We start from the raw sequence: 102,278 nt of genomic DNA on the forward strand, positions 1-102,278 counted from the left end.
TCCCCGCTTCGCGGGCCGGGGCTTGCGGCGGAGCAGCGTCCGGCAGCGCAGCCTGGAAGTTCCAGCTCGGTGGCCCTAAGGTGTGGGTTTGTGGTGGCCGGTCCGGCCGTCTTCCGTGAGGCGCAGGTCTCGGGGTGAGCCTGCAGGATTCCCCAAGCTAGGCATGTGTACTTTATGGTTGTGTGGCGTTCACAGTCTTCCACGCGATTGGGCTGGGTTTTTTCCTTTTTTATTTTTTTTCATTTTTTGAAGCAGAATTTGCTGCAAATGATAAACAATTTGCTCCATATAATGGCATTCCACCACGGTTTCCATGTAAGCATTAAATTAGATGGTCTTTGTTTTTATAAATACTGAATGCACTCCTTAGAAATTAAGTTTTGCACATACATCTTAAAATAGGGATTAATAATCAAGTAGCAGTGTTGTTTAGCAAACTGTGCATGTGTAGTCCGCAGGGGGTTATTCAAGCTGCAGTGCATGCTTTTCCCTAAGAACCTGTGCCTTGTGTGGTAGTTCATTTGCTTTCATCCTACAGGTGCTTTTTACATTATCCAACATCAAAAAAGAGGACAGTGTCTCTTTTTTATTGTGTCTTTTTTTTTTTTTTTTTTTTTTTTTTTTTTTTTGAGGTCTGAGAGGTTCGGATTCATAATCATGCAAGATAAAGTGTCTCACATGTTTCTCAGAGAGCTGGTTAAATGTTTACAGATCATACACTGTGAGAGCAAAAACCTAGCCTTTGGCAGGAGCTGCATGTTGAAAACAAAGTAACTTAGAGAATGACTGTATTGCTTGTTCTTTGTGCCCTTATCCTTCTTCAGCACTGTATGATTCTTCTTCTAACTGTCTTCTAATACAAACTGAATCATTTGGAAAATGGAATATTTTGTAAAAGATTCATTTCTTTATTTATAGAAAAGAGACTCAACTTCTGTGCCTTTTTGGTAGAGAGGGAATGAATTGGCTTTATTATCATGTAAGGCTTTTCTTTTCTTTTTTTTTTTTTCTCTTCAAAGGGTAACCACTGCATAGGGGTTCTTTATTGGTAAACTAAATTGCACATGTTGTGGCTGGAGAGTGGTTTGTAGAGGTCGTTTGCTCTGGTGGAAATGGATGGGAGCTCACTGAGTCAGGGCAAGGCAGCCAGAAAGCCAAAATTCAGCAGAGGCTCAATGAAAGGCTTATGAATGCAAAACTGAGTGGCAAATGTTGTCCTCCCAGGACTGCCTTTCTCAAGCTGATTTTCCTGTATTTATGGTTTTCTGGTACCTCAGCTGATGATCTTTAGCCTCTTCCAGCTGGTCCAATGCAATTGAGGGGGTCAACCCATCTACTTTTATTCTTACATGATCTGCAAGTGCCTGCTCTGTATTTTTCATCTCAGATGAGAAATCCAAAGCCTGCTGCCTCCCAAATCTGGCTTCCAGAACTCCAGAGACTAACTGGCACAGCTGGCTGTAGAACAAGAGCAGCAAGCAGCCTTGCCTTCACCGCTGCAAAGGGAACCTGATGCCGGCAGCATGCCGTGCTGGGATAGCCAGAGAGCCAGAGCTGCAGCAGTGGAGTCCCAGAGCACTGGGTGATCTGCTTTGTACCACGATTGCTTTGTGGTGGGGATGTGTCTAGACTTTCTTTGCTTTAGGCAGAAAGCAAGGAGAGGTTCTGCATCTCCATCTGTGTTTGTGGAATATCTAGCATAAGGGAAATCCTGCTTGGGCTCTCTCAGTACTACATACCGTTGCTTGAACAAGGAAGTGATAGGGTAGCTGAATAGTTTTCTCTGAAACTACAGAAACACAAAACTCAGTAGGAAGTTACAAGGATCTGTTTGGTGCAAAGGAGAAGGAATGGGTTGCAGTGTGTGAAAGGAAACTTCAAACACACCTTCCTAAGATTTTGGGTGGCAATGACACCTTCGTGGTGCGTGTCTGTGAAACCCTTGTGTCCAGGGTTTCCACCTCCCTATTGCTACCTCGTCTGGCCTTTGAGCTAGTGGCACAATTTCATGTTTCATTAGGCTGTTACCCTTAGCAGAGCTATCAACCTGTGCATCTTGTCTGCTGTGGCCACCAGATTTTTGCCTGTGATTTTTGCCTCCTATGCAAAGGTTGTATCTGGAAATTAAGCCCACGCAACATGCCACTGATGGTCATGCCATGTGGCCCTGAGCAGCATGCCATCGCCAAGGAGGCAGGGCCACAGCTCTGTGCAGGACTCTGTGGAGGGCACCTCTTTGCTACAGCCGAGTCGGGAAGGTTTCTGTCTTTCTCTTGAAAAATGTTGTGGGTTTTTTAGCAATGGTTTTAAAAATCTATATCTCATACATAGCAACTGATGCAAGCATGTTACCAGAAGCCATTTTTAAATCAGTTTTCTTACCCAGGGGAAATGTAGTATAGACAGGGCCTTCAGGAAACGAATAATTAGGTGACCTTTTTCCCCCCAGAATATCAGGTCTGTTTTATGTAGAGCTGTTTGAAGTCACACAAATTCTCATTACTCTCCAAATCTCTAACCTTGCCTTGTTGAAGATACCTTTTAGGAAATCAAATCAGTGTTTCAATCTAATTTCCAAAGGCATTCAAACACATGGTATGTGTGCTAACTTGTTTCCTCTAGCATTAACAAATCTAGCAAATTGCCAAGCTATTTGCCTTGAGGAAAACTATGATGTTGTACAAGAAGATAAAGTATTTTTTTCCTCCAATTTTAAACATTAGAAAAAGAAAGGAGAGGTAAAGTTAACAGACCAAATTAGTGTAGGATATAACTCCTTTGAAGGAAACAGTGTTCATGAGTAGATTGCAATGTTTTTTGATCTGTTCTGAGACTTTTCCATCACGCTGTGATCTTTTTCAGTCACTTGATGTGGCTGGATGGTGACTGAGTCCCCTTGGCTCAGATGGACTTTCCTTGAATAAGTTGCAACAGAGTATATGAAATATGAGAGTAGAAAATGGAAGTGGAGATAAAGAATTTGAGGAGTATATAACCCTCAAATTTTAAGGATTTGATAGTGCTTATATTTTAAGGAGAGGCTGTGTGCACGTAAACCAGGCACAGGGTGCATGCAGTGCAAACAGGGAAGCACTGGATGGCCTGAAACTCCTCTCCTCTGCCTTTCCCACCAGCGCACCAGTCTCCAGGGAAGCCAGTGCCATAGAACATTTAATTTTTCAAGTAGGTGTCAATAACAGAAGAGTTTCTGTAATGCTTAGATGTTTAATAAGCCAAAAGTACTTAAACAAACTGCTTTTTTTGTGCATCCTACAGCTCCGTGATAGTCTCTTCTGCTTGTCCCAAGAAAATGAACATGCAATTGTCCTTTTGTTTGGAAGGCACCAGAAGGTTCTTGTTTGAATTCGTGATAAATTTGGTTGCAAATGCATGTGAAAGGAAAATTGCCAAATGCTTTCAGAAGATTTTCATTTTGCTCAAGTGTTCACACTGTGGCCATCACTATGGTATTTGATAGCAATCCATTTTGTTGTGTGCATTGCAGCTTTAACCTTTCTTTGAAGGGTCACACTGGCATATCTTTTTTTACTGTAGTCATGGAGAAACAACAATTTTTTATGTAAGTTGCTTTCCTCTACTGTATTTTCTTCATTTTGATGTTTATCCAACTAAACAATATCAGAGTCTTTTTGACATGTATGGGTATCATTTTTGCGAAGGATCAGTGACCTAGCTTGATACATTTAAAAATTCAGCAATGAACCTAAGTGTGTGACATTTATTGAAATTCATTCTTTGCCATGGAGCTACTTTCTTTCAAAAATATTGAGAATAGTAAGGGATTGCAGCTGCAATTTGATTAAATCTACAGTTGTTACCATTTGCCTTCTGAAAATTGATTCCTTCCCCTCCCTGTCCCCCAGCTTGACATGATTATTGATTAAAAACTCTGCATTGGCCTAAGCCAGCATATATTTGTTAGTGTTTGTGTGCTTCCCATGCAAGTTCGGACAGGCTTTCAACTGTGGAAGCCAACTCTATTCCTAAGCTATTGGAAATGGTAAGGTTCCTTAGCAATTGTTTTAAACTATATGATGACACATCTTTGAACCCCATTGTACGAAGGAAAAATACCTTCTGACTGGAGAGAGATTTCCTGTTTATGTGTGTGTTTGCTGGAATTAAGCCTTCCCCTGTGTGTTGGCCGAGTATTTTTTTGTAATCCAAAATGGCAACATGGCAAGTCACCTCCAGAGTTTATTTCTTGGACAGGATACAGGTCTTTTATTTTCAAAATAGCATGATTCTGGAGTTGATGATGAAACACAGGGGCCTCTCAGTTACACTTCTACAGGCAGACTCAGTTAATTGAGGTGGCACAGTTATAAAGACAGCTAGATTTAGGCAATAAGTAATTAATTTTTATTGACAATTTTATACAATGTAAGTTGTTCACTTCCTACACAGGAGAATTTTGGCTTCAGGCAGATTTTCTTTCAGCATAAGGATATGAAATTTGCCAAATGTATAATTTATTTTGTATAATGGCTACATTCGTAGCTTTGATTGTGACTGAAGAGAGTCCCATAAAATTTTCTGCTTCTCTTCATAGAGCAAAGAGTGGCCAAACAGGTGGCCTCCAGGCAAGGGCCCAACTGCAGGAGGATGGCATGCAATACCTGAAGGGCTTTCAGCTGTGTAGGTATGGGCAGATGACCAAAAAATAAAGCATATATATTACTCCTACCTCTTGGTATCTGAGGTGTGTAGATTTGTGACCTTGCAGCTTGCCTCTGCACCCTACATACCATAGCTGAACCCCCTTCAGAGGGGAGAGTTGATGTTATGAGACTTAGAAAGGCATTTTGCCTGTAAGCATTAACAGGGGTGGACCACCATGAATTTAGGCAGTAAAGTTACAGTTATTTATGAAATACAGTGTAAAGGTTTCTGGCTTGCTTCAAATGATGCTCATTTTAAACAACTGTCTGGGACTGGGAGAAACCTGGACTAATGGACTGATTACACTGAGCATTTCTTAGGGCTGAGAGCCACATGGCCCCAGTGTGGGATCTCTACACCCAGGCCCAGCTTTGCCAGCTGTTGCCCCTGCCCACATCTGGCAGAACATGCCCTCAGCTGAATTCCAGTCCTTCTGTCGCCCACTGCAAAGGCTCAGACCTACAACACATGTGGGTCTTAGGCAACTGGGTTTTTTACCTCCTTTTGTGGTTGTGCTGCTTGTCTGGTAGGAACCCTGAGCAAGACTGTGGCCTCATGGTTACCTCTGGGAGTTTTTGCCACTGACTCTTCATGGACACTGCATTTAGCTCTGCCTTGGTGTGTGTTTGCAGAGTATTTGTATAATGGATTTACTCTTCTTCAACTTCAATAAAAGGTTGATGTATCTTTTTCCACCTAAAATTTAAGTCTTGCAGGAACTACTTATTTTGGTCTAAATTTTGTGGAAACAAATCCTTTCTGAGCATGTTTAATGAGGAGATGAAAACAATTGCCACCTACAGTTAGAATTCCAAACTTACTTATTTTAGGACATAATATTTCTTTAGTTTCTTTGTTTATTTTTTAGTTTGTTTGCACTGGATGCTGAACCTCATGTTTTTTTTACTTTGTTTTGAAACTGTTCCAGCTAGTGTGGTTTTAAGCTTGATAGAGGTCTATTGTGCCACATGAATGCCTAGAGATATACATGACTTTTTATTGTTTTATCTTTAGCTTTATCGTGAATGAGTGCTTTTTGGATTGGTTGACCCAGACTAAATTAACAGAATTTCAGGACCATCAGAGGTATTTTTATTAAGGCATTGGGGTTTGCTTCTTTCCCACTACACACCAACATCATGGATGATCCCGTGAGGATAAAAGTAGCAAGTTTCCAAGTAAACCCAGTTTTTGAGAAAAGTCCCAAATCTGTGAGTTGTCCCAAAGCATGACTAGAAAAGAACAAACTGAAATAACTTCACAAGCTTTGTCTGTCTTAGGCATATGCTGGGGTAACTCAGGCTCGAATTTCGCTCTATCTTTGAGACTGTTGCAGAGTCAAAATTGTGTTAGGATTTCTGTTATGGAAATTACAGATCCTTTTATTTGTTGTTATTATATATCCCTGTATCTGTTATAGCTATTATTATATCATTTTCATGTGTCTTCATGGCATGTGTCTTCTTATCCAAATATACCAGATTCTGTTAGTTAGGTCTGAGAAAGCAGGATAAAAGCAGAGAGAGGCAGCTTTGCTGAAGACAATGAAAGGTGTTGGTAGTTGAATTCATGTCAAAAGTTGATTAATTGCCCTTTCCGAATGTCATTGAAAATGTTAAATGAATTACTGGACTTACATTCAGTTTTCCTGTCTACTTCTAGAAAGTGGGTACTAATTTTAAATGTTATATATTACTGTCCTGTAAAACCTTTGCTTAAACTCTTTAGGTTTATTGCTTTTGCTCTTTGGATTAGAGGCCAATATATTTCCTGGGGGAAAATGTTTCTTGTTAATGCTCAGTATTTGATATCATTCTTACAAATACCCAAAACTGCAATAAAAAAAAATACAATTGCGATATTAATAATATTTTAAAGAGCAGGTAGAATGCAAACAGTATTGGGCTCCAGTGAAACAGTGAGCCAATGTGGAGCTCCCTGGGTGATAAAGCATTTCTGCATCAGAGAAAATAATCCAAATTTCACCCTGAAAAGTCTATTTACCATCCATTCAAATGAGTGGAAAATACTGTTCATGTTTGAAGATGCAATTTAGCTTGCAGCATATGACTGAAAACTCTTTTAACTGTTGTTTAACTCTTCTGATGAAGGAAAACTTTAGCATCCACTTTACTGTTGCCTTCTCATAAGTGTTAAAGGGCAGAGTGCTGCATGAAAATGAGTTTTATCGTTCTTTGTATTTGCAGCACCTCCAAATAGTAAATGGAAGTGTTCCCTCAGCCAAGATGTGGGTGCCTTTAGTTAAACTCAGGGTGTCCAGATACAAGTAAATTCTCTCACCTTCAGTGGAAACTATGCAAGTGTTGAGAACATGTAGGGGACTCAGATGTATACTGTCTTTATTTCTATGCTTTGCTTTGTTTTCTTCATTTCCTAGTATTTAGTGTTTATTAAGTATAATCTGAAATTCCCAAATGCTTATTTCTCCTGGTATTGCAAACACTGGCCTTACAAACGAATCAGCAGAGAACATGGCACGGTGGCAGCATTGTGCTGTGTCCTTTTGCCTTCTCAGAGGATTAAATAGCTCCTTGTCTGGGGATGTCCTCTCCTGTGATGTTTTCAAGATCTTGTCAGGTCTCCACCACGACTCATCAGTCAAATTTCCACAATGGGAAAATCCTATGGAATCTACCCATCATGGAAACCTTACTATGAGGTTTTGAATTATCCTATGAAATTTAATATTCATTCTGTTTGTGCTTCAGAACTGCAACATGTTAAAATGCCATTACATTTTATCTTCTATTAAATCTCATAGAATTCTGTTATTCTTTCTATCAGATTCTATTCAGTTTTTGTCCTTATTTTCCCAACCTTATGTATACAAAAGAGGTGGATTGCAAGGCATGTCCATTTGTGAGAAAAGGATGATTCTTTCTCCTGGTTATATTCAGAAAGACCTGACCAACAACAGGTATCTTTTTTTTCCCTGGATAACTATGGGAGGCTACATGAGAGGAGAAGCTCTGAATGCAGAATGTACTAATAGAAGTTGAGAGAAATGGGAGCCAGACAGGAGGTGAAGGTAGAGTCAGCACAAGAGTGCATGAAATCACAGAAGTCGTTAATGACCTTCTAATTGCAGAACTGAATCCTGTGTTTTTCCTGCAGGGCTTAAAAAGAGAAAATTCCCTACATGGTCATTACAAGGACTGTTTGCCAATTCTGTGGAGTTTTCTTTCCTTCTGAAAACATGTTTATGAAAATAAGTATGTGTTTGTTCTTCTTCAGATGTGAGCTGCCATGATAAAATCAGCTGAGGTAGAGCTTAGAGACAACTTTGCTGCTTCCTGAAAATTGCTGTGTGTTGTTTTTTGTTTGTTTGTTTTCAAATTGAGAAGTTTTCATATAACATGGCTTTGAAAGAACTCCTTTTATGCAAATGATACCACACTTCTTTTGTAAATGAAACACAAGCTGGGCCAACCTCTGCCTGCAGATAAGCAGGAATGGCTTTCAAAGTTCCCTTGACTGCAGTGGGAGAGCTCCCTGCTTATCTGAGGAGAGTAGCACCCAAAATCCCCGCAGGGCACAAAAATAAGGTAACAACCAGTGAATTGTTTTCACAACACAAAAAGCCTTTCAGGAAGCAGCAAGGAGCAATAAGAGGTGGCCAAAGAATCAGAAAATACCTCTTTCTGCTCTGGAAAAGAGAAATCTGAAGGTAGGTTATTTACCGAGACCTCCATCACATGCTATTAATAGGGGTAAAAGCCCATCAGTCAAATATTTGACTAGTCATGGTTTATAGGGATTTCAAAGATATGAAAAGATAATGCCTGCATCCATTAGCTAGTTACTTGGAAATGCAACGTGGGTTAATTTAGTCTTTTAAAGAGTAATGATTATCTTCATTAACAATATATAAGATTTTTAAAGATTTACTCTTCTGCACCTATCATCCCTGTTATGTCTTTTATATTTCAGTATTTACTCTGTATCATCTATTGCTCATTTTAAATGAGGTAATATTGAGATTCTGTCATTGCAACAGATCTTCTGCCTTTCAGGCTGTTTTAAGCACCCGGTTTTCTAGTCCTTAATCAGTTCAACTATCACAGGAATCGATGAGAATATTGTTTGCATAAAGACTGTGGAGTCAAGTCTTGAAAAAGGTGATGGCTTCATATAAGCTAAGATAGCTTATCCTGACAAAGCTTAAGTCTGAAACCAGGCTTTCCAGGGAAAGCTTAGATGTGTAAGAGTTCAAGTCTGTCCCATCATCACTCCAAACATCTGTATCTTGTTCAAATTTAAAATGCTCAAGTGAGTAATTATTAATCACAAGTAGTCCATTTTTTTGGCTGTACACAACATACATGGTGCTAATAAGCAATACAATATAACTTCAATAATTTTAGTAGGAGCAGGGATGTAAAAGAAAATGTTCTTGCAAAATGACAGTGATCTTATTCAGTGCCCAAAGTATTGAATTAAATCTCAACTACTTAGTAAAACCTCATGCTTGGGAGCGTGAGGTACTTTGTTGTACTATAGTACATTGTTGTACTATAAAGTCCTAAATTAAAAACATACATTAACTGACATTTCCAATTTTACTGCTGCCATTTTATTTTCGTTTTGGATAAACAGACGAAGCTTAAAGTTATGGGTAAGATCCAGAGATGCTCCTTTGGCATCTAAAATGGGGTTTAGAGTGAGTTTAGGGCACAAGTCCAACAAAGGGATCCAGAAAGCTAACACTCACTGGCCACAAAGCTCTCAGGTGCTTAGATTAACCGGTGTCTGTAGTTTGTGCTGAACATTCCCCAGATCACACTTGAGCTGGAGCTCCGAAGGAGAAGACATCACGTGGAGCAGTAAGAGGCTCTCAGTCCTAGCTGGATTACAGCTCCAGCTAAAGCTCCTTTGCAGTCCCCAGACAGGATGGAGCCAGGCACAAGTCCTGCTGCTCACAGGCAGCCTCCAGCACCATGCTTCATCCCCTCTCTTCCTCCCAGATTGCTTGGCTCCAAAGCATCAGGACAGCTTTGCCTAGGAGGACTCATGTCCACTGTCCGCATCTTTCCACAGGGACAGGAGGAGGAGGAAAGCAAGGAATGGCCATGGGGTGGGATGCTGGATCTCATGGCAAAAGGAAAGGAAAGTGCAGACAGGGACTGCAGGTACCTGGGAGAGAGCACAGGACAGAGAGCAGCACAGCCAAACCCTAGTCCCAGATTTAGACCTGTGGCCAACCTGTTCATTCAGGGATGAAGACCACAGTTTTGAATCAGCCCCTTTATGGCAGGCTCAGCCTTGCTGTACTATGCCTGTTAAACAACAGTGCTAAGCCTTTTGTGTTTTGAAGGTGTTTTGTAAGAATGAATTCATTTATCCTCATTTCACCCCTATGAGAAAGGTAAATACCCTCTGAAGTTTGGAAACAGCCTTTTTGCTTATCTCACAGACTCCTTGAATCCAGCTCCAGATTCCCAAAGGAGGCATTCCAGGGTCTGAACAAGTCCAAAACCTGGTTCTGGGCTCAGTATAACTGAGAGCCCCTGAAGAGCAATAGTTGCACATTTAAGCTCCCCAGGTATCCCCAAAATGAGGGGAGAGGACAGGCTGAAAGAAAGTAATAAAGCAGCTGAAAAATCCTTTCAGAATCAAACAAAAAAATCCCATTAGCATGAAGAAACTCAGACTAATCAGCCATCCCTGAACTCCTTCTTCAAACTGTTGAGCTTTTCAGCATCTTCTGAAGGTCAGCACAATATTTCAAAATAAAAGCTATGGCTGACAGACCCTTGCTGAGGGACATCTGCCAAAAAAAAGTGAGCTGAAGCTGCTGCAGATCAGCCACTCTCCTGATTGCAGCTGTGACACTATTGCCTCTGGTGAGAGCCAGGATGTCAGATAGGCTGGTCCCAGGCCATTTGGGGATTTATGAACACCAATACCGTAAAGTCCTTGGAAGGAGACCATGAATCACAGGTTTGCAGCAAGGCAGCAGTCATGCCAATGAGTCGTCATTAACTCAGTTTCTAAACTGAGTGAAAGTAGGGCATCAGTTAAAGTGCATTGCAGTAACATAAACTTGCGGTGACAAAAGCGAGGTCAGCATTAAAAAGAAAAGGTCATAACCTCCTAACCAAACACAGATGGGAAATGAACACTATCCTTGCCATTGTTCCTGTTTGATTATCAAAAAGCTGCTATGAAGCTAAGTAGACCATCAGGTTATTAGCTCTTGTATCAGATAAAGGATGTGTTCTGTTAAGCTAAGGCATAAATATAGACTTCATTGCTTTCACTAGCCCATTTACAAACCTAGCCAGTTCAGTTTTGTTTGTAGCTATTCTGAGTGCACCACATGTTTCACCTGGGGCAAAGACCACCAAGTTAGCTTTGCATAGAGGTGGTTTCTGTTTGGCAGGGCTGGTTTTCTCAAACACAGCATTACACAATCGTGGTTATATCTTGTGGAGCCAGCTTGGGCACAGAAGGATTGTGGTCTGCTTTCCAGCACTAAATATAATACATGTGGACAAATCACAGAATCAACCGAATGGACTGTGCCAGGCCAGAGCAGTTCAGCAGCCTCGCAAAAGCTCCTAGATACAAGGAGAGGCCTTGGAAGCAGCCGGAAGTCCTTTCTACAGTGCTGACAGAGGTCCACAAACAGAGATTTTTCCTAGTTTTTCCTTTTCCTGGATAAGCCACCCCCAGCAGACTGAAGTCTCATTCCAGCCCTTGGACCAACTCTCCAAATCTGGGGGCCTCAGCTCACTCATACAGATGTGCTGATCTCACTGGGACCCTGCATGGTTTGACCGTGACACCTCAGCTTGATGAGCTGTGTATCATGCACGGCTCAGCAACCTATTGGAAATCCTTGACCCCAGGTTTTGTCACTAATTTGCCTTGTGGCTCTTGGAGACGCATTGACTGAGAAGGGGCACACAGTGGCATGCTTTATGTTCACCCGCCAAGCAGAAAGCCGCTGCCTGACACTGTCCTGCCACCTCTTTCAGAGGAAAGAACAGAGCCAGCACGATTTATTTTGCTTGGTATCTAGGTATTCGTACCACACCTTGGAGGAATTCAGAGACTTGTTAGGTTTTAGTTACTGATGTTATGCTTATTAATTTTATATTTGCTATGGCATCAAAAGGAAACTTGATAGTTTGTGCTTGTAGATCCATTGGTATCATTCTAATATAATATACCTTATCATCTATTTTGGTACAGTTGTCATATAATATACTTTATCATCCATGTCTACTGACACATAGAACTTTTTTTTTTTTAAAAAGAGATTAATATTTGGCCATGAAGAGTTATTGTCTCAGGGACTCCTAAGAACCATTAGCACCAAATGACAATTAAACTGCAGAAAATGTCCTGCATCAAGATCATGCATAATTGCTGTTGGAACATTTAGAGCAAATCTGTATGCTGTCTTGGTTACTCATGAATATCTGCCTTTTAATCTTTTTCATTTTATGACCCATGCCATTCCTTTAATTATCACATATGGAAGACTGTTAGCTTTACAAGACCTGCTCCGCATTTCAATACAAGAATTCAGGTAGATACATAACCATAAAACATAAAGTAGAAAATTGAAGTGCTGAGAATAGTTAAGGGAATTAAACTAAAACTGTACTTGCAGCCAGGTTTGCCAGCTTGGCTCGTTACGAAAGGAGGAACTACATTCCAAGGAAATTACACTGTCCCTGTTCTGTACAGACAACCACAAAATACTCAGACTCATGCAAAAAGTTGATCAACAGGATCGACTCAGAAATACAAGAAAGTTGCTTTCTCCTACTCTAAGGTTTTTTATCACATACACAAAAAAAAAGACATCTTTACCTGAGCTTGTGTGACTTCCTCAGTCTACTTGAGCAATGTCTGCATTTATCTCAACTGACTAGAGTTGATAAAGGCCTTTACTTTGAATATGCAGTGAAAATACATGAGATGAATTAGTCTGTTCAAATATGTGAAAAATTGGGAGTAAAACCCAAGTATCTTCATATTCACTAACTTGAAACAGAAGACCAACATTGTACTGTGTTATTAGTCCTGACATGTACAGTAACAAGCATAGCCTGTTGTTCTCCACACACAGAGCTTTTTTCTACTTGTACTGAACACTTGGACTGGATAAGATGTTTGTATGTCAGTTGTTGGGCTGAATTATTTGCTGCAGATACCAAGCAGAAGTCTGTGCTAGAACAGGGTTTATTTAGTGGTGAAGAGCCACAATAGCATCACAGATATTTTCTTACTGAAGTCGCACAATTGCTAATTTGCATTTCAGACGAACAGAATGGAACAATAGCATTGTATTGTTCAAAGTTTGCTTTCTATTTTTCTGTTATCACTAAACAATACAATAGTTTTTAAAAAAATCTTTCCATCTTATTGTCCAGGTGTGGAAAGCTGTCCTCTTGTATTCAAAGATCCAAATCCATCTGAATATAAGCATGAAGAAACAGTGAAAGACCTACTTTATCGCAGGTGGTTCCTCTGTTTTTCAGTTATTCTTTGTATATTTTGAACTTCTAGTCTGTGTTCCTTGTGGAATTGATTCCTTAGCCCTTAGAATGAGTACCACTTCCTCACATGAGAAGTTTCCCTGAATTGCAAGAAATGCTGTATACCACCTTTTAATGTAAATCTTTTTGAGCAATATATATCTTGATCTGTTCCACTCATTTGTAATATATCAGTGAGTGTTTGCTGAGGGCCATTACAAAAGAACCAGTAGTGCCACTGGAGCCCATCACAACAAAAAATACTTAAATAAATTCAGTTGTGGTAGAGACCCATGACATGAGTTGGCTTTAGGATATAAAGTTCTGAGGCACATTTCAGTTAAAACACTCTACACTTTATTGCACTGCAGGACACCTCCAAAAATAGTGACAAATGAGTACAAGAATAGCATTTTCTTCACTGCAAAGGCTAGATTAGTGATCTTGGGGTTTAATGCCTGTTAAAAATAAATATGATAGACAACAAAAATGCTTCTATTGATAGCCACTGTGACTTACAATGGTATATCGGACCCAGTAATGAACCATGTATATTAAAAAGTGTATTTTATGCAGGGATAATTTAGATTCTTTTTTACTGTGTTTGAATATTGTAAGAAAAGGCTTACGTATCAGTTGAACTTGCTAATTAAAGCGATTTCTTCTGACGCATGACTGCACTGGATATGTAGAGGATTTAGTTAATGGTAGATCTTTCAGCAATTGCCTGAGCTGTGCCCTGCCCACCAGTTCTTCCCCATCAGCTGTCTGCATGCACACACACCTCTTGGAATACCATAGAAACCTCCCAGCTCTGCTATCAATGAATTTATGATGTAAATCACTGTGACTCCATGCGCTGGAAAATTGCATAGTGTTAGTGTACATACACAGCAATGTACACTGCAGGAAAATTATGTCGCCACCCTAGTCAGGATGAGTAACCTCAACAAGAGCTGAAATAGTGCTGAACATGGATTTTAACTCAGATTAGCCATTTGAATTCAACTCGGGGATCATTTGTATATTTGCAACTGACTTACTGAATTTCCTTGTCCTCTCTGTTATCTGAACTTAAGGTAACTAATTCCATTCAGACTTAAGAACATTTTTTACCTGTCAGCATAGAATATAGGTTAAACTCCCTAAGATGCAGTTAGTTAATTGAAAAGTATGATGAAGACACATCTACTGTGGGCTTACTCTGTTGAAGCTGATGCCAGTGCTGTGACCGATTTGCAACAATAGATTAAAGCTGAATGGATGGAGCTGTTATCATCACCCTCTCTCATTTGCTCTGTCCTCTTAAATGATGATGCTATCTCCATAGCAGGGCCTCTGATCCACGGGGAATCAGGTCCTGAACTGGCACGGATTTTGGTCCAGAATAGCAAAGCAAACTGAACTCTCAGGAGGAGTCATCACTAGGGTTATCTCATATAAATTTGCCACCATAACTCTGTCAGAGACCAAAGTAACAAGGTGTACTATCCCCCTGGAAAAAGTATAAAATCATACTATAAAACTTTTCCTTAAAGAGGAGAAAAGGCTACCATTTGCTGACAGTAGAGTTTTTGAAACATAAATTGACATGGCTCTGCTGTTACCTAACCTGAAATGACCTATCTGAGAACTAAATGTGTTCTTGTACAAACACAATCTCTGTGTGACATGGAGGACCCTGTAATTTCCTTTTCTGTAATAAAGCAAGGAAAAATGAGATGCATCAAACATCCTACAAAACGCTTTCAGGTCAGCGTGTTGTCTGAGCTTGTGCAGACCTATGGAGTGCTTGTGATCAGAGCTAAATGGGACCCAAATTTCTGAAATGAGGGCAAGTAAAAGAAGTATGGCTGTGTTTTCTGGCTTTCTTTAGTATGACAGCTTGAACATTATTCCACAGTAAGGCCAGACCTGACTTGTCAATACAGTGGCAAACAGTGTGAAGGAGAGCCATGATGTTCAATATTTAGAGATTATAACCCAGGACACAGTTAAAAGGAATGAAACTTGTAGGAAGAAAATTGCTATTGGGAAACTGTTAGTGGTACACAAACACTGAAGACAAAGCCTGAGGGGAAACACCAACCATAGCACTTGAGGTTGCCAGTCACACTAATATGACACATCGTTACCAGCCACTTGCAATGGTTAACCAAAATCCATTTTCTCATCCCAAAATCCATATTCTCATCAGTTATACTGGCTACTGTCTGCTGAGGGATGGAAAAATGAGCACATCATGACACTGGCTTTGAAAATATCTCTTACAAAAGGATATAATCCATCCTTCTTACAAAGGAATAATCCATCCACAGCTATTGCTCACTGATAGTTATCGCAGGCTAAAGCTTACAAGTCTTCTGTAGACACATGAAAGACACACTAACACACAAGTCATGGGAAGGTCACAAAAGATTGAACAGCATCCATCATTCAAACCAAGTAGAGAAACAAAGGGATTACTTGTTTTCCTTCTGTAAATGATAGACAGCAGCTAGTTCTTTGATCTGTACTCAAAAGGTGTATCTATAGCCTAAGTATTTTGCTTTTAATTCAGCAAAAATCTTTTAGTGTTTAAGTTCAGCTGAAATTACATTTGAGTGTGTGCTAAGGAGAATTGGGGTTGTTGGACCTTTGAAGAGAGGTGAGACTGAATTTTTAATTCTCCTAAGTTTCCCTGTTTCTTTAGGGTGTATTCAAGTGAACCATGTTTGTAGTGACCTGGTCTGGATGTTACAAAAGAGCAGCTCTGTGCTAGAGGTTGCAGTGTTGGAATAGAGAAAGACCCTGGGTCAAATGCAGATGAAAAGAGGCACCAAACATCATGGGAGGCTCGGTAAGGAGCAGCAGAGTTTATATGATATGAGGACTGTGAAATACATTGTACTGTTCACATAACTCCTGTGTTCTCCCTAAGCTTTAAATGTCTCACAGTGGATTTTAGGTACCTTGAGGAAAGAGTCACAGTATGCTGGTGACATGCACTGTGGGGAACATCTTCCTTAGAGCTGCCCATAAATCTGAACCTGAGCTTCCCATATGTGGGAATCAGCAAATTTCTGCCTGAGAGGTTGCTTGAAAAAGCATACAAAGGAAAGCACTGTGATGAGGCTCAAATATGAGAGCAAAGATGACTTGGTTTTCATTTTTTGCTCGTATTTTCCTTCTTGTAGTGGTGAAATACAGTACCTGTTATTTGTGGCATCCTTTACATTACACTGAATCCCACCCTTGCTGTTATTGTTAAGTTTTCGGTTCCAATTGCACTTGCTAAAGGAGTCTAAGGAAGAATTTTCGGTCTCCAAAGCACAGATTGAAACCAGTGCTGTTTCACCAAGTATAGCCAGAGTAGCCTATCTAAGGATCTGGCCTCACATCCCAAGATGTGGTTTGAGGGAAAGAATAAGTCAGATAGTATTTATGGCTCTAAATACCTCTGCAGTGCACACTGGTACTTACTGTTGGACAGCTATAGATCCTCTTTTTCAGATACTGGAAGAATGGGGATGATTGTAAACTGAAAACTGAGGGGCTTAGTGGGTGGGAAATCTATTTCACAACATTAAAACAAGAACATAGCAGGGAATATACTGCAACAAATTGATGCCTGTCGAGTATCCTTGCATCTTTTTTCATGTGTTGATGGTCAGTCAGCCTCGTCTAATTCTTGTCCCACCCATTGTTTTCTCTCTCCACTGCAGGGCCACCTCTGTTATGTCATTTTAAACTTGTTGCAATAAACAGTATACCTGCCTCTGTGTTGTGTCAGAAATAGAGCATTTTTGGAATTTTCTGCTTAATCTAGTATTTGTCAGAACATGTTGACTCGTCAGAAGTGAATCTGCAGGAATGTATCAGTTTTAGCAGTTTCTTGAGTGGAAGTGCTGGTTGAAAAGAGGCAGACAGACCACATGCCCACTCCTCCCAGTGCTGGGACCTTCACTTCACACTGGCCAGGCAGGAGAGGAACCCAGTTGTTCTTGGATTGAGTGTGACTTTTGGGTGTTTCACACAAAGTTTGAAAGCTCTTGGTTTCATCCCAGCACAGAGCAGGAAAAATTCCGTAATAGCAAGGTGTTACAGGGAATGAGAAAATTGTTTCCTGCCCCATACAATATAGAAGTCAGTACTCTGTGTACTGGGACTATTTTTGAGTTATAGCAATATACCTGCTCTTTTTTTTTTCTTTTAAGTGTTAATCCATGATAGATTTGTTTCCAGGATTCTGTTATCAGGAATTAGTACCAGAAAAATGTTACTGATTTGAAAGAAGATTTTTATTCTCAATACTAAAAGTGTGACTTGTTCTTACCAGCTAATTCTTGCAAATAGCCTGTGTTTCTGATTTTTATCCCCAACTATCAGTCATAATTCTTATCAAATAACAGTTAGGAAGACCTTTTTTTTTCCCAAAACCTATTATTTTGTGTAATTAAGGAGGTAAACCACAGAAAGAATTCAGTGGATGCTGAAATAAAATGTCACAAGAAATGCAGGAGAATTATTGATGGATTGTTTTACCCAAACTGGTGAAAACACTGAATTTATAAACAGCTGAAACAGCTCTGGTCTATAGTCATCTTTTCATTTTGCTTAAAGTCCTAATGAAATAAAAAGTCCATACAGATTCCTATTATTAGTTTGTAATTTTCAAGGTCATCTATTTTAAATTCTTTCAGTGGTCACAAGCATTTCTTGATTAGCAACACTTGCCTAACTATAGTCAAACTAGAAGGATTTTCCCAAAGTATGTGATCATATTGCTGTTAGAATGCATAATTGTTTTCTCCTTGAAGAAGCTAAATTTGGCTTAACAACTGTGTCATGACGTTAACAGAAAACGTCTGGTGTGACAGGGCATAATGTGGATACTGCGCTGAAACGCTCATAACCACAGTTCATTTAATTGATCTTTCGAGAGGGTGAAATATCACACTAGTCATCTGCCTTTGGTTCTTCAAGCCACATCAAACAATTGTATGGAGATGTAAAAAAAAAGAGAAGCAATAGGTTGTTTGATTTCATCAGTTAATGGCCGTAGGTCATTTGATAGCCCTTTGTTTAGAACACAGTGATCGGCTGTATCTTGTAAAGGTTCACCAGAGTGACTTACTGCTGTGGTACAGGGCCTAAAATAAAGCTTGCACATGCCAGGCACCACATGATGCATAAAGTATTCTAATAATATATTACAAAGCCTTGTCAACACTAGTGAGAATGAGTATTCCAAGAAGTAGAACTGGCTGAAAAAAAACATTCTTTTTTCCAAACTGGGCCTTTATGAAAGACAGTGATTTGGGGAGCTGGAGGGAGAGAGAGAGGAGTTTCTTCCTTTGGTCTAATGGAGAGAAGTCTCTTTCTTGGTTAATCAGAAATGTCAATAGACGTTTTAAATATCCATGTTATTTCATGTCTTTTCTATTTCTTACATTTGAGCTTAGCTGTGCCAGCTTTCTCAGCTCAGCCCCTTGAGAACTTGACAAATGTCTTATATCCACACACTGAAGGGCTCCAATTGCTTTGTGTACTTTGTGACCTGAGCGTCCTGGGCAGTTTTGCTTTTAGCTATGTGTACACCATCCTGTTTTAAACTGTATCAGTCAGCTGATTTAATGCCTATGTGGAAGTAGTCATCTCTCTTTTGCTGCTCTACAACATGCCAAATGGTCTCGAGAAATTCATCGTAAGAAAACCCTTCTGTGAATTGTTCTAAAAGCAGTGAAATGGGTACCCACGAAGAACAGTAATCATAGCAGTTTCTAGCACAACTCTTATGACACTAAGCAAAATTATGACCACTTCTTAAACTGAAATACATCAGCTACTATATGCAGCCTAGAAATGGATTTCTGTTGATTAATAAACTGATGTTTTAGTATATGAAATATAAACACTATTTCCTTTAAATATATTTTGACAGATTAAATCTCTGACAATGAAGCCCTTTACTGCATATCCTTCTGGGTTTATCGTATTCCTGTTTACCTTGCTGCAGAGGAGCCATGGACAATGCAAAGAAGCAGCTAAAAAATCAGAGATGAATTTCAGTGTAAAATATGATCTTCCTAACTTCATCGCAGAAACACCAATTCAGAATGTAGTTTTATACAAGCATCATGTTTATGTTGGAGCAGTCAACAAGATTTATGTACTAAATGAAACTCTCCAGAACATTTCTGTGTACAAGACTGGGCCTGTTTTGGAGAACCCTGACTGTGTGCCATGTGAAGACTGCAGAGATAAAGCCAATTTATCTAACAGCGTATGGAAGGATAATGTCAACATGGCACTGCTCTTAGAAACTTATTATGATGATCAGCTCATCAGCTGTGGTAGCGTGTCCGGAGGCATCTGCCACCGTCACATCATTCACCCTGACAACCCTGCTGACATTGAAAGCGAGGTGCACTGCATGTACTCACCTCGGGTGGATGGAGAAGCAGATAATTGTCCTGACTGTGTTGTAAGCCCTTTAGGAACCAAAGTTTTGGTGACCGAAAAGGACAGGTTTGTCAACTTCTTTGTTGGAAATACTGTGACATCTACATTTCAACCTCCCTATGTGCTGCATTCTATATCAGTTAGAAGGTTAAAAGAAACACAGGATGGTTTTGAATTTCTCACAGATCAGTCTTATATAGATATCCTTCCTCAGTTTCGTGACTCGTATCCCATTAGGTACGTCCATGCCTTTGAAAATGATCACTTTGTGTATTTTCTGACTGTACAGAGAGAAACTCTTGACTCACAAGCTTTTCACACTAGAATTATCCGCTTCTGCACTTTAGACTCAGAGATGCGTTCTTACATGGAAATGCCTCTTGAGTGCATTTTTACTGAAAAGCGAAGAAAGAGGTCCATCCGAAAGGAGGTATTCAACATTTTGCAAGCTGCCTATGTAAGCAAGCCTGGTGCAGCTTTAGCCCACGAAATGGGCCTTGGGTTGAACGATGATATTCTCTATGGTGTTTTTGCACAAAGCAAACCAGACTCTTCTGAACCAACCAAGAGATCTGCTGTCTGCGCTGTCTCTGTGCGAACCATCAATGAGTTCTTCAACAAGATTGTTGACAAGCAGAACATGAAATGTCTCCATCACTTTTACGGGAAGGAGAGCAAATACTGCTTGAACAGGGTAAGTGATAATTGATTTGCTATATTTTGGAACTTTTGTTCTCTCTTGGCCTACTCTGTTGCCAGGTATCCCTCCTTTCAGTTTCAGTTACAAAATCTAAGTTCCTGATTATTTCAGGTTACTTAGCATTGCTGATGATTCATCTCTATAAGGATTAGTTCCTGCAAATTGAGTATGAAAATCACTGAGGTCTTTATGGTGCAAAAAATGTAGTAGTGGGACTGGGGGAAAAATCTTTTTTTTTCTTATTTTTTTAGTTTGTAAGTTTTTTTCCTTGGGAAACTGTGATGCAGATAAATGGAACATTTAGGTGGTTATTTTCATATTTCAAAAAGGTGTTCATAAACATTCATATCCATGTGCACTGAGGAGTCCCTGAGAATATCACTCATATTTAAAACTATGTTAATGCTGAATCACTGCCCTCCTCAGAAAAAAATGAGAGATCATTTGAAACATGCTACGAAGAGCTAGACTGTAATATGGTTACTCATACTTGGTACAGAAATGGTCCAATTGACATCAGTTTTCTTCATGAAAGAGGTGTCTATGAGAAGTGTATCTGAACGAAGGTACAGGTGGTCTCAGGTGGGAGGGTTGCCTTTCTGTACACTGAGTTCAAGTGATTGCTCCTCTCCATACATCTGAAATACTGTGAGCAGAGGAAACACAGAAATTATCCCTTTCCCTTCTGGCCAGTGTTTGTGCTGGTTTCAGCTCTTGAAAAAGGAATACCTAATCTGGGAATCAGGTACTTTTAACAATTACTTTGGGGCATGAAACATTAGAACTTTAAATCACCTGCTTATGCAACAGGCCCTTAAATATCCTCTGTGGGGAACTTTCTTTTCTCAAATACAAGAAATTTGGAGCTCAGAGGTGGCATGCTGTCCTCTAACAGAGGGCAGGGCCAGAGTCTCTGTGGTGGGGCTCTGCTCAGCCAAGATGAGGCCTGTGTTAGGACAGAACAGTGGCTCCACCTGCATTTGGAGATGGATGGGATCTGTCATGTCCCATTGTTGGGATAGCTCAGAGTGAGGGTGGAAGCCACAGGCCTTCTTAATCCCAAGTACCACCAGAGTCCTCCTCAGGACAGCTGCCCAGCACAGGGCAACCAAACACATGCCCTGGTTGGAGATGGGAGTCTCTTTCATCAAAGAGAAGGGCTGCTTCTCACTGCCAGGAGTGAGGCAGGGCCGTCTGGGGAGAAGCACCTATTACAGAGATGCTGTGGCTTCTCACCAGTAGCAGGAATGTGCTCAGAGGAGGGGTCTGACCCAGACTGAGCATAACCACAACAACCTTGGCATTTGGGAGACATCTGCTTATGGCAAACTCCAGGTATTCAACACAGATGTAGGCATTGCCAGCGGATGCTGATACAGCAACTCCAACAGACATAGCATTTAATTACCTTTATTTGGGGGAGAACAGGCAATTTCCAGGAACTAGAAACAAGTTAGCAAGCATTCAGCACGGTAACTTCTTATCTTTTTTCACTGTGTTATTGCTGTCCTAATTTTTCATTTCAGGTATTAATATCCCTTTTTCTTTCATATTTCAGTTCGTTTATAACAAGGAGCGTTGTTCTTCTCTGAAAGCACTTTTTTCTATATTCACGGGGTATATGATTTGTGAGTGACTGTCTTTAAAGCTCATGGCCTTTAGCTTATCTCATTCTGTACTTGCCTATACATCCATTTCATAAGGTGATCTTTTCATGGAGAAGTATACCATTAAAATATTGACAGAATAATTCGCCACTTTTCACATGCTGGGAAGTACTTTTGTGTTTCAAAAGCTTTTCCAGAGTCTGCTGCTGCTTTGCATATCAAAACTGAATGTATTATACTGCTGACATGTTTATTATAGTTGCCCGTTTTCAAGAAATGTCATCAGAGCTCTGATTTCTGGTACGTTAAATTGATAAAGGGAGAAAATGTTTCTGTGATTTCTTGTGGTTCTTTTAAATGGCATAAAGGCAGTCAGAAATTTTTATCCTGATTATTTACTTAACACAGAAATATCAAGACTGTCAAGCTTTGCCATTCCATTTCCTTTCATTTATTCCAGAGGACTCATTAAGGATCCAATAAAAAGTATCCTGTGAGGTTTTTCGGGTTTCAACTGGCCAAAAAGATTGGCAAGAATTTGCCAAGCATCCTTTATACTCCTGTTTTTCTCTAGTGTGTAAAGTAGACATGCAGGGTTGGAATGTGAAGGAAGGGAAGGAGCAGGCAGAAGGAAAGCACATAATTTCTTATGCTTTGTCTCAGGAATGTCAAATCTGATCTTCCATGATCTTGCTGAAGATAAAATAATAATTAAAAAAAGTCTCCAACCCCTCAACTCTTCTTAGGCCCTTCTTTGTACATTGAGGAAACGTAGATGAGGGCATAAACCATTTTTCTCCTTTTTGTAAGTCACCTTCAACTTAAAGAAAGCTTTTATTATCTGTGAGTTTGTCACAGTTTATTTTGGCAAAATTCAAAACTTGCTTTTTGTAATGTAGCCAAGATGACCTTTCTCTTTGATGTTGAAAGAATAACCACAGACCATTGATGCAAGTGAAAGGCACTGACCACTGTGAGATTAAGTCATAGGACAGTGAAAATAGTCCAGCAGTGAATATGGTATACCACTAACTTCAACATTAAAAAGAAAAATGAACCTTTAGCACCATTTGCAAGAAAGTGCTCTCTGATAATTTACAGTTAGAGTCTGATTGATGAAGGCCATTTCATGTTATCAAAAAAAGTCCCACAAGACAACTGTACATAATTTTGTTGTACTTTGGGTAGTCCATCTTTTTAAGTGGCTGTCCCTCAGGACTGTTTAATCTGAGGCTTCTAAAGGTAGAATTAGACCAATATAAACCTAAATAATATATCCAAAACACTTCCTCGACTCATTTTTCTTATATTTAATGCAAACGCCCCCCCTCCCGAAAAACCCAACTCATCTTGATGTGGTTGATAAATTGGATAGGTTTTAGCTTTGTTTTCTAAAGGAATTAAGTTTCTGTTGTGCTACTGTAGGCCTGTCTTTCTTTTAGTTATCCTAACAGCCTCAGCAATAAGAAATCCTAAAGATGTGAGTTCAAGTGTGAATCCCGAGACAGATCCAATATATGCTCAGGCTGTGGAAACTGGTGAAGTTTAAGGAGCCCCTTTATAAACATCAGAAGGACTCACAGGGATTAAGGAAGGTATTGCTCACCCATGGGAAAAGTCTCCATCAGAGCTTAGTTGGACAGCAAAGTCAACCAACCACAAGATAAAAATCTAGGCACAACTGTACTTCACTTACTCTAGTGCTCAGGAAAACTTCATAAAATGAAAATAAAACGTTTCCAGTTGTATTTTAAGTGTAATACATATGAAGCAAAAACCTGGGCTCACTGAAGTCTGTTAGGGAAAGTGAATCTTATGAAGCATCTGACTGATGTCAGATGTACTTCAGCAGAGCTGTGACCAGTTAGTACTGCCTAATAATTTCCTTCAGTGAAGAGCTGTCTGACACTTAAATGACAGCAAGGTGGAAACAGAATTGGCTTTGAATTAAAAGAAAAACTGGGAGTTATAGTAAAGTAGTTTTAGTGCTTGAGTCAGGACAAAGAGATCTGAGAGGTAGCTGCTGTGGAGGGTTTTGAGTCACTGTTCAGGAATCTCCTCACCCACAACAAGGAGAAAACGGGGTGTAGTCTTTAGGCAGAATTACTTTGGTCACAGTTAGTCACTATCAGCCCCAGTGTGGTACTCCTCAGAGCAGAAGTGTGTTTAGATGAGGAGACAAGTGCTGCTTACTTCATTTGCAGACACAGTCCAGTAGTGTGCACCTTTGTCATGGATTAAATGTGATTTTTCAAGTGAGGAAGATGGGTTGATTTTAGCCTTGACAATCTCAACTATGTGAAAGGAAAACAGAAGATCACCAAAACAAAAGATAAAGTGACAGTAAAATAAACACATGGTGATGCTTCTTTATTACCATTACACACATGATAGATGAGTAAAACTAGGTTATGCTTATATTGTAATGGAAGAAAATAATTGCTGCCTTCAATCAGGAAACCGCAAAGGCACTTATTGATCTGTCATTCTAAGGTTGTGTCTAGGAATATTTAATAAAATAAACAGAGACAAATAACTCTTTTGAGGCCCTGTAACTGTAATATCCTACACCATTTGGCTTAAAATTTTTGGCAGGTTTAAAAATAGCATCACATCTCTGATTAGAAAGGCTTGATGTGGTTTATTTAGATAATCTCACAGCCCGGAGATGTTTTTTTGAGTAGAATGTCACTGAATATTTTCCCTAAAAGTCAGGCACCAGAATCCTTCTGATTGGTTCAGTCATTTATTCGTCTGGAAATGCTGTATCAGATGGCATACAGTACTCTGCCTGGGCACAAAATCTGTTGCCATCCATACGCAAGCTCTTCTAAGGGGTTGTGACATCTCAGAAGAATAAATTAAGAGGGACTGAACGATGGGCAGTGTGAACTGACACCCTATAAAACGTGCTTAAACCCTGATAATAAGGTGATAAGCTGCATCTGCATTCCTGTTGTGCCCTTGCTGTCTGTCTGCCAAAAGTCCTGGCAGTACCCTGAGGGTCTCCACTGTGCCTGTACCAGGGGAGTGCAAGGCAGGGTGTGCTCACCAGCCAGCTCCCCTCCACTCTTGGGTACATGGCCACCTGCCCACCTGGCCATGGAAGACCTGGCTGGGGCAAGTAGCATCTCATAAGTGATTGCAGGAAGAGTCTCGACTCCAGTTGCGCTACATGTGAGACAGGCATGGGTAGAGGTACAGATATGAGTGTGTAGGGGGTATGGTGAGAGCATGGGCTTGGGTAAAGTTATCTCAGGCTGGACCAGATTCAGTAAACACTGAACTACAGAGGTAAGGGCTGTTCTGTCCCTAGGACTGGCCACAAGGTTATCATCACATGAGAGTTCTTGAGAAAAAGACAAGGCAAGGGAAAAGGCAGGGAGTTTCTTTGGAAAGTACCCCACCACCCCTGGTGGTAATACCTTTACTCTTCCAAGTCCCAGGAGCTACTGAGTTTGGAGGCCAACCTGTTAATTCCCAAGTGCTGCAAAAACTACAGTTTTCCTTCTACTTATGTCCTGTTAGGGATGTGTCTGTTTGCCTCCCAGTGCTGCTGTTTGGTGTTTTATCATCTTCTTGATGAAAGCTGGATTTCTCTGTGAAAAAGTGGTATCCATTAAACTACCATTTTCTGCAAAGGGCACAGCTTAATCAGCCAGAGTTACTAATAATGTTCCATTTCCAGACTTTTTAATCAAATTCTTCCACTGAAGGCAGGGTTCCCTATTGGTTATTAGTGTGGGAAAGTGACTCTGCTGCTTTTCTCTGGAATTTCACAGAAATCACTTCATGCAGAAAGTAATTTTATTTTGTTAAAATGGATGTCTGGTCATGTGTTTTTTAGGTCTTAGTTTCTGAAGGCCCTTAAATAACTCTAAAGACTAGAACTGGACAAAGAATAATTTTCTTATCCTATGTCACCTTGCAAATTTGAAAACTTTTGCTGTCGCGCAAGAGAGATGTCCAAAATGTATACTGGTAGGTATGTAACATTAAGGACACTCCCTAGAGATGTATAATATTCAGATTAAGCTGCTTTTCCTGAGTTCAGACCAAATTCTAAGACTCCTTTGCCCCAGATTGAGTTCCCATCTAGTCTGCCGATAGCTATTTTGCAATGAGACAGTGTCAACCCTTTCTGAAAGATCTGCTTGGATTTCTTTATGCACAATTTCACGTTCCAAAGAAAGGGAAGCTGACTGTGCAGTGCACTGCATGCAGATTTAAGTCCTGGATTCATCCCACCTGGCTTTGGTAGGTGGTTGACACATGAAAGTGAGCAAAGAATTTTCCTTGGGTTCTGCTGCCAGACAATGGAGAGACACATAAGTCCTGACAAAGCAGACATTTTTCCTTTCAGCTTGCTCAGCACCCACCTTACCTCAGCACTTTCCCTACTTACTCTACTTATTCTGAGTCAGGACCACATCTGGCCATCATTATTGCTCACTAAAGCAACAGTAGGTAATTATTATCCAGGAGAGAGTTGTGTTACTTAAACTTTCTAGATGACATGTGGGTTTCTGATCTCAGACAGCTTTTGCATCAGGGTGGAATTACTCCTTATTTCCAAACACACAAGTAAAGCCAAATTAAATCCCACAGTAAATTAAAAAAAAATACTGAGGAAGAAGATCCATGGCATGAATGGTTCAGAAAGCAAGTGTAAGTCATATTAAAATGTTACTTGCACTGTCTACAGGGTATGTGAAAACAAAAAAATACCAGAGGACTGATCTTGTAGGAAGTGATAGTAAGAGCTTCATTTTCTTAAGGCAGATATTACCCTGCTTTTATACAGAGCCTGTGGAAATCAGAGCAAATTGCATGATTTTCACCTAGTTTCTGGACTTCTTTCTGTCCCACACATCTCTTGCACCACTGTTTTGGCTAGACATGCAGTTGTTGTGCAATGCTATGTTGGAATAAGAGCCTCCACACTCAGCGTTATCTTTGGATAACGCTATTTCTATTTCTCCACAGCTTACATGTAACCAAGGACCTCTATGAAAAATGCACCTGATATACACTACAAGTGTACAACAAAACTGCTTTCATTAGCACAACATCTCCAATGCATTACTTTATTTCTTAAAAATATGTAATTAGTCAACACCTCTCCTTTGATAATCTGTATGCTGAGTTAAATGCTAAATTAATATAAGGGAAATCAGCAAAATACAAAGATTACTTAGGTCCATTTTATCTGCTGAATCAATAGGATTTACTTAGTGCTAATGCACTAACCAGATTATGAGAACTAATGCAGTACTGTTCAATGACAAAAGCAAATAACTCTTTGAATGATCTTGACAAAAGAACATGAAATCATCTTAATTTGTATTAACTAATTGCATTTAACATGGATGTTTTTTACCTATTACCTTAAGTGAAGCATCAGTACAGTAACTTCTTCCCCCATCTCATTTTAGCAGTGAAGTAGATCAGAGCAACCACTATTAAGAGTTAGTGGAATGATACTATGTAAAATTTTACATCAGTGGAGTTCTTTAAAAAAATATAGTCTCAGAAAGGGATTTACTTTCTCTGTATTTTATTAAAAAAAAAATCTTCAAATTGCTTTCAAATTAATGAGGAATATTGGGAAGAGGAGGAAGGAAGAAGAAGAAAACAATTCTTTGTTTAAAACAAAAAGAGGAAACAACTCTTCTAACTTTCAGAGTAAAGCTTCAGTGCCTCAGCACAAGTTCTTAGAAACAGAAAACCCAGTCTCCCGTCCCAGATGTGTTCACAGCACCTACACACCCTCAAGGTGTCGTTCACTGGTCAAGAAGAAATGAGAAGCATGGTGGATCTTCTTCTGTGGGAGTTGTTTACCATATGAATTGGTGTCCACTGGCAAAATTGAACCATTCAATATTATTTGTTTTTTCCTTCCCTAGGATCACAAGAATCATAATTACCATGATGATGATCAAGTCACTATCATCCTGGCTTAACTGAATTATTGGGGCCAGAATGCCATTCTTGTATTTCTCATGGAGAGAAGCAGTGAGCACATGTACTTCTCACCTGAAGAGAAATACTGCAAACTACTCAGAAAATTCAAGTGTATTACAGAACAGCAAAACTGTATTGGCTAAAAATACACAAGAATATTTAGAGAGGAAAATCTGATAAGGTTCTTCTGTGTTCCTCCTTCTTACTCTTCCTGTTCAGAGTCTGCTGGACCTGTAAATTCTTCACCATTATGTGTTTGATTCCAACAGGACCCAATCCTGAAACCTGTAGTTTTATTATTCATCTTAATTCACCAACTTCCACAACAGAAGGGATAAGTAACTTATACACTCTCTCAGGTTTTAATTGCCTTGGGAACCAATTTATGTAGCATCATCTATTCATTCACTCTACAGCAGTTTCTTTGAAAAAGGGGTTTTGCCACTTGCAGGTATCTGGATCCAGCTCATTTAGCAGTAGCTCATTTCCCCTTACTGTTATGTTGTAGAGATGATCTTAAGGGTCTTTTCCAACCTAAAGTATTTCTTGATTCTATGAAAGGAGAAACACTGTTACCACTTGTCAGTGCCCACTTCTCTTGAGGGAGACTCCCAGAATTCATAGCAGAAAACAAAAGTTAGTACTTATGATTTTGAATCCTGACAGCCAACAAGTTAAAAGCTTTCATATAAAGAAACCATCGGAGAATAAGACTTATGCATATTCCTACTTTCACTTGAATTGTTCTTCATAACTGTAGTATTTTATGATTGACACTAGGAAATATCACCTAGTTACTTTCAGACCATTTCTCCAATTTTTGAAATTAAATTTTATTTTTCATGATGTCCTACAAATGGCTCGCAAGACAGTATGAAATGTTCTGCAGTGATGAAGTCATTGATTTCCAGTTTATTCAAGACATGAATCATAACATCAAGGCTTTACATACAATAACACTTTCTAATTGAGCACTGCACTTAACTAAGAGGAGCAGGGTTTGGTCAGCTCTTAGAAGGATGAGCCTGGAGGAGTGTTTCTCCAATTTACAGTCACTGCAAATAACAGAAAAGCTCACAAAAACATCTTTGGATAAAATTTTGATCCCACACCCCCCCTTAGTGTGGTATTCAGACTAAAAACTAGACTTTGGAATCATTTTTCTGACACTGACCTAACTGGGTATTTTTCTGAGATTTTCATTAATGTCTGTAAGAATTCCTCTCCATTTTGCACCTTTGGCTCCAAGTGTGCAACTCTGTCTGAAATACTTTATGGTCACTGAATATGAAATATAAACCACTAGTTAATTGCAAAACTGTGACAGCTCCTGATAGCTCTGCTCAGCGATGTCTAGAGACTTTTTTGGCATATCCGTCTTCTGTGGACCAAATCAAGGGTAAATTCTGAAACACCTCAACTTCCCCATGAACAAATATGATAGTGTTAGTTATCTCCTACCCTTCTGGACACGGCTGTAAGGCAGGGCTTGCTCACACCTCATTGCATTCCAGCGGCACACCTGCACCAGCTTCACAAAGCCCTCACCATGAATCACACGCACAGTTGGCACCTCTTGTCCTACAAGAGGAGCAATATAGCTGAACCCAAGCACTTACCCATGCTCTAATCGTCCATTTCAATAGCTGTGTGATTTCTCACTAGAACTTGGCATAGTATCCAGGGTGCATCATCTGACATCAGTTATTTTTCCACATTGACAGCCAAATGGATAGTTATGTGTACTGAGAGGGAGGGTGAGAGGGTGGGAGGAAGGGAGAGAATCAGGCTTAAAAGTGTTAATTTAAAGCAGCTTCTTTGCCGATGTTTTCTCTGTTATCAATCTTCCTTTCATTTTCTAAGTAGCCTTTTAATCTCTTCAGTGCTGCTCGAAGATCAAAGCCTTCCTATTTCTTGAACAACTAATTGTACATTATGGTTAATCCATGAAGCACTGAGTTTTGTAAGAACCATATGTGTAACAATCTGCAGGTTCTTGAGCCGATACCAAAATTATGGCATCTCTGAGGAAGGCTGAGCTGACTTTATGGCTGAGCTGACTTTGAAGAAGCTAGGAATGGTGTCAGGGCAAGCAGGAAAATCTAACCACTTTTTTCAAAGCGCTTGAACGGGGTTTCAGGAGGCGGCATGATAGGATGTTTGAATTGTGCTGAAATGACTATGGAGGAGGAGGTAGATTAGCACAGGAACCTCTCTCCCGAAATTCATTTGCTTATAGAAAAAAAGGAGTTACAGGAAAAAGCAGAGATCCCAAGTTGGGGAGTGTAAAATCAGAAATCTGCCTTATTCCAAAAAAGCATGAAAACTGTACATCTTTCTGCACTTGAACTATTCATACTCATTGTATGAGTAATCTTTGTACAGATGTTTCAGAAATACTTTTAGCCTGGGTAGGACATAAGTGCAAAAGAATACAGCTTTTAGCTTGTTTGGTGGCCAAAGCAAAGAAAAGCTAGATTTGCCCACTGATGATTTAACCCAGTCGAATACTGGGTTAAAAACCACTTAAAGTGTTTTCAGTGTTCCTAGTTCAAAGTATTAGTTCAGTTTCTGCTGAATAAAGCACACTGTATATTAACAGTTAATAACAAGACTAATATAGCAAACCCTTTAGTATGTGGATAGTGCAACTGTTAAGTCACTGCTGTACCAGGTCTAATTTAGAAGCCCTCTTTCTGTATCATTAAGACACTGCACAGAGATTTCAATTGCTCATGTGTTCTTATGCAGGTTTTCGCCTAAACGATACAGTAAATTGGCAGGGCACCTTCAGAAAAGCTGGCACTAGCCCTGACTGCAATACCCAAGGATTATAGAAAACTTCACCCACCAGGGCTGTTGCTGCTCTCAGTTCAGAAACATCACAATTCAACAGCAAAGGACTGAGCTATTAGGTTGAACATTTTTTGATAGCATTTTCAATGCCTTGAAACTTGCCTTGGGTTTTATTCCAACAAGAAATTCTTTGTTCATTGCTTGCTTTCTTATAGTACTTTGAGGGAAAGACATCTAAATCTAGAAAACAAGACAAAAAATTTTACTCCGACATGCTCTTTAAGGGGATGATGCAAATCTGTTGAATTTAGTGGACTCTTGACTGTCTTGAAAAGGTTTCATTCAAGCTTTTTAATAGATTTTTTAAAACATGTTTGTGACAAAAACCAAATCAATTAAAAAAATAGGAAAAATGAAGTTCACTATTGATCTTAACAAAGGGAACCACCATAAGATCCTTTATAATCTTCCTACATGTTTATTCATAAAGTACGTCACAGTGGAAACATGCTAGATGACTTCCAAATTTAAACTGGTTAGAGATCCTTTGGGGGTTCCTGATTATTATCTGTATGATCTCACCAAAACAGATGATGTAGTATCAATAGTAATGAAATTATGAGTTAATAGATTACTACTGGATTGTCAGGAGGTTATATTCTTCTTGAGAGATAACTTAGAGTGTATTGTTCAAGAATTTTTCCAATGCAGATTAAAACCATGTAATCTCTATTCCCAAAATGAAAGAGAAAATCCTGCAAATGCAGCAGCTATTATAGTACACTCAAGACATATAGAGATCAGATGAAAAAGTGCATGAACTATAGATGATCAATACAACAGTCTGAGTAATTAAAAAAATCTGGCTTTCCCATAGTTTCATTTAAACATACAATCAGAAACATCTTTTTCCTGACTTATCTCCCTTTCCTTTCTCTGTCTTTTTCTCCACTTTAATGTCTTATCTCTGAAAAGGGTGGTGAAAATAGAATAGAAGAATATAGGAAATTGTTATTTTAATGCAAAAAGTTGCATTGTTTTTAGAGAATCTTTTTCTAGGAAACTTTTTCAGAAGCAAATGTGTCACTGGGCAGACTCTGCAGTACAAAAATTCTGAGACTCTTGGACAAGCAGTATTAAGGAAATCACTAAGAGAAAGGATACCTTGATATATGTGCTCAAAACGTTTAGTTAAATAAAGACCCAGTGTCTTATTCCAACAGAGATGATAAAAAATGTTAAAAGAAACATTCCCTTAAACATTAAGAAGTTGTTGCCTTCTTCATGGAACATCATAACTGATGAAGCAATTAAGTTTTAAACATTTAAAATCCTTTTGGTCAAATGCGTTTATGCTAAATGACTTCATTCTGAAAAAGATCTGTTATTACTCGTAAAGACAGTACTCATCTGTACTTCATTTTCAAACAGGCTTTTTCAAGAAATGCTTCATACTGCAGAGCACAAGATGATGAATATCGCTTAGAAGTTACGACTCCTCTGCAGAGGGTTGACTTGTTCATGGGCCAGTTCAACAGTGTCCTGCTGACTTCAATATCTGTCTTCACCAAACAGAACCTTACCATTGCTAATCTGGGAACTTCAGAGGGCCGCTTCATACAGGTAAATACTACTACAATAACTTCACAATAAAGAAAACATAGTGGAGTTTAGCAGGATGGTGAAAAGTGAGAAGCATTATTACCCCCAGTTTAACAGGGCATTAGCAAATTGAAATTACCAAATAAAATACAACTTCTGGAATATAAACAAGTACCTTAATGGAACATTCAACATTTTAAGTGTTTACCTGGATTTTGTGGTTTGAAGCAATGGTTGTGGAGCAAATTTTACCATGATCTCCACTTAGTCCAGTTGGCTCAGTTCACAGAGCAGTTTTGGTTCATATGAGCAAGAGTTCTTTCAAAGAAAACTAAACTGAAAGCTCTGTCTTGGATACATATCAAATATGCTCCCACCCCAGCTGGGGTAGAAAGGTTCAAACAGCTTCAGAAATACACTTCATGTGGGTCCTTTGCTCTAGAGGATCAGATTAAACCTATTCAATGTAAAATGCCAAGACAGCTTATACTGTAGAAGCAGGAGCCTCAGCATTAGTTGTTTCTATATACTGATCCACTCCTCTGGCACCAAATTCCTTGCTTTTATACCCATAGCCTATGACTCACAGCTGTAGAATTGAGATTAGCTCCTTTTCCACCTACTTTCAAGTTTCTCTGAATGCGTCTTAGATTTTCAGGCTCTTGCTCACTCCCATCTCACTCTGTTCTTTTGGACAACAGTTCTTCCTGTCCTAAAAGACGTTTTCCATAAAAAGTGGTAAATCACCCTGCTGAGTAGTCTGTCTCTGTCCACTGAGTACTTAAATAATCTAGACAGGTAAATTATACTACACAACTTCTTTGTAGGTGACTAATGAAATAAATGGAACCCATAGAGCCAAGCCATTTAAAAACTTGGCAGCCGAAATTAAACACCAGAAGGCAAAGACAAAATACTTTGAAATCACCAGGGGCTCCCTCTATACACCCATCTTATTTCAAGCACTATCATCCTGCAGTAACCTCCTTGGAGTGTTTGACTTCTCCAGCTGCCACAAAGTCCAGCCTGGATGTGAATCTCAACCTGGATCCTTCCTGCACCCAAGGACCCATGTTCTTTTAATTTGCCATTATTATTTGTCTTCTTGTGAGCTTCCTGAAGTATTGGCAGTCTTTGACCCTTCTTGCTCTGTAGGCTACAGAGAGTCATCAAAGTTGGTAGTGTTGTCCCCTAACCATCATTATCTGAAACCTGATGTGAAGGCCATTAGTTGCTATGTCATTCCAGTTTTCCCATTTCCCATAACCTTCCATTAGAAAACACTTGGGCACATGTAACCTTTCAGGAAAACAAGCCTCTCCTTTCTTGTCTTCCTTCCCCTCATTTTCTGCCCTTACCACATGCAGTAAATAGGGTTGCATATTGTCCCCAGTATATGCACCCTGTCTGGATAAAGGGAATCCTGTACCTTTGGTCTTCTGCACAGGCTGGACACAGAACCTGCAGTATAATGCAAATTCTGTAATGCTTCTACAGGGAAGAAGGTCGAAGTGATTTGCCACAAAGAACAGATGAAAAAGTGGGGAAAATCATACTTCTCTTTTCCCTGAAAAGAGAGGGATTTAACAAAACTTTCAGTGACAAATCTGCCAGTTTTTCCTGCACTTCCCATGATGAGCTTGGTAACTTTAAGCTGCAGTTTGTCTTTTGTGCAGGAAAGGCAAATGCTAAGAGCTACACACTGAGCACAGGACCAAACTATGCTCTGTTCTTAAAAGCAGATACTGATTCACAGAGCAAACATCAGCAATTTGTTTAACCTTTCTGAAGTAATTTCCTTACTACAAAATACAGTTAATAACAACTACTCTCTTACTCGCAGCATTTCTTCCGGGCTGTCACAAAGCTTTTAGGAAGGCTTGGTAGAAAGCGCAAGGGAGCATTATTCTTATTTATAATGTTCTTTAAATTATTCATTCAAGTCCTGCACCACACACTTCATTCAGATGTTTGCGCAACTTAAAGAACAATTAAATATTTCCAGAATACATTTCCCATTCCACATTCAGTTACAGATCAAAAGAAAAGGCTATTGTGTAAACTGCATGGCTGTTAGCAGAAATATTCTCATCATTGAATCAGATTGGCTTGAGCTACAGGGGGAAGTCAGCATTGGGCTCATATTGTAGTAAGTAGGATCGCTTTCTTTGAGTGTTGGGTGCAACCAGCAGAGAATAAGCAGACTGACTACCTTTAATGATGCGACCTCCAAATAAAAATGTTAGTATTTGTTTTGCCTTTAAGTGATTTTGGAAGTGATACCAGATCTGTAGGATACAGCAGACACAGATTTTCCCAGAATTTAATGTTCTCTTACATTTTTTGTTCATTTTTTTTTCCTAATAGTTATCTAGGAAGTGATTTCAAACACGATCATTACTAAATGGCCAACTAAAGCAGATTTGTGGTGTTTCTATGGAAATATAGCTATTAGCTGCAATGAGATGGAGATCGTTAAAAATTGAGCTATTATATGACCATTACTTAAGTGAAATGGGTTTTAAAAAAATCAGGATTATCTAACAATGACTTAATTTATCAGAAAGATATCCCTAAATGCTTCCACAGATTTTTAGCAAAGAAATGTAATTATATTCTTTTTTCTTTCATTCACAAATCTACTGGAACTTATTGCAAAGAATCCTCAGCTGTTCACTTATTACGCATCTCACTTTTGCACAGTCATTTGCACTCATATTTTTAGCTCTTTGTACAAGCAAATACTGAATTTTCTTGCACACTCCCCTTGTAACTTGTAGGTGTTCAGACTTGACTATATCCTTTCCGACACAGGCATGCTTTCAGAGAAAATTAGTTACAGAATTCTACCTATCAGAGAACCTGTTTTAACGCTGATTGTATTGTGTTAGTATCTTGAGAACATATTTTAATGCCAACTAGTTAAAAGCAAAAGAAAAAAATATTCATATAGGTTTCTAAAATTAGAAAATCAGCTCAGCCCTTCCAGTGCACCCAGTTCATCTCGTATCTTCTTTGAAATTCCAAACCTTACTATATTTAGACAACTTAGTTTCTGACATAAGTTTCGGTACTAGCAGCCATTCATGAGATTAAAAGAAACAGTAGTACAGTACCTCTGTCTCTGACAACTGCACCCTGCAGTGCCCAGATGTGGAACAGTTTGGTGAAAGTAATGAATGTTTAAATCACATTTTTTCTGTATTAATTTAGGGTTTCCTTTAGTTAAGAAATGTTTAGTGGGGGGGAAAACATCCTTAAAATGTAGTAATTGTGTCATCTAAATTGAAGTGAAGCTCCAAGTCTGTGCTGTTGGAGCCAGGAAGTGCAGCAGCAAGCTACTGATCCTCAACCTGAGAGAAATTTTTTGGAAAATGTTTCTCATATTCCCCCATTATACTTGCTTATACTTGATCAGCAGCCAACCACTTGATTCTCTGTCTTTTCTTTCTTTCCTCTTTCTTGCCACTTTTCCGTCTCTTTTTGCATTTCTTCTGCTCATCACTTTCTGTCTTCCTACACTCCCCTCACCTCCAACTTTATTTCTGTCTCCATCCATTTTTATCTCTTTACAACATGACTACAGCACGGCATTGCTGAAAAATTCAGCAGATTTAACATGTATGTTTTTCCTCCTGTAGGTGATGGCTACCAGATTCTGGGGGTTTGATGTATTTTGAAATGTATCAGAATTAATAGTTCCTAACTTTGCAAGTGATTCCTCCAAAGCTTATAGCATTACCCATCAAAACTCTGTTAATGACCCGAGAACATAGTCCACATTTCACTTATTTAAAAAAAGTCTTCTAAAGAACCAGTAATATTCAGAATGCAAAAGCAGGTATGTTTTATCCAACCAAGGAATGTTTTATCCAACCTGTTGTTATTCTGCTTGTGTTTTTAGTTTGATAAAATAGAATTATTCACTTGAATTGCTCTGGAAAGCTCTAATACAGGAAAGTAAATACAGCTTCCTTCACTAAATGTTTACTTTTTTTCAGCCAAATGTAGAACTAGAATAAAATCAATATGGATGGTCCAAATACAGAAGATTCATGAGTTCTTTTAAGGAGGATAATTGGGGCCAGGAGGTGAATTCCAAATCTCTCCTGGAGAGTACTGCAGCCCATTCACATACTGAGCATGTTTTGGCTGCATCAGAAATGTTAAATCTGTATTTGGCCATGAATAGCCTAGAGTTTGTAGTTTACCAAATATTGTGGAGTTTCTGTTACAAAACAGAGCAGTAATAATTTTTCTAAGACAGCTGACATGCATGAGACAGAGAAGAAAAATGGCTTTACTTCCTTCCTAAGCTGGAGCCTGAAAACAAACTTTTTTTCTCCCTTCTTTTTTTTTTTTTCTGTTGAGAAGTTGCAGCTGTTTTGGCCTTTCTTATTGTGCTTGTTTTCAGACTGTGACTGGGAACACAGACTGAAACTACAGCTGTTGGGTGCGAAGTGAATCAGGTATTTCACAGTGGTTACTTCATTAGAAAACATCACCCAGTCACACCGCTGTAGCTGAGGAATAAGATTTTCAGCTGGTGTAAGCAGCCTTACTCTGCTAGAGCCAAAGAAGCTGCACTGAGAATACAACTCACAACTGATAAAGACGCTTTCCTTACCAGCCAGTATTTTGGGAAATCATAATTTGTAAAAAAAAAAAAAAAAAAAAAAGAACACCTCATGATATATTGAGATAAAATATCTTTTATTTTTGCTCAGTTGTTTTTGTTTTTTTTTCCTGCCTGGATCTTGGTATTATTTCAGACAGTGGCTTATGAGAGAAGAAGAAAAGAGCAAAGTTCTTCAGGAAGGGGAAATCTTTGTGATAGCTCTGGGAAGTGTGAGGTATGGGAATGTTTTACAAGATTTATTCTGAAAAGCTCACGGCTGAAAACCCGTAACCATGAACAAGAGATTGATGCTGTTGATGTATGCAGAGGCTGCATTTTGACCTAACACTATGTTTGGAAGCAGAATACTGAATGTGCTCCCTATGCTTCAAGCTGGCCTCACCAAGGTAACACCCAACTAAATACACTGTTTGTTGGTGACCTTCTTGAGGAAAAGGGGCTAGAGGAGTTTTTACTGTACGATTTACAGCTACAATGGGCAACCACTCTCTATAGATGCAGTTTTGGCAGCGGGGCCATCTCATCCTTCTGACTATATCAGTGGAACTCAGTGTACAGTGAGGCTGCACTGGGCTGCATGTGGAGTGGTGCAGTAGGACATTCATCCTGTTGCTTCTGGAGGTGAGGAAAGGGTCTTCCCATGGGCATACATACTCCCTGAGATGCTGTCAGCCACATGCTGGCTGCAGTCCTGTCCAATCTGGCTGGACATGAGCCAGTTCTAGCTGAGAAGCCAAGCATTAGCAAAACATGGTAATGCACTGTCATGTCTGAACAGATTCTGAAGAGAAAATGGCTTCGGGCACAAAAACCAAAGCATGATGGCACAGATAGGCATCCTTGGACTACAGCATGTCAGACAACAGGCCACTCATCATCCTCAGGAGCTCTCTGAACTTGTTAGACATGAAATAATACAGATTAATAGTAAACCTTATTCTGGAGACCTGTTATACGCCAGTATTTTTAACCAGATTTTTTGCTAAGAAAGGGTGTATGGTGTTATAATAAATGTTCAAGGAGCAGAGTTCTGGCAGAGGCTAGGATGAATAAGGGAGAGGTATGAGGCAAGTAACAGCACACAGTGATACCTTTTCCAGCACCCTCCAGCTTCTGGCACTCAGTGGCCCAGAAATTCCCAGAGCTGGAAAATGCACCCATGTTTGACACTTAATAGTCATTTATGGACTTCTTTCTCCTTAGTATTGCTTATTGGGTTTTGAATTTATTTTTGTTTTGTCCTCCATAGTATGCTGTGACATTGAATTCAGTAATTTCATTCCACTTTGAATGATGAAGAGCTTCTTTGGGGTTTCCTTAACCTTTTGGTGCCCCTGATTCTGTCCGATGAGGAATAGGGATGGGGCTCTTACAGATCAGTAGTTTGGGAAATTTTCACACACTGAGCACGAATCTGTTGGCTTTCACATCCAAGTGGATAGAACACTTGATAGCCACACTCATTTCCCAGGAATACTTATGATTAAAAATAAACACCACCACCAAGCTTTAACACACATCTCATTTCCCCAAAAAGAGAGAAATTGGTATATGTCGTATCTGCTTTCATAGATTACATGCCAGGGAACATAATGCACGCTACAGAAATTAATATAGACAAAAATAATCACATCTGCTTTTTATTTGTAACTGCATTCAGGGATTGGAAAAATTTGTCCCAGAATTCAACAAGAAGAGAGCCAAGCCTTCAGCATTGCTCTCCTCTTGCAAACAGCAAAACAGCAAGACATCACCACTCCAGGAATCAAGGCTGAAAGCCATGGTGCCTGTCAGCAAAATGAGTTGACACAGAGCAAAGAAAATACAGAACTTCGCATCTTTCAGTGTGTTCAGTCAAATCCAGTGTGTACTGTAGTGTGCTAGAAGACTGTGCACCTTTGAATTTATCAAACTCCTTTTGATCTGGTTCCTGTCCCTCTAGGTAAACGTAGCTGTAACAAAACAGTGCAAATGGCAAGCCATATTTGAAACAAGTGTGAGGAGGTCAAGGGATAGATAAGCATGGACTTTAAACCCTACAGAGCTAGGAGGAAGAAAGAGTGATGGGATACCTCTGGAGTCATTGCAAAAGTTGTCCTCAGTGTCCTGCCTCAGTGGCCCAGCAATTCATCTGGCTTTTCGATACTAGCAGTCTGACCTGTTTAAGGCTAAGCAGAAACTGTGTGCATGGGCATCTGTAGGAATGTGAATAGCTGCAATTCTTCCGTCTTTATCATTTTTAAGCTAACAGAAAACTGTGGCAAACTCTTGATAAGTAACATTTTCGTATCTATAGCTCAACTTTTAACATTAATGATAGCAGTTCTTTCTGTGGTAAAAAAATATATCTTGATTCTCCCAGGCAAAAAAGTATCAAATATTGAATAATGCAAAATCCATATAGTCAAATTAAAATTAACACCTGGTGCCGAATAATGTATTGAGAGCACATATGTTTTAATATTCAGTTCAAGTAGAAAAGCTTATAGTCTTCAGAGGAGATCCATTATATTCTCCATGGATTAGAATGATATACAGCATTTAGAGAGCTACATATGTGCCCTTTGCAAGGTTATGCTGCATATCCCAGGGCATTTGAGGCATTGCACAATAAAGTTAACCCTGAGCCTATCTCTGCTGGATAATGGCATACACCTGCCAGACATCTAGGGAAAAAATAACAATATGATACTTAGATGGTATTCCTTTAAGAAGGCCTCTCATTTTTGCAGAAGATATTTCAACATTTAGACAGTAACATTTGTAATTCAATACTGCTGACTAGCAGAACTGAGCATCAGAACAATTTGTAAAAGAAGCTGTTGTATCCTCTTTTTCTACTCAAATGATTACAGTCATATTATGCACATATTATGCCATATTATGCACAGACGAACCTAAGTGATCACTGACTTCCAATATAAAGAATATGTTAATTAATATATTAATTAATTAACTGTTGGCTGTTATCTTCATGGAAATAGTTTCAGCTATGATGAAAGATAACGTAATTGTTCAGGATTTTTTCTCTAAATAGAGGGACATAAATTTTGTTTTTGCTTTGAGAAGGATGTCTGACATTGTAGTTACTGATATTCGATGTGATTCTCGGAAGAGTTATTTTTAAGGACATCAGAAGAGCCACATGTATATAAACAAAGGGTCCATCTAGTTCAGTGCTCTGTCTCCAGTAGTATTGACAAGTGGATGCCTAGGGAGCCAGGCAACATAGCTAATGCCTTCTGCTTCAAATCTCCAACTGTTCTTTCTGGCAATTTCCTGAGCTATTGAGTTTTGTCTGTTTAGCATTTTCCGTGTACCTGTGAAGTTTCCCTTTAAATGTGTATTTCTCTTGCATTCACATCCTTTGGCAAGGAGTCCCATAGGTCATGACGTATTGGTAGGATGTCATACTCTTGTTTGCCTTGAACTGAAGTCTCGATTTTGTCTTTTGATGGTATTTAGTACTTTTATTAGAGTAAAATCATAGCATAAGATAATTGTTTAGGATTGAAAAGACCTCTAGTATCATTGAGTCCAACCATTAACCTTACACTGCCAAGTCCACAACTAAAAAATGTCTGTAAGTGCTGCTTCTAGATATCTTTTAAGTGCTCCCAGGGATGATGACTCCACCACTTCTGGGCAGCCTATTCCGATACTTGACAACCCTTTTGGTGAAAAGATTTTTCCTAATACATAATCTAAGCCTCCCCTGGTGTAACTTGAGGGCATTTCTTCTTGTCCTATGCCTTAGGAGAAGATCAACCCCAACCTGGCTGCAACCTCCTTTCAGGTAGTCGTAGAAAACGAGTATATGATCAGTCTCTACTCACTCATGATTCTGTATTCCTTTTTCATAGATTCCACATCTACCATACTCAGTCATTGTTCATTACAGCCTTTTGATCATCTTTGTTTCCTTTCTCTGAACCTTTTCCCTTTTTAACATGTTCTTTTTGGCAGGAGGCAACCAGAACTGCACAGAGATTTCAAGTTTCGGGCAAGCCATGAACTTCTATGACAGCAGGATGTTTTCTGATTTGTTCTCTAATCCTTTTCTAATAATTCCTAAGTTTTTATCAGTTTGGGATTTTTTTGGCTGCTGCAAAACAGTTAAGATAACTATCTATCATGTACTGCTTTAAGTTAATTTTCTTTGTTGTATTGTACCTACCATTTTATTGTCTTGTAAAGTCCTTCTGCCATCCTTAATAGTCTGTCCTCATCCTTATCAACTTGAATACCTTCAGATCATCAGAAAACTTTGTCACTTGGACTGTTCAACCACTTGTCTAACTCATAAATGAGTGTATTGAACAGTATGGATCCCAGCACAGACACCTTGTAGAACACTTCTGGTGACTTCTCACTATTGCAAGCACTGACTGTTTGTTGCTAATGTCTGTTTATTCTCCTTTAGTTAATTACTTATCTGTGTAAGACCTTCCCTTTCTCCTAACTGCTGGAGTGCAGGCATGTAGATATGCTTTTTTTCCTCTTATGCTCTGAAAAAATGCTTGGTTAATAAATTATAAAAATGTAAAAAAAACCCACAACACAATACCACCACTGCCCCCCTCCCAAAAAAAAGACACCCCGAAAAACCCCAGGACTTCACAGTTTTTGCAAAGAGAGAAGTCCTTCTGTAGTACTGAACCATTTGCCATTCCATGGCAGAAGTAGCCCTGTACGGTGGTGCGTCCATGGCACATTAAAGTTACACTGCACACATACCAGCCCAGTCCCAAGCCATAAAAATCAGAGGTTTATGAGAGTGACACTGGAGTCCTAAGTAGCCTCTTGTTTCTACTGTAGAAGCTGTCTTCAAATTGCCTTTTTTTTTCAGGATTATGTTGGATAAGAGTAAGATAGAATTTCAAGGATTGGGCTGATGTGTACAAAACCCCCACATTTATATACATAAAAAAGAGCATTTTTGCATCTACTCTCTGTTAAGGCAGTACTGTAGGCTGGAAGATTAGTTCTGAGCAAAATCCAAACTTTTATTCTGTGGTCCCAAATGCGATAGGAAATGTAATTTGAGCTCCCTGTATGTCATGAGGTCAAAGTCTACTGGCTTGGGATTTGAGCAGGTGATTTGAGTGTCAACCTCAGTAAAATAAGAGTCGGTCAGTACCAAGTAATTTTTCTAAGATTCTACAGATGGAATCCAAATTTTCATGTATTGCTGTGAGGCTGGAATGCAGATGTGTTTAAAGGGTTAACGCTGTGGCTCAATCAGAAAGAATGCTTGGCAATAAGAGGAAGCCTGGATTAATGATGGAAAAGAATTCTTAGCATTTTATAGCAGTGGGTATTTGAGATGAGACATGGCTAATGATCAACTAAAAAGGTATTTGCAGCTGTGGTGCTACCTCTCCCCATAATGCCAACATTAATCAAGCTTTTTCATGCAGCTTTTCAGTCAATTCTATTTTTCATTGTCCTGAATAGAAAACAGAGCTCATGCCCTGTTACACTGAGTCAGAGACCATACTTCTGTGTCACCAAAAATGATCATACCTTATTGATTTCTAAAAGCTGCACTTTCTGTGCTGTAAAACGAATCTATAGGAAAGTCTGTAACAAAGCCAGTTTAAAGGAAAAAAAGCCTCTTGTAACCCCAAACTATAAATACCTCTGGGATGTGGAGCACTTATCACCATGAATTAACTGCTCATATATTTTATTTGAGTCTTGAATTACCAAAAAAATCAGCTATAATTACAGCATCTCTAAGTCTAGTTTTGGAATCAGCCATCTTGGTGAAAGACCTTGGCAGTGCGAAAAGCCAGTGAAATCGTGTAAGTCAATGTCCTGGCTGTTCTGATCCTGCCTTTGGAGTCAGAAGAAAAGATTCATTATAGTGAAAAATTAAACATTTGACATACAAGTTACTTCCAAAATGGCTTCAATCTTTTTAAATAATGAACCCCATTGAATCCTAACTTCTCAGCAAATGTTCATTATCTAAATTCCTTAAGTAAACTACACGTGATGAGCTTTTGAAACATGAACATGATCTTCCCTCATGTAAACAATCCTCTGCCTTTGTTGCCTGATGCTATCACATTTGGGTGCACATCCTTCTGGATTGCAGGCCCAAGCTTATAAAATCTCACTATCAAATATCTACACTGATCTGCAGATGCTTTATGCCTCTGCTTAACAGCCATGACTCATCCCGTTAAAGTCAACAAAGTTACAGTAGTAAAGTTAGGCGTGTGTTTGCAGAAATAGATCCAGATTCTCAGAAGTATTTAGGTAATTCAAGATGCAGAGAGATGACCGGTGGGGAAATTTCATACTGGCGTGACTAATCTCCCTAAGATCTCCTAGAATCTAGAGAGAGGGAGAGAGAGGAAAGGCTTTTGCAAAGGGTCTTCAGAACAACTAAGTTAGGCTCCTGTTTTGGAGCATCTCCTAAATGACCCTTCAGCATTCCCTGTCATTTAAGAAGTGCTTTGAATGCTCTGTCCTGGACACCTGGCAGGAGCCAAGGTGCCCAGTCACATCTTGCAAGGAGCTTGTGTCTGAGCAATAGCCATGTGGCCAGCTCTGGGAATCAAGCTCTGTGTACTTGTGGCTCTGCCCACAGCGACAGTCTGCGCCTGCCATAACTTTGCATTCTAATGGCCCCACATGCAGCAAGATGGTTGACACAGGTTAAAGTTTGCTTTTCAAGCTGAAGAGCCAAAATGAGAATAAATGGAAATATATCGGACTTCTGAAGACCTGGAGTTTTAAGATTCTTTTAAATAGATGTTGTAGATAAAATTCTTCATTCTTAAATGTACAGGACTGATTAAATGACCCATTTTCATTTTTTATGGTGACTGAAATTAAAGGACTAGGAAACGTGCAATGACTCCTTCACATTTTAATAAATATGGTGTATTTGGAGGATCCTCCAACAGCCATGATTTTGCTGTATTAAATAAAGTAGATTTTATAGCGCTTTAATCAGATCATGATGGAACATTATGCAAAATATTATGCAATGTAATGCAAAGTAATTAATGCAAGCAGAGAACTTGAGACTGCTGAGCAGCATGCATTTGTGTCACACACTGCCTGCTGATTTTCAAAATTTCTCTCTTTCTTAGATAGTGGTTTCCCGTTCAGAACCCACAGCTCCACATGTCAGCTTTCAGCTAGACTCCCACCCTGTCTCTCCCCAAGTTGTTGTCAAGAATTCATTAGCGGATGATGGCTATACCCTGGTAGTGACTGGGGAAAAGGTGAGTGGTTCATACTCTAATCCTTCTGTGCACTGCATAAACCTGCCTTCACAGCAGCAACATTCAGTAAGAGCAGCTGTTCACACCACTGCCTTATGTGCTGCATCCTCACGGCCTTGCTATTCCCTTGGGAACACTGTGGGGAGGGAGGCAAGTTTCCTCCAAGATATTTTTTCCCCTCTACTGAACAAACCAACAGGCTAATATTGAGAAATGTTTAAATAACGTAAGAGCTGTGATATAAACCAACAAAAGCCAGGAAATGCAAATTTAAGGCTGAAACCCTGTCCCTAATTCAAGTGCTTGCAAAGACAAAACATACAATGGCTTAAGAAAAGAATGGCAGTCACAGTTTCCTGGCTTTTGTTGATTCGTGTCATAACTTTTTAAGGAGGGTTTTGTGTGCAGAAGTTACATAGGTGTGTTTAAAACTAGGAGTCAGTGTTCACAGTAATGTTTGAAAATTATTTTAGCATATGGTCTACAAGGAGTTAATAAAAGATGAAGAGCTATCATAAATATGCTATTGTCATAAGTAGATGTGCATTGAATAGGTTTAAGACATCAGCAGATAATATTACAGATAATCCTAAACCATAATCGTAAGCGATAATTTGACTCCTTGAGTTCTATAAAAATTTACAGAAATAGATCAGCCATTAGTAAAGATAGTTATTAATCATTTACTAGAAATATGTGAGATATTTATAAGAGCAATCTTCAGAAAATGTCCAAAATAAGTTTAAGGAACGTACGGAAATATAAAGTATGAGGTACTGATACAGTAATGTAATTATATACTAATTTCAATATTTTGTCCAAAAATAATTCTTACGTATTTGAAGTGACTATTATCATAATTATCCTGCTATTTTGGGTAATATACATTTTAACTTATATTTTAGGTACAGTGTAAGTTTTTTGCTGCTAGGTGTTAAAAAACAAGTACATGGGCAGTCACATGCCGTAAGTGTGCCACAGGCATTAAAACAGCCTCGCCAAAGTTGAAATAGCCATCCTGCCTATTTTTACGAATGTATGAACTAAGGCATACTGAGATACACTGCTTTTTCCAAGAACTAGTGCAGAATTGGGAGGAGCACACTGCTGTTTTCTTTCTCCATCAGCAAAAAATTCTATCTTGCTGTAAACACCAGATGCTGGTAGTAACTGTATATAACATTAAGATGCCTTTAGGGTTTCTCCCAAGCGAATTTAAAATCATGTCAGTTAAATTACTTATAAGATCCTATAATTACTGAGCTAAAGAGAAGTCGAACTGAGGCTTGCACATCTGAAATCTGAGTAGCACCACTGCGCTATGCATAAATAGAGACTCTCCTTGCCACTTAGTGTATGTATTAAAATGATCTGTGCATTATGTCTCTCCATCCACAGATAACAAAGATCCCACTGAAGGGGCCGGGCTGCCATCACTTCAGGTCCTGCAGCCAGTGCCTGCTGGCACCTGCCTTCATGCAGTGCGGCTGGTGCAGCCAGCAGTGCCTCAGGTCTTCTGAGTGCCCCAACAGCACCTGGACCCAGGACACCTGCTTGCCCAGGGTTTATGAGGTAAAATGGTGGATTTCTTCCATTTCTCTCTTGAGGGAAGAACACGGTCTGTGCTCTGTGGATGTTTTCTGTTTATGTAATTGTGATAAATTGAGTCTGCTCTCTTCAACTTCCCCTCAGCCTCGGTGTCCATAAATCCTCTGGCTGGATGCACATGCTCTCCATGAGTGCTGTGGGCTAAGGTGCTCATGGTGGATAGGTCTGTCTGAGTATCCTGACCAGCCATGGGAGAGCCTTGGCCCTACAAAGTGCTTCTGGTCGGGAAACAACATGGATCTGAGCTAGCCTGGCAGGGGTCTTATGGGAAAGGTCAGCCACAGAAAGGAGTAACCCTCCTCTCAGACTCCTCTCAAAGGGGAAAATGAAGAAAAGCATTTCCTGCCCACAGCTGCCACAGCCCGGCCCCATGCAGGAGGTCTGTGACTCTCACTCTTCATCTGTCCCTGTGCTGGCTCCAGCACGGAAGGAAAGTGTGGTGTTTCTCTATGAGAAAAATTAATTTTCTCCCCTACCCAAGCTCCTGGAGGAGATGCTTTTTTCATAATGTCCTTCCCTGGCTCCTTGTTCCCATGGGTCCGCTTGCCACCAATGAGGGACAAGTGTGTAGCTGCACACTCCGTGCCTCGGGACAGGGGACAGCCAGAGGCTACTGCCAGCTGGCCAGAGACCATCAAGGTCTGTGCAAGCTTGAGATGAGCAGAGAGCTGGATTGGTGTGGTCCAGTTTTAATTTAGTTGTGGTTAATGCAGGATTCATGCTGTACGTGTAACCAGATCTTCTCAGGTGAAGTGTGACATAACTGTGAAGGCAGAGGTTTGTAAGGCACTTGATGGACTAGAAATCTGAGGGAAGGACAACCATAAAACTTCCTGGTAGCATTTATACCCATTTACTTGTGTTAGTGCATTTAAACTACATCGTGTAGTTAAAAGTACAGTTTCCTTTATGGGAATACAGCTTATAAACAGGGATGAAAATTTGATGTGCTAAACTCCTAGAGAGAAAGGAAGACAAAAGTGGATTTTAAATTAATAATGTATTTCTTTCAACCAGGCGATGATTTTATGTACAACAACTTTTTAAAGAACGGACAGGCAAAACTGCTGTTAATCCAGAAAGAAATCTTGAAACACATGTTGGTTTTTTTATCATGTTCACCTTTCAGATACTAAATTTAGGATTAACACAGGCAAAATTCAGTGAACAAACAGTGGAGAGTTACAGGAAACCCAAAACGGATGGAAAGGATGGGGGGTGTTTGTGTTTGCTTTGCCTTCTATTGCCATTTACCTTTGGGCAAAGGAGATGTACAAAAATTGCTAACACATAATGTGAGTAGTTTACTTTCCTTTTATATAAGAAGCCATTTATTTCAAAAAGGTTATATTAGATGATGAAATAATGCTTTCTGGCCTTAGTTTGTATGACACTATGAATCACCAATTCAAAGGTATACCCTGAGAGTTACCCTGATACATTTTTCTGTGCTTCTGCAGGCCTAAGGTACTTACCTGTCTTGCACAGCTTGTTTCATCTTTCCTAGAGTTCAAACACAAGTAGCATCCGTTAATGTTTTTTTATTCACAAAACTTTCCAGCAGTGGCAGTATATTTCCATGACTCAAAAAGGATTTCTCAGGCTCTGAACTGCTTAGTTTCTGATTTTCAGAGGTACTGAGCTCATATAGCCCTCTTTAATTTTAATTTTGAATGTATGCACTCAGCAGTTTTAAGAATCAAGAGCCTGGAGCCCATGCACAAGGTTCCAAGAGGTGCATCCAAGAGGTGCTCCAAGACCAAGAGGTGCATCCCCAAGGCCACCTCTGCAGTCCCTATGAAGTCACTGGGAGGTCTCATCCAGGGGAGCATGCTTTGGACAGGGGGCAGAGGGAGCAGGTGTGAGGCTGGCTAGGTGCTTGCTCCCCTTCCCCATGTGGCTCAACCCTTCCTGCTCAGCACAAACCCAGTCTACCCCTGTGATGAATATGGATCTGTGGCACCAATGGATCTCAAAGTGAATCTCAAATTACAGCGTGCCCATGTTGGTAGAAGTTGCTTCTAAAAGGCTTGCAAGGAAAAAAATGCAGCTGGGTACTTAAGTCCCTTTGGATTGCTAGCTGTTAAGACAGATTTCATGCTCTACTGGACCATGACATTTAACATGATTACTGAAAAAAATATAAAACAGATTATTCATCATCTTCTGATCTGTCTTTAAACCCATATGCATAAAATGTAAGAAACAAGCTTGTTTTTGTTCCTAACAAACAGAGGATGACCTGCTCTGCATAGTATCTGAAATTCAGTCTGAACCTCTGCCTAATATTTTGCAGCTTCCAGAGGGACAGATTGTTTGAGATATGTCATATGATCATTTTAACCTGAAGGGAACAGATTGCTCTATGAGGGTCTGGTCCAGTGGATGTTAGCTAATGAAGTTGTCAACAAAGTTTTCCCAGGTTATTACACACAGTGGTGGGCAATGAAAAAGATATTTTCTTCTCAGGAGGGTTGGCAAAGTCTTCCCATGGAGTCCTGCAGATCCTTTGTTTCTTTGCCCTGCTTTAAGCACTTTCCCTTGGAGCTGTGGGTGGTGGGGAGCAGCCAACTCTGCCCGGGCATCCCCCCTGCTACCGACAGTGTAGTAGGGCAGGCACTGGAACATGTCCCCTCCACAGCCCAGCTCCCACTCTACTCCCATCCACTGCCTCTGCCAACCACGGGGCGTGTTTTGTCAGCCTGGATGAGCAGTGCTAGAGGGAAGCCAGAGGACTCGAGGGAGTCTCCTCAGAGACCACTTGGTGCTGGAACAAATTGCAAGCATCTGTGTGTGGTGTTCAGGTCACGCTGAAAGGTGAAGGGTGTAAAAGAAGAAATAAATTGGTATCCCTTCTGATTCTTTGTTGTGGTTAAAAATCTGACATGGTTTGTTGTTGTTTTTAAAGTGAGTCATTTTAGCTGGCTTTTGTATCAGATGTATCAAGGACATCAGGCTTTCTGCTGCCTGTTGAGGTTGGAGTTTTTGCTGAAAATTTCACATATGGTTTCTACATGTTCTTGTCTCTTAATTGAAATGAATGGGCTATTGAAACTAATAAATATATACTTTCTTCCAAAAATTTATAAAGTATATGAGTGGATATTGGCATAATGACTGTCAACATAAGCAAAAGGAAATCACAAAAGTTAACTTCCTCCCTTAACCCAAAGTCCAGAAAACAGCAGAATGGCAGGCCTTGCAGCAGGACTTGCTCCATGTTATCAGTGGGGTTTTCATACTATAGAGAACTTTTGAATCCTGAATTTCATAGCATTTGTATCTGATTTGGGTTTTGCTTACTTTGTGTTACTACCTGCGCAATGTAAGCACAGAGAAGATACCTACATATACCTGAGTTCAATGCCAGGAGGCTGACTACTCATTCCTGTCAGCTCTCACAAGAACAAGTCTGAAAAACCACATTTGACTTTCAGATGTTTCATCATACAGAACAAATGGAACAAAAATACAGACTTGAATAAAAACAGTCTAGGGGAATTTCTGCAGAACTTAAAACCAGAAGTTTAAGATTTGGTTTATTTTTTGCTCTCTGCTTAGAGGTCTTGCCTCCTAAATTTGTTGGCAGAATGTAGTAAATACTCTCCCTCAATTAAGGTACATGGGCTGCTATTACAAGTTTCTTTTGGCAGATAAGATCACTAAAAACCAGTTCGGTACCTTCAGTTTTTATTCTGTATGGCTTTGTGCAGTCTGATTTTTAACACCCTTATTTTGCTAACTTATGGATTACATTTCAAACTCTTCAAATGCCACATCAGTGCATTATTGTACAAAACATAGAGACATCCTGTATCCCACAGAGCAATGTCACTTTCTGCTGGGGTTTTATTACTCCAAAAATAGGTAAGTGTGCTGAAATATTAAGCAGAGTGGAAAACTAGGATCAGAAGTCAAATCTCAATTTTGAAGGAAAAAACTCAAAGAAATAAGAGAAAGTTAAACTTGGGAATAGCACAGACTCCATGGGGTACAGCACTGCTCCACACTCTTAGCTGCAGTTTTGTGTGTCAAGGGGCTGTGGGGGTATCACTCCTTTTTTACAGGATTTGTGCAAAAGTACTGTTCCTGCATAGGTTCCCTCTTCTTTGCTTGTTGAGAGCTGATTCAAAGCTCTTTAAAACAGAAAAGATTCCTTCTGGCTTCAGTGAAGTTTAGATCAGACTCTTTGTCTGGTTTCTAATGGGGGCAGTAAATTTCCCCATATATAGTATATGGTATAATTCTTTTGAAGTATTCTTCAGCTGCCTTTCTATATGCAATACTTCATTTGTGAGAGTCTTGAAGTATAGCTACAAGAGACTTGAACAGAAATGTGCTGTCTTACTGGATTTCCAGATGAAATAATAGCCAAGTATCAGTCAAACACTTTCAGCTTGAAAATTAAGTCAGGTCCTTTGAAGGGCACAGCTGTATTGCATTTTAGGAGCCAAATTATTATCACTAAAGCATTAAGACATTTAGGCACTATGATCACAAGTATAAATTCAGTCTTTCATTCTTTGTTGCGTTCAGCAGTACTGGTATGTTTGCAAAATTATGCAGTATTGTTAAAAGTCCTCATAATCCCTGAACCAATGTTGGGGGGGTTTGTTGGTTGGGTTTGTTTTTTTTTTTTTTACTGGCAGTACTGACCAGTACTTTTACTGAGTTTTGTATGACTTCTATAGTGTTCCTACGTTTTTCCCACCATTGTTATATTTTACAGGACAATTTAAAATATATATATAAAAAAAAGGCATTTCCTTTGTAGATTGTCTCTGTGTTTCTGAGGGGTAATTTATTTTTAACTCAGAATTAGAGGTGACCAAATGTAAAAGATTTAAGGAAAGAATAGCAGAAGTCATGTTAACTTTATCACAGTCAACGCGATGCCAGATTATGGTGTCTTTGAAGCTACTTCACTCTGAACCCAACTTTCATCAAGCTGACAAAAAATGGTCATTTTGGGGCTCTTTTGTGTTCAGCATTCAGCTTCTAACAAAATAAGTATATTGTATGTTTAACATGCCAGAAATAAGATGTGAAAGACAAGAACAGCAGGATTTAAAAGACTGTTACAATGCACAGCTTGTTCAGTGCCCCTAAACACTAACTTTCAAAGCTTTCTGGTATAGGTTTCGTTATTTATTGCTACTGCCAGAGAAAGCTCATAATGTGACAAATGAAAGGTGAAGAACAATTAAGATGAATGCTAGGACATAGTCTACCAAAAGAAATGCTTTTCTAAAATTAATTCTTTGCACATTCTTTAGCTCCATTTGAAGTTCAAGAAAACCTGATTCAACTAACACAATATTTTTTTGACAGATTCTCCCAAGCAGTGCCCCCATAGAAGGTGGGACAAAGCTGACACTGTGTGGATGGGACTTTGGATTCAGCAAAAATAATAGATTTGAATTAAAAAATACAGTAGTCCATATTGGAGGAAAAGTTTGTGCTCTGGAAGCAAAATCTAGCAACAAAAACAAGTAAGAAACCTAAAATATGAATGTCCTTTTATATGGATTTTTTTGACAAAGATGTATCATCTCAGATTCTGAAATTTCAAGTTGAAAAAAATCCCTTGGTTTGATAAGCTCCCCAAGAAAAAAGTGCTCCAAATGGAGAACAATAAATCAAGTTTATGCCAGTAGCCCCTGCAGCAGCTTTTTCTGGTTTGTCTGTGAAATGGTCTTCAACATCTGTGGGAGCTGGCAAGAATGAAGCTATTCAAAGTTCTGAAAAGTGGGCAGGTTCCTTTGGCCAGGATCCTGCTGGACTCAGTTATGTCACCTCTGTCGTCTTGGTCTGTGAAGCTGCTGGAGAGAAATGTGAGAAGATGCAGATATTTCGTCATCCAGAGGTTTATGACCCCCAGCTGCACCTCTCCTCCTCTTCCTCAGAAATAAGTATTTGAGATGGTGGGATAATGACTTAAGACAGAGGTTATTAAAATTGTTATCTGGAAGAAATAGGAAGTTCATTGAATATCCTCTCTCAGTTCAGAGCATATGACTATCTACCACCAAAGCAATGTGCAAATCATAGCACAGCTTCTCTGCTCACATATATAGCAGCAAGTATACTCCAGCAAGTACTCAAGAAGTATTGAGCACTCTCCTAACTGCTCAATAACAGTCCTAACAGACTTAATGGAAACAAAACGATTTAAGGAGATTATGTCACATATGAGACTGTGTGAATGTAATATAATACATTGACATATGCTGCCACAAAACTTCAAGTTTAATTTTTTGGTAATATTTAAATTTATACAACAAATGTGTGTATATAATGCATTTTTTCTAATCCTGTTATCTGCCAAAATTTGATACTAAAGGAAAAGTAAAAAAAAAAAAGACCCTCAGCTGTTGGATGGGAGGTCTTTTTTTTTCTCTAGCATGCTTCTTTTCTCTGAAATATATTTGATATACTACTATTATTATTATTTTCTGGCCAAGTATAAAGACCACAGTGTGTGTATTTATTATTAAAGACGAGGAGCAGAGTTCTTTTAGCTGTTACTTCTGAAATGTCCTTGATGCTTATACACTGATGATCTGTTTTGTATGTATTCTCCATTATAAGTTTGAAGTGGTTCTATTTTAATACAAAAAAAATCAAGCAGAAACTAAATGTAATCCCTTTTTTCCCCTTGTTTTCTAAAGGCTTGAATGCACAGTTCCTGCTGCAAAAAGTCCAGGTTTTAATATATCCAGTAGTGTTTCTGTTGGACATGGCAAAACACTGTTCAATACATTTTCATATGTGGTAAGCACTATGATATTAAACCTTTATAGTCAAAATTAGCTTCAGTATTAACTGGAAGGAACTTCTCATGAGTCCAATCCAGTATGGTAATTCTGTATTCCTGTTGGCTTTATTATTACTTCATGGAAATGCTAATAAATGTTTTAAGATTCTTCTTCATATTTTGAAGTAATTTTATAATCCACTGTTCTTATTTTTACCATCCCTTAGAATCCTGTAATAACAAGTATATCCCCCACTTATGGCCCGAAATCTGGAGGAACATTGCTAACTGTAGCTGGAAAATACCTAAGGAGTGGAAAATCCATAAGGATTTTTGTTGGTGAGCAACCATGCACTTTGAAAAGGTAATGTATTTATTAAAAAGTTATGCCTTTAATGTTGAAATGGCATGATTAAAATGTCTTGGAGCTAAAAAAAGTAAATGCAAAAATGCATTAGCTTTCCTCTCCTTGTGTCACTTATCGGGGAATTTATACTGCAATAAGCATTCAGTTCTGGATTATATCCTGAGTTCAGGATATCTGAAAGATTCCTAGAAGGGACTGCGGTTCCCTAGAAGACTTGTTTATTCTGTCATGTCTTCATTAACCTCATTAAAAGGTTGCATAGAGAAGTAGCAAATCAACTTCTAATGGACTAGAAGCTGCCTATTTCCCATAATTTTTTTCACCCCGACTCCCACACACTCAGCCTTCTCCCTTGTATTATCAAGAGCTATTGTTCATGCAGCAGCTGCCAGTGAGATCCAGTGGGTGCAGGTTACCATTTCCTACTGCTTTGTTTGGTAGAGACCTGACCAGTGTGGAAATGTGTATCCCATGCAGAGGAGCAGCTACTTCTGCACTGCTGTCACTGAACAGCCTGAGGCAGCATCACATTGGGACTGCCTTTGGTATATATAAAACTGTTTTGAGGATTAAGCCAGAATTTCTCATGTCTCTGTACTGGATCCAGTAGGAGCTCAGTCAAAAATCTTTGATGTGCCCTGTGTGGAAATGCCTTCAATCACAGCTGTATATAAATGTTAAATACTAAGCACAGATTCTCTGCAGTGGGTACATCCCACACTAGCACCTTTACTTGAGGTTTTTAACACAGGATAAGTCCTGTGGATTTGAAAGAGGCATTATCCCTTGGTTACAGCAGATCAGGTCATTCTCCTTAAACCTGGAGTGTGGTGGTGTTTTCCAGGCTGAAAGCTGCCTTTGCAGGGTGCAGGGGCTGATGTGGTTGCCAGCAGTGCTAGGGAAACACCTTCCAGTAGCAAGTCAACTAAATTAAGATGAATCTTGAGCCTAGGCAGTGGTGCTTGTTGCCATATGATTATCCAGTGGGAAAATCAATGACATTTTCTTACAAGCAGATCCCTAGGCGATGTTGGGGCTTACTAAAGGACAGTGTTTTAAACCAAGTACATGCTTTATAATACTGACAAGCAATCCCTTTGCAGTCCTCCCAGCATACTGGCGAGCACTGTGGAGTGCTACACTCCAGCGCAGCAAATTCCCCAGGAATATCGTGTGAGAATGGAAATCGATGGAGCTATTCGAGACGCGAGCAGCCATTTCACATACAGAGAAGACCCTGTTGTTTTCAAAATTCATCCGTCCAAATCTTTTCTTAGGTGAGTAAAAGTTTCTCATAGAAACAAGAAAAGTGACGAATGAACAAAGAATGGCTATGCTGCGCAGCAATCCATCAAAAGAAATTGCATTTTTATCTTCATCTGCCATGCCAATTGCTTCCATTATGGTGCAGTTGCAGAGGGCAGATCATTTCCTTTCAGAGGTGAAGGAGAAGGGGGAAGGGTGGCTCTTTTCCTTATGTGATTTCACTCCTAGCTGTTGCTGAGCCTACCTGTGGTGTCTTGCCGAGATACCTACTATACAGCTAAGTGTGTCTCCTGTACTGTGTCTGGACATTACACTGATTAGTGAGGAAAATAATTTAATGTGACAAGTCAGGGGTACTCAGGAGAGCAAATGGATTTTAAAATAGTCTAAATCCAGCGCTGTATAAATATTATGAATATATATGTATGGTAGTGCATGTGTGTTTTCAAGTGGCATATTTATGGTCTCAGTAGCAATAATCCAAGCCATCTGCCTTTGCCAAAATAATGTCAGCAGTAAAACAGACACCTTTTTCAGCACCACTGAAAGCAATAAGTTAAAAAGCAAATGTGAAGTACAAGTATGCACCCTCTTTTAAAATGTACATATTTGTTTTGTACCCTGGCATACCACAGTTTTAAAAATTATTTTGCTTTTCTTTATTTGATTAGTTGTTATAGTAAGTATAAAATTTATTTCCCAGAAAAATAATCTCACTGCACAAAGCTATTTGCGCTCACCCCATATATCCCTAATTCTGGTTTTATGTTACCATTCACTTTAAAATATAATTTGTTATTAACATTATCACAGCAGATGTATTGTTATCCTACTCATCTTCTTTTTTTTTTTCTTTTTCTCCTTCCTTTTTTTTTTTTTTTAATTTTTCCTAGTGGTGGAAGTACAATCACAGCTCAGGGAATCAACTTGAACTCAGTGTGCTTTCCTCAGATGGTGATTACTGTACCTAAACTAGGAATGAACTTCTCTGTGGTGAGTCAGTCTTAGAGAAGACAATCTGCTATCTTTTCATCTTGGTGTGATGAATGTTTAAGAATTCTCAGTCAAAATACTTTGACTTTTGCCTTGAAACTTTGAGGCTTCCACTGATATTTTGGTGTTTTCTGCACAGGCTGTTTTCACTGTATAGGCAGAATTCAACAACAAATTTGAAATTAGGCTGAAGGTATAACAGCAGTTTCCAAGGAACCTTTTCCAAAGAAATAAGGCTTTTACAGTATCTGATAATAAGATTTTTATATTGCAATTTAGCAATGCAAATTCAAGTGACTAAATACAGAGCAACGCAATACAGGTATGTCAGATTACATGGCAGGTTCAGGCTACTGTCATATTCAAGTGGTGACTGTGGATATGCGACAAAGAGGAAGAGTAACTATCTAAAATCAAAAGTAAGTATTATTTTGAAGAATTTCTGCTTGCAAAATTCCCTATTGGGGCAAATCTTTCCTAATTTACCAAAGTTCAACAACTAAGGTTTGGGGCTTTGCAATTGGGTACCTCTGCATGAACAGAGGGTCAGTCAGGGATCCAAGCCTTCTGATTTTTGTTCGGAGTTGACACTACACAATGTCTAAATCTAAATAAGGTGTACAGATATGACCATGTGATCCACTTTAATTTTTGCAAAGCAAAGATTGCATTTAATGGCTAGTTGTACTGCAGCTGTTTTCTGTAAGCGTTTGCCTACACATTTGTGTTGTACCTCCAATATTTTCTTATCCTGTAAGGTCTGTTTAGCCTAACTGAAGCTAAATTGACCTACACTCTTTATGACATGCTATGTTACTCTTCATATTCTCAGGTTATTTCTAATGATCATTATACACTATTTCCTGAATTGAATTCTAAGTATTAGACCTAGGTTTGCTCAATGCATTTTAAATGGTATGTCTGCAAATTTGCAGTCTTTTATGGCTTCAAGGTCATCATATTCTTCATGATCCTAATTTGTATAATATTATGAGTGTCGGGACCTGAATTTCCACAGCATGTAGTCGTGGCTTGTAATTTAATGGGTTCAGATTTTAATCTGAAAATCAGTGCCTTTGCAATGAAACACAGTGTTCAGTGTTTTCAAAAAGTCACTTTATCCATCAGTTGAAAAACAAAACATTTCAGTGAAATCAACTAAACTCAAAATTTATTAGGCTTTGAGTAATGTAGGCATGATTATTTTTAGACACAAAGGATTTCCAAAGAAAAGATCATTGCTGAAAGCATGTCTTGAGATTTTGCTTTGTGTGGGTTTGAGCAGTCTTTTTTTTTTAAAGTAAAGATCACTCATATGCTTTCTCTGTTCCCCTGTGAGAATATGCGATATTGCTTCTCTTCAGGCCCTGATACTGCATTCCTTGCTTGTCAAATATTTGGGACTTCACAGAATCACCGAATATGCCAAGTTGGAAGGGACCCACAAGGATCATCAAGTCCAACTCCCAGCCCTGCACAGGACCATCCCTCAGAGTCACACCGAGTGCCTCAAAGTATCACTGAAATGCTGCTTGAACTCTGTCAGGCTTGGTGCTGTGGCCACTTCCCTGGGGAGCCTGTTCCAGTGCCCAGCCATCCTCTGGGTGAAGAAACTTTCTAATATCCAACCTAAACCTCTCCTGACACAACTTCAGGCCATTCCCTTGGGTTCTGTCACTGGTCACCACAGAGAAAACATAAGTGTCTGCCCCTCCTATCAGGTTTCAGGAAATCAGGTTTGATAAGTGAGACCTTGCTCTCACAAAGCTGTACTGGTTGTAAGCAAAGACTGTGTTGTCTTTCAGGTTTTCCTCAATACTTGCCATAACAATCTTCTCCATAACTTCACCAGTTATGGACTGGTGAAGTCTCAGTTATGAGACTGACAGGCCTGTAGTTTCTGGGGTCCTCCTTCTTGCCCTTCTTAAAAATTGGGACAACATTCACCAGTTTCCAGTCAGCTGGGACCTCTACGGATTCCCAAGACTGCTCAAGAATCACTGAGAGAGGTTCTGAAATGACATTATCTAGCTCTTTGAGGATTCTGGGATGAATCCCATTAGCCCCATAGATTTTTAGGAATCCAGCTGGAGTAGCAGATTCCACACAATTTCAGAGTCGACTGGGAGTTGATCATTCTCTGTCATGGTCCTCCAGCTGAGGGCACTTAGACACCCTTGATCCCTCATCCATGTTGAAGACAGAGGCAAAGAAAGTGTTAAACACCTCTGCCTTGTCTATGTTCCTGTTTGTGAGGTGACCATCCACATCCTGTAATGGGTCAATGATATTTCTATACTGCCTACTGCAGTATATTAATGTATTTGAAAAAAGTCTTTTTATTGATCCTCACATTTCCGGCCAGCTTCAACTCCAGCTGAGCTTTGGCCACATGAATTTTTTCCCTAAAGCAGGAAGGAATATCTCGGTATTCTTCCCATATCACTTGACCTTGCTTCCACTGAGCATACGCCTTCCTTTTGTGCCTTATTTCCAAGAGAAGATCCCTGCTCAGCCAAGCCGGCCTTCTGCCTCCCCTGCTTGACTTCCAACACTTGAGAATTGCTGCTTCTGTTCCCTTGGGAGGTGATGTTTGAAAAGTGACCAGCAGTGATGGACTGCAGCACCTGCAAAAACCTTTCCCAAGGGACCTTACTTACTCGTTCCCTGAGCAGCCCAAAGTCTGCTCTCCTCATGTCCAAAGCTGAGGTGTTGCTGGCACTTTTGCTCCTGTCAGCATAGATTTTAAACTTGATCCCTTTGTGGTTGCTGTGGCCAAGATGGCCACCAATCTCCACTTTGCTCACAGGATCCACTCTGTTGACAAGCAGCAGATCAAGGAGAGCAGCTTTCTGAGTCAACTCCCTTAGGATGTGTTCCATAAAGTTGTCATCCGGGTTTTTAGGAATCTTCTGGCCCTGGTTCTACCAGCTGTGTGATGCTCTCAGTTAATTTCTGGAAAGTTGAAGTTACCCATAAGGACAAGGACAGTTGACTTTAGTTCCTTAAAGAGTAAGTCGTCAGTGTCATCGTCCTGGCTGGGACGTCTGTAGCAGTCTCCCGTGTTGATATCTGCATTATTTGTTTGCCCCCAGAGACTCTCTCCGCCATTGCCAACTGTGAGCTCCATACATTCAAACCCTTCTATTACATACAGTGCCACCCCTCCACGTCTTCTGCCCTGTCTGTCCCTCCCGAAGATCCTGTAACCATCCAGCAGGGCACTCCAGTCACAGGTCTCATCCCATCAGGTTTCACTTACGCAGTGATGTCAAATCTCTGGAACTGGGCCAAAGCTTCACACTCCTCTTGTTTGTTCCTCATGCTGCATGCATTAGTGTAGAAATATTTCAGGTGTGGTACATTGTAGCCAATACCTCTTGAGGTAGATTGAGGGATCCCATGAGTGCTCATTTCCTCGAGTTTTGGCAAATCATCCCATTGCTCATCACTGGTGAGCCTGGTTTTGCCCCTTTCCCCCTTCCAAGCTAGTCTAAAGCCTTGTCAACAAGCCCCACTGGCTCCTGCACTAAAATTCTTTTTCCCCTCTGAGAAAGTTGCATCCTGTCGGGTGTTAGTAGACCAGGTGTTGAGTAGATCATGGCATGGTCAAAAAACCCAAAATTTTTCTGATTACACCAACCTTGGAGCCACTTGTTGACCTGATGAATCTTTATATTCCTATTAATATTATTCCTTTTTACTGGAAAGATAAAGGAGATTACTACCTGTGCTCCTGATCCCTCTACCAATCGTCTCAGGGCCTTGAAGCCTCTTCTGATTGCCCTCTTTGTTATTTCATTGCTGCCTGTTTGAACAACCAATAGTGGACAGTAATCAGAGTGCCTTATTAGACTGGAGAGTTTTCCAGTAATGTCCCTTACCCATGCCTATGTGAGATAGCAGACTTCCCTGTGAGCTGGGTCTGATCTGCATATTGGGCCCTTCATTGCCCTTAGAAGGGAGTCTCCTATTACAACTACCCTTCTTTTCCTCTTGACAGAGGAGGTCTGGATGCGGGTACAGGTGGTGTTATTTTAAGGGGCCCCACTACCCTAGAAGGACTCTCACCCATCTCCTCAGTTGTCCAGCCCTCTAATTCCAGAGCCTCATACCTGTTGTAGAATGTGCAAGTCCTACCTGTCATATTTTGAGAAGGAGGAGGAATCTTCCTCCTGGTACGTGCAGTGACCAGCTTCCAGCCTTCATCTTTAACAGACTAACATTCCTTTGACTAATTTCCCTGCTGAGTTCTGAGTCCACCTCTTTCTTCACTATAACAGAGGCTCAAGACTCCCGAGAGTCTTGCTCTGTCTCTTGCTCTTTTGCTTGAATACTGTGAAGCCTGTTCACTTCTTCCCATAGCTCCTTCACTTGGTGACACAGCTCTTCAATCGCAGCACATCTTCTGCAAAATAACTGTTTGTCTGCCCCAACATCGTGAAGAGGCATCAGGCACTCCTGGCAACCTGTGACCTGGAGAGCTGCATCTGCCATCAGCAGCTCTGGCTGTGGAGGCCTCTGGCACGGCTGGTACAGTGAGTCCTGCAGCAACAAGGAATTGAGCTTTATGGCATGTCAACCATAACTGAGGAAGCTTAAGCTCTACCTTACCAGTTTCTGAGCCTGTTTGCTCTGTTGGCTGCTCTGTTGGCTGCTCTGTTGGCTGCTCCTAGCTGGTCCGAGCTTTCCTGCTCTCCCTGCCTGTGCAAATTGCTGTGCCACGTGCCACACCCTGTTCACCACACTCCAGGTCGATGGCGCTCCCTGGAAGCATTGAATTCCCCCTTGGTCGCTCCCAGCACCACTCCTCCTCCACTCCTTGGCTGCTGAGGGCCCCCGGGTCCACATGAGGCTGCACTTAGGTGTTCGTGGTCACGGGAACCCCTGCACAGCCCAGTCTCACCCCAGAACCATCTTTCAGCTGCCTCTGGTGCTGCCTCACTTCCTTAGAATCTGAACAGATTTGAAAGGATCTGAAATTTTAAAGAACTAAGTCCAAAAGTCACTGGCAACTCCAGGCAATGGATGCCATAGAATTTACTCTCTCCCCCAAATACTGGGGAGCAACCTTGCCTTTGAGCAGTGTTTTGCTTTCATCCTGCCTTTTAACCTGCTGTTGAAAAAAGACATAGACATAGGCAGTGAGAATTATCTCCTTTATCTTTTTCTTTTCCTACCTTGCAGTGTGTGTTATATTTGTCAACACACCAATCCCCTACCCCTGCTGATCTCTAAGAAATTTGCCCCAGTGTATGAGCACCTGTACACAAGTTCATTCTCCCTGCACAAAAGATGGAATATAACCTCAAATAGATTATAATCCAGAGTGTTTTATACTTTGACACTGCCCAAGCAATATATTTTTGCTCTATTGAAATTAAAGGCTTCTGGCACTCAGTGGCCTTCCCTGCCTCTGTGGCAGCCATTTGTTCTGCCACTATTCTCTACCTCAAGCATATTTCTCAAGGAAGGATATTAGAAAGGGAAGATTTATAGCTAGCAAAACAAGATTGCACTGTGTAACTGAGGAAATTGCTGGTGGCAGATGCCAGTGGCTGCAGTCTGACCCATCCTGCACTGGAGATTCTGGGCTCTATGCATGAGGGATATACAAAAAAACTAAAATTTCATCCAGTCATTACAAAAAATAAACAAAAATGAGGATCTATTTCCAGCAGGGATCCAGACTAGCTGTCTGATTTATAAAGAAGACAGGTTGTGATCCTGAACAGACCAAACCCAGACAAACAGTACAATACAACCCAAAATGCTCAAGAAGTGCTATAGCTGAGGTTGTATGTCTTTTTGCTTCCTTAGTTTGGGAGAGGATAACTATATGAGTCATTTTTTTAATTGTTATGTAAGACCTTTTTCTGTTCAGTTTTCTCTCTAGCCTCTTCCAAGAAGCCGCTTTTGTCAGCTTTCAGAAACTCTGGCTCTTGGGAAAACCAAAGCTAGCACTGAAACACATCCCAAAGCATCAAAGGAGAGTATGGCTGGGAGGGACCACAAAGACCTAGCTTGGCCCGCTTCCCTGCGCCAGGAGCAAATGTATGCAGACCACTGCCTGACGGATATTTGTCTAGGCTGTTATTAAAGCTCCTTGTGAAAGAAATTTCACAACCTTGCTTAAACAAGCTTTAGAGAGAGCTGCTCTACCTGCTTACCTAGTGGTTTGGAAAGATTTCTTTCTAATAATTAACTCAAATCCTGCAGCTAATTACCTATCTGCTTGTTTAACCCTCTGTGGACACAAGCAACAGATAATCAGTCTCTCCTGCTAATTTTACATATTTGCATTATATTATGATTCAGCCTTTCTCTTTTTCAGTTGAAATAAACCAAACCGCTCCAAATTCTCCTGATAAATGTTGTTTCCTAGAGCTCTTCTTCTTTCTGCCACCTCCCAGACCCTAAACCATTTGCCTCAAACTAATGGTGCCCAATTTAAAACAGGTCTCACCTTTTCCTGAGAGCTCTCTGTCTTTACTGTCTTCAGGTTTAATTGTGGCCTAGAGTCCTGATAGAGTCACAATGTAAGTGGAGAATCACTTCTGTAAACAGCAGGAGCTGTTGAGGATGCTGTGCATCCATAAGTCTCAGGGAGCAGAGCCAGCTGAAATGCCCTGGGGCATTTGCTCTTCTCTGCCTCTTTTTTCCATCCCTGTGAAAGAGGTGAGCGGTACAACTAATAAAAGAGTTTTTCTGGAACAGCTTCCTATAAGTGCAGTTTCACTGAGACTGAGAAGTTTTGGGGGCAATATGCCAGCCCCCTATAGAAGAAATATTATGTTGAGCTTTTTGGCTTTCATGTTTGTAGTTTAATATTTCTGAAAATTTTTCTTCTATATGGCAAAAATGCCTTTATAATGTTCATTTCATATTTATTTAAATTTCCTTAAAATTGTTCAGTACTGTGTTCACACTAGTTGTGTTTATATTACATTCTATGTTAACACTCAAAATAATACATTTTGCCTTCTTTGAATTTATTTCAATGAGTGAAAAAGATGTTCTAGAGTTATTGAACCATATGTTTCAATACTTGCAATGTGTTTCTTTTTAATTTCTATTTCATGAGTTCTTTTTATCATTTGTTCTGACTTGGAACAAAAATTAAGAATTTAGGAAGTGCTGCAAAAATTCCCATCAACTATAGAGAATGCATAAGGATACAGAAACTCTCTCACTTCTGCTCACACATCCAATTCCTCTGTGAGGTGCACCAACAGGGAAGCAGCTCGTTCCTTCCTTTCACTTTGCATTGTGCCTGTAAAAAAACCTATGCAGTTTGGAATGGTGTTTGATCAGGAGCCTGTTTACAAAATAAGTGTCTTCTAACCTCTGCTGTAAGTCATGCTAGATGATTTTTCTGTTTCTGAAGCACTTGGAGCCAATGTTTCCTCTTTGAAAGCCTGTACTTGGCATTGATTCCCCCATAGTGAACAAGTGGTCATTTAGGGATCCTTTTTTTTTGTACCATTTTTAATATTCCATCTATAAACTAATTTGGCTGTACATTCCCACTGCTTAATCTCTTCTAACCATGAATGTCCCATGATATGCAAGGTTACAAAACTAAGAAGTAACACCTTCTAATACATGACCTTCAACAACTGACCCTGTAGCTATGCAAGATCTTCTCTTTCTACAGACTTTTAATTATCTCTTCAGTAAGTAGTCTTTTGAATGATCTTTAGTATTTCTTAATTTCCCTCTGCTGGGTGCCATTTCCTGCTGTTTTACAGGAGAATTTTAAAATGCCCTGAAGTTCCTTCAATGTTCACATGTCTGTGAACAATCCATACTCATAATACTCATCAAAATGCCTAGAATTCAACAGTGAGTGTCTACTTTAGAGATATTAAACAATGATAAAATAAATTCCCTGGAAGGTGTGGATGTTGAGTGTGTGATTATTGAAGATATTCCTGACTACTTATCCAAAGACACTCAGAGTTTGATCCTCTATCTGCCTTGACTCTGTGGCATACAGCTACCACAGAAGCCCAGCAAAGAATTTCCCTCAAAAAGGGGAACCATTTGTATTTTTCTGTGCCAGATCTTCATCTTATGCACATCTCCTGCCAAGGAAAGAGTATAGCAGGGGATATCAGGGAAAAGCCACAGTGTGAAATCACCGAGTGCCAGTGATGTGCTACAAGGTACATTGACCATCCCAAGCCCAGACTTTAGACTCCCAGTCAGTATTGGTCACGTCGTGCGAAGGGCTGGCTCTCAGACCCAGCAGCAAGAGAGGTTTTACTCTACCTTCTGGTCCAATGATCTGATAGACTAGAAGTATCATCTCCCATGCCTTCATCCAAGAAGACAACTAGAATAAAAATGCTACTGATCCATTAGGGCCATTTATTATACTACCTGAAATGGCAGCAAAAGCCAATGAGTTCTCTGGAAAACACTCAAGATACACTGCTTGAGTGTCACTGCTTTACACAGAAAAGTCTTCTGAATGTGCTTTTCCTCAAGTTGGACCTGTATTCTCATCTCTTTCTATTGAGAAATCATCCTTTGGCAAAGACAGTTGGAGAGTCTCCCAGTCTGTCTTTAACTTCATTCATCTTTCATTCCTCACTGGAACTCCAAAAGTTTACTTTTTATGAAAGGAAAAATTGGATCTTTTCTCCCTTCTGACAACTGCAGATCCTGTAATACACATCCAATTGCCCCTCTCTTATCTGGGTCAGCTGCTGGGAGACCTCTGGAACTCAGAGATCCTCCCTCATAATTTTTCCTGTTGTTCTATCAGATGAAAAAAAATTGAATTGGGCACTGAAGTTCAGATTCTGTAGGTCAGGTTTGAATTAATTGCCTCAGGGGTCATATTTTACAGATGAAACAAGAATACATACCTTAAGTGATGAGTCATATGCATTGTGCAATGGATTATTATTCCCTTTGGAATTTATTTATGCTTGTGAAATGTACCATAATTTTTATCTTTTCTTCCTCACAGTCTTCAGATATAGATTATAGTCATGAGAAGAATGTAGGCTTAGCTTTTAAAGTGAATGTACTTTAAAGCTTAATTAAATAAAAGTTAAAGGTGCTGGGTGATAGGCAGTATTTTAATTGAGAAGGCAATAGATTGAATTAGGATTTTTTTCTTAGAGATCCTCAATCCAATATTTCATGAAAACCAAACTGTCATATTCTTCAATTGCTAAAACCAATTTCAAGGTAAAAATGTCATGTCAAACCATGTACCAATAAGGGCATTGCAAATAAGATTTTTCTTGACCTTACCAATCAGTCACATTGCATCCCTTCCAAAGAGTATTATTAGATTTTTATCATTTTCTGAAAGCTTCTGCTTCAGAGACCAGCCTGATAAAGTAAAGTACTGATTCTAATAGATAGCCACAAACAAAGTTATGAATACCACTGCTATTAATTTAAGAGACATCACTACTCTACAGTAGATAAAGAGTCTTATGAATTTACATTAATCAAATAAATATAATGATTATTTGGGACATACTTAGCTTCATAATTATATATATTTTAGTAATCCCGTTTTAGAATCGACACAATATGATAGGTAACCTTACAAACATTCATATATCATGGAAAAGTATGGCTTGATCATCCATTATACTAATGACATCTTATTATTACCATACTAATTCAAATTAATTTCTAGATCCATGTAATAGAACAAAGCCTGGTGTATAACAAGGTATTCAAAAGAAGAACAGTCTAATACTGTAAGCAAATGGAGCAAAAATCTGCCTTTGTCTTGTGTCCCACAGTTTACCATACTGTCATGGGACTTGCACAACTATTTCTGAATTTCTGCTAGGAATCTAAATGGGCAGTTAGATACACAGGTGCAAGTCCCATTAGCATCACTAAGAACTGCACCAAGTTATTTAACTGAGTGCCGAACTCGCAGCTCACAGACACGTAAGAGCTCTAAAACTGAAGTGCTCAGAACATTGAAAATTTTTCCCTTGGCAGATTCAAGATTTAACAATAATACTCATAGAAACTGTGGTGATAACAAAAGTGCTGATTTGTAGACAGCTGATTTAATATAACTGATATAGCCTGAACAGTTATGTCACTGATTTGAAACAGCAAAATAACATTGCATTAATTTAAACTAATTTCACAGCTCCTTCAGGCAGCATTATATAATAAGAACAAATTTAATTTGAAAAACAAAACAGAAAAATACACATTTTGACCTTCTCTGGATGCACAAAGGTATTTGACAGGATTGTTGATTTTCCAGGAGAGTCTCTTGTAGAATAAATGTAAGATTTATGATGACTAGGAGCTTAGCCCCATTCTTACTGTGGCACATGTCAATCCCAGTATTTATATTTTTTTAAAAAAGAAAAAGTTTAATCTGCTCTCAGGGCACAGTGTACAGGGAACTACTTACAGAAGGTTTATACAGTTGGAAGAGAAATACATCTGTGGAGTTGAAGTAACTCTGTTTGTGCCAGAAGTTCTTCAACCATATCCATGGTAGGCAGCATGAAAGGGAGGCACAGAGAAGGGAGTACACGATACAATCACAAACAAACCACTCTGCAGTTCGTGTGATGCTGCCCAGCACCCACCATGCCTCCTGCTGATGCTTGTAGATGTGCTGTTGATACTATAAGCAGAGTAGTCCTGTAGAAACCCTCACATTCAAGAGAGAGTTGACTCTTCTAGAGCACTGTTAATCTAATTAAAGCTGTTGTCTAAAATGGATCAGATGAAACCCCTTCTAGGTGAGCTTTTGTCCCTCTGTCAACTGTAAATGCGATTTAGACAAGTCCTGTGTCAAGGCAGTGTGGGATAGAGAGAAGCACCGTGGCCAGACATTTCACACTGGATCATATCCCTGTGGCACGAAGCATCCTCTGGCAGGTCTTCTGATCATGAGGTGCACCAGCAGCTTTACCTCAGAGAAGGCCCTCACAAGGAATAGTGGCAGAGTGAGGGGCAAGTGTGTCTTCATGCCTGTTGTCAGGCAGCTCCTGCGCTGCAGTGAGGGGCAAACATCTCATCCCTGCTGGTCCGAGATACAGTGCAAAGCGTGTCTCACAGTCAACACTCTCAGCAGGGACTTACTGAGAACCTAAGCAACAAGTGACACACACCTGGGCCTTACATATACATTTTTAGAAAGAAGATGCACTTTGCTGAGTTTTTGTGGCCCAGGATCCACAGTGGCTTTGGCTCTAAAGCACTTTCTCACAGAGTCCATAGTGCCTTTCTGGAAACATAGCAAATTAGCTATGCCATGGGTAAACACTGCTTTACTTCTGTTTTCCACTGTTTCAGTCAAATTTGTTAGCTTTTACCTTGTCCTCTGGTCTCTTACTGTTGCTCTGGTAGTGAAAAAGGAAGAGAAATACATGTGGCAGTCACTGTGACATAGGCTGGGGAAGCTGAACTATGCCTGCTCAGTACATCAGGCTAGCCTGATGGTCCTTGGCTTTGGAAATCATTTTCCATTAATTATCTGCAAAATATTTACTTTAAAGTGCTGTGAACAATCAGGCCAGGAAGCTTGTTTACTTGAACATTTCCTCAACAAGAGTGCAAACACCATTGACGTGAAGTTTTTATACTTTTCTCCCAGCCCTACATAAATGCTGTGTTGCGCTGATGAGGATTTTGCTTTGGTTAAAGAAGAACAAGACCCTTGGTGTTTATTTTTTCAATATTTGTGTATTGTTAAAGAAAGTTACATTAATCACTAACTTCCTATGCATGTACGTACTACAATTACCTCTTTTTTTTTTCTTATAGGCATGTAGCCACCGCTCTAGCTCAGAGATAATCTGCTGTACAACACCTTCACTGAAAGTTTTCAATCTCCAACCACCCTTTGTAACCAAAGTGTTCTTTATTTTTGATGGTGTCAGCTCCCTGTACTTTGATTTTGATTATGTAAATAATCCAGTATTTAAGCATTTTGAAAAGCCAGTGTTCATCTCAAGAGGCAACCAAAATGTTCTGGAAATTAAGGTAAGAAATGCTGAAATAAGTTTTTCAATTATTCACAAGTGCACATCAGCAGCACAGTGTGGAACAGACATTTTGATGACATAAGCCCCAAGGAAGCAAGGGCAGAGAGAGCACTGTGTTTGGTACTGCATTCACCCAAGCCCCCAGTTGTCACAATTTAAAAGATGCAGAGCTGAAAACAAAGATATATATACCAGGGTGGTTGGCATCAGGTGGAGTTGGAGAGGGGCTTTCCTCGTCCTCGTGGGAGGACCACGCTGCATCAGCTTCTGATTGCAATGGGCTGCGTCACCAGTTCAGGATTAAACATGGCCAGCAGCCCAGAGCCTGAAGTATGTGGCCTGCGCCCGAGTCCCAGCTCGTACTGTCACATGGGTTTGTGTCCTTCCTCACAGAAGATGTGGCCTAGCAGCTTTGGCTCTCTTGAGCTGAGGGAAACTCTGGCCTGTGCACAAAGTCACTCATGAGGATCAGTCACTGCTGTAGCCTAAATATTTATGGACCCGTGAAAAATGCAAAGTTGGTGATGAATGCCTCTTCAAAGAGCGTTGAGAGTAGCCTACATGGCACTGAGAGACATCTCTTAGGAATTTGGGGCCCTTACAGGCACAGGCTGCTCTCTATTACAGTACTGCGAAGAAAGTTAAATCAATTTTGTGTGAGTCCAATTTTTTGAAATCTAATGCTTTTCTGAGTTTAGATTAATCAAATAGAAAAGGTATAAAAATGGGTGTTTCTAGTTTACAATGAATGCTTATGAAAATCTGTTGTAAAGTACACATAATTTATATAAATTTCTATAATTTATATAGAATATAATTGATAAAAAATGCTTTATGGAAGAGAATCAGTCTTAATGCTTGGGTCATCTCTTTGTGTAGCTCCTGCATAGCTCTGTAAGCCAAAACTCTTTTCCCCTATCACAATGAAGAAATCTTGATAGCCTGAGGTCCTTGACTCCCAAGATGGGCCAGTGGGCCAGCTTCTGGGCTGCCAGACATCAGAAGGATCACTGCAGAGCTCCTGTCAGCCATGCTGACTTCCAGTTAAACTCTGAATATTAATCTGCCTCTGCAAAGTGTTTTGGGCAAATACCAAAGAATAATTGGTCTGATTTTTATTTTTTAATTTTGTTTTTCTACTTGGAGCTCTTGGCCATACAATCACTCCAGAGTTCTCATATTTAGTTTTGGAGGAATGCTGGATAGAGTTCTGGTGTGTGGGTCAACGGAGATCTGGGAATATAGAGCTGTTGCATGGCTCAGTGCCTCTGTGCAATGACAGCAGTGTTTTCCAGTATTTTCCAGGTCATGCATATCAACCAGTTGGAAAGAGTACTAATTTGAGAAGAATCATAGAATAACATAGATTGGAAGGAACCTCTGGAGATCTTCATAGTCTAACCCTGCTGCTCAAAAGAGGGCTAAGTTAAAAATCAGGTCAGGTTGCCTATGGCCTTATCTAGATGAGTTTTGAAACTCTCCAAGAATGGAGATTTTACAGCTTTAAAAAACCCAGCTCCACTAGCCTTGCATTGTGTATCCTGTGCTTCAGCTGCCCTTCTAGCTCAGTGGCTCTCTGCTGTGCTTCATCCAGTTTGTCAGTATCTCTCTTATTCGATGGGGTTAAAAACTTGACACAATTCTCCAGGTGTGGCCTTACAAGTGCTGACCAAAGCAGAACAATCACCTTCAATCTACTGGCTTTGCTGCTGCTAAAATGTGTGCTGAGCCTTCATCACTACAGTGGCATACTGCTGCCTTATTTCACATTATGACCCAGTATATCAGTGATTTTCCTAAACTTGTTGTCATCTGAAAGCTCAAAGAAGTGCATTCTATCCCTTTGTTCAGGTTGTCAATAAAGATTCAATTAGTGTCTCAGTATCAGCCTTTGACAAATGCCACGTGTTAGACTTTTAAGGTTTGACCTATGTCAAGTAGGTTTTTCATTCACCTTATAGACCATCTATCCAGTTCATACCATCCTAATTTGTTTTCATTCCTAGGAGAGATTGTGTTGCAAAACTTGCTAAAATGAGGATCCTTTTGTCCAGTGCTCATCTTTCATCTACAGAACCAGTCATCTCTGCATAGAAGGCTGGTCAGACAAAATCCACTCTTGGGAAACCTGTGCTTGCGGTTCCCAATTACTTTTTTGTCCTTACTCTGCCTGGAAGGGCTTCCCTGAGGACTTGCTCCATAATCTTCACAGAGACTGAGAGTTAAAAACTAGTTGGGTTTTTTAACTTTCTTCTCTTTTACTTGTGAACTTTGTATTCTCCCTGAGGAAAAAGTCTCTGGTACTGTTTTATTGCTGGGAAGAAGCCATTTAGATGGGAAAGGCTGACTGAGGACTGTCCTAGTGACCAAACTCACAATTTTGTGGCATCGACCTGTAGTCATGGCACCCAAGACAGATGTCTCCCTAAGCCTAATGTCCTGGTTATTTCCTAGCAACCATCTGGAGAATAGCATTAGTGAAAACTGGTCTCCTGGAATGAAGCATGGACAAGCACCAATTTAACATCTTCCTCTAAATAGAATTAGTTATAGTGGGGTGCTTCTATCAAAACAGTGAGGCAACTTTCATAAATTATAGTCAGGAGCCAAAAGATCATTACAAGCCATATTGGCAACACTTTTCCCTCACCCCATACCCACATTCAAAAATACACACAAGTTGACATGCCTCATGATTGTATTTTGTGCAGTAATTAAGCAAGCTCAGCATGAAATTAAATGGCAGCTTGCTTCAGCGAACAGTCTGTTCTACCAAACCAAAGTTCTTTTATCTCTTTCTTAATTAGTTTCAGGGGGGCGGAGGGAGCTTTTATCACAAGTTTTTCAATCTAACTAATCTAGTGTGACATATTTGGCTTTCATCAAATGACAGTGGGTACCGATTGAAAGGTTCTGTTTGGTTTCCCCTGATGACCACAAGATGTTTTTGTAAGAAAATGTTACACACAAGAAAACTTTAGGTCTTCTATTTAAAACACAGGTCACTGTGTGCCACAAATACCAAACCTCCTTGTCTTCAGTGCCAGCCACTCAAGGTCCTACATCATCACTCTCTTCCTCTGCCAAGTATGTGGGTCTTTGAAGTTGCTTGGTGCCCACCATCCCCCAGTCAGAGGGGTCGTGACAGAGTGGCTTGAGACACTTCTCTGATTCAACACCATGAAGACACCACTTCAGAAGTGCTCCCATCTCCTGCCAACATGGGAAGCTGTCAGGGAGGGAGAAATTCTGGTGTTTCACTGCTGGGGACAGTGAAACACCTGAGTCTGTTGAAGAGGACAGAGTATACTTGCTGCCTCTGGCAGAAGCCATTGACCCGGACCTGCAAGCTGGGCTGCTGCAAACCCAGCGCATCCTGGCTGTGAAAAAAACCCAATAAGAAAAGAAACTCTGTCTTTCCTCAGTCTGCCCAAAGCCTGTCCTGTTCTAGGGTGTGCTTATGCACTAAGCTGGTGCAGGGACTTTGTGCATTATTCCAGAGGATGCCTAGGCATAGACCACCGGTAAGTAAAGTGTATTTATAAATATAAATCTTCCACTAGAGAAATACGTAACAACTGGCATGTTGCACAGCACATCTGAGATCTTGGCTGTCCTCTGGCCCTTTTGTATTAAAACTCCAAGGAGGACAAGATTTACTAAATTGCCCACTCTATTCCTAAGCCAGTGCAACACATTCTTTGTAAGACAATCTTAAGAAACTCTTCTTGCCTATTTACAGGTCACTGTATTGTCAGTCTTCTTCCATCACATAGGAAATTATGTTAGTCTCAATATCTGGTCCAAAAGAGAGCAGTATGGAAACCATGGTATTTTTGAGCAAGCTGAAGAGGAACCTCTGCAGCTGCAGTCACTCCTCATTCTTCCCAAGTAAACACTTTCTTGAGGTTCCTCTGCTTAGGAACCTCAAAAATTCTTCTGACGTGAATCTGAAAATTTCCACACCTTAGTTTATGGTTCTTCTACTGCTTCTAGACTTCTACCCAAATTATTCCCAACTCTCTAAAGTTGTGAGGTCATTGAGCTATCAGATTGGTTTGCAACAGCTACTCAGTCCAGTAATGAACTTCTCCAGCTTGCATGCAAGGGCATTGCTCACCAAGAAGGGGGCAGTACACATTTTAAAAGAAGACGTATTTTTTCCCAGTTCTCACTGGAGCCAGTTTCCGCCTTCTCTTAAAATTTTAGGCAAATTCTGTTGTCCTGGAAGAGCAAAACCACTGCTTAGTTTTGAAACTCCTAATATATTGAGTTATCATAAATGAAACTATAATATACTAATGGTAACATAATGGTAATAATATTAAGTAAAAACTACCATCATCTTTATAACTGGCTAAGGATCACCTTAGGAAACATCAGTAGGATTTCTTGTCCATTTGGGTAAGTATCAGTTTTGATGGTGCAAAAAATTCTAAACTATGGTGTAGAAGAATCATAGAATCACTCTCCAAGACAATATATTTATCCTGAAGATGAAAAACTTAAATTCAAGTCTTTTGAGGAACATCATTCAAAGGAAAGATTTGAACATGAATGGCTCACAATCTGCAGCAAGTCTCCATACTACTAAGCAATAAGCAGTCAGTCACATGCTCTTTGGCCCATTGAATATTTACTTAACATCAAACAGAATGTTTCCAAGTAGACAGAGGATAGAGTGCAAAATGGACTTCTATGGACAGCAATTAAAAAGCATTTACCTGGGGTGTGGCTTTGTCAGTCAAAATAGGACATTAAGCTGGCTCTCCTCTATGTTTATTACAATTTCCCCAGGGTTGAGTCTCATTCTGCAGTAAATCTAAAATGCCAAAGTAAGATTTTTTTGCCCCTCAGAATGGAATTCTTGTTTCCTTTCCAATATACAAGGTCCCATAACCGTGTCAGCTGCAGTGCCTTCTCTCCCTTCTCATGGAAAACTCCCAGATCCAGCTCACGTAAATAGCCTGTATTAGTCCCACACTCCCTTCTCCCCTTCTAATCCTGCTTAATATACCTCTTTGTTCATCTTAAGTCAGGTTGTACATGGGGTAGGGCAGCTTCTTAAATTCTGATGCACTCCTGAGCACAAAAGATGCTGAACTTGGCCTTTGAATGCCACTATCACAATACTGGAATAATACAGTGAATAATTTTTCATCCAAGTGTGGGATATGAAAGCAGGTTTTCTGAGCAGGGACTGCACTTTTCATGCTCTCGTCTTTACCAAGGTTTATTCCTTTTTGGTCTGTGGAACATGATTTTAACAGATTTGTGTATTATTACAATTAATGACTTCTTCTTGAAAGCTTCACTACTGCTACCATAACCACTTGCAAAACAAAATGTTTGAGATGCCTTTAGCTTGTGGATAATATAATGCCAGTTTTGTGTAAACAACGGTGTTACATAATACGTCCTTTCTTGAGCAAATTATGCAAAAATCTAAACAGGACCAACAGGATTAATCCCTCAGACATTTACATTTTTAGAGGCCTGTATGGGCTGTATGAGTATTAGTGACAGCAGAATTTATCTGTAAATTTTATCATCCCTCTCTGACCTGTCTGTCAAAGTACCATTTACATGAAAAAAACGTTATACATGCCTGTTGACAGGACAGTGTAAATTTGGTCTTTTATTTCTCAATTGTTTTTCCATTAAAAACATTTTCCAAGCTTGTAACTCCTTAACTTTTATGAGATGGTTATGTAATATGAAATTGATTTTTTTTTTCCAAGGGAAATTATATTGATTCAGAAGCTGTTAAAGGAGAGGTGCTAAAAGTTGGAAATAAAAGCTGCGAAAACCTCCTCCTGCAGTCAGAATCAATTCTGTGTACGGTTCCCAGTGATCTCCTGAAATCCAACAGTGAGCTAAATATAGAGGTGAGGCAACTACACCACACATGAGATATTAATGCCATTTTTATTATCATTCACAGTGTCACTATTGAACCAAGAAACTTTAAGTTTAAGCCTAAGCCTGTGCTTACAGAGATATCTCTATCCATGTTTGTTTGGGATGGAAATTCAAATAATATCAGCTGTTTTAAAATAAATATTGTCTTCATTGTAGTTATTACCTGTTTGTAGAGAGAGTTTCTGGAGGCTTCGGCACAAAGTAGAACTTGAACTAAGCACGGAAATAAAATTATAGCTATTAATCCAAACACAAGAGGAAACATATGGGGAAGAATGGGAAGCTATAAAGGAGTAGGTTTAGTTTGGAACTCATAAGCCCTTTTTTCAACAAAAAATTTTGCTGCAGTCAAGAGGATCACATCCTTCCTGAAAGATTTTTTTTGGTCTGCATTTTATAATTTCATTTCAATTCTTTTCGTAAGAAGAAAACGCTTTGGACAAAAGTTTGAGTTGACCATTTTTCTAAAGGTGATCATACAGTGTGCTATTGCAAATTTAAATTGTAGACATACTGATTCGTAGAATAAGACAGATCTTTCAGTATCTTTGTATTTTTTAAATATATAAAAAAAGGAAAATCCCAGTGGAATAGGAATACCTTTAAACTATGAAACTGAACTGTGATTCACTGAAAACAGTGAATGTTAAGTCTGATTAGGATCAAAGTCTAGGTAAGCTCTTTGGAGCAGGGACCATCTATTTTTTCTATATCTTTATGGCATTCATCTCAACAGGATCCTGAGCTGTGAATTATATTCCTATTTGCTACTGCAGTCTAAGTAAATAGTAATAACTCATTTATTAATATAGTAACTATTAATTTATTTTAATATTAATTAATTTTTTTAAGTAATTATTAAATTTCTTGAATACATCACTCAAACTATAAAATTAGATGCAGCTCTTCTTTTGGTGTATGTTTCCCAGAACTGTAAGTGCCTAGTTTCATATGATACTTTTGCACAGGTTGCATTTGGTTCGTATTTTCACATATGCAACCAGAGCTGACACTACATTTCACCAGTTCTACTATGTGATATTTCATTAAACTCTAAGAAATAGATATGCATGACAGGTTTCATACATAGAAAAGAACAAAACATGAAGGGGTTAAGTAAGGTTTTTGCTTGTTTACTGGCAAGGAGACACAGAAATTGCAGTCTGCCCAGTGAAGAAGAAAATTTGCTCTTTTGACGGGCAAATCCATCATTACAGTACCCAGAGGAATGAATTCCACAGGAGGAAGAGAAAAGATGGCCAAATGCATTCCAACTGACTGAGCTAGTGCTGTGTGACCTAAAACAGTTTTTCCCTGTTAGCTACTTGATGTTTGTTTGGTGGTTGATTTTTGGGGTTGGTGTTTTTTTGTTTTGTTTTGTTTCTTTAAACTGTCAACAAGCTAGAAGCTGGCTAGGGACAGGCTCACACGACCTGGGGAACTAAAACATAGGCACGCTGTCAACAAACGAGTGAGTTTGATGTTACAGCATATTTATGCCAGAAGGACACATATTAAATACAGTTGGGCTGGTTTTTTTAATGTACATCTCAGCCCATATATCCATAGGCCCATACATTTCCATGTACCATTTGAGTAAGAGTATAAATTTAAAATTTTGAATTAACATCTGGTAACAGTGGGACCCTGTTACCCAGAGTGTGTGTGAGTGCATGCCATGTGTGGGGTGTATCAAATACACAGCTGTATCACTACCAGAGCTCTTGAAGTTGAGTAATGAAGTGAGAAACATGTAGATCTGCTTTCATGTACAGCAGTATAACAATTTCTTCACTCCCAGTGTCTTATCACAGTACAGCATCACAAAATCAAGGTTTAGTTAGATGGGACATATCAGCTCATACTTTAGTACTAATAATCTAGTTCTTACTTGTCTGTGGAAATCATCACACTATTTTCTTTCTTTGTTATTTCAGTGGAAGCAAGAAGTTTTATCAACAGTTATCGGAAAAGTGCTGATCCAGCAAGATCAGAATTTCACAGGACTAATTGCTGGAGTACTTTCAACATCAGTTTTACTTTTTATCTTTTTGGTGTTTTTTCTCTGGAGAAGGAAGAAGAAACAAATTAAAGGTCCATCATAGCCAATCTCATTAAATAAGTCCATTATTATATCTTAGATTTTTAAAAATGACATAATTTTGTGCTTTGCTTAACTACCATGCAATGCCCTGTTGTAATGCATCAGCAGACGTTTCACAATCAAGTCACAATGTTTAGTTGCATGTCAGTGCTTGGCTCTTGCCTGAGCTGGGTGAAGGGGTACATTATGCCTTAAGCAGAAGGATTTCGGAGGAACTCTAAGCTATTAGGAAAACTTAGTAACTTCTGTTCCCCGATCAGCTTTGGAAGAGAGGACGAGTAAATGATACGTATGGAATCACGAGTATTTCAGCTTCATCCAGTTGTCTTGTAGTCCTCCAGGCTGTGCCTGAGTTGTGCAAGACACAGAGCACTGCAGTGTCCTGGTCTCTTGTTCACCTAGATCAGGAACTTAGTCAGACCCTGGCTCCTCTCTGGCCGCTGTGTCTGGGTTTACTTCCAGTGGGAGCTGCCACACTGTGCAAGGCAGGAGGAGCAGGGGAGGTGGTATATAACCAAGTTTTGTTCTGATGCAGTATCACAGTCAGACGATGAAGGTGGCCCTAGAGGCTTCAAAACTTCCAGTGTGGCTAAGAGTGGGTCTTCAAAACAAGTTGCAGCAAATCTTGTGCTGTACAAATAGCTCAAGTTTAGGTCCTGATCATGTCTGCCACAGCAACACCCTGCCTTCTTCCCAGCAGAGCAGAACATCTAGGTTTAAATAAATAGCTAAATGAATATTGGCATATCAAAACCATGAGGGTTTTCTAGTGTTTCTTTCTTCTCCCCTTCAGATCTGGGAAGTGACCTAGTGCGTTATGATGGCAGAGTGCACACTCCTCACCTGGACAGGCTGGTGAGCGCAAGGAGTGTAAGTCCAACAACAGAAATGGTTTCAAGTGAATCTGTAGACTACAGATCAACTTTTCTAGAAGGTACACCTCTATTAGGAATCTGTACAGATGATATTTTATACATTTTGATTTTCATATGTCTTCAGATGATTGCTATTTCGATCAGCATCTTAATTTCAATTTGTCATCTGGTTTGCCTGAGTCTGCATTAGTGGAACTCCTGTGTTCACAGGCTTGCTATTTTAACTGAACTTCTCAGGTGCTTCCCAAAACTAAGGTGCAAAGGATTTTTACTTTTACTCAGGTTGGAGGAATATATAAAATGCTATTAGTGGAAATGCTCTGTGCTCCACAGTTTGTTAGGAACTAGTGGATATAATATTTTGTGTTATCATGAGTCCATCAATGAGACTCATTTGCACATGAGTCCATGTGCAAATCCACTCTGAAAAAAATTATTTTATGGATAACATAAAGTGGCTGTAGGTTTAGTGTGTCTCAGTGACTTCATACAGCCATGGTAAAGCAGTTCTGTTGGCCCAACATGGGACATGGAGCTTTGTAAATTCTTTTGTCTGTTAATGCCCCTTCTGTAAAATGGGACACTGTATAATGCAGAAATGTTGGCTTTAAAAATTAAGCTAAAAGGTTATGAAGACTTACAAATTGAGTGGAGGTCCATGTGTGCTGCGATGCTGGTCTCAGGGAACAATAATCCTATGCCGTACACATTTTTGTCCTGTATAACACCATTTTAAAGTGGGTATTCTTCAGAAGAGAGTCTGCTACACTTATCATACCACCTTAGGCTGAACACCTCCTTTAAGACGTAGAGACCATGTCCTGTGATTACCATTACTGAGCCTTTAACTGTTAGGAGCTACCACATTATGGTATGTAAGATATCACACGTTTGTTAGTCTTGGTATATACTTAGTCTTGTATTATTTAAGGTGCTGTCATATACAACTCAATAGAAATCACTCCAAATCCTTATTTCACCTCTGTAAGCCCCAATCGTGAAGCTGTTTGAGAGACAGGCCAGTTCCCAGCTTCCCTTATTATTCTTTAATTGCTGCCACCAGCTCATACAGAAGTTTCTTGAATGAAAAATTCCCAAAGGAACAGGAAAGCCTGTGCCACTGGTTAGAAGGGAAAGTGGTACACAAGAGAAAACTGTGCAAAGATCCTTGGTGGAAGGTAAATCAACAGTGGTCCTGGGGCCACTGTACACTGGCAAAGCACAGCGGGGAATTATGTTCACTTATGTCTCTAGCAGTGTTTATGTCAACTCCTATCAAAGAATAAAACAACAGGAACATTAGAAAACATGCAGATTTACATGTAGAAGCTGCAAAAATTATTTTGCAGCCATGTCTGGATTATTTTACTGGCATTATTAAATAGATATTTGCCATTAGTGACAAATAAATTCATTTGTAAATGTAAGAGTTGGTATTTTTGCTTCTAGATAGAAGAGCACAGAGTTTTTCTCAGCAACTAGAATGGCAACAGCACTATATGAAAATTTTCCAAGTTTTGTACAGAAATATATAAAGCATGTCTGTACAACATATTTTACTTGTTGTGATACAATACCTGATAATTTTTCTTCTTAAATTTATTCACTTTTTTGGTTTTGACCCTAGACTAAATTCTGCTCATTGACTCCACTGGAATCATTCCAGACTGAAATTGCTGTCAATTAAACCTAGTTCTTTCATTCAGTCATGAAAAAATACGAGAAAAATTTTTTTAAACAAAAACTATTTGAAATACCTGAACAACATACTGTTGATAAAAAAAAATTCTCAAATAAATACTCCTGGCTTTACTGAAATATTTTAATTTCTGCTATATCAGATGACTCATGTTATTTTCATGAGTAGCACCAACTGTATTATCTTCAGCAGTTACAGGATATGAATCACCTCTAGGCATTTCCCTGGTTGAATATTTACCATTGGATAAATATAGCTAGTCACCAGCAGTTTGGAAACCTTCATGAAATGTAAAGTTCCCTACCAAATTAGAACATGACAATAATAAAAGGTTTCATGTTCTTAATTGTTTACTACCTCCTCCTCCCATATTGCTGTCATTTTTCCATTTTACTCTCGTTACTCCCAATTAGAAATGCTATAACCTCTACTTGGCAGGAAGTGACAAGTCTTCATTGCATCCCCTCAGAAAAGTGGAAGTTTTGCCATTTACTTTCATAAAAGCAGAGCTGATTCTAGCTAGCTGTCACTATTGTAAGTTTCTAGTGACATAGTTTTCCTGGAGTTTGGCAGATTACCAATGCATATTTTCATTTTCCCTTTGTGACCAAAACTTCCACAAAGCCAAGCCACTTCCAAACTGTTAAAATCAAACCTTGCCTTCCAATGCAATAAAACTTCAGTTTTCAAGGAGAAATTTGAAAGGATTATAACAGTTTCTGTTCATCTTGCAGATCAGTTTCCAAGCATGTCTCAGAATGGATCGTGCAGACCTGCCCAGTATCCTCACTCTGACCTCTCCCCGATTCTGTCTAGCGGAGACTCAGATTTAGCCAGTCCACTTCTCCAAACTAACGTCCACATTGACATCAGCGCCTTAAATCCTGACCTGGTCAAAGAGGTGCAGCATGTGGTTATTGGTGCTGACAGCCTGATAGTGCACTTCAGCGAAGTAATAGGAAGAGGTGGGTACTGCGACTCTTACCTTGCGAACTGCTCTTCTTTTTGCACACCCATTCATTATAAACCATTTTGAATAAGGTGTCTGCATAGAGGTTTTTCAAGCTTTTTAACTCTTATAGCACTGCATCCCACACACTGAAACAAGGGGGAACCAAGGGGCTCTCCTTTAAAGTCAGATGAGGAGTGTGCATTTTATCAGTTGGAGAAGACATCATGAGGAGGAAGGAGTCTGCCAATTAATGAGGCTCCTTTGAACTCAGAAACTTGCTGGTTCCCCCTCAGCAGTCTCTCTCTCACCCTTTTCCAGGCTACAGAAAAGCTCAGCCAGAGCTCCTGATCTACGAGGCTGCAGTGCAGGAGTGAATCTGCCACAGGATATTGCGCAAAGCCTAAGGCACACACCTAAATGGCAGGGGATGGCAAGGCGGGGACACAAGTGACCTTAAACTCGGAGTCTGTGATCTGTTGCAATTTCTACATAACACAGGAAGCTCTTGTAGTCACTAATGCATTCAGTAAAAGTCCCCGTGGGCCAGGTGAAATGCCCACACCCCTTTCCCTCCACAAGTTTTCCCCAGCTCTGAGGAAGTTGCCGTTTGTTTCCTCCCAGCAAAGGCTCTCCCTTCCCCCTCATTCCTCTCTCATGCCAGCTGCAGGCATGAGATCCCCATTAGGATCCCCCCGAAGGATCCCCGTTAGTCGTTCTTCCATACATGAAACATGGAGATCTTCAAAACTTCATCAGGGATGAGACTCATGTCTCATTTACATGGTGAGGTCTACCAAACATTAGTGCAAGTCTCGCCACGCCCTGCTCCAACACCACAGGTTATAGGTTCTCATTCACTTGCCCTTAGTTTTTTTCCTGATACAGCAAGTCCCCTATTCTTCTAAATTTTTCTCATCACTCCTATTCCTCTACATCTCCGTAAGCAAGTTCCCTTCACCTTTCATAGCCCAAGCCAGAATTTCTGTTAGGGACATTTATTAATTCTGTACAATTGAGTACTTATTAGTAACCAAAGTACAAACTGCATTTTCCATACTTCTACAGATCATGCATCACAGATCTCATGTTGAGTATAAAAATACTGATAAAAAATTGGCTATAAAGTATATTTTTAATCCCTCTTCTGCAGGAAAAGAGCCACAAATCAGTCAGTCAGTGCATTTCCCTTCCATGTATTACACTTCATCATCCCCAAAGCAAGGGTGGGCCTTTTTCTTTTTTTTCTTGTTTTGGAAAACTCCAAGTAATTTCCCATTTTTTAATATTGAAAAATATCAGGAATGACGCCGATATAATTAACGATTTTAAATTTTCTCCTCCATAACTAGAAATGGGCCAAACCCAAAAATATTGTAGACACACCCAATCCAAGCTTTAGGATTTGTGCCCAGGCTCCAAACAATCTGTGGTTTAATGGGATTTTAAGTTGCTTCTATAAAGCAAACTTTGTATTAATTTTACCTCAAGCCAAAACCAAAGCCAACTGAGCTCTGACCAGCACTTACGACTGGAACGTAGTAGAATTAATCAGGTAGTCTTGTTCTCTGTAGAACTCACACTTAAGCGGAAGAACTATTTTGCCTTCTAACTGCAAATATTAGTATTTTTAAAGTTTCCAGTAAATAGTACACCTGTGAAAGAAAGCCACAATTATGTGTGCATAACTTGATTTGGATAAATTTATGCTCAAACCTAGAGCTTAAACTTCATTGTTTCCTGAACAGGTCAACCTGACTTCTCAGAGTGGGTTTCTGTAGACTACCCCATTTGCTTCACAGGAAAGCACAGGATCAGAAGGGATTTCTATGTCCCTGGCAGTTCATTTCACTGCTCAGACCATGAGAAAGAAGGCAAATTTTGCTTACTACCTTTTAGTGACATTTTATGCTTGAAACTAGGCCATAGAAGAGACCACAGACTGCTGCTGAGTGATGTCATCAGTCTGTGATCAGTAGAGCAACTCCCAAACCATCCACAGCCAACACATCACTTTTAATACTCAACATTTTCCATGGAATAGCAGACCTGAGAGACTGTAAGCCCACAATGACCATCCTTTTCACTGAAGAGGCATGAAGTTTGTACAGTCCAGTGGACCACTGGATCTGCATAGGCTTGCAGATCACTGGGAACCACCAATCCAGTGGTCATGTCAGCTCCCTCCTGTCTGCTCCCTCCTTTGACATCTGTCTCACAGGAGATTATGGTGGGAATTGGCTCACGTGGTGTTTGTGTGCATACTCATTAGAAGAACATGAAACATTTGTGGCACCAGCCTTGGCATTATTTATACTCTCTGTTTAGGTCAAGAAATACCAATTATATTGCAAATAGAGTTTTCATTTTACATAATGATGGTTTTATGCAATGATGGTTTTTTTGTAATGGTTTTATGCGTTAGTTAGGAAATACATATTACAAATGTTGGGAATTGGCCAGAAATGACGTGTGATCACTTTCTTAAAGCATAATTGCTACCCAGTGGAAAATACCAGAAAAATAATTTTACTTCTTAAATCTAATATTGCTTATTTTTTTACACAGGACATTTTGGGTGTGTGTACCATGGGACATTGCTGGATAACGATAGCAGGAAAATTCATTGTGCTGTGAAGTCACTGAATAGTGAGTTACATGTTTAATAGTGAGACATTACTATTAATTACAAAGATAACTGGGGTGAAGTGATAAATTACAGTGAAGAATACTTTCGCAAACCAAGATTCTTAGTTGCAGCTGAATCAGATTTATCTTTGGAGCAATTCCAATTACTTCAGATTAACACGAGGCATTGGCATATGTTTTTGTATCAAATGAAATGTCCATATATTTCCTCTACAAAGAAAAGAACACTGGAAAATGAGGAAAAGGCAGTGTAATTTTTTTATTCTACTGTCTCCTGAAGATTTGGATTTGGAAGTTAAATTGCTAAAGAGTAGGCAAAGCTGCTGGAAGAACAGGAAGAGACTACAACAACAGTTATTAAGGGATTTACTCAAATGTTGTTATTGAATTTTAAATAATTCATAATGAAAAAAGAAGAAACAGAATTAAAATCACCAACATAACCTGGTTGTATTGTGGGATGTGGGGAGCACACTTGTAGTCTCTCATTATGGCTTTGTTGTGCAATGACATGCTGTACAGAAATGAACTCTATAGTTTGTTTCCGTTTCTTTTCATTAACTCATTACTGGATTTCTCAGGGATTACAGATCTGGAAGAAGTAGCTCAGTTTCTGAAAGAAGGAATAATCATGAAAGATTTCACTCATCCCAATGTGCTGTCACTCCTGGGAATCTGTTTGCCCAACGAAGGATCCCCATTAGTCGTTCTTCCATACATGAAACATGGAGATCTTCGAAACTTCATCAGGAATGAGACTCATGTAAGTACACAGTGAGGTCTACCAAACATTAATGCAAGTCTCACCACGCCCTGCTCCAACACCACAGGTTATAAACTCTCCTAATTACATTACGTCTGTAACTTGCTGCTGTTTTTACACCTTAACCTTTAGCACTTGCTTAGGCTGGCATCGAGCCCAGCTACAGCACTGCTACTTCTTCCCTTCCCCCTCAAATTCCTCTCTAGAATGTTTCCCAGAAATTATAAGCAATAAATATTTCTCGTTTCTCATCCATAAGCCTCTTTATAAACAAATGTGTTTATGAGAGCCAAGTCAAGGGGCCCAATCATCTGCTGGTTTAAACTGGCATATCTCTGTTGACTTCAGCACAGCTGTACCAGTCATCACCATCTGCTCTTCCAGCTCCTAGGTAAGGGATCTCCATGTCCAACTAGCATCACAGTCTGTTTATTATCGATATTTTGTATTCTTATATTAAGAAAGAGAAACAGGAATTTTTATACAAACTATGAGTACTCTCTTATCAGAGATCTTCCCCATTTCCATTGAAAAACTGCAGATTCCTCAAATGTGCCTCACTGCTTTTTCACAAGTATGAGACCACAGGTCTTGCCTCAGGTAGTGTAAGCCCACGTTATACTGTAGTATTTCACCTATTTCACAGTGCTAGGACAAAGTGACTTCTGAGACAACAGGATTTTGCCTTGCTCTATGGCAATCAACAATAGCCAGTACAATTAAAAAAAAAAAGCATTTTGTCTAATTTTTGGAGGAGTTAAGCTTTCTGAGACAGGGACCTCTTCCCTTTTGAGCTTCTTTCATTCTACAAAGACCAGGGCCCTTATCTGTGAATAGTGCCATGGTCCTTCTGGAAATAAATAGAATGATTAACACAGTTGAACAACATTGTTCCACAGAAGAAAATTATAAGGAGCAATGTCAACAACACAAAAATCTGTGGGAACTTTACTATTACATAACAAGTCATATGGTTGGATAAAAGATTTGCAGGTTTGTGTTTATACTTATTTGATATTTAACATTTTCAGTATTGTCTTACCATGTAGACCAGCAGAAGGAGTTAACAATCATTGTGGAAAATCTTCCTCTGCTAATTGCTAAGTTCCCATTTGCCTTATTTTGTCCTAGACAGGACTCTCGGATTTCTTGGTCATCTCTAGCTGATGAGCTCCAAGTTCATAGTTAGTACCTTCTACTGAGTTACATGCTATTACTCTTAAGTTCACACGTGAATTCTGTGTGTCAGCTGTGATGCTGTTTCAGCATACTGTTCCACTTCCCAGCCCAGGTTATGCTGCTTATGCTGCAAAATCTGCTCTTCTGGAGACTGTCAGCTTTTTTGTTTTCTTATAGTGTGTCTTCTCACTGGAGGTAAGAACTTGACCTAAACTTAAACCAGTTTCATTACAAGCACCAACCTGTCTTGATCATTCTGGTGGCAGGATAGGTGGGGTGTAAAACCTGAAAAGTCACAGGAAAAAGCAGTCTGCTACTTAAGCTTATGCAATCATTGTATCACAAATGTTTGTATTTTACAGAATCCAACAGTAAAAGATTTAATTGGATTTGGCCTTCAGGTCGCAAAAGGAATGAAATACCTTGCAAGCAAAAAGTTTGTCCATAGAGATTTGGCAGCAAGAAACTGTATGTAAGTACAAACATTTACTTCCAGTCACTTTATCACACTTTTCTGTGTAAGACAGTGAGATAAGATAAATAAAAGTTTCCGAGATTCTGCTTTTTTTAGTCAGAATAGGGTGTTTTTTTCATTGCTCTGTAATTATACTGATGTTTGTCTTGCATACTAATGAGCTACTCATCTTGCTACAGGCTCATTTCTTACACATATGGGTTTTTTGAGTGTGAGAAAAAAGAAAGCTGAGGTGAAAGTGCAGCATCTCAAAATCATTGGTTAGCGAGTTTAAAAGGGATCTCCTAAGGGAAGTTAAACTGCTGTTGCCTCAACTTGCTGTGCTTCCACCCAACCTCTTCAAAAGCAGCATGTCTCTGCTGCCACACCTAACAGGAGGGAGAGGAACACACAGAACTTTGTGAGAAAAACAGGAACACAGAGAAACACCAGTGAGACCTCTTGACAGTAGCCTTTCATTACATGAGTATGAGCTTACTTTGACTCAACTACACACACAAATTAACATTCAAAGAATCTTACTAGTGTCTGGGTAGCCAGACAGTTCAGTTCGCACAAAGACTAACTGATACAGGAGCTGCCGATACGATTATGCTGATTTATCACCAATGTTGTGAATTAATGAGGTACAGGATTAAACATTAGAGTTTATTTTTAGTATGTCATAAACTGGAACTCTGGCTGCAGAAAGGTCATTAACCTGTGACATCAGATTTTTTATTCTTTTTTCAAAGGGTGCACACTTGTGCAGTTGAACAGCCTCTGAAAAAGAACATTTTCTTACAAGTGCTGGTTTTTTTAAGGGAGGAAAAAAGCCACAAGCAACATAATTTTCAGGTTTCCTAAGAAGAAATTATTTGTATTACTAGATGAAAGTCCTAGTTCATCTAATCAAAGTCCAAATAGTGGCAACAGGACATTCTCTCTGGCCTATGTCTCTTCCTTGGGTGAGGAGGGAACAGCTATCAGGGTGTCCCACATGACCACTGAATGGCGCTTTTGTACTTCTATGTGGCTTGGCACTTCAGAGCCTGGAAAGCTGCTGCCACAAGAGAACACCCCCTTTCCCCAGTGGCCATGTGCAATCCATCACTCAGAAGCACAGGCCCTGCCACAGTAGTGATGTCTATCAGAAAGGAAGCCAGGATGCAAATATAGTCCCCGGGGACTCTAAACTCTATTCCACTATCCTGGAAGAAGTGCAGGAACCTGCTATGGCATAAACTGTGTCCTGTTGACCCATCAAAGTTCCATCCCACTCCCATTACTGGATTTAGTTATAACATCAATAAATGCAGCAGATGGTTATGTTCCATTCAGAGGGACTTCAACAGAGTTGTCCAGACAGAAACCTCATAAATTCAAGACAGGAGAATGCCTTGTGTAGACCCTGAGAGAGATGGGTAGATGGCATAGAGAAAATTCAGAGGGATCTTATCCATATGTATAAATATGTGATATGGTAGACTGAAGAAGATCTAAGTGGTGCCCCAAGACAGGCCAAGAGGCAGCAGGCACAAATCAAAATAGAGAAAATTGCATTTAAACATAGGAAGAAATGCCTTTATTGCAAGGATGCCTGAACACTGGCACAGGTTGCCCAGAGAGGTTGTGGAGTCTCAATCTGTGCTGATATTCAAAACTCAACTGGTCGTGATCCTGAGCAACCTGTAGTCCCTGACCCTGTTTTGAGCAGGGGAGGTCATGGTGAACTAGGTGCTCTTCAGGGATCCGTTCCAACCTCACCCATTCTCTGATTGTGTGATTCTGTAAAGAAGCCCAAAAGCAAGTGTTTGCTGTGGCTAGGTCTGCACATGTAATAAAGGATAGGTTTAAGCATGCAAACACCCATGCTCTATCCATTTTTGACAATGATACTCATCATCATCATCATCATCATCATCATGGCTAGGCTTCGCGAACGAAGATTTGAGGAGGGCTCTACCCACGTTTGTTACAAGCGTGACAATGATACTTACCAGGACAAACACCAACCTTAGGAGAAGCAAAACTAGGGATGTCTTCTGGTAGCTGAGGTGTAACCCCAGCAGAACTTTTATTATGCCATCATTTTCTCCCAATACAGGCACCAAACACATCTTTAGTTACAGGACTACATTATTGTTTAGAGGCAGTCACTAAGATAATGATGGACCCCTCCTTATCAAAACTGAGAGTGAGTAGGAAAGGACATGGCTTGACTTGGAAATAAAAATGAGCTGTTTTTAAGGATACAGAAGAAGAAACAGCAGTGGAAGAAATGATGTAGCACTCAATTAGGATGTATAGGCTATTAGCCAAAATCTTTATACAAAGCAATTGTTTTAAAGTAACTGTAAGTCAAATTGTATTATCAAAACAGTATCAGTAATTTCCCAGGTGAATTCACTGTGTTAAATGGGTGTCAAATATACTTTGCTGCACTTTTTGTTTCACTGTTACATTGGTTAATAGATCCAAAATAAAGTACTGCCTTTCAAAGTCAATGTAAGTCACTCATTATAATCAACCATTTCAAAAATGCAAGTCACTCATTATAATCCACCATCACTGTAAATCTTGCCTGCTTAGTTGCAAATAATACCTTTTGTCATTTCTCTAGGTTGGATGAAAAATTCACTGTCAAGGTTGCTGATTTTGGTCTTGCTAGAGATGTCTATGATAAAGAATACTACAGTGTGCACAATAAAACAGGAGCTAAACTGCCAGTGAAATGGATGGCTTTAGAAAGTTTACAAACTCAAAAGTTCACAACAAAGTCAGATGTGGTAATGTACAAACATATTTGTATCACCTATTTGTTTCTTTTATATTGCCTGAGACATCTTTCTAGTATTTAATAAATGGACTAACTCCAAATCAAAACTTATATTTAAATCTAACTTTAGTTCACATAATAATAAAAGACTGTGTACCTCCAGAAAGTGTATTTGTCCCAGTCACAAAACAACAAGTTTTTGACCTGATTATTTTTTACTGCTCAGGAAAGAATTAGTTTAACCCCGTTCCAAGGGAAACTAAGGACATTCCAAGAAGCCAAGTTGGAGCTGAACCCACCTATAGGAGGGGCTCTGGAAAGCTTGACAAAACACATTAACTTTGAGACTCATAAATTTACTAGTTCTCAAAAATACTTTACTTGCTTTATAAATATTTACTGACTGCCAACAGCAATCTCAAGTATTACCTGTCCATTTATGAAGAAAAAATTGTTAAGATTAAGTCATTAGTTGGCAAGATCACTTTTTATTTTAGCTCTCCTTTCAATCCAGATTCAGATTAGCTTGTGATGCATAGAATTTTCACCACATATATTGTCCTCAGTATGTATTTACGCAGAGTTAGTCAGATCATCAGCTCATGTAAACTGGCAGAGCCCCATTAACCTCAAAAGAGGTCTGCCAATTTATATCAGCAAAGTAGCAGGCCTATAGGCTTTTATTTTCTTTCATTTACTTAGTTGAGATTCTCTAGTTCTTATTTAAGTGGCTCCTCAAGTCCTTACAGCATTTATTAGCGCACTTAAAAGAAAGCTGAATGCAGTAGAATAACTTTTCAAATGAAAAATCCATGCATTTGAATGCTTAAATCTGTCAAACCATCTTCTAAAACTGGAATGTAAAGCACTCCAACCCTATAACTTACTATTTATTTCTTTGTTTTCTTAGTGGTCCTTTGGTGTGTTGTTATGGGAACTTATGACACGAGGGGCACCACCTTATCCTGATGTAAATTCTTTTGATATAACTGTTTACTTATTACAAGGCAGAAGGCTGCTACAACCTGAATACTGCCCTGATCCACTGTAAGTAAATAGTTTGCAAAGCCTTCTGCAAATGCTGCTGATTCTGATATTGTAGTAATTGAGGCTGTGGGAGGAAAGAGAGGGTTGGGCTTTTTCCTTTTTACATGATTTCGTAATTGCACACTTCTTTTATTTGAATGGCAGGTACGAAGTCATGCTGAAGTGCTGGCATCCAAAACCTGAGATGCGTCCAGCATTTTCTGAACTTGTTTCAAATATATCAACAATCTTCTCCACTTTTGTTGGGGAACACTACGTTCATGTCAATGCTACTTATGTCAACGTGAAGTGCATTGCTCCCTATCCTTCTCTTTTATCATCACAAGACAACATAGATATGGATGTTGACACATGACAGGAATGTCTGAAATAGAGGAAAATCCATTCTTAGTTGTATGAACAAAAAAGCAAAACATTTTGTCCACTAATTTTTACTGCCTGGTCTTTGTGAGAACACTGTTGCACATGTTTATGTTGTTGCCCAAGTTGCACTAGTACAAGGACACAGTATCATATTGTTTAAGGCTATGGGATTCTATAAACCATCACAGTAATTTCCAAGTATTTGGACAACTGCATCAATTTACCAAATGGAAATGTGGTGTGCTATCATACAGAGCTAGTTCCCACAAACTGTCATTAATGTGTGCTCAGACCCAAGAACAAAAATTCATCATTAATACCATGAAGGAGAAAGTAGAATATCAATCATTATGGCTGGAAGGACTATTACTGTGCATGTCTTTTAGGATGATGAGCAGTGCAGAAATGGTTTTCACACAAAAGGCTAAGGCAAACAATGAAAGTTACAAGATTTTAAAATGTATTTTCCTCCTACATGGTGCAAACTTTGGATTTTTACACTACATCAACAAAGTTTCTAAGAACCTAGGCAGCCAAGAGAGCCAGCCTCATGGTAAGTGTCTTAACAGAAATCAAAATCAAGAAATGGTGTGCAGTAAAATGAGTATAGAGAAGTACAATTGTGTAGGGAGTGGGTGAGGAAGGCCAAGGCAAAACTGGAACTAAACCTGGCATGGGAGGCAAAGAATAACAGGAAGGGTTTCTACAGGTATGTTAATCACAAACAGAAGGTCAAAGAAGGTGTGAACAGGTAACAACGGATGAGGAGAAGGCTGAGGTACTTAACTTTTTTGCCTCAATCTTCAATGGCAACCTCTCTTTCCACACCTCTTGAGCAGATGGACAACAGAGTGAGGACAGGGAGAGCAAAGCCATTCCCACTGTAACTGAAGATCAGGTTCATGACCACCTGGGGAACCTAAATGTGGACAAGTCTATGGACCTGATGACATGCATCTCAGAGTACTGAAGGAATTGGCTAATATAGTTGCCAAGCCACTCTTCACAATATTCAAAAAATCATGGCAGTCAGGTGAAGTCCCAGATGCCTGCAAAAAGGGAAACACTCTACCCATCTTTAAAAAGGAAAGAAAGGACAACCCTGGGAACTACCAACCTATCAACCTCCCCTCTGTGCCTGGGAAGATCATGGAACAGATCCTCCTAGAAGCTATGTTAAGGCACATGAAGGACAGAGAGGTGATTTGAGACAGCCAGCATGGCTTCATCAAGGGAAAATCCTGCCTGATGAACCTCATGGCCTTCTAAGATGGAGTGACTGCATCAGTGGACAAAGGCTACAGATATCATTTACCTGTAATTCTGGAAAGCCTTTGACACAGTCCCCCACAACATCCTTCTCTCCAAACTGGAGAGAGATGGATTTGATGTGTGGACTGTTGGATGGATAAGAAAGTGGGTGAGCAGTCACATCCAGAGGTAGTGATCAATGGTTCAGAGTCCTGAGGGACATCAGTGCCGAGTGGTGTCCCTCAGGGGTCTGTATTGGGACCAGTGTTATTTAATATCTTCAATAATGATACAGACAAAGGTATTGAGTGCACCCTCAGCAAATTTGCAGCTGACACCAAGCTGAGTGGTGTGGTTGACACACCTGATGCCATCCAGAGGGACCTGGACAAGCTCAAGAAGTGGGCCCATGGCAATCTCATGATGGTTTAACAAGAACGAGTGCAAGATACTGCACATGGCTCAGGGCAGCCCCCTGTATCAATACAGGCTGGGGGATGAACAGAGGGAGAGCAGCCCTGCCCAGGAGCACTTGGGGTGGATGAGAGGCTGGACATGACCCGGCGATGTGCGCTCACAGCCCAGAAACCCAATTGTGTCCACGGCTGCGTCAAAGGCAGGGCGGCCAGCGGGTCGAGGGAGGGCATTCTGCCTCTCTACTCTGCCCTTGTGAGACCCCACCTGGAGTGCTGCATCCAGCTCTGGGGTCCTCAGCACAGCAAGGACATCAACCAAGTCTAGAGAAGGCCACCAAGATGATTAGAGGGATGAACCACCTCTCCTGTGAGGAAAGGCTGAGAGAACTGGGATTATTTAGCCTGGGAAAGAGAAGGGTGACCTAACTGTAGTGTGCCACTACCTGAAGGGAACTTATAGGAAAGATGGGCCAAGACTATTTACCAGGGTATGTACTGACAGGACAAGGGGTTTAAATTGAAAGAGAGTAGGTTTAGATTTTATATTAGGAAAAAATCCTTTACTGTGAGGGTGGTGAGGCACTGGAGCAGGTTGTCCAGGGAAGTTGTGAATGCCCTGTGGCGTTCAATGCCAGGTTGAATGAGGCTCTGAAGAACTTGGTCTAGGTGAAGATGCCCCCAGCAGGGAGTTTGGAACTAGGTGATCTTCAACGGCCCCTTCCAACCCAAACCATTCTATGATTTTATATCAGTCTTACCAGTCCTCTGGTGTAGTCAGACGGTACATAAAACAAAGGGACCACCATGTAGCTTAAAGCATTCCTAGTGTCAATGTTACTCCAACGTTCAACTATTTCATTGAGTTGAACAGCGTGTATCAGCAGATCCCTTTCTGAAAAATGCAAAGCCTCCATTTCTTTCAATAAAGAATGAATCACTCTGAGACTAAAAACTTGAAGGCTGCTGTTTGATTAGTCACTTGACAAGCAGATGAAGCTCTGCCACCTAACCTTGGGTGGAGCTGCTGCCACAGGTAAGTAAAGAGTGGAGGTGTTGCCACAGCCCTGACCTAAAAAGACACTGCCATAGCAGGCATATTAATAACTTCTTCATGCCATCCCTGAAGAGCGGAGATGACCAATCAAATAACTTTAGGCCCCCTTTACCCTCTTCTTGAATCACACAACCCAGTGAATTATGATACCTACTTTTAATTCTAAATTTTGACCAGAGAAACAAATTTGAAAAGAGACAGTAAATAAAACCTTCATTCATTAGGGAAGAGTACTATAGCTTTAGGGCAAACATCACATGTCATTTCTGTTCCTGTGGAATTCTGTGCATACTACTGTATAGCTTGTTTAGAATAGGATAGAACTGGGTTTGTTGGTGTAAACACATAAAGTAATCTATTTTTATATTAAAAAAAAGTTTATTTTTAATGACATTTACAAAGTTTGGTTAGGCCACAAAATACTGCACTGTGAACATTTCAGAAAATGTAAGTCAATGTACATGATTCATAAATTGTAGCAACCTTAAAAAAATACTATGTATATATTAAAAAGGAAAAGAACTGACTGTAAACACACTCCACCCTAAGTACAATATCTCCATTGCTGCAAGCCAACCATTTTAAGATCTTCAAAAAGAGGTAGTGCAGATAAAGAACAGATAAGGGGGATATATTCTTCTTGGGAGCCAGTGTTATAACTGAAGGATTTATAATGAGGGCAGAGTGTGTAGGCAACCTATAAGCAGATAATGTTGTATTGTGTTTCATCACCACTTTCATTTCAGAAATGAACTTTCTTGTCTGCTGAGAGAGATACTAATTGTAGATTGCTCAAGGACAAAAGGCTTTGCTGCAGGCAAAAAAAATCATCTCTATGGTTGTTGAAACAGCTAAGGAAGTTTATGACACATAGATTTGGAGAAGTTACTCCAAACTTGTTATGTACATGCTTGAGGAACGCTGCAATGTGAAACAGAGGACATTTTTACTATTTATGAACTTTTGATTAATAAAGTTAATGTTGTGTCTGGGACACCTGTAAGAATATGTGATTCTGGTAAAGATTTGATGTTAGTAAGTTCATATATCTGCAAAGAGCTGAATGGTACTTATGTTTATAGTTGTTGTTACGACCTAATAAATGTTATTAAAATGAATTATTATAATACTTTATGCTCTGAGTGCTGAAATTACTGTTCATGTTTACTGTTAAGCTTACATGTCTGTATGCTTTTTCTGACTAACATGGGAAGAGCAACCTGTGGAACTGTGGGGTAGAGGGGAAACAACTCAGAAACATAAAAATACAGAGTGCACCAATAAATCAAACACACAGTTCATGAGCCTCCTACCCATTAATAGGTCAGAGAAAGGTGCAGAGCATTTGTCATCATCAACTATGGCACAGTCTGATTAGGAAGGCTCTTGCCTAACCACGGGCTGCACCCATACAGAGCTTTAAAATTCTTGATGCACTTAAGAGTTGGAGTGACATTTGAAACTCAGAATTTAGGTGTCATTAGGAGTACTTGCATGGCCCAGCAAGGATGCCAGCGCTTGCGTTTAGCATCCAAGTCCCTAATCAGTCATGATCCATGAGAAATTTCAAGGACCTGAACTTATGTCCCTCGTGGTCATCCATCTTGTGTTTCATCTCTGCAAGGTGCTTTGTATCTGTGACACCTGGAGAGAAAAGGCATTGCAGTCCCCAGGGACCCTGGTTCTTCTGGGATAAGAGGAGCTAGCCCCACCTTTCTCCCATGCATTTCCTCCCACTTACCTTAGGTGTCTCCTGCTGAATTCACAAATTCACTTTTGTGAAGAGTATTTTAAGTGGGTACCCCACAAACATTGCAACACACACTGTCCTGTGCTACTCTTAACTCAGATGATACTACAAGCTCATTTCTCCAGCATCTTATCTCAGGGGAACTTTCGTACTTAACTCACTCAGAAATACTTTATTGCACAATGTCTCAGCTGATTAAAAAACAGAATTTATATGCTGCTGTCATTTCAAAATATCATGCAAACCCAACATCAAAACACATTTTCTCCAGGCATGTTTACTTCTTAACAGAAAATGTATATGCTCAGTTTCAACTCAAAGTATATTTTGGGGAAAAAGTTTGGACTAGATGATTTTCAGAGGTCCCTTCCAAGTCTAACTATTCTGTGATTCTGTGAAAAAAGGCATTGAAAACAGCAGTTCAGGATGGAAACATTCTGCTGTGTCACAATCCTAATCCATTTTTTATTCTATTATTTACATCTAATGTACTTTCCAATACATTTTCAGGATTTCCCTGAAAAGTCAGTAAAAAATCTCCCAAGGTTTTACCGCAGACCGCTATTAATACCAGGGTCTTCAGTCTAAACCAGCATAACACACAGTCAAATGATGGCCTGAACTTAAATACCAGATTTGTAACACATTCCTCTGATTACTTCTCATGATTTCTCAGGGATGGTATATATTGCATTTTTGAAAGGGTCAACAGAATCACAAGCTTCCCATGCTCAATTTTTCATCCTATTAATTTTGTTTATATCAGGTACACACTGCAGCAGATCTGCAGCTGACTTAAACTGGTAGCCTTCCCCCCACAGGAATATAAACAGTGGATGTGGGCAGTGCTCAAAACATTGCATAACAGGTACCCTACACAAAAGCCAAGAGATTAAAAAAATAGGGAAGGATATCCTCACCCCACAGAAATTTTCCTACTGAATTCACACCTACTTTTTTTAGTGCACTATAACCCACTAAGAGTAATTTGCCTCTATTAAGGAAGATTTTTTATACAACAAACAATATTAAAGGTTTCTAAAATCAAGAAAAATGGTACACTGTACCTCTGGATTGCTAAGTCTTTGCATATTGCTAATTTTCTGCCTCTGTTAAATTCAGTCATGAAGAAGAGACCTACGTGCTTTATATAAATAAGTGATGAGGTTGCAATTTAGGTTACAGTGGCAGAAGCAGTACAGGTGAGCAACTGCAAAAGCACGTCAAAATAAATTTTAATCCTAAACATGAAACTCTTCCTTCAGAAATTTCATTTCTGGGATTCAGCTGTAACACTATATCACAGGAAAAGGTCACAGTAGATAAATGAAATAGAGATCCTAATGGGTTTTTTACTCACTAAGCCAAACATCTATTCCTGAAAATTCCAATTTCCATTATTTTTAACAAACAGGTCATGAACTGAGTATTCCGAGCATTGAAGAAAGACACAGGAAATCTTAGGATTATGCCAGACCGATTAGGAAAAACATTTATAAGAAATTGTGATCTCACAGACAGCAGGGAGAATTCAGAGCAACTTTACTGACCCAACGGACACCAACCCAGTGGAAATCAGTCTCTCATCTTGAAACTGTGTGCTCTGACACTGAACCTGAATTTGCCTTTTGTAATCCCCATCCTGCTAACACTTCAGGTGTAATCACTTCCAGTGAGGATGCCAAAAGACTCAGAAGAGTCCTAATCTTAAGCACTTGCAGCCACTCCATGACCTCCAGGGGACAGAAAAGATTTCTGTTTTGTAAGGAATGCTGCTTCCCTGGCTGCTGTTACTATTAATTTTGGTGCTTTCCTTTCCAGAGTCAGCAGCCTCCTCCCTACACACCATGCCCAGAGAGAGACCCTCAGCAGAAAGTAAATCCTTGCCATAGTCAGCTGGAGGAGGCCTCTGGTTTCCATGTGCTTTTCTGTTTCAGTAATAAGTACTTTGCTGCAGCCCAGTGCCATTAGGAGGTTCATTAGTATCTGCCAATGTTTTCTCACATTCATTGCGACGATTTAACAGGGAAATCATCCTTGCTCGGGCCTCTGAGGCTCTGCATTTCTACAAACACTATGAATTAACACTTGCCAGAGTTCTAATTATCAAGCACACATGGAGACCCTCTCTGGCACAAATGACAGCTGAATATCCTCCTTTAGGATGTGAAAAGTTTTGCCAAAAACTTTAGGGTGCATGACCAAACATGGACACCTCAGCTGCCCCGAGGTTGCAGCTCACTGGGGCAGTTGGCATGCTTTGCAAGTGTGATAAACTGAAAACAAATGCTTAAAATAGGGTTTGAGATTTAATTAAGAAGGAAAAAAGGCCCTCAGATGGCAGTGGTATATTCTCTATCATTTGTGTGACTCAATAAAAAATAAAGGCAATTTAAGAAAGACAGTGGAGCTGCAGCTTGTTGGAGCTCATGGTACAGAATTGACGGCAAACACATGGGAAGATGTGACAATACACACACACTAGTAAGCAAGTAGGACATAACAAGGATCCAGTCACATCCAACTCCAATTGCATGTTATTGGTTTCCTTAAGTAAACCTTAGAAGAGGTTACTGCTTCGAGAAGGACAACCATCATTAGATGTTAAAAACACTCTCACTATGTAATTTTTGCACTTTGTAGAGAAATGTAATTATCTGAATAGCTTCTTCATTCGTTGTCAGTTAGAAATGGAAAATTTATCTATTGAAATTACCTGGTCTGTTAAATCACTAGCCATGCCTATGTGATATATCTGCCACCTGGCCACAAGAACAGTAACAGTATTGAAGTACTTCCCTCAAAGATCAACAGCTCAATAATTGCAAAAATGCTCCAGAACTGCTTGTGTCCTCTATACACCCCTGAACACCAAATTGTTGCAGCTATTGGCAGAACTTTTGAACAGAAGATCTGAATCAGATGGAAAGAGGGTAAAAGTTTGTCAGACCCAGGCAGTTCTCATGAATCATGTCACTGAAGTGATGAAAACACCTAATTGACAAGTGTAACCTGGGCTGCTGCATGAAATGCAAGTAAATAAAGAGCATCTATGTCAGGACTATGTCCACTTCTTTTTGTTAATATTAAGTTTACTCAAAAATATCCTGAAAAAATATCTGTGCATCTGCAACAACAATAAAATATATTTGCTAGGCATCTTGATACCAATTTATAGCAGCATGGTTTTCTTAAGATCATCACAAAAATACAAAGTAAATTATTTTAAAATGTGTTTAAATCTATGTCTAGGAGCGCAAATTGCTTCAAAACGCATTGCCAGCCCATTTGGAAAAATAAAGGGAATTTTTTTCTGTTAACCATTCTGAGCATCTTAAAATGAGTTTCATTTCTTCTGAAAGTTTGAGTCAAGGGAAACTGATTTTGGATTATTTGGCAGAAACTAGATTTCTCTGCAGTACTTGAGGGTTCTTTTGTCTGCCAGGACTGATTTACCAAGTACTTCATTCTTTTTCTTGTCTCTAGTGTCTTCACATTACCAGAAAGCATCACGATATGGAGGTTCTGTGTGCAAATATCTACCCAATATTATTTTCTGCAGACAATCCTTAATAGGAAGATAAAATCTGGATGGTGATGAACAATATAAACAAATATTATTACTGTGCTGAATAAATCATTAACACAGCACTTTTCTCATGCCCCCCTTCCATAGTCCTTATAGTACTTACCATGACTGCATTAAAATTTATATAGTTGTATATTTTACTGCATAAAACCTTGAATGGTGTTAAAATAGTAACTTCATTACAGAGAAAGTGGTGTCCATGAAGGTTAATGGCTTATACTGAAAGCCAATAACAAATGTCTTTCCTTAATGAAATGCTTAGTTTAGATCATATTTGTCATACTGTGCTTATGCACTAATCTGCCAAGCAGATCGTATAAAACAGACTCACGACCCATTCATAAAGTAAAACATAGAGGAGCAAATACATTCTGGTATTTTCAATCTGAATTTAAACTAATGAGGTCTCATTTCAGTGAAAAAAAAACCAAAGCAAAACAAAAAAAAAACCACCAAAAAAAAATAAAAAAACCCCAACCCACCTGAATGAGAATATAGAAACTTTGTCTACCATTTATACATTCAGCCACAATCAGGAAATTAGAGACTGCACGGAGATCAAAAGATTTTACTGTTCAAGGAACCCAACACGATTTTCTACAACTTTCACCTCACTCTTCCCCATCCCCCATACTGAGTTATATACTACCCCTAATAGCTAGGTCTAATTTTATGAGGAGCATTTCTGAAAGCTGGAAGAGCTTTCTCTGGAAAGAAGCCATCTGTTTGAAGTGCTCAGCTCCAAGATCTGAAATGCTTCCCAGTGTTTTTTCGCTTCCCAGATGTAGTGCAAGTTCCAAATATCTAAGCAGAAAGTGACAGACTTGCACAGTTGCAAGGGAACTTCTGTTCAGTAGTAAAGCAGAACTAAGCAGGAAGCTGTGTCAGTCAGATACAGGGGATCTGAACGAGGAGGGCTGCTGCTTTGACTTATCTATGTTTTGCAATGCCAGTGTTTTTTTCATGTATGTGAAAGGTATCCTCATCACACTTACACTGGGGAGTGGGTTTTCTTTAGATACAAACTGTGTATATAAGGCATCTTCCCACACAGCCAAGTTACACTTAGAGTATAAAATATGTCCCTCAGCCTATAATCACTCATGCTTCATGACAAGGGAGAAGTGATAAAAAGCTGTTGAAAGAGTGGCAAATCCATCCTACCTCTGCAATAGCTGAGATAACATCAGTACATGGTCCAATATTAAGGTGTTATCCAGTAGCACAGACCACAGCATACCGCTCAAAAATCAATCTCTCTGAGGAAGACTGGTTAAGAAAATTAATATCAAAATTACCTGTGATTAAGAAGTACTGCAACATTGTAGAAATGTCATTGTAAAAGCCTCGTTTCCTTTTTTGATGCTTCTAATCAAACACTCTGTTTAAACATCTAGTGACAATTTCAGCCTGCTATGATAATGCCTAGTGCCAAGGTCTGAGGAGGAAAGCTGACCAGAGAATTACCAGAAAGAACCAATTTTGGAGATACAAGTTTTCCTTTATAACTATGCTAAGAAGTACTATAATAAATACTACTACCCATTTTGGAGAGGTTTTTTTACACAGAAATATAGGGCTGGAAGACACGTCAAGAGATTATTTGGTCCATCCCATGTCACTAAGATAGAGTGAGCATACCTAAGCTGCCTCGGCAAACATTTGTCTAATGTTTTCTTTAAAAAAAAAAACCAACTCTACAAGCTACAAGGATTTCAGGGTTTCATTATTTGTATAGTGCAAAAATTCTCCTGAATTTCTTGCTCAGCATGAGACCCATCACTTTCTTTTTGCCCCAACACTGATTACAAATGAAAGTCAGGTTATCTATAGAAAAATTTTAAGCAAAGATGTCCCATCTTAATCTCATCTTTTCTAAGATAAAAAGTTTTTTCAACCTTTAGTCATGGACTTTATTTTCTAAACTTCTTAACTTTCTTCTTTCTCATTCTTCCTAGTCTATCTTTATTTTTGTAGTGTGCTGCCAAGGATGAATTGGTAGTCTCCAAATGTACCACTTTGTAGAGTGATTAGGTCAGCGTCTCTGTTGCTTATGGCTAAATAAAGACATCAATAATAAAACTTGTCTGCATAAACAAGGTACTACAGCCCATTATGTGCTTAGAGGTTTTGTCCACAAACAGATTAAGAACTGTGGCTCTAGGTGCTAACAAGGGACATTAATAACTTGCTTGAGGATCCTTCTGGTCATACAAGTTAGATGGGTCTGCAGTTCTCTGAGTTCTCTTCTTTTTTATATAAGTATATATCCTACATTTGTCTTGAGACAATGTCCCTTCCCTAACTCATTCTTTTGTGATTACCTTAGCTGAATCACTGCAGTCAGGAAAACTGCCTCACGAGGAGGACAACTTTCAACAAAAGAGCTACAGCAAAGCCACCAGCAGGAAGTCAAATTGGTTGGAACCCTAATCCTTCAATCTCTTAGCCTGCATTATTCAAAGAAATTAATTTAAAATAATATTACATTAATTTTACATAATACATTTTTAAATGTATATGTATTCAGTGGTTTCACACTTCCTTTGTCCCTATTTTAACTAACTTTGATCCATTAACTTTGCATAACTTGCATAATCCAGCCAGGCAGTGCCAGAGAAGGAGAGATCTCTGGCTTCTAAAAATAGTGCTATAAATCAAAGAATTTCTTGAGCGCATATTCATAAGATGGGTCAGGCAAAAAACAAGCTAAACCCAGGGAACAGAGCAAAGCTAAGAGCACAAAAGAGACATTGTTTGCAGTGTAATAGGAAGCTATGATATTTGGAAAGATGGAAACATCAGACTTGGGCAGGTAAGGGAGAAGGTGGCTGAGGCTCCCTGTTTGCAATATTATACATCACTACTGCCAGTCTCTGCCTCATGTCAAGCCTGATGCCCAGGGGCCCCAGGCTTTCTTCTAACAAGTGCTCTCTGAGGCCACTTATCCTCCCAGAGAGCTCCGTCAGACTGCAGCCAGTGGGCAAGGGATGCAGAGGTATCCCACTCAAATCCCTGAGAGAAGGTGGCATTTCTTCAGCAGTGCTTACACACACACAGGTAAATGGCACATACTGTACAAAGAGTGGCACAGCAGTAAAAACTGACAGGCATATGCATTGAACATCAGCTCCCTCTACTGTAAATACATTGGGATATGTTACTCTGCCACCCCACCACCTCCCAAAACAGTCTGATTTGACAAAAGTACCACTGAAGCACCATGACTAAGATCACTGGACAGATGTATCCTGTAGAACTGACAGACAGGAAGATAGTTCAGATTTTTCTTTCCAGTTCCTGTGGTTATGATAATTGGGTTTTCAGTCTTCTTGTATGCTGCAAATATCCATCTCTAGTTTATTTCAAAACTAGAATAAATTTCATGGTCCTAATCTAATATGTCACAAACAACTGTAGACTACAGTCTACAGAACAGTCTGCTGCAGTAACTGCAGTCTTGCCTTTATTAGTCACAACATTAATTTCTGACAGAAAACATAATGACATATACCCAAACCTCTGCTGATCATTATCCTACTGATGATGTTTTGTCTTCCTGAAAAGGTTAAAAATCTGACTAGTCTCAATAGCTGATGGCTGTGTCAATCTATACCGAGGGCTATTCTTGGTTCCAACAGAAATCAGAGACTTTTGCAGCACGGCTCAGTAACACAGTCCCATTAATTGATAAGATTTACTCAAAAGTATGACTCACAAGGACAGAAATTGTTGCTCAGGCCAGACTGAATTCAATTAATAGTTTAAACATAAAAATACAAGAGGCTGGCTTTTTTCAGAGAAAGGAAATATTTTTTGTTTTGAAATTGACCTTATTTTTTTAAAGTTAGACTAAACAAAGGTTTCATTTCAGATTAAACCAGTGCTCATTGTTTTACTCAGCATGAAATCCAATTAAATGATCAAAGTATCAAAAGTTGGCCAAGAGATCAATTAAGATGAGAACAGCAGAGAGGCTCTGCAACTTGCCCAAGAATGGATAGTCAGAGCCTATAGTGAAATTTTTATGTAATGGAAAGCAAAGACACAAGATCAGAAAGAATCCAGACTCCTGGAGAAGTGATCAATAGCCTATCCATGAAAATGGCCCATTTATTGATTGTAAAAAAGAAGCAGGAGGAAGATGTTAAAGTTGTAAGACAGGGATGGAGAGCTGAGAGTTGAGATTCCAGTTTGTTTGAATGTGGAAGTACAGAGGCAAAGAAGAAGATGAAAGAGAGAGAATGGATGAAAATATGATCAAGAAAGGTTAGCTCAGAGGACAAGGAAGCATTAAGGGGACAGGCTGAAAGCATTGTAAGTATTGAGCTAGCAAATGTCTCAAAGCAAGGAACCTGAGAGACAGACAGAGCTGCTCTGGACAGCAGCAGAAAGGGACAGGAGGACAGGACACCATGTGCCCCACAAGCAGGGGTTGGATAGATTTCAAAATCCCCCAGCTTCTTACACTATCCTTCCTTTATGCTGTTGCATGGAGGGTCATATCTTATCCTTATCCATGGGCCTCCAAAGTCCCCAAAGGCAGATAATGAGAGAAAAGGGATACAAAGCAGAAAGTTAGTTTGATCAACTTAATGCTGACTTTGTACCATTCCTTTGATAGGAAGGGAATAGTCAAAGCAAATAAAGCTGCTTTGAAAAACGAATTTACAGGACAAAATGTAGCAAGTAAATGAGAGGAACTTTATCAGAATTATGCCACAACTCATTAATCTGTATCACAGGAACAGTGTTACTTTAAAGTTTACACCAGTATTTCAAAGCAAAAGGTCTTCTGGACCTCTAGCAACTCACTGCAAACCCTTTACAGCTAATCAGTATCATTGCTTCAAAGGAAATTAAACTGTCTCCACCCAGTAACTCTAGTGGCATTTGATCTACAATTGGCTTGAAGTTAAAAATTAATTACCCTTCCAACATATTGATTACATGACTATAAACATAAAAGCAGCAGCCCAGAACAATGTACACTGACCCTTTGTTGAAACAGCATGTTTGTTTTCAAAAGGAAGCTAATTAAGACAAGTTCCCTAGAAGAGGAAGGCAGCAGTAAAACTAAAACCAACAGTGCCATCTAGTGCACTGCTGTGGTCGAGGAGCATCACACAGGATCACACAATTCTTTATTTCAGCTATTTCCTAATGCTAAACAGAAAAGGACAGATAAATTACTGTCATACTCCATATGCCTGAAGTCCTAAGTCTTTCCATCGGGGAATACATGACTTCTAGGCAAAGAAAGTTTTACATCATATTTACATTTGTATTATCAATAGAACCTTAAAGTTAAATCTATTCAAACAGTAGATATTGCCTGTAAATTGACTGAAATAAACAAAGTTCTACATTGACAGTAATTCTCTGGTTTCTAAACTGGTTCTGTCTTTCAAAACAACTACACTGAAACATCCCTGTTGTCTTTAGATGGTATCTAGGCTGAGAAAGTTGGGATTGTGCAGCCTGCAGAAGAGAAGACTTTGGGGAGATCTCATTGAGGCCTTCCAGTACCTAAAGGTCCTACCAGAAGGCTAGAGAGGAACTTTTTACAAAGGCATGAAGTTACAGGACAAGGGGTAATGCCTTAAAACTGAAAGAGGAAATGTTTAGATTAAATATTAGGAATAAATTATTTATCGTGAGCATAGTGAGACACTGCAACAGGTTGCCCAGACAAGTGGTGAGTGTCCTATCCTGGAAGAGTTCAAGGGCTCTGAGCAACCTGGTCTAGTGGAAGGTATCCCTGCCCACAGCAGAGGGATTGAACTAGATGATCTTTAAGGTCCCTTCCAAACCAAACCATTCTATGATTCTATGTTCTTTATAATACAAACTAAAATATATAAATATCTCTGCATATCTCTCATGGTTTTTTATTAGAATTATGAAATATCCTGAGATGGGAAGTTACCCACAAGGATCATTGAAGTCCAGTGGGTTTCTGTGGCTGGGTTTTGGTAGCAGGGTGGCTACAGGGGTGGCTTCTGTTAGAACCTGCTAGAAGCTTCCCTGGCTGGTGGAGTCAATGCCAGCCGGCTCCAGGACGGGCTTCCTGCCACTGGCCAAGGCCGAGTCCATCAGGAGTGATGGTAATGCCTCTGTGATAACATATTTAAGAATAGAAGATTGTTGTGCAGGTGAAAATTTCCAGCCAGGAAAGAGCGGAGTGAGAACATGGGAACAACAAGGTAGACACCAAGGTCAGTGCAGAAGGAGGGGCAGGAGGTGCTCCAGG

At 39.6% G+C, this 102,278-nt stretch overlaps 1 protein-coding gene across 1 annotated transcript; it reads left to right on the plus strand.

Moving 5' to 3' along the window:
• The first annotated feature begins 16,018 nt into the window (after positions 1–16,018).
• Positions 16,019–91,820, plus strand: MET (MET proto-oncogene, receptor tyrosine kinase). Its single transcript, XM_018080747.1, has 21 exons — positions 16,019–16,035; positions 19,120–20,334; positions 32,139–32,330; positions 44,058–44,192; positions 45,591–45,764; positions 51,132–51,292; positions 52,472–52,574; positions 52,785–52,921; positions 54,028–54,201; positions 55,084–55,183; positions 66,962–67,180; positions 72,924–73,070; positions 75,042–75,198; positions 76,002–76,142; positions 78,517–78,747; positions 81,300–81,380; positions 81,962–82,143; positions 83,685–83,794; positions 86,400–86,565; positions 87,466–87,602; positions 87,747–91,820. Exons 1-21 carry the CDS (start codon positions 16,024–16,026, stop codon positions 87,955–87,957), a joined length of 4,185 nt encoding a protein of 1,394 aa, XP_017936236.1. The 5' UTR covers positions 16,019–16,023; the 3' UTR covers positions 87,958–91,820.
• Positions 91,821–102,278: the final 10,458 nt, after the last annotated feature.

This window comes from Manacus vitellinus, unplaced genomic scaffold, assembly GCF_001715985.3.
Source record: "Manacus vitellinus isolate BGI_N305 unplaced genomic scaffold, ASM171598v3 scaffold_5_pilon, whole genome shotgun sequence".
NCBI lineage: Eukaryota > Metazoa > Chordata > Aves > Passeriformes > Pipridae > Manacus > Manacus vitellinus.

Bases quoted from the DNA above. Each gene is read 5' to 3' on its own strand.
- MET (XM_018080747.1), top strand. The intron at 45,765-51,131 runs GTAAAATGGTGG...TTTTTTTGACAG, and splicing joins GCTTGCCCAGGGTTTATGAG to ATTCTCCCAAGCAGTGCCCC. The intron at 81,381-81,961 runs GTGAGTTACATG...TGGATTTCTCAG, and splicing joins TGCTGTGAAGTCACTGAATA to GGATTACAGATCTGGAAGAA.